Genomic DNA, 125,886 nt, shown 5'->3' with positions numbered 1-125,886 from the left:
ATGAGGGACTAAAATGCAATTTTAGCTGAGTTACAGAAACGTAAAGAATATTCTATTTCTTGCAGCTGTGGTTCTGGCCTGAGATCGGAATCATGTACAGCCTTGGTTCTCCAGGTGTGGTTTTTGGATTAGCAGCATCGATGTCACGTGATTCAAGTCACAGTTGAGAGCTGTGGCTGCCCCATCTCTCCCCAGGTGTAGGGCGTCAGAAGCTCAGGTGGGAATGGGGTGATCTGTGTGTTCTAATCACTCCAAGTGGCTCTGATGTTCCTAAGTTTGAGAATAACTGGTGTCCAGGATCGGTGCCTGGGTGAGAGATTGTGAGGAGGAGAACAGAACCCCTGAAAAGGCAGGAGTGAAGAAATATCCTCTGTTGGAGTTCTTACCTTTGGGTGCTTTTCCCATTGTCCATCGGTGATTCAATTCCGTTTTGCACCATTATACCATTAGTTTATTGGCTCCAGCGTTTTCAAAAACTTGCGCTAATACAGCCTGTCATTTCAGACTTGGAAATGTTCTTGACTTCAGTGTCAAGTCAGATCAGTTAAGTGTAGGAATAGTTAAAAGGGGGGCACCTGGGTGGCTCAGTGGTTGAGCGTCTGCCTTTGATTCAGATTGTGATCCCAGAGTCCTGGGATCGAGTCCCACATCAGGCTCACTGCAGGGAGCCTGCTTCTCCCTCTGCCTGGGTCTCTGCCTCTCATAAATAAATAAAATAAAAAGGAATAGTTAAAAGGAAGATAGGTTATCAAACTAAAGACTAGAGGCTTTAATACCTTTTTTAGGAGATCTAATATGTATTTCTGGATGTCTATAAATTACATAAATAACTTTAAATGGCCTTTATTCTGTCAATATTAAGAAGGGATATTAGCTCCAGATAGTTTCCTCCGATGTACTATAGGTGTACAGACTGCTGATTGACTTAATTTTTGAAGTAAGGAGAATAAGTGTAACAACCTTGTAAAAGAATCTGTTTCGTTGAGTCTGCTTATGGTAGGGATAGCCAGCTAACAGTTTAAGATTTAAAATCCAAAAAGTATTTCATGAATCCAGGCTTATCGAAGGTAAATACATGATAATATCTAAGGAAGTTCAATACAAGGGATAGGGCAGAGAAGTCCAGATGATGGGAAAAAAAAAAATTGGGGGATCTGGGGCAGAGGAGCTTAGGAATGGACAGAAGGGAGGATGTGGAGCCAATTTGATTAGTGTGGGCTCTGTGGTATCAGGACTGGTGAAGATAGGTTTTGTTACTCAAAGCTCTGGTTAACGAAAAATCCATAGAATGGGCAGAGCAGAGATTATAATGAAAATCCAAGAACGATAGAAATACCTGCAATTTGGGCAGCCCTGGTGGCTCAGCAGTTTAGTGCTGCCTTCAGCCTGGGGTGTGATCCTGGAGACCCAGGATCGAGTTCCACGTTGGGCTCCCTACATGGAGCCTGCTTCTCCCTTTGCCTGTGTCTCTGCCTCTCTCCCTCTCTCTCTCTCTCTCTCTCTGTAATAAATAAATAAAATATTTTTTTTTAAAAAGAAATACCTGCAATTTTAGGAGCCCCTGGGTGGATGCAGGTGGTTAAGCATCTGACTCTTGATTTTGGCTCAGCTAGTGATCTCAGAGTCGTGAGATCGAGCTCTGCATGGGGCTCCATGCTGAGCACAGAATCAGCTTAAGATTCTTTTTCCTTCTGCCCCTCCCAACCCCTGTGCGCTCTCTCTAAAATACATACAAAAATTTTTTTTTGAAAAAGAAAAACCTTCAATTTTACAGAAAATAATGTGAGAGTATTAACTCTTCCTGTCACCTTTTCAGAGGATGGTAAAATATCTTTGCGAATGTGCAGTCATTGAGCACATTTCTTATGGTGTTTCATAATACTTTACTGCAATATTTAATAGTGTATCATATGAGTAGTTTTCTGAAATGCATCATGAATATGTATAGTGATTTTAAAATATGTCCACACACTCTTCCTTTCAAGAGGTAAAGCCTAATTTTCCTCCCCTTTAGTGTGAGCTAGACATGGAAACTCATCCCTGGTGAATAGAATAAAGCAGAAGTGATGGTGTGCTATTTTGGAGACGAGGTCAGAAAGATCTCGTGACTTCCCCATCACTTTTTTTTCTTTGGTCTGAGGGAAGCCAGCTGTCATGCCACAAGAAAAAGTCCACATCATGAGCCTCCGAGTGTGCCATCTTGAAGGTGGATCTTTAAACTTCAGATAATTACATTTTCTTCTAACATCATTACTGTGACCCCATGACAAATCCTGAGTTAGAACCATCCAGCTAAGGTGCTCCTGAATTCCTGACACAGAAACTGAGAGACAAGAAATATTTGTTGTTTTAAGCTACTGATTTTCAGATAATCTATTACACAACAGCAGATAACTAATTCAGTGTATATATCGTTGAGTCCATCTGAATGTTGTAACACAGAGGATAGGTGCCAGTAGTCCGATGTAGGAGGAAATTATGAAATCAGGATTAATTCAGGCAAGTGTCAATATTTGAGAAATTTTCTCTTTTTATAACCTAAATACTTTGTTAACTCCCTGAGTTTATGGCATGTTTTAAATCATTTGAAACCAAAGTTTCTAATAATCATAATTACTGCTGATTAAAAAATATCATATGTTAAAAAAAGAAATTTCAATCCCATGGTTTGGACATGCAAGAAGTGTAGATGGGAGGTGTTTTAGTCGCACAGCTCAGGCTGCTGTGATGAAATACTGTAGACTAGGAGGCTTAAATGGATTTTCTCATAGTTCAGGAGGCTGAAGTTCAAGTGCTAGGTGTCTGCTACTCAGTTTCTGGTAGGGGCTCTTTTTCTCTCTTGTAGACAGCTGCCTTCTTGCTATGTCTTTACCTGATGTGGATGGGGAATAGAGAGGTGAGGAGAGAGATTTGTATCAAGACCCTACTCTTATGATCACACTTAACCTTAATTATCTCCTTGTAGGCCCTATCTCTAAATACAGTCACAATGGCGGAGAGGCTAGGGCTTCAACACATGAATTTTGGGGAAGACAATTCAGTCCATAGTATTAGGTGTTAAAGTCTGAGATGGGGATGGGAAAGCATATTGTTGTCCAAATTCTCCTTTCCTGATGTTGGGAAGTGGGGCAGTAAGTGGTAGAAGGAACCCAAATAGCATTTGAGGCTTTTATGGGGCTTCCATTATCCAAAACTGTTTGTGTCAAAGCAGTTAAACAAAATGGGGAGCCACGGCTGCTGAAGTAGCTGTAAGTTGAGGTGCAAGGCCAAAACCAATATTGACAGCAAGAGTATGGAGTCAGGGATCTAAAATCTAGGGAACAAGGTCAGAGGGCAGGAAGAGAGAATGAATGCTGCAGGCAGTTCTTGCAAATAGGCATAAGCATGAATAATGGGCTTATTTTTGCTGCAGGCTGGTGCCTGGGAGGACTGGCTACTCTGACGGTCTGTTTCTACTCACGCTGAACACTTCTGATGCCAAATATGTGGGATTTCCCCTTTCACTAATATTGGACACCAATTGCCCAACGTTCCAGACACCAGCCAGATGTCCTAAAACTTTGTTACTAATTACCTGGAGTTAGAATTAGATCCCACAGGTAAGGGCTCAGTCCCACAAGACTACCCCCATTTCAGATGCCAGTCAAGAGTCCTGGGCTACCACTACTTCTGACCAACCAACAATAAATAAGCATTCCTACAACTCCTTCCTCAGACTCAATAATTGGCTGGAATAGCTCCCAGGACCCGAGAAAGCATTCTACTCACAGTTATCAGTTTATTATGAGGGATATTTATATAAAAGATTATGTAAGGATATTTTCAATGGATATAGATGAATGGCCAGATGAAAAGGTACATAGGGAAAGTCTAGAAGCATCCTGAGCTCAAGAGCTTTTGTCCTGTGGAATTGGGGCACTCTACTTTCCCAGTACATGGTTGTATTTACTGGCTCAGAAACTCGCCAAACCCCAGAGTTTATGTTTTTTTTTTTTTTAAATGGGGACTTTATTACATACTTATGGTGATTTAATAGATCATTGGCCAATTAGTGATCAATTCAATTTCCATCCTTTCTCCCCTTCCTGACCAGGAGGTCAGGAAGTTGACATAAAAGTTCTAATCCTCTAGGCGTGCCTTGGTCTTTCTGGTGATCATCTCTCATCCTGAAGCTCTCCAGGGGCCATAAGCCACCAATCATCTCATTAGGATAAAAAGGGATACCCATCACTCTGAAGATGCCAAGGGTTCTGTAAGCTCTATCAGGAACCAGAGATTAAGGCCAAATATTATAACCAAAGATGCTTCTATCACCTCTATCACCCATGAAATGATGAGGGTTTTAGGAAGTCTGTGCCAGGAACTGGGGGCCAAATATATATTTTGTACTATATCACAATACCCCAACCACATTAAATGGGACAGATATGGAGTGGATAGTAATTCTAACGATGAGAGCAGGACTCAAGGTGGCAGGCAGAGAAAGAAGGATCTAGCCTGGCTCCTGAGTAGGCAACAGCTAGGGAACATGTCAGGCCTAGGTCAATGCCCTGTGGTTGGGCTAAACTCTAATTGCACCCCTGGCACCTAGAATTACAAATATAAAACAGACAGAAGCCAAGGCCCAGGCCAAGTCAGTAGGATTAGACAAGAGTCATTTTCAATAGTTCATTTTTTCATAGGGTCTTTGTTCTGACCAGGGTACACTCTCAGTATAGTGAAAAAAATTGGTTAAGCCTCTTAGTTCTATTGTTTTCCACTCCCTCCCTGCCTCTCTCAGATGTCCTGGACCTACTTGTTTTATTCCTTCCTCCTGCAACCCAAATATGATCTCCTGAAAGATTCTATGGCTAATGGATTCTAACAACATCTGAAACACAAGGGCTGAATCCCCCAGGGTGGAGTTTTGGCAGCAAGTTTAAGAGGTATTATTTTGAACCTTCAGAGTAAATATTCTCTCAGCAAATCTTTCCACAAATATTTATCAACACTTGTTAGGTATCTACGATGAACAGACACTGTCTGTGCCATAGCATAACACTGTGCTGCTGTAATAGAAATTATAATGAATTATAATTGGTACTTAACCTCTGTCCAACTGGAGAGTCTTATAAAGAAGACGCATGAGAGATTAGAGGAAGGGAAGGTTGCTTTAAACAGAGCAGTCAAGGAAAATGTAAGAAGCAGGTAGTGTTCAGCTGTAGCTTTAAAAATGAAAAGACTTGGGTGCCTGGGTGGCTCAGTTGGTTGGGCATCCGCCTTAAACTTGGGTCGTGATCCCGGGGTCCTGGGACTGAGCCCCACATTGAGCTCCTGCTCTGCAGGGAGCCTGCTTCCCTGCAGGCTTCTCCCTTTCCCTCTGCCTGGTGCTCCTCATGCTTGTGCTCTCTCTCTCTCTGTCAAATAAATAAAAAAATTAATGAGAAGACCTTAGATATTTAGATATGGAAAGAAAGATATTTCCAAATCACAACAGCACTAGGTAAGTCATACAAAAGAGCACCTGTCAGGTGTGCCTTGGGAAGAGCAGGATAGTCTATAAAAAGAAATGGGGAACTATTCTTTCCTACTTCCAGTCTTATGTGACTTATGTGTGCACAGTCGTGAATTCTCAAAATACACAGTGGTATGTTGTTTGTGCAACAGATTTTTCCCTTGGACACAAAATTATATATTTTTCTTTTTTTTAAGATTTTATTTGAGATAGAAAAAGAGAGAGAGGGAGTAGAAGTGGGGCGGGAGTAGATTTGGGATTAGGGTGGGGGAGGAGGAACAAAAGGAGAAGGAGAAGCAGACTCCCCGCAGAGCAGGAAGCCTGATGTGATGTGGGGCTCCATCCCAGGACCCTGAGACCATGACTGAGACTATGACTGGACCAGCTCCATGACTGGAGCTGAAGGCAGACGCTTAACCAACTGAGCCACCCAGCACCCCACATTTAAGTTTTCTAGGGAAAATTCTAAACTCTTTTGATGACTTTGATTGTAAGTTTATTGATCAGAGATCAGCCATATACTCAATGGTGCGTTATTGTTGGGCAATGGGGTGATACTTACCCAACCTTGCAGACTGTACAAGCTGAAACGTGTCCCCCTCAAATTTGTATATTTAAGCCCTAACACCCAGTGCCTTAGAATGTGACTGTATTTGGAAGTGATTATTTAAAGAGGGGGTTAAATTACAGTGAAACTGTTAGCATGGGCCCTCGTCCAATCTGACTGGTGTCCTTATAAGAAGAGATTTGGATGCACAAAGAGACACCATTGACTTGTAAGCACAGAGGAAAGATCACATGAGGACACAGAGAAATGTGACCACCTGCAACCCAAGGAGAGATGCCTCAGAAGAAACAAAATCTCCTGTCATCTTGATCTTGAACTTCAGAATCCTGAGAAAAGAAGTTTCTGTTGTTTAAGCCACCATTTGTTGTATTTTGTTATGGGGGCTCTAGCAAAGAGTAGATATACTTCAGCCTCATCTCTAGCCACAGAGGTAGACATTCACTGAGTGTAACTAGCCCAGGGCCCAGCATACACATCTGGTCTGTCCAATACAGGAGCTGCTGACCACATGTGCACTTAAAATGTAGCGAATACAGAGATGTGATGTACATGTAAAATACACAATGGGTAAACCCAAAAATGGGTTTTTGGAGACTTCATATGAAAAAAAGAACACAAAATGCTTTATTAATATATTTTATATTGATTACATATTTGATCATATGTGGGTATTTGGGATTAAACAAAAGATATTGTTAAAATTGATCTCATCTGCTTTTTAATTTTTATTTTTGTAAAGATTTCATTTATTTATTTGACACAGAGACAGCAAGAGAGACTGCAAGCAGGAGGAGCAGCAGGCAGAGGGAGAGGGAGAAGCCAACTCCCCACTGAGCAGAGAGCTAGATGTGGGGCTTCATCCCAGGATCCCGAGGTCACACTTGAGCCACCTAAACACCCCTCATCTGTTTTGTTTTTTTTTTTAATGTGCTACAGGAAATTTCAAATTACATATGTGCTTTGCCTTATATTTGTTGGAAAGTATTGCACTAGATGTTTGAAAAAAAAATATTTTGAGGGGTGGAAACTGTCATTTTCTTCATGCTTTGGATTTGGGATTAGGAGGATTCTAAAATTCTTCCCCTGGCAACAGTGCAAAAAAAGATCCAAAGACGAACAGCTGAATCAAGGTGTAACATAGAGGAGAGCCAAACTTTCTGGATTTCTCTGATTTGAGCAAATCCATGCAGCAACAATGACCAACGGAAGAAGGAGAGGTGGCAAAGACAGTGTTTTAAAGCCTAAGGCCGGAGGGGTGGGGAATGCAGACACAGGAGGCTGAGAATTCTTTTCCGTGATTGCCTCTGCTCCGGATGGCAGCCTGGTGTATTGCACAGGGTCTCTGCTGAGGACAACAGCACCACCTGTAGCTGATTTGAGCAGAAAGTGAATGACTTAGAAATCAGGATAGGGCACAGAACTGCTGCTGAAGTGCCCAACCAGGCTTGTTTGTGAAACAGGCCAGAGCCAGAGGACCAGAAAGGCAGCCCAGGTCACCGTGCCTGAGCCATAGGTTAGGATGGCACTTTGACCCTGCTGTTCCAGGCGCTCAGGGCTCCTCTGAGGGAGCCTTGGTGCTGGTACTTCTCTGGACTCTGACATGCATGGCTCCAGGGTGCTCTCTTTGCGGCCCATACATCCATCTAGTTACTTTACACGATCAAAGTCACAGGTTCAAGGAACTGGCTGGTGGGAGGCTGGTCACAGCCACACCCCCCCGCTGCTGGGAGCTGCAATTGGGATGATCTGGCTCCTTCACTCCTGAAACAGTGGCATCTGCCTCCCACCAAGACCTGCACCCTGGGGAATCAGCCACATGTGTCATGGGCTTGAATGACTGTAGATAACAAAATCGGAAAAAAAAAATTCAGATTAGGATGAAGACACGAATAATCTTTTCCGCCAGAATTGTCCTAATTTGTGGAGAGCAGTCAAGTAGTCTGGGACTCCAGGACTAATTCTTACTCTATACCACATTGCTCGTTGCTACAGCAGTTTTTATCTGAGTTCTACTTAAGATCATGTTTAGTAAGCAGTATGTAATTTATTCCATTACGTGGATCCTGCCCTCAGAACTATCGTCATTGTTTTTAGATAAGGTCTTGAATTAACAGAATCCCTACATGTATTTTATAAGTCACTGAACAGAGTGACATTATTAACAATTGCAGTGAAGCAACTATCTAAGTTGAAAAAAATGAGATAAACGGCAGATGTTACAGGATAGTTCATGAAGGTATATACTTTGTACTCTTTTATGCAGAGGAGCTTCTACTTTTTTTTTTTAAATTTTTATTTATTTATGATAGTCACAGAGAGAGAGAGAGAGGGGCAGAGACATAGGCAGAGGGAGAAGCAGGCTCCATGCACTGAGAGCCTGACGTGGGATTTGATCCTGGGTCTCCAGGATCGCGCCCTGGGCCGAAGGCAGGTGCTAAACTGCTGCGCCACCCAGGGATCCCAGGAGCTTCTACTTTTAAGAAGTGTTTCTACTTTCTCTTGTAAATAAATCCTTTTTCCTTATCCCCTCATAGGATATTCAGTGATTTTTAAAAATTAAACTTCTATTTTTCTGTATTGAGATATTAAGTCATTATTTAGACCTCCAAGTTATACAGGAATTTACCCATGTTTTGTATTAGAAATTGTCAGGTTTCATATTTTACATTTAGAGCTCTATCCATATGCAGTTTGTGTGGTGTGAAGCACAGATCCAAAATTTGATCTTTTTCCAAATAGTCATCCAGATGTTTCCATAGGTTTTCAAAGTTCCATCCTTACCCCAGTGATTTGAGGCATCATTTTTACAGCGATTTTGTTTTTTTTAAGTTCGGTTCAACTGATATGTATGGAGTACCTACTGCAGTTTGGACACTCCACTTGGGAAGTAAACAGAAGAAAAAGACATGGCCTCTGCCCTTGTGAGGGCTGAATTCAGATTTCTAAAAGTAGAGCCATTTTATCGAGATGACAGACTACAGTCAGACTGTATCAGTAACTTTTCATTAAAAGGCAAGATCTTTCCTCTTTCTCAGGAGACCATCCGATTTTTTAAAAAAGATTTTATTTATTTATGAGAGACACAGAGAGAGGCAGAGACACAGGCAGAGGGAGAAACAGGCTCCCTGCGGGGAACCTGATGTGGGACCCATTCCAGTCCTCAGGATCATGCCCTGGACCAAAGGCAGGCAGTAAACTGCTGAGCCACCCAGGCTGCCCAGACCATCCGATTTTAACCATATTTTTCACTTTGGGAAAATGAGAAATTTGCTGTGGCTCAAGTGCAGCTGTGATCCTCAGAAACACTGCTCCTTTAAGACAAAGACTTGTCTTTACTTTCAAAACTCATCTGAAATTTGAGAACTGAGAAGCACTCCTTTTCTTGTTTCTATCACACCCCAATCCACAGAAGCAAAGGAAGCTGAACGCATGATTGTCTGATAACTGCTATTTGCCTTTATCTCACCTCTTGAGCAAATCTGATTCCTGCGTTCAACAGTCCACAGATCTCTCTTCCTCCACTTATATTTAGTTCCCTTTCTCTTAGAAACTTTCTTTTCCAATGGTTTCCTGAACATAGATTGGAAATTTGAAACTAGGTGTTTTCTGTGTAAGGAATTAACTTTGATATATGAACTAATAGGAACTAGTAATATGTTCTAGGGATGAGAACATTTTTTTTCCGTTAAGTATTCTGTGTTTCCTCTTCTATAGAGATCACAAGGTATGCAAATATTTGTGGTGTGCCTTTCAAATACAGGTACAATGACGTGTTATAGGATGACGTATGCTGGGTACTGGTTTCAACTTCTCAGTTTCTTGCGTACGGTATTTTTTTTTTTTTTCTATTTCTACCCTGGTACTTCCCTTCTCGTTACCTTATTGTGCATGTTATATACATATCACAGATATAAAAATCTCAGAATTGGTAGGGGGTTTAGCATTCATTTACCATTTGTGGATTATACCCACTGGTTCTCAAATTCTGGCTTAAGTTAGTATTAGATCATTATTAGAAGGGATGGATCCGAGTGAGTTCTGGAAAGATAAATCTATCCAACCTGCATGGTTACTGACTTGTATCCTGGAATGGTGGTGGTAGAGAAGATAAGAGTTCAGACACGAGCTGTACTGGAAGAAGCAGCAATGGAAGAAAAAGTGGCCCATATACAGGGAACTACATAACTTACCATCCAAGCCAGAACACTTTTTGAGGGTGAAAGGGGCACTTTTTATAATTTATATTAGAACAATAGACATAATAAGCTGGGACTGTCTTTGGTCAACCAAAATAGATCTATAGTAATTTAAGAGGAGAAAAAGCAAGCATAGCTATTGTATATTAGGAACACAGGGATAACAGAAGGGCTCGAGAACCTCCTTTTTTTGGGACTGCACAGATGGGAGACTTTTCCTCCTAGGATTACTGTGATCCTGAAACTTATATTTAGGTTTGCAGTTTAAGGGACAAAACAATCTGATTCCAAATAGGGCTCTGAAGATGAAAACTCGTGTGTCCTATAGCCTTTGGGTCTTCTCTTTGCCATTTTGGGGTCTCCAAGCTTGCACAGGTAGACGCCAAAAACCAAATCCCACGGGCCTGCAAAGAAAGATTTTTGGGATCAGAAATGCCTTCTCAGCAGCCACTTCCTTCGCTCACGTGCTCCAGCACGTAGGCCTCAAAAGCAGCACAAAAGTGACTTCATTTGAAGACACCCCCCTCCCCACCCGCGCCACCCACGCCGAAGTCGCGACCGGAAAAACCTCCCTCGGCCACCCCCACCACACTACACCACTACTGCGGCTGCGCCGGCGACGTGTGGCCCGCAACCAAGATGGCGGCCCCGGCGTCAGCGCCCTCCTGCCCTTTCCCATCATGGCGGCAGCCGGACCCGCCTCCCTGGGCACCGGAGTCATGTGACCCACACAATGGCCGAGCGCCCACTGCAGGCTTCCCGGCAACGCCGAGGGAAAGCCATGACGGCCGCCGCGGGTTCGGCGGGCCACGCCGCGGTGCCCCTACTGCTGTGCGCGCTGCTGGTGCCCGGCGGCGCGTACGTGCTGGACGACTCCGACGGGCTGGGCCGGGAGTTCGACGGCGTCGGGGCAGTCAGCGGCGGCGGGGTGAGCGGCGGGCGGCGGGTCGCGCGGCGGGGGCCGTGGGGGGCGTCCCAGAAGCCCCCGCGGCGGTGGCCGGGGGGGGGGCGTCCCAGAAGCCCCCGCGGCGCTCTCCAGTCGCGGCCCCTCCGCGGGCGGGCGCCCCTCGGCCCAGGTCGGGCGCCCGCAGGGTCGGCAGAGGCGCGTGCCCGCTCTGGACCAGCGATGGACGCAGTTAGTTTTAATAGAGGATGCGGAGGCCCACGGAACAAGTGACAGGGGTAGCTCGTCCTTTCAGGGCGCCCCGCCTCCCTATGCCGCAGAGACGGCATTCCTCAGGGTCGCTCCAGGAATGGCCGGGGAGCCGGGGAGCATCACTCCTCCCGGGAGGACGCCCCTCCCCCCGCAGGGGTCGGGAGCCCCGGACCACTACTGCAGGGTGCGGTGGGCTGACTTCAGTGTTCTGGTTTGGGGGCGCGACAGGTGCCTCAGGGCATCTTTAGGAAGGTAATAGGCCACTTGGGACTCCCCCCCCCCCCCCCCGTTCCTTTGTTTCTATTGGCAGGCTACATTAGGATCAGCCGGTAGTCTAGGATGGTTCACTGTTTCTTGGGAGTCATTAAGGCCCGAGGTGGGGCGAGTTGCCCCCTCCCCCCCCCAAAGGTTGGTGCCTCTGTGTCAAATTGGTGGCAGTGTCTGTGTGCAGGGAGGGGGAGACACCTGGTCAGCAGCCCTGCACCCTTAGGGGGTAGGAGCATCACCTGTTGTGCTTGGTAAACTGCACGCCTTATTCAGACTGTAGGATCGGGGGCCTGAGAACTTGCATTTTGACAAGTGACACCAATTGATTCTCAGACTAAGTAGGGAGAGACCTTTTTCTAATACGTAAACTTAATTTTAGAATAGTTTTAGATTTACAGAAAAGTTTCCAAGATAATACAGAGTTCCCATTACACCCTGCGGCCCTTTTTCTGTTATCAGCATCCCCCATCCCATAGGTAAGGTACCGTATACCTTTGTCACAACCAGGATTATTAACATATGGAAATCCACACTTCGTATTTCCTTCGTAGTTACCTAATGCCCATTTTCTGTTCCAGGATGTCATCCAGAATACCAACTGCATTTAATTGGCACATCTTAGTTCTCTCTTCGCTGTGATAGTTGCGGGGCGGGGGTGGGGTGGGGATGAGTTCATGTTACCTGGGCATTCTGTAAGATTTAAGTGAAGGGAGACATGAGGACCATCTCCAGCTTTGTGTAAACTTGTGTGGGCACAGCTGGTAGTTGTCTAAGTTTCCTAGTCATGTTGACAGGTGGCCTCTAGGCCTGGGAGCTTGCTTTAGTAGTAGCATGATTCTTCTGGGCTCTAACAAAATTTATTTGCTTCTGTCACATGCCCACGGTGACCTTTTTCCTGTCTTTGTTTTCCCCCCTTCCTTTGTACCCCAAATCACAACCAGAGCTAATTTTCTATGATGTTAAGCCCTAACTCTTGAATGAGTTGTTTGTTAGGTTGAGTCAGATGGAGCTTGTATATTCAGATGCATTTCAGAACTAGCTTGACTGCTTGCTTGCTGAATGGATGTTTTGTGCTGATCTCAGCCTACCATAACCCGTGTTGTGGCTCGATTGGCCCTTATGGTTCTTAAATTATGGTCGTAAGATGTCCTCAGCAATAACCACCGGGAAACTTTGAAAAAAAAAAAAAGTTTTATTATTCACAGATCCTGACAAGCACATGGCACACCTTGGGTTACACAGCAAGGTTGTGGGGAAAGGAGGAAGAGAGCAGGAGCTCCAGTGTGCAAGCCCCTGAGGTCCTGTTTTTTAATGCATGCTCACTCACTGGTGACTTTAAAACTTAAAAAGGGGAATTTAAACTGCAGGAAGAGGAAAAACAAGCAACCTAAATGGTCAGTTACTGAAATCAACCAAGATCTTTTTTTTTTTTTAAAGATTTTATTTATTTATTCATGATAGTCACAGAGAGAGAGAGAGAGAGAGAGAGAGAGAGAGGCAGAGGGAGAAGCAGGCTCCATGCAGGGAGCCCGACGTGGGATTCGATCCCGGGTCTCCAGGATCGCGCCCTGGGCCAAAGGCAGACCGCTGCGCCACCCAGGGACCCCTCAACCAAGGTCTTTAAAATAAAGAAGGCTGAGTTTCCCCCTGTGGGCAGTCTTGTTCTTGGTCTAGGTGTGTGGCTGGCATTGTGTTTCTTTGATATAGCCATCTTTGAAGTGGATACCTTTTTTGAAGTCTGCCCTCAGGCACTTGCATTACAAAAAAGGAAAAAAACTGTCAGGGTTTCCACTACAATCCACCTCTGATGTTAGGCATCAGAGTCAGTGCTGACCCTGGATATCGGATAGGTTAAAAGCCAGGGGTAGGGCATATTGTAACACAGAAAATACACATCTAAGTAGGATTAGATAGCACTCCTATAATAATTATACAGACGATAGTCTGAAATCCAGTCTGTAGCCATTGTACCAAGCTTAAAGGGTCCTGCCATGAAACCAGGTCAGTGATCCTGGGGCTCAAGAATGGGTTCAAAGATTTGGGTAATATTGTGAAATATTTAAACATCTTTGGCCATCTCATTTAGACTGGTTTGATCAGATAGGCTTTTCTAAGTGCGCTTTGCTGGTTTTTTTTTTTTTTTTTTTTTTTTTTCACAAGGAATCTCAGATTGGACTCTCAAAGTCTCTCAGGGCTGGGCTGTCAGGCCAAGGACTTGCCTTCAGACTTCACTTACAATACCTGCAGATGTGAGTGAATTCCTTTCTTAAGGTCTCCCAAATATCCTGACATTTTTGGGCCTCCCAAAAAGTGGCCTTTCTTAACTCACCTGGTAAGGCTGCCAGGAAAACTTAAAGGCTTAGAAATAGCCACATTAAACACCTAATGGGAGTTCATTACAATGGAATTGGCGAGGATCTTTGGTTATTTCTGTGACATATAACATTCTAGATAATAGCTACAATTATAAGTGACAATATTATACCAGGGACATAGTAGGTACCTAGGAATTTCATATGATTTCTGGAACACTTACATCAATCACACGTATCCACACAAATTAACCTAAAAAAGATTTCTCATTACTTATTTGACAAGGCTTTCCATATAGTTTAACATATCAGATAAGCCTAATCAGTCTGTGATCTCTCTTTTTATAAGAAGGAGCAAATCATTTGAGATGGTCCAGGACCCTCTGAAAAATCCCAAAATTATTTCAAGTTTAAAAAGACTTCATTTAGAATTTGATTCTGGAAGTTTGTGAGAAATATCAAAAGGCTTTAAAATACTTGATTATGTAGAATCATAGATCACTGTGAAATATTAGTTATCTATTTAACTTTCACCAAAATTACAATTAAAGACTTCATAGGCAAATACAGAAAGTTATAAAATTTATTAAGAAAAGAATGAAACTTAGCTCTTTAAATAGAGAAGACTCGTTTTCTTAAGTAATCAAAGACATGATAGCTTGAAAAATAGGAAGTTATTTTGATGAAATACAGAATCTTATTTCCTAGGCAAATTACTTAAAAACCTTACAGTCTTATCAAGAACAGACCAATAGTCTAAGAAAACTGTCCTTTTAGCAGATGAAAGAAAACTAAGCTTTAGTTTTTAGAAGTACACTATTTATTAAAGCTTATTTTAAAAAGTTTATAATAAATTATTTTTAGCTAGCTTGCCTACACAAGATAAAATTCTCTCTCCCTCTCTTTTATTTTTTTTCCTTTTCCCTATTTTCTATATCCATTTAATTTGTCTATTTTAGGACAAAATTACTTTCATTTGCCTTAACAAAAATGCATCTCCATACCTCATACCTTAGCTGAAATGCATCCTATTTTCCTTGCCTAGAGTTGTTTCTCTTATTTCTTGTATGTTTAATTACATATATTGTTAGAATCCTTAAGTCTTAGAAACGTTAATTTCTAGTGAAAACTAGTGAGTAAGCAGTTGTAAACTATTTACTAGCACTTTGTATATTGGCAAATTTATGAATACATTTCATAATTTCTAGAGGGATATGTCTTTATTTAAAAAAATAGTAACAGTTTTTCAGTATAGCACAGGACGTGTTTACTAACAGATCCAGATATCTTTACCTTCTGTTACAAGAAACCAAAAGTAGATAAACTTGTGTTCAGTAATTAATGTTTCAACATTTTATATTTGGTAGAGATCTACATATTTAATGACTTTCTATCATTGAACTTAACTTGGCAAAACTCTAGGGTTTCAAGTTAGCAAAATGATTTGGGTAACTTTTTAAGTCTACATACCATAAAACATAATTACTGTTGAAAAGTGGATGCCTTGGCAATCAACGCTTAAGTCCTACATTTGCATTACAAAAAGAAAAAGGCAACCATTGTAGCTTAGGCTAGAATGGATGACCTGGTCTGTAGCTGCTCTGACCTGCTTTGTGGGGTGGAGGGCGTTTTAGAGCGGGGAGAGGCACAACTTTTCCTTAACCCAGCTTATTCTTATTGATATTTATGCTTTTATTTTCTGATGTTGCAACTTTACTCATAGGTGCTGGAGTATATTTCAGGGTAACGTGGACTAATTGGTCAATGTGTGTGTGTGTGTGTGTGTGTGTGTGTGTGTGTGTGTTTACTACAGTCATTCTTTTTATTATTGTGGTTTAAACCTAGACTAGCCAGTGTATCATTAAATGAGGACCCATCTGTCCTAGTATCTGTACTTGTGGCATTAAATCCAATATTTAAACTTGCTGAAAAATGGAGGTCTTCATTATTTTTTATTTATTTATTTTTTCCTTATTTTATATTTATTAACTCCATTTAAGATTATTTAAATGAGAAGAATGTTGCATGACTCAGTAGGATACTCATCCATTTGATAGTGTCCCTGTGCATAGTGCGTTCCTCATCTTAGAAGCTTCATAAATATTGATTGAATGAAAATGGTTGCAAAACTATATTTGCACGTCACTTTAGACTTATTTGTGGAGTCCTTGGTATGTTGTACAGTTTGTGGCAGTAGGTTTGGAATGTTCTTACTTTATCCTCCAATCTGATAGGGAAGGCAGTATGGGACAGTAGTTAAGAATGTGGGTTTAAGAGCAGATTGTCAGGGGTCCCATCTGGGCCCTGCCATTCACTGTACAGCCATGGGCAGGTTATTTAATCTCTCAGTGTCTCAGTTTCTTTTCTGAGGAGACCTTGAAACCTGGTGGGAGCATCAGGAGGATAGATGTAAAGTGCTTGGGATGGCATCTGGCACATGATTATTTTGGTTAATATCATCCTGTTTCATCAGAAGTAAGTTGCATGAAAAACATACTTGGGTATAAAATGTCTGCCATTTATTGAGAACTTACTGTGTGTCAGCCCTTGTGCTACAGCTTCTTCCTGGGCTGTTTGGAAATAGCTCCAGGCCTTTTTCAAGGAGGGGGACTGGTAATTTGTTATTCCTTGCTGGTGCATTTCAACATTTGGCTATACTACTCTGAACTATTGCTATTGACTAAGGCTTTTGCATTGAGAATGACATAGGCTTGCATAGGCTTGCAGTAGCACAATGATGTGGTGTGTTTGCTCAAAGTTTGCATGTTCTGTGTTAAGGATAGGAGTGCGCGGAGGCAAAATAACCCCCAAACAGCCAAACGTATTATTCTAATGACATACTTCAGGGTGGGAAGCATTGTTTCTCTTTGATCAAGGCTGGGTTATTGTGCATATACAGTGTTCACTCACAGAGTGTCTAATGTTTGAGCCTCCACCAGTCTGTAAGCTCTTTGAGAATGGTGACTGTATTTTTAAAGACAATTTGTACAGTGCTTGTCATTTAATGAGAGCTCACTGTGTGCCAGCTACTGTGCTATGTCCTTTACATACATCTTACCTTAGCCTTAGAACAGCTGAAGGAGTTCTAAGGAGTGGGAAAGCCTACTTTACAACAGATCACCTAGCTTGGTCACCTGGCTTGTAAATGATGCAATTGGGATGCAAGCTCCTTCTGACTCAAAGCCTCCTCTATTACTTTGTCTGTGTCTATTATTTTGTCTATGCAACAAACAATACCATAAAAGATATTTAATGTTGACTGAATAAGAGAAGAAATGGGGGTATGAACTTGAGTAAGACATAGTTCTTGTCCTCAAGGAACTCAGAGTTGAGACAGAGAAGTGGGGTGGTGAGTAGGGTGCAAGGTTAGAAGAGTTACAGTAGAGTTGTAGATTGGAAGCCAGGGGAGTGCACAGGAGAGCCACCTACAACAAATATAGGGGAGGAGCAGAAGGGGACCTTCCCTGAAGAGGATGCTTTGGAGTTGGCCACATAAGGGTGTAGAATGCACTCCAGACAGAAGAAAGAGAAAAAGTAGTTTGATATATCTAGATAGAAGGCATGAGAGTGGTACTGGGTAATGTGTAAGAGTTACTATCCAAATAGTTAAAGATTTGGGTATAAAAGGGAGCAATTTGAACTTTATCCTGAAAGCTCTTGGCAGAGGAGCAGTCTTGGCAGGTTTATACAGAGTGCCTTTGTGTTTAGATTTGTGTTTTTGGAAGATGAATCTGGCAAGGAGTGTGGAGGATAGATTACAGGGAGGCAGATGGGAGGCCCTGAGACCATTTAATGGTCTCAGACTAATGACTGAAGGGGGCCTGGTGAAGGAAGTAGGGTTGAAGTGAGGGGATGGATTTGAGAGATATTAAGGAGGTCTTGGTGACTGAAGATGAATGGGAATTGGATATCCTGGTTCTGTGGGCTCTGTGGCAATGAATTCTTCTGTGAAGTGGATGAAGACTACATCTAGGATAAATTCAATCTCCCTGGACTCAATGAACAGGTGCCTCACTATCGACAAGCTCTAGACATGATCTTTGACCTGGAGCTTGATGAAGAGCTGGAACAACCCCAACCAGAGTGACCTGATTGAGCAGGCAGCTGAGATGCTTTATGAATTGATCCACACCCACTATATCCTCACCAACTTAGCATCGCCCAGATGTTGGAAAAGTGCCAGCAGGGAGACTTTGGCTACTGTCCCTGTGTGTACTGTTAGAACCAGCCAATGCTTCTCATCGGCCTTTCGGACATCCCAGGTGAAGCCATGGTGAAGCTCTACTGCCCCAAGTGCATGGATGTGTATACGCTCGAGTCATCGAGGGACCATCATGTGGATGGCGCCTTCTTTGCCACCGGTTTCCCTCACATGCTCTTCATGGTGCACCCCGAGTACTGGCCAAAGCGGCCCGTGAACCAGTTTGTGTCCAGGCTCTACAGTTTTAAGATCCATCCAGTGGCCTACCAGCTGCTGCTCCAAGCCGCCAGCAACTTCAAGAGCCCCGTCAAGACAATTTGCTGATTCCCCACCCCACCTGTCCCTCAGTCTTTGAAATCTCCGATCCTTTGCTGCCACCCTTTCCGGAACCCTCTATGGTTTTTAGTTTAAATTAAAGGAATCATTATTGTGTTGGGAATATGAAATAAAGTGGAAGAAAAGGCCAAAAAAAAAAACCACCCCAAAAAACCCATAAACCTATGTTTATGGTTTAGGCAGATGCTGTTCTTTACTAAGATAACAAATGCAGGAGAAGGAACAGACTTAGGAAAAAGTGCCATGTTTGATTGGGGATTTGTTGAACTTGAAAGGAGGAGAGGGTAGCTCCATGGGTCTGTGTCTCAGTGGCAGGGGCTGCGAAGATTGTAGGTGTGAGGGAGATAGATAAGGTGCCACTAGAATTCAGTGGTAGCATATGTGAGAGTGGGAAACAGAACATCGAGCCCCATAAGAGTTGGGTGTCTTACCCTCAGTGTCAGTGCTTTGAACATAGGGCTGTCTGGCTTCTAAGCCAAGGGACATGCCGCTGATTCAGGTTAAAACCTATTTCCTTTTTATTTTTAAGAGATTTTATTGATTTATTCATGAAAGACACAAAGAGAGAAAGGCAGAGACACAGGCAGAGAGAGAAGCAGGCTCCATGCAAGGAGCCCGATTGGGACTCACCGGGAATCCAGGATCATGCCCTGAGCCAAAGGCAGATGCTCAACTACTAAGCCACCCAGGCATCCCAAAACCTATTTCTTTTATTCCTTTTGTGCATAGTGCTCCCCAGAAGATATATTATTGGTCCACTGTTGGTTTTGTGATTTCTTTGTTGAAGCAGTCGTCGGCCATGGGTTAGGTGTGATCACGTGTTGGTCTCTGCAACCTGCCGCTCTGTCTTTTCATGCATTCTGATGCCAATGTGAGGTTTCCTTAGAACAGCTTGGCCTGGGGATAATTGTGTACTCATGCTTAATAGTAATAGAACTTAGAAATCTCTAGTAAAGATGGGGAGAGTAGTGATTCCTTTTGGTATTGCTGCTTGTAATAATTTCTTGCAAGATAATGAGTGAAAAAAATTACCTGATATTAATCCTTTCCGTCCTGGCCCCCAGATATTGTAGTTATCAAATGGTCTTAAGATAGAGAACCTGAGTTTCATTTCTTCTAATAACCACTCTCTGAGTTCAGGTCCCCAGGACAAATCTGTGATCATGAGGTTCATTAATAGACTTGCTTGGCTTACTTACTGCCCAGTCAACCCTCATCTCAGTAGAAGAGAAAACTGCTGAGGCTTGGATCCTGTGTTTTAGCTTTTGGACAGACAGCAGCCCTATTTGCCCAATGATGGACAAAATAAAGGCCGGTAAAAAAATAACCTGGGAAACAACTTTTCACCACTCAACTTTGCCCAAGAGCTGGTTAAACATGGGCATGTTGTGTGGTGTGCATCAGCACTATGAAAACATGTTCATGATTGGATTTATTTGTACTTCTGAACTTTTTTTTTAGGCAACCTCCCGACTTCTAGTAAATTATCCAGAGCCCTATCGTTCTCAAATATTGGATTATCTCTTTAAGGTAATGAGAAAATAATTATTTAATGGCACCTGTGATATTTTTGATAAACTATGGTGAATTTCAGTGGTAGAATTGATCACCTTCCCAATTCTAGCATTAAAAAAAAAAAAACGGCAAATTACTTTTGAAAGAAGTTGCTATTTATTTGAAATTGGGTTTCTGATATTTAAAACCAAAGACAGTAATTAGTAATTGTCTTAATGTACTTTGTTGTTCATCTGGTGAATTACAGTATTAATACTCCTGCTTCTTTCCCCAGCCAAACTTTGGTGCCTCTTTGCATATTCTAAAAGTCGAAATAGGTGGTGATGGGCAGACAACAGGTAGGAGATTTGGGAAATGGGATTGTTTTCCTTCAGTGTTTTAATCTATACCTAAATTTAAGGACTATGAATCAGAATATAAGTGATACCAACATTTTTGATGTTGATTATTGCTTATGGATAGTTTCTTATTGTTCTTTTTTTACTCTATTAAAAATTTTATATCAAAATCCTCATTTTTCTTCTCATAAAATAGTATTTGGACTTTAGATTGCTTATTTAATGGATTAATCTGCAGCAAACCCACAGTTTTTAAAAAAAAAACTATATTCAGTAGGAAGCATAGAGACAGTTTGGAATTTTTATTGAGAAGTTCCAAAAAGAACTTTTAACGTAAAAAACATGTAAAATGTTATTATGTTACTAGTTTTAAATAAAATATGTGGCAAAAATATAAGTTGTCATCAGTATTTCAGATGTACAGCTTTTTTTCTTTTAAAAACAAAACTATTTTTAACCATTAAATTTTCAATCTTCACTTATCACCATTTTGATTGGCTTTGTGTCATCCATGTAGTCAGTTGATGCACAGGAAGAAAAAAATTCTCTCAGTGATAATACAGCTTATTATTTATAGGCCAGATTCCATTTTAGTGAACTTTACAGTATTGCCTGTATACAGCATGTTCTTGTTGGTGACTTGGGAATAATTTTGGTTAAAAAAATAACTCTGCATGGTGATGTTAGTGTTTAATTAGTAATGAAAGAATGAAATGAAATAGAATATTTCATGAAATGAAATAGAAATGAAAAGGGCAAGGCCCCGTCCTTGTGAGGCCCTTCCAAACAAGGGCAGATGTTTGTGAAGTGTGGTAACACGTGAGGACTGGTATCAGCTACCTTGACACACCTTGGAAGTTAGGATAGGATTTTTTATAGAGGGGATGTGCAGTTGTATACTCTTCCCTTTCTTCTCTCAAAGCTCTGTTTTGGTTTAACGAAGCATGTTAATAGGCTCAAGGCCGGGGGTATGAGAATGGGTCTTAGGGGCCCGGGGATTCACAACTAGGATTGAGAAGCTGGAAGTTGAGGTGATCTGAAGTCAGTGTTGGACATGGGGATTTGAAGACCCAGAGAGACCAGACCAAAGCCTGGGAGAATGTGGTTCTAGGACTTTTTAATTACATGAATTGATAACACTTCTCTCAATACTGCTTATAATAGAAAGTTGTGGTTTTGCTTTTCAAGACCTTTGTGATACTTCGAGTAATGAAAAACATGAAATAATATGCTTTGATCATCCATCATTCTTATTTGCTCCATGTCAGGATTGGAACTGGAATGCGTCTTCTTTGAAATGTGTATATGTATAGGGGAGAGCGGCCCTATGAAACACCATTAATGGATGGTTTCCTTTCTCTTTTGCTCTCTCCCATGCAGATGGTACTGAACCCTCCCACATGCACTATGCATTAGATGAGAATTATTTCCGAGGATATGAGTGGTGGTTAATGAAGGAAGCTAAGAAGCGGAACCCTAATATTATACTCATGGGTAAGGAGTGAAGTTTTCCATGCTTTTGCGTTCCATTTAACTTTTAAATTCTGAATTCTGTTTGTGGAGTCATTATTAATACTGAGGTACTAATAATGTTGTTAATACTACCATCATCCTAGCAGCAGCAAAGCATGTGCCAGGGTTGATCCTTTCTTTGCCCTTATATTATGTCTGCTCTTTATATATAATAACTTTGGAGTGAGGCATTACTCTTCCCATTTTATAGAAGCAGAAGAGGCTTAGGTTTTGCCACCTTGACTTAAGGTGAGATAATTAGTAAATGGCAAAATCAGATATAGAACCTAATTGCATTTTGGTTGTTTTCTTGATGTTAAATTATTACTCTCAACAAAATTTCTTATCAAAATTTGTAAAAGGGCAATACTATCTAGAAAATTGTGTATTAGGTGTAGTAGTGTATCCCAACTGTTTGTATAATTATGCATTACATGAAGTCATAGACCCCATTTCTAGAAGAGGTTCCCATGAAAGTGTTTGTTTGAACCTCAGCAATGTGTTGGTCATTGTTCTAGGCATTAGGGATACCAAACAATCCAGCCCCCAATTCCTGCTCTTGTGGAGTTTAAGCTCTAGTGGCAGGATCATTGGATTTCTCAAATAGGACTACTATGTTCATTTTATAGTTCTCATGTAGCAGTGTGCAGAACTATAAGATACTGCAAACATACACAGTGATGTCATACAGTTATCATTTGAAATGAATTTGATTTTTTGAAACAAGCTCACACATCTAGTCTGTATGAGATCAATGAGATCCATTTAATAGGCTTGATTTCAAGTTATTTTAAAAATCATTTTTAACAAAGGACAAACATAAGTTTTTCTAAATTAAAAAAATGAGGAGTTAGTGTGTTCTTTATAAATGGTCTTTTGTAAGAGATTCCAGGAAATATTTTAAGCAGTAAAAAAAAGAAGCATCATTGACTTCAGCACATACTCACCCATTGGGCTGTTTTCAAGGTCAGTTCTCATTTAAATGTAGAAAATCTGGCATGCTGAATCATGTTCTAACAAAGACTTACACATGGTGGTTCTGTAGAATGCATTTCATTGTTCTAAAATGTTCCAGTATTTTAATGTCACATTTCTTATGGGATATACACTTAGACATTCCTCCCAAGTTTAGAAAAATAAGCATTTTGTTCTTTTGTTCATTATGTTTTTATTCAGTGGTGAGTTAGATTGGTAATACATATTAACAGTTGAGGAGCTTAACTGTTGAGCTTATTTTAACATATTAGTAACAGAATCAGGATTTAGAATTGTAATTAGTGCTTCTCTACTATTCCATTTTCTTACTTAAAAATAATAATTAGAGTGTTGGAAGAATGTGGGTTATTTGATCTATATCATACTGCAAAGATGTATTTTCCTGTTGAGTCATTGGGATTTATATTGATATGATGACAAACTAGCTTTGCTGAATTTGATCTGAATAGTTTTTTAAGAAGCCTTAAGTTTTAAGAAGATGTACTAGTGAATGAGGAATTTGTATTATACTTAACCTGTAAGTTAGGCATAAGCTTTTCAGAACTCTTTGATTTGACTTCAGAGGAAAGAAATTGAATATCAAATATCCCTGTAGCAGGCGGTGGTCTTGTCAAGTTAAATTGTATGTTACATTTCTTTCTATTGGCAAGTATCTTTGAGAGAGCCTTTGTGTTTTTATTTCTTGAAAGAACATTTGGAATTATTGAGGCTGACTTTAGGGATGATTAAGGAGTTGCAGAGTTCATAAATGGGAAGAGATTTTGGAATTTGTGCATGGCATATAATCTTGAGTAAGATCTGTATTGGCTTTTTGCTTAGCGTGAGTTCTTTTGCCTTGTTTTCACTGCGCCAGCATTGTTACACTCACTCCACCTTTACCTTTTCCTTTCTGCAGGGTTGCCATGGTCATTTCCTGGATGGCTAGGAAAAGGTTTCAACTGGCCTTACGTGAATCTTCAGCTGACTGCCTACTATATCATGACCTGGATTGTGGGTGCCAAGCATTATCATGATTTGGACATTGATTATATCGGGGTTAGTAATATATGTAAAGCTGATTAACTTTTAGACATTTATTTGTAATTTCTTAAAGTAATTTAATTCTTTGGCATTTTGTTGACCAACCATTTTGTGTCACGAGACTAATTTATTCTATTGGCATCTGATAACAAAGTAACTACATGTGACCTTTTATTCCTCCTCTTTGCCCATCCAAATTCTAACCTCTTTTGAAAACTGTGCTAAATGTGTACCTTCTCTGAACTTTTTTTTTTTTTTTAATTTTGATTTTTGGTTGGGCAGCCCCAGTGGCTCAGTGGTTTAGTGCTGCCTTCTGCCCAGGGCATGATCCTGGAGACTCGGGATCGAGTCCCATGTCGGCTCCCTGCATGGAGCCTGCTTCTCCCTCTGCCTGTTTCTCTCTCTCTCTCTGTGTCTCTAATAAATAAATAAAACATCTTAAAATTTTTTTTTTGATTTTTGGTACCACCCTAGCTCATGTTCTCCTTAAAAGCTTTCCCTAGTTTCTCTGGTCATACAAGAATACTATATTTACCATACAGTTCGATGATTAATTTCATTTTGCTCTATGAATCTTCTGTTGTCCAAAATCAGAGGGTGGCACACTTTTTCTTAGTGGGTTAGAGTGTAAATACTTTGTGGGTCAAAAGGCAATATGAAGGATATTATGTAGGTAATTACATAGCCATTTAAAACATAACCATTTAAAATCGTAAAAACCAATTTCAGCTCTCAGGTTGTAAAAAATACAAATAGTGGGTAGGCTGGATTTGGCAGGATGGCTAAAATCTGCCTACCCTTGTCTTAAACTGTTATTTAACACCTTTTAATGATTGAAAAAATGTAAAATATGACGTCTTTCCAGCTGGTCTGTTGGCAGGCTGGAGGCACCATACCTTGCAGAACCTCACAACAAATACATGGTGGTCTCCACACATGTTTGCTTATTAATATGCCATCTGTCAAAACTGATTTAAAAAGTGTTCTTGCAGTTAGCCAACAATTATTGAGCTCCTCCTATGTTGCAGGCACCGGGACTGTTATATTCTAGGGATACCAAGATTAATAAGTCCTTAAGGAGTTTAGTGAGAGAGATAGGAACTGGGATAGATTAAACTGTAAAATCACAGGAGGATAGAGGACCTGAGGATGGGCCAAGGGCTGTAGGCAGCCAGGAGAAAGAATATACTTTTTTTAAAAATTTTTTTCTCCAAATTCTAATCGAAAATTAGTTTGTATTTGAGAACTTTCATATGTCAGGGTATTTTTAACCTATAGTGAAACTAAATGTAGGTTTCGATCTAAATAGCATTTTATTACAGTAAAGTCACACTCAGAAAATGTTTCTGGTAAAGAATGGGTAATTCACACTCTTTTAGACTCACATGCTGTGGTGAGGAGCTTCTTTGATAAGAAATACTTTCCTGTATCTCTAGAGTAAAGTGAGTGATAGTGCCTGGACTCTAGGCCATCTGTGTCATTAACAGTTTTCTCGGCGGCAAAACTAATGTCATGGAAATTCTCTTTCATTTCTAAAACCTCAGCCTTCATGATTCTAAACCATCGAGAGCTGTGCAATTTCCCTTTATCTGTCCTCATTAAGAATTTGCCTTTGTGATATAGCATATCGTGTGATCTTGTGTATGCTTAAAAAAAATTACTTCTACAGGATACTTTATTTTTTAAAAGATTTTATATATTTACTAGAGAGAGAGAGAGAGTGAGAGTATGAGTGGGGGAGGAGGAGGAGAGGGACAAGCAGATTCCCCACTGAGGGGCAGCCTAACATGGGGCTCGATCTCAGGACCTTCAGGTCATCTCCTGAGCTTAAGGCAGCCACTTAACTGAGTGAGCCACTCAGGTGCCCCTACAGTGTACTTATTTATATTGGCCTTAAATGTGATGGTAAGATCTTATAAAAATTATTATTATTATTTTTAAAGAATTTATTTATTTACTCATGAGATAGAGAGACAGAGACACAGGCAGAGGGAGAGGCAGGCTCCATGCAGAGAGCCTGATGTGGGACTCGATCCAGGGACTCCAGGATCATGCCCTGGGCTGAAGGCAGGCACTAAACTGCTGAGCCACCCAGGGATCCAGGTCTTATAAAAATTATTACAACACTCCTGTCTGCTGGGTCTGCAGTGCCTGACAGAGTCCCTGGCACACCTTACATTGTCAGTGTTTGTTGAATGATTGAATGGATATTCTAGTTTTAGAAATCACTGGAATAGGGTGCCTGGTGGGGGGGCTCAGTCATTTAAGTATCCAAATCTTGATTTTAGCTCAGGTTGTGATCTCTGGATCCTGGGATTGAGCCCCATGTCAGTCTACTTGCTCAATGTGGAGTCTGCTTGAGGGTTTCTCATCATGGAAATGAGTGACTATTTGAAAAATACCCACCAAACGTTCCAAATATATGTTTTAAAAATAATATTCTAATGTAAAAAATAATAATTTAAAAAAGTTATGTCTTCTAAATATCTGTAAATGCAAAAAGAGGATATTCCATAAAGTAAGGAACATTGCATTTTAGATGATATGAAAGATAATGAGAGCAGTGGCATCTTAACAGTAATGTCTACTTTCTGACTACTTTCAATTCAGGCTCTTTGACTTTCTGTTTTACAGATTTGGAATGAGAGGTCATTTGACATCAATTATATCAAGGTCTGTACAACTTTAAAATCTTTTTATCTTGAAGTTACTAGTAAATAATTCCCTTATGGTTCCATAGAAATTAGTATAGTAGGAACATTGGGTTTTTTTATAACACAGATATTTGTTTTGCTAGTTGTGACATAAAATTCAGGCAAAAGCTTAATCATATTTAAATTCCTGATTAAAGCATAGGTAATTCCTAATGAACCCCAGATTTCTTTTGTCTGAAGAGTTGTGTTGAATTTTCCTATCTTAAAATTAATTATTTATGGAATTATGATAATCATTATAAAAAAACTGCATCATGTTGGACTTTTAGGACTTAAAGAAACATAGCTTTTCTTTTTTTCATTGTCAACAGGAAAGGAGGCAAAACTGAAAAAGAACAAAGACCATTATTTGTGGTATCAGAATTGCAACTTAGGGAGCACAGATTCTGAAGTAACCAAAAAAAGTGTCCTGCTTCTGTGGGGAGGGCAAGGGATAATTACATGATGTAGATAAAGAAGAGAAAAGGAAGCACTGCTAATTTGGGGCTGACCATTTAAGCCATTTCTGATTACTATCTCATTGATTATTTTATTGTTCCTGGAACGTATTAACTTTAGGGTCCTCATATGACCTGAATGACAGTTGTTTTGCTGAAATATTAGGAGCAACTGCTTATAAAACTATTGCCACCTCTGGCCCAGGTCAGGAGTTCATCAGTTGCAAAGGAAAATGGAGCTTGGAAATGGAGTCTCTTTTGGCCAGAAATTTTGTACAGTTTTACATCTTATATCAGAATATCTAGTGTATAGCCTCACTGTTATTTTCTTTGGAATGCCTATTACATTGGAATGTTCTATATGTTTCTACCTGTTATTAGCAAATAGGTAGCAACTAACATTTGCCAAGTGTGTTTTTTCTTTAAAGATTTTTGATTTATTCATTTGAGAGAGAGAAAGGCAGAGAACATAAGCAGGGGGAGAGGGAGAGGGAGAGGGAGAGGGAGAAGCAGAAGCAGACTTCCCACAGAGCAGGGAGCCCCATGTGGGACTTGATCCCAGCACCTGGAGATCATGACCTGAGGTGAAGGCAGATGCTTAACGCCACCTAGACACTCCTGCTCCTATGTTTTATTGGGTTGCTTTTCCTAGTTATTTATCTCCCTTTCGTTCTTACTAGCCCCCTTATGAGGTAACTACTATTGTTGCTGTTTTTCAGGAAAGGAAAAAGTGAGACTAATAACCCTTCTGTCCCTGGGAAACTAGTGGCAGCTTTAACTTTTCAGGTGGAGGTATTCTCTGCTTTATTTTCAGTACCATTTGACTTGTGTTTCCTCTAAGAAACATAGTTTTGTGGTTATATTTTGTTTCAGTTCTTAAACGAATTTCTTTAAGGGTATTATGTTTTTATTGGGTAATATCCACTAAATTTCTTTCATTTATTTATTCATTAATTCTACCAACAAGTATTGACTCAACACCAGGTTTGTCAGGCATTCCATATATGCTTAGAAGACGATACAAAATACTGATGCTGCCCAAAGGAATTCCCATTTGAGGGCTATAGAGCTCTGTATGGACAACTAAAACAGCAGTCATCATTTCTCTAGCAGAATAATGACCATGCAGCATTGTTAGAAGGGGCAGAGAGGAGATGACCCTTCTGCCTGGGTGGATTAGGGAAGGTGACATGTGGTTGGAATCTTCAAGATGGGATGGTTAGGAACTCCCCTTGTTGCTAGGGCAGGGGCAGGACACCGCAAAGAAATGATGATTAAATGTAAAGGGATTGGGGGGAAGTGCAAGAGTGAAAGAGTAGACAAGGGGGGACTGAGCCTTGAGTAGGCTGATGTGTTCACTAGGGGAACAGAACACTTTCATGTATAGCTGTGGGACTTGATGGGGTGGCTTGCAGCCAGGGCTGGGTAAGTCAGAGTCACCTTACCTCCAGGCTGCATGCATTATCAGTGAAGTGGTGAGAGTGTGGTGGAGGGGGCATTGTGGGGCTGTGGGAAGTAGGGCAGCAGAGCTGTTATACGATGGAAGCACAGGGTTGGTGTGGAATGTTGTGGCTTCTTTGAGCACAAGGCTGATGAGAGCAGCAAGAGCCCAGAGTGGAAGCCAAGTTAATGCATGTGCTCTGTGTGACCCCAAGGCTGGGCACGGCCTCATGATAGGGTTTCAACAGTGAAGATGAGGAGCTTGTATCTACCCAGATGTGACATTTCACAGCTTATTTTTCCCCCTGTGATTACACATGTGCCTCTGTAGTTGTGTTCATTTGAAGGAACCATAGAATCTGGTTAGTCTGGTTTCCTTTTTCTTTTAAACTATGCAGCTGTGGTGGTGGTTTATTTATATTTTTACTATTATGAATCTGTTTTTGCTTCCATTAAAGTTAGAGGGAAAATCCCTTGAAAGGATTTTTACCTCTTTTTTTTTTTTTTTTTACATTCTCATGAAGTAGGTTATCTTCATAATAATGCCTTTTATTTTCCGTAGAAGGCATGTTTCTATTGAGGAAATAATATTGATAGTATTATCCAAGATGCTGATTTTCAAAGATACTTCAGCTATTGTGGTTGTAATTGAATAGCTAAAGTCTCGTTTGTAAACTTTCCTGCGTTCTGTTTATCTCTCCTAAAGGTGTTAAGAAGAATGCTGAACTATCAAGGTCTTGATCGAGTGAAAATCATAGCGAGTGACAATCTCTGGGAGCCCATTTCTGCTTCTATGTTGCTTGACTCTGAGCTTTTGAAAGTGATTGATGTTATAGGGTAAGAAAGATTTTGCTTTGAAAGATTAACAATTTCTGATTGCTGGCTTTCCATACTTGACTATACCTTTGTTTTTGCTTTACCTTCCCACTTGATTACATTTTCAGAAGGAGCTTTCTTGTATTTACCTAACTAAAGCATGTGTGACTGATGTTTCATTCCTTCCTCTTTGAAAAGTATGTACAGTTGACCCTTGAACAGCACAGGTATGAACTAAAAGCCAGTCCACTTATGTGTGGAATTTTTATGATACTGTATAAATGTATTTTTTCTTCCTTGTGATTTTCTTGATAATATTTTCTTTTCTCTAGCTTCCTTTATTTTTATTTTTTTTTTTCTAGCTTCCTTTATTGTAAGAATATAGTATATAATACATAGAACAGACAAAATATGTGTTAATCAATTGTTTATGTTGTCAATCTTTTCTGGTCAACAGGCTATTAGTAGTAAAGTTTTGGGGAGTCCAAGATTATATTCAGGTTGTTAAGTGCACGTGGCTGGGGGGTTGGCATATTGTTAAAGGGTCGCCTGTACTTTGGGATCTTTTATGCCAATGAAATGTATTGGTGCTTTTCAAAAATTATGTTAACCTTTGGAGTAATAAAACATGGCTTTGCTTAGATTAAGGGACAGAGTAGTTAAATTTTAGAAATTACAAAAGGCACACCTCCCAGGTTGGGAGTTATTCTGTAAATGAACACTTATGTAAGTGGTATGGCATGGTCACTGACCATGGCTTTTGTCATGTTTCCTTAGCAGCGTGGCTTTGACCCTGCTGTTTAGTCCAGCTCTGCCATTCAGCCTTCCTGAGTTCCAGTAAATTTTTTTTTGTCTGATTTATTTTTTCCAGTTTTAATTGATATAATTGTATATCAATTATTTGAGAAATCTGACTTTTCTCATCTAATTCTCAAATAATTGATATACATTACTCTGTAAGTTTAAGGTATATGCCATGATGACTTAATTTACATAAGAGATGATTACCATGAGATAATTACCGTGATAGGTTTAGTTAATGTTCATCCTCTCATATAGATACAGTCGAAAGAGAAGGAAAAATAATGTTTCCTTATGATGAGAGCTCTTAGGATCTACTTTCTTACAATTTTATTATATACCACACAGCAGTATTAATTATAGTCATCATGCTGTACATTATATCCTTAGTACTTATTTATCTTATAGCTGGAATTTTGTACCTTTTGACCACTTTCCTCCAGTTCCCCCTTCTTCTACTCCCCACCTAGCAGTATTTTTTAAGTCAATTTTTATTTTGTCTATTGTGATAACATATATAAATGTTTGAAAAATAGAATACACATACACGTGGAATGTGTTTTTTATTCAGTGAAGATTGCTTGGTCAACATGTGCCTTTTTTCAAATGAAGCATTTTGAATGTGCACAAAGGAGGCAGAATAATATAATGAATATCCATGTTCCCATCACTCAACCTCAACTATGACTCCCTGGTTAGTTCTCCATCTGCATACTTATCCATTCTGTCATCTGTTGCCTGAAACTAGGTTCGCCACTTGGTGCCTGTGGACCCAAAAGACACAACCAAGCCAAAGAAAAAGAAAAGGAAGGGTTTTACTTGCAACAAGTAAAGGAGAACCCTGGGAATGTTTCCCAAAGCAGTGTTTCCTCGAACAACCAAACTGGGGAAGCTTTAGGCTAAGGGTGCGTATATTCACAAAAGGGCTTTCACAGTGGGGCATTCAGCATAGAATTGGGGCAGAAGTTATCTTAAGGTGACAGAGTCCAGGTCACGAGGGTCAGCATCATCAATTTTGGTACCTGAGTGCTCAAAACATTTCAGATCCTGCAAAGATAGCTCGAGAGTGTGTGTCAGGTCAATCCTTAATTTTGAACCAGCGCTGCAAGATTTACAACTGATTTGTTGTTGATTAGGTTATCTCCTGGCCTGATAGTGGCAGTTTGTTCTTACATTTTTTTGTTCCCTTAAAATTGTTATCTGCTAAGATCTATTCTTCTGCAATTTCAACATATCTCAGGAAGTTCTGCAAGAAATGTGCTTTGGGCAAGTAGTGCCATTCACACATAGATCACAAGATGGCTGGGGGCCTAAGGTGACTTTTCTCATGTCAAGAAAGCTTGGCTTGTCTTTCTTTTTCCAGGGACCCCTAGCTCTATATGCTTACAGTTTCTCTTCTTCCTCCCACATTATTTTGAAGCAGATCCCACACATTATATTATTTCTTCCATAAACATTTTCCCATGTATCTTTTAAGATAAGGATTCTTTTTTTTTTTTTTTTTTTTACCATAAACAATACCATTATTACATCTAAAAATGTAACAGTTTTTTGATACTATCAAATATCTGTAACTGTCATTTTATAGTTTTATCTGAGTGAATCTAGATCCAGGTTAGATTCATACATTGTGATTGATGGATATTTAAGTCTCTTCTGATTTTTTGGTTCCTGCCCCATCTTTTTATTCCCTTTCATTTGTCAAAGAAACCGGATGGTTTGTCCTGTAAAGCATCTCATAGTCTGGGAGTTTATAGGTTTCATCCTTGCAGTTTGGTTTAACCTGCCCATCTGTCCTGTTTCATGTTGGAAATTGACAGAGGAATGATTAGTTTAGTTTTAGGCTTGCTCATTTATTTATTTTTGGCAAGGAAAGTAAGATGTACTTAAACATTTCGTATATTGAAATTAGAATATAATTTTTGCCTTTATTTGTTAAAACTTTCATAAATAGCTCAGGTCTTTGAGGCCTTACAAAGTTGTATTGATTTTGAATATATTTGACTAGGAAAAAATATTTAAATGAAGGTATGGGTTTTGCTGTGTCTTCATGAAAAAGTGTTGGATGTTTAATTCATTTTATCTTTACTGATGTGGGCATCTAATGCAGCCCACATTTTTTTTTTTCAGATAAAAATACTTCTATTATAATAGACACCATATTGCAAGTGCATTAGAAATTAGGAATGCTTAACATTTCCTTGACATATGTCTTCCAAAGAGTTCACAGGGCTTCAGGGTAAGTTGAAATAGGGGAAGAATCTCAGGGAAGAATCCTTCACATCATAATACGACCATTGTTGATAATGTCTCTCAGTTCTTTCCAAATCCATAAAGATGCATTTCCTGATGAGTGACTGAGCTTGGGGTCCAAGTCCCTGCTCTGCTGTGTCGGGTATACTTGGACACAAGTTCGAGCTTGTAAATAATCCCTCATGTGTTTGCATGCGTGTCGGCTTCTCGGTGGTTTCTCGGATTCGCAATCTTGGGTACAAAAGTCGTGTGTCCCTAGGAGACCGGAGCTCCTGTCAGCGTGAACGTAGGCCAAGGTCCCCCTGAAGCATTCTTTGAATGCTGCTTTAGCTCGGTTTTATTTTCTCATTTCATTGCGCTGTGATCATTTAATGCTGAATGTATTTAAAAAATTTTTTTTCAAAACCTTTCCCAGGAGCTTCTATCTGTCTTATTATATTACAATATATTTTCTTTTTTTTTTTTTTGCAGATGGCAAGATATTATTATTATTTTTTTTTTAAATTAATTTTTATTGGTGTTCAATTTACCAACATACAGAAAAACACCCAGTGCTCATCCCGTCAAGTGTCCACCTCAGTGCCCGTCACCCATTCCCCTCCAACACCCGCCCTCCTCCCCCTCCACCACCCCTAGTTCGTTTCCCCGAGTTAGGAGTCTTTATGTTCTGTCTCCCTTCCTGATATTTCCCAACATTTCTTCTCCCTTCCTTTATATTCCCTTTCACTATTATTCATTACAATATATTTTCTATCAGGATATAAGGGTTGAGTGTGTAGTATCTACCTTAGTGATTGCGTTGTTTAGGTATTCTGTATCCTAATTAGTTTGTTCACTGGAACTATCCAGGGTTACTGAGACCGTGAATTTCCTCTCACTAGTGGGTTTCAGTTTCACGCAGTTTGTGCTTTTGAAAGTTGCTCATAGATATTAATGTATTATCTTCATTGTTATTTTGTCACTGTTGACTTTAGAAAATGTCATTCTTTGCCTCATTATGCTTCTTGGTATGAATTCTGCTTTGCCTGTGACTGAGATAGAGACCTCTGTTTTCTTTTCATTTATATTTGCCTGATCTACCTTTGCCCACATTTTCATTCTTTACTTCTTGAGGTCATTTTGTTTTAGGTGTGTTGCTTGCATATAGCATAGATTTAGGTTTTGCTTTTTTCACTGCTCTAAAAATCTTCAGATTTCAATGATTGATTTAAACTCATTTATACTTAACAATATGACTGAAACCATATATACTTAATGATATAATGATAAACTCTATTCTGTATTTTCTTGTTATTTAATCATTTACACTATGTATATACTAATATACTAATATGTTGGTATATGATTTGTTTTCTTTGCTCTTTTTAAGGAGGTATCTTTTTTTGTTATTTGGCAAGGTTTGATTTTTGGTTCTGCTGATTGCATTTATATGATACTTCTATACCAGTCATTCTCAGCTGGGTATAATTTTGCCCTCCAGGGGACATTTGGTAATGCCTGGAAATATTTATGATTGATACTGGCATGGTGGGTGGAGGCCAGAGATGTTTCTAAATACCCTTCCCACAGGATAACTTCCCCACAATAAATGATTATTCAGCCAAGATGTCCACAGTGAAGTTGAGAAACTGTTTATACTAATACTCTTAGTTCTTTTTCTATTTAGTTTTTATGTATCATTTTACTATAAGCAATGTGAAACTTATTTCATAACTTCCTCTTTCTCCCTTTCTAGCTCCTACAATGGAATTTTAATTACCCGAATTTCTTAATCTTTGCATTCTTACACGACCTTAAGCTTCTACTATCTTGATTTGTCAGCTGCAAGCTGTAACCTTTAACTCCCAGCCAATTGGCAAACTTCATTTACATTTCATTTTCTTTCCTCCTCCTCCGATTTTGCATTTGCCGTATTAGTTACACATTATCAGAACACACAACATTTATGTACTAAATTACTCTGTTAGTCTAGTTCTACCATTAAGCATATGCGATGTTCACCTTCAAGTCTTTTGCTGGTTTCTTCTTTAGATTCTTGGGTGTCAGGGCTTAATATTTACCATATTTTTCAGGAAGTGCTAATGGGGGCGATATTTCTTGATCTCTTACATGTTTATTGACTCTTTATCTGTGGCCTTTATACTTGAAGGACAGTTTGGCTACATATAAACTCTCTGACACACATTTTCTTAATCCTTTAACATCATAAAATTTACTCCATTGGTTACTTAAAATGTTGCTGCTAGGAATTCTGATGCCAGACTTCCTTTCTTTCTTTTTTTGTTGTTTTCCCCTTCGTGGACCTCTCACTTAACCTCATGCAGAAGAAGCTGCTGGTGGTCTACCCAAATCTATCCTATTCTTTGTAGGCTCAAGGCAAGACTCTCTGCATTCTTTGGAGTTAAGATATATCAATACAGTTAAGTTCCTGGTGATGAAATGAGAGCACAACTGATAAGTAACACCTGAGAGTTTATACTCTAGGATCCTAGGTACATTATCTTCTACCCCTTTTCCTTCCTACTGGCTAGAATCGGAGGCCTCCATTTGACCAAAGAGCAGATTTAAGAGCTGCTTCCACCAACCTTAACTCTTAACTTGGGTAATTATATAGAAGTAAAATAAACTCTTTTTCTTTAAACCACTATGTTCTCTGTAGTCTGAGGCCTCTAAACAATATTTCTTATTTTTGTGTAGGCATTCTATTTTGTTCCTGGAATTCCATATCTTTGCAGAATGGAGATAATAAAAAAGCCTCATATTTGTCAGTGGAACTATCTATAAGAATAGCAAATATTCTTTTGTAGATGTGCTTATTTTATGTTCCAGTATAATGAATTAGTTCTATTTCCATGGTGGGATAATTGAAATTATAGCCTGGCCTCCTGGATCACTATGTCAGACATCTCCATCTCTAGCTTCCATGTGTTAGGATATCATTTAAATTATTCTAATTGTTTTCATGTGGTTTAAACAAGATAGATGCTTATTTCTTGAGAAAAGTGCAGAACAGTATATGGGAGGATAGAGCGACTCTGTTCTATAAGTGCTCTTCGGTCTTGTGGGTCTGCCATTCTAGAGTGTATTATCCTTGTTTAGACTTCTTTTTTCTTCGTTATAAATTCCTGTATATTCAAAGAATATTTTTCCTTAACTTTAAAGCTTAGTAGTTGTACACTATTTACCATTGCCAGGTATATAGCATATGCCTTTTCAATATCTGTATTTAAGTGTTTTCTAATTTCAATAAGATTTATTTAAATTTTAACTTAAATAATTATTCTACTCCATTACTTTGGTTTTCTTTTTAGGAGACCCAGTTATGCATTGGATCTTGTTTGAATATTGCCTTTATTCTGTATTTTTTCAAACCATCTTTATTTCTTTATTTCTGTTTGGTTCTCTAATTTTATCCTCTATTTTCCTCATTGTGTTTTCCATAGTATCTATCCTATCTTGTGTTTCTTTTTCTTGTCTTCATTTCTAAAATGTGTTTTTTTCTGATAATTCTATAATTCTCTCATTTTGGTTTCATATACCTCTGTTGTCTAAAAATTGTTAAAATTTTGTTAAAATTTAGCATACACACATATACTCATACATAAAAGTACACAAATCATAAGAATATGGCATAATGAATTGTCACAAAGTGAACATACCTACATAACCACCACTGAGGTCAAGAAATAAAAAATTATCAGTATCTAAGCAGCTCTTCCCTTGGAAATCTTTCTAATCATTAGCTTCTCCCCTGGTCCCAAAGGCAACTACTGATGTTAGCCCTAACACCATAAACTAATTATGCTTGTTTAAAAACTTTATTAAGAGGGCATGTGATGTGATGAACACTGGGTGTTATGTGCAGCTGAACTCTATCTGAAACTAGTGATGTACTATATGTTGGCTAATTGATTTTAAATTAAAAAAAAACCCTTTATTTTATTTCAGTGGTATCTTAGAGTATCTATTATTTTGGTCAACATTATAGTTTTAAGATTAACTCATATTGCCAGGTAGAGACTTGGTTCACTTTGATTGCTCTTTTGCATTCAGTTGTAGGAATATGGCATGATTTTTCTATCTGTTCTTTGTCAACGGTCATTTGAATTGTTTCCAAATTTAGGCTATTGTGGTATAATGAGATTTTGTTCAGGTATTATTTTTTGGCTGCCACCTCCATTGGAAGAGTGGATCTCTCTGCCCCATTAATGTTGTACTTGGCCTGCACCGTGTAAGTTCTTATTTTGCAGTCACAGGGCTTTCTGGGGTCTGCTCCTTCTGGGCCCTGTTCTCCCTACTGCCTGAATGTTGTCTTTCCCTCCCCCCGAGTGTTCCTGCCTTAATCAATTTGGATTCTCATCAAGCAGCTTATTCTCATAGGGAGGCTGTCCCATTCCAGACAGGATTGTTTGCTACCTATTACTGAAATTGCTAAGGGTTTAAACCTGTATTGTCCAGTCTGGTAGCCACTAGCCACGGTTAACTATGGGACATTGAAATGTGGCTCATTTGAATTTAGGTGTGTTGTATGTAAAATAAACCTTGGCTTTTAAAGATTTGATATTTTAAAAAATGTAAAATATTATTCATAATTTTTTAGGTTGATTGCATGTTGAATGACAATATTTGGTGAATATTGGGTTAAAGTATATCAGGAAAATTTCCCTTTTGCTTTTTTTTAAATGCAGCTGCTACAAAACTTCAAATTATACACATATTGCTCACCTCATATTTCTTTTGGTTTAAACTGTCAAACGTATTAGATCTCTTAATGAATTCACTGTTTTCCATTCACCCCCAACTTTATTCACCCCAACTGAATGACTTCAGCCTATGAAGATATTCCCAGTTTCACCCACTGTTCTCTTATGCTTTCACTCAGAGTAGGGCTCCTTTGAGAGTAACTGCCTGCTGGTCCCATCTCCCTTTCAGTTTCCATATCATATCTGGTGATCCTGGGCTAGTTCTGATGCTTCAAGAAGACTCCTGGGCATTCCATCACCTAGTCTTGATGAGGATATTGTCTGTAGGTTTTCCCTTTCCTGTATTTAGTAGATCTCTGTGGTTTTAGAAGGAATACTGGTGATTGTTAGAAACTGGGGTGCTACCATGATCCACTTTGTCCTTAAGTGCTAATTTTCTTTTATTATGAACATGTTCCTCTGTTAGGATAACTTTGGTTACTTTCAATAATCTTAATTTAATTTGTCATTTAAATTTGGAGAATCATGCTGTAAAATGATAGGTTTTGTCTAGTTATACATATATAAAAAATTGTATTCTTAAGGAGCCTTTGCATTTTTTGTTGAATTAGTGGTGGGACTGGATATTGAGAGAGACCCAGATTTTAGTGTCAGTTTTACCCTTCTTTGCTCAGATCATTTAATAATCACTCAGTTTTAACATAACAGTTAATGTTTTCTGAATGAGGGACATAATGCCTGTTTATGTAACTTTAAAAGGGATATTTTTTCAGATTATAAAAATAATCCATGATTATAGCAAATTTGGAAAATGTAGAAATCTATTAAGATAGAACTTACTCAGAATCCTAACATCTAGAGATCATTAGTTACACAATAGCATATTACTTTCCAGGCTTTTACTTGAAAAAAAAAACAGATTTATTTATTTATGTGAGAGAGAGAGAGAGATACACACACACACACACACACACACACACACAGGGGCAGGGAGGGGCAGAAGGAGAGGGGGAAAGAGTATCAAGCTGACTCTGGGCTGAGTGCAGAGCCTATATCATGGGCTTGATCCCACAATCCTGAGGTCACAACCTGAGCCAAAACCAAGAGTTGGACGCTTAACTATGCCACCCTGGTGTCCCCAGGCAAAGTTTACTTTTTTCTACAAGTATATTTTGAGCAGAGATAACACCAAGCATACATTTGTCTGAGTAACAGCTGGATGAGTCTTAATATTAGTATGTGGCTGAATATCATGATCATAGAATGAAGTTCTTGGATATAAGAATGAATCTAAAATGGAAAAAATTTAAAAATATTGTTACAAAGATTAGTAACAGACTTCACATGTTGGACACTGTAGTGCCAGAGTAATAATTTTTTAACCCTGTTAGGTGTTAGCTTGCTTTGAGGTCTCTGTAGTGTATGTTTACACTACTGAATTAGAGGCCTATTTTTAGCTGAGTTCAGTGACGCTACAACATCTTGATGGTGCTTCATTTTTCTCAAATACTTCTTTTTTATGTCCTCTGTTATGTGTTTCATACTTTTTCTTCCTCATGAAATCCTGAAATGCCAGATTGATGCTGTGCCCTAATTCATCTTCATGAAGTACAATGAATTCCCAAAGTAGGACTTTTTCTTGAAAGATTCATGACCTAAGTGGGATTAAATAACTAAAAACCAAAATAGGTCATCATAATCATTGTTTTAAAGATTTTATCTATTTATTTGAGAGAGAAAGAGAGAGCGAGCATGAACAGGGTGAGGGGCAGAGGGAGAAGCTGACTCCCCACTGAGCAGGGAGCCCAAAGTGGGGCTCCATCCCAGGAACCCAGGATCCTGACCTGAGCTGAAGGCAGACGCTTAACCTACTGAGTCACCCAGGCGCCCCATAATAATTTTTTTAATGTAATGAATATTATGACACCAAACTGCAAAGTTTAGAGTTACGATGTAATCCAGTCCCCATCGTTCTGCTTGTATTGTTATTAAAATTTTTGTAAATAATTGTGTCTTAGAAAGTATACACTCGTGTTCCTAAAGTTACTTAGCTAATGTACTCTCTTATTCCTGTGTTAACTGTCCATCTATTTTCTATTTCACATTAGAAATTTCTTAAAAACTGTCAGTAACTTCTAAAATCATAAAAAAAAAGACAAAAAATCATCACTGAGGTAGTATTTTACTATTAGAATAATAAATATACATTCATACTTTGACTTTTCTTAAATAATGCTATAATGTAGGAGTTCTCAACCTTTGTACTTTTGATATTTTCACTGGATAATTCTTTGGTGAGGACCTGCCTTTTGCATTGTAGGATGTTTGGAAGCCTCTCTGGCCTCTGCTCACTCACTGGATGCCAGTAGCAAATCCTGCCTTAACCCAGAGTTAACCACCACTGCTTTGGGATAGTGATTTGTAGTTAACCAAGGTAGTTTCTTCTTTTTACTCAAGGAAGAACTCTCTGGGTTTTTGGTTTTTTGACTTTTTGTTTTTGCCTGGGAATAAATACCAAGCTGTCTTTCTCTGTGTCTACTCAGGGGTAGGTAGGAGTGGGGGAGGAAATACTACTTTATATAATAGATTCATTAGTCTTATTTTTGGCTTCCTTCATACTCCTTTTCTACTGTCTGAGCTCTCTGCTTCCCCTGGAAAGTCTGAATTCTGTCTCCTAGGGTGTTCTAGGCTGTGGCCTTCTCTGCCATTTCCAACTGTCCTCTCCAACTGGTTCTAGAAACCATCCACTTTATGGTTTCTAGAAACAGAAATCTCATCCACTGATGATCTTCCTTCCTATTTTGTGTGTTGGTATATGTAGGCTTATTGCATCTTAACGGGCATCCTGAGACAAGAATGGGAAGCAGAAGCTTCTAGTTGGTGTGACATCTACCCACAAGCTGCCCATTGTTTCAAAATAGAAAACACTGGTGAAGATATACGTGTTTATTGACTCAACAAATAGACAAAAGTGGCACATCTGCCTTTTCCTATTTCCACCCTTTGTTTTCCTAGAGCTCATTATCCTGGGACCTATACAGTAAAGGATGCGAAGTTGACTAAGAAGAAACTTTGGTCTTCTGAAGATTTTAGCACTTTAAATAGTGATGTGGGCGCAGGCTGCTTGGGCCGCATATTGAACCAGAATTATGTCAATGGCTACATGACTGCGTAAGTTACTGAAAACTTTTGAAGGTTTTTATTTTTTTTCTTAAATGCTTTGAGAAGCTTTAATTGTAATTAGATTCAGATTTGCTTTCTAAAACAATAATAAATAGAACAAGAGTAAGCCAATGTGTATTTTTGTGATGTTAATGTGAGCTGATACATTCTTTTTTTTTATAGTCTTTGTTCTTTTTCTTCCCTTTTTAAAAGAAAAGGGAGTCAGGGAGAGTTTGGTTCTAATGACTTAATTTGGTATTAAAAGTAATGCATACTCATGACAGAGAATTTAGTAACTGCCTATACATACAAAGAAGGAAACAAAATCACCCATATTTTTGCCATCTAGGGGTAACAATCCCTAAAATATTGGTGTGTGTCCTCCCATTTATATTTATATGCATAAAATTTTAATATAGAATCAAGATCATACTATATAATGTTTAGTAAATAAGCTGCTTTTCACTTAACGAGATATTATGAACTTTTTTTCATATTTAAGTTACTTATTTTTCATCATTTTTAGTGCTTATGTATATTCTGTTACATAGAACTTGGTTTCCCAAACTTGCCTTGTCTCAAGAGAGCACCTGAGACACTTGTTGTATTGATTCCTTGGCAGCTGTCCAGATCTGCTGAATCTTCAGAAGGCTGTGGAGACTCAGGTGGTGTTATCAGTGCCCCAGCTGATTCTGATGCCACACAAGTTTGGGAAGCACTGATGTAGAAAATATGTTATATTTCCTTGAGTGTTCTTCTCTTCCAGAAATGGAGGTTGCTTCTATTTTAAGTTAACAGCTTTGTACACGTTGAAATGATCAGTTGTATACAGATATCTTTGTACACATCTAGAATTATTTCCTTAGGGTATATTCTTAAAGGGAATATGTATCTGAGTTTAAAGACCTCTGTGTATATAACAAAATGCCCATCAGGTAGTTTTGGTTTATTCTTCTATCCCTGGCCAGAGAAGATATTATGCATCTTATAATCCAGGGGTAAAATCATAGGAACTCTTAAAGTTTTCACTGGTAGAAAGGAGTTTTGAAAATTGGAGCTATTGGGCAGCCCTGGTGGCTCAGTGGTTTAGCGCCACCTTCAGCCCAGGGTGTGGTCCTGGAGATCCGGGATTGAGTCCCACGTGGGGTTCTCTGCATGGAGCCTGCTTCTCCCATCTGCCTGTGTCTCTGCTTTTCTCTCTCTCTCTCTCTCTCTCTCTCTCTGTGTTTCTCATGAATAAATGAATAAAATCTTTTTAAAAAGATTTTAAAGAATTTTTTATTTCTATGCTGTGTTGTCAGAATTGGATGGCTTTGATTTTTCCTAAGACAGTCATTTTATGTTGGGTGAAGACTTGTAAGAAAAAGTGAATTCTGTGGGTAAGCTCTGGGTTTTTGTTATTGTTTTGAGCTGTGAGAAACCAAGCAGTCCTAGGGTCCAGAGCTTTCCTTTTCGCCTTGGGTGTTCCTGTAAATCACAGAGTCAGTATTTCAGGGTTCAGTACCGCTATAGAATTCTGAAAGAATGGGCTAAAATGCAGACCAGCAAGTTGCCCCATTAGTAGATGAGACAGACCTTGTTCTATATACTTCATAGGCATTAATGCAGTGACTCCTGACAATAATCACATGAGCTAGATTCAGTTATTATCCTCGTTTTACAGATGAGGAAACTGGGATCCAGAGAGGTTAAGTGGTGGAACCATGATTTGAATGCAGGCAGTCTGACTCTAAGAGTTCTCAATTGTAAAACTTTGTAGCAGCTCAGAGTCCAGTTCATAAACTTATGTCATGAAACTGGGGCATTAAGAAGGCTGACTGTCAAAAGGAAAGCAGGTATGGATAAAGCCTTTATTTGTGTCTGACGCAAATCTGTGGCATGTCTGGTACTGGTAGGGCTACACCACTGTTCAGCAAAAATTATATACCCCATATACATTTGTGTTTTTTAATTACGCAATTCACCATTAGAAATACCTAGATGGATCTAGTGTTAGAGTTTTCAAAATGTGAATGAACTTGGGTGACTTACATTTTCTTGTTTTGGGTGGTCATCTTTTGGTCCTTTACATCTACTAATGTAAATTCTAATAAGATTTGTTTGTTTATTTATTTACTATAGTTTTCTAGACATTTACATTTTGATCACAAGCTGTTTGGTATTTCTTTTTTATCGTGCCAACCTTTTAGCACAATTGCTTGGAATTTGGTGGCTAGTTACTATGAACAGTTGCCTTATGGACGATGTGGATTGATGACTGCTCAGGAGCCATGGAGTGGGCACTATGAAGTAGAGTCTCCTATCTGGGTATCAGGTATGGTTCAGATTCCATCTCTCACTCTTCAAATTTCTCTCTAGGAGAAAAAAGCAGAAAACAAGAGGGGATTATACTATGTGTGTATGCGTGTCCAAGTGCATGTATATGTGTGTTGTATGTAAGTTCCAAGTTTGTGTCTCTGTTGTAAGCAAGATTTCCCATAGTGTTCCATAAGAGCCTTTTGGGTAAAGTAGATATTTTCTGAATGGAATGAATTCCATTCTTGGTTATTCTAAGAGCAGGCTTTTAGAAAAGAGAGGGAAAGAGGGAAGAGAGTAGGGAGAGGATTATTGTCTGGTGATGTTTGATAAATATATAATTTTAAATTATGATACTTGTTATTAAAATGATATATTTGTAAAGATTTATTACAATTCAAGAATATCTAAAAGTCTTAACATTAGTCTTGGAGACATTTTATTTTTTTTATATTAATATAGGTATGTTGAGAATAGTGTACTAACAAAATCAAATGAATTATTAAATGAATAAGGAAATGTAAAAGCTATGTGAAATGTTGTAGCTTTATAGTGATGTGTATTGTTACAGATAATTTAAAGAAAAATATAAAATCATGACTCCATACACATAAAAATGAACACATGTTGGAAGAGTTTATATTACTCATGATACGTAGGAATGAGGCAGGTGAATCAACCACCTCAAAGGAAAAATTAGAACAGTACAAATTTATTTAGAGTAAAGGGATGTGAGATAAATTGCAAATGGAGAGAGATTGGGTTTCCCATAGCAGGGAGGGAAGGAAATCAATTAAATCCTTACCAGATAGGAGATAATCTACTATCCATCAGTTACCTACAATTTACAGAGTTTCAAAATAGTTTAAAGACAATAAGTATCAGTCATTAGTCACAAGGGATGTTGAGATCATGCAGACAATGGATGATATTGTACTACTTTTTCATGAATGATGTAACTATACTAAAACTGAATATAATTTAAACAGAATAAAAGTCCTATTGTTGAATAATAATCAAGTTCTTTCTATAACTTCTTTGGTAAAAACATTAAAATTTATGATCATTTTGTTTTATTATCATAACTACAGTCTTTTAAAAAAATAATTTCTTCAAAGACAGTATGCTTTCATAGGAAAATTCTGAATTTGAAGTGAAGTTGTTTTCATTTTAAACCTTTATTTTGTGGATTTTTTTTGATGTGTTTTCCTCAGATTTGTAGTTATGACATTAGTCATGAAATCATGACATTATTCTAAACTCTGAATTATACTTCCATAAATATGTAATAGTGAAATTGCACTTGTATGTCCTCATTGGTTAAGACCTTAAATGTCGTAATCATTGGAACCATTGGTCCCACATTATCTAGGTGAGCTAACATACTCTTTTAATATTGTTGCTGTGTTTTGGGGATGGGATGGGGACATGGAATATATTGCCAACTTTGGAGGTACCCAATAAACAAATATTGTGTAAATAAAACTTGTTTGAAACCATAAAGCTTAGTTTTTGAAATGCAGTATTAATTTTTAGCCTTATTTTTTGTAGCTCTACTAGGATGGGTTAAATAGAGAGGGAGAAAAGTTCAGAAGAGATAACTTTATCTTACCCTTTGGGGATAAAAGAGTTAATACTCTTGAATTGATAGTGTGATTCATTTATTTTATGAGTAGTTCTAACTACAGTTATTCCTACTACGATCGTACCATTTAACTGGACTAATTGTTCAAAAATTGAAACATGAGGTTGGCAAATAACTTTCTTCTAAAATAGGAAGTAGCTTGTTAGACTCAATCAGACTCAAATCAGTAGACAGCTTTTTAAAAAATTTTTTTTAAAAGAAACCCTTTTATCACTGTTTTATTGGATCTTTCTCTGCCTTTCTATAGCTCATACCACTCAGTTTACTCAACCAGGCTGGTATTACCTGAAGACAGTTGGTCATTTAGAGAAAGGAGGAAGCTATGTGGCCCTGACAGATGGCTTAGGTAACCTCACCATCATCGTTGAAACTATGGTAATTCTTTGTTGTTTGTATAGAATCCACTCTTTGTATCAGAAAAACAGTAGAAAACACAACTAAACACTTTCTTTTAAAAAGACCACAGCTTTACCACAGTATAATCAACATATAAACATGTAGAGGAGGAAGAAACTTCTTCCTGTACCCTCTTAGGTTCAGAAGCTGAGGCCCCCCAAATTAAACTGGCAACACTCCAGATTAACAGGAGAAAAGAAAACAATTTATTTGTGCATGCAACATGCATACATGTGGGAGATGCTCAGTGATGAGCAACTCTGAGAGGTGGAGCACTTAATGGAAAATAAATGACTTTTGGGAAGATAAACGGGTTTTCAGGAGAACAAACAGGAATGATCATGACCCTGTTCGTCTATACTGGAGAGAGGTTTTTCCCTTTCCTTCATGGCTGTAAAAACCCTCTGCAGAAGGGATTTTGGGTAAGTTTTATTCCCATTTCTTCTTTCCGGGAGTAGATCCATCTTAAGGAGGAATTTTTGGCAGTTTTATTTCCCAGAAGTTGCTGCTCTTAGTAAGCTCAAGGAAGCTCAGAGAAGATTTTGTCTCCGTAACTTCTGAATCTCAAATACTTTCAACTTAAAATAATCTTTATACCAAAGTGGCTTATTTTTTGGTGGCATATTATGAACCCCTTCAAACACATACTTAAAATGTGCAACAAAATAAATGTTCATATGTAAATGCTTAATAAGCCATTGTCACAATCAAGATAGTGAATGTATCAAGAGCCCCCCAAAGAATACTTATTGTCCTTCCTTAAATATTTTGTCCTGCTCCTCCTCATATCCTAGGACTTCCCTGTTTATTGCTTTTAGTCACTGTAGATTAGTTTGCATTTTCTAGAGCTTTGTATCAGTGGAATCATACAGTATGTACTGCTTTTTGTCTTGCTTCTTTCACTCAGTGTAATTATTTTGAGATTCATGCATGTTGGGAGACACCTATTGATAAATAGTATTCCATTGTAAGGACATACCATAGTTTGTTTATCTATTAACTTGTTGTTGATGGATGTTTGGCTTATTTCTCCTTTCTGGCTATTATACTTGAAGCTATGAACATTTGTGCACAGGTTTTATATGGGCATATATTTCTTTTCTCTTGGATAAATACATAGGGATAGATTGGTTGCATAATATGATATGTTCATGTTTGGCTTTTTAGGAAGCTGCCAGACTATTCTCCAAAGATTTTGCTGTTTTAAATTTCCATCAGCAGCATAATTGAAGTTTCAGTTTTTCTTTAGCATTGTGAACACTTGTTATCAGTTAGAAAAATTTTATAATGTATAAATGATGTATGTATGATGTAGTACATTATTTTGGTTTTGCATTTCCCTACTGACTGATGTTGTTGAGCTTTTCATGTGTTTATGCTTCAGTTATCTTCTTTGGTGAAGTGTGTGTTCAAGTCTTTTGCCCATTTTTTGGTTGGCTTTTTCTTACTGTTGGATTTTGAGAGTTCTTTTTTTTTAAGATTATTTATTTATTTGACAGAGAGAGAGAAAGAGAGAGAGAGAGAGAGAGAGAAAGAGAGAGAGAGAGAGAGAACACCAGAGAGCACAAGCAGGGGGAGCAGCAGAGGGAAAGGGAGAAGCAGACTCCCAGCTGAGCAGGGAGCCCAGTGTGGGACTTGATTTCAGGACCCTGGGATCATGACCTGAGCCAAAGGCAGACATGTATTTTATTTTATTTATTTTAAGATTTTATTTATTTATTCATGAGAGACACAGAGACAGGCAGAGACATAGGGAGAGGGAGAAGCAGGCTCCCTGTGGGGAGTGTGATGTGGGACTCGATCCCTGGACCCTGGGATCACGACCTGAGCCAAAGGCAGATGCTCAACCATTGAGCCACCCAGGTGCCTGAAGGCAGACTTTTAACAGGACTGAGTCACCCATGTGCCTCGAGAGTTCTTTACATATTACATATTCTGGGTATAAGTCCTTTACAGATATGTGCTTTGTGAAGATAATTTCTCAGTCTGTAGCTTTTCTTTTCCTTTTATTAACAGTGTCTTTGGAGGAGCAGGAGTTTTTTTTATTTTTATGAAGATCATTTTATTCATCTATACTTTCATGGAACATGTGCTTGTTATGGTATCTATTTTGCATATGGGTATCCATCTGTTCTACTACTATTTGAAAGTCTTTTTTCCCATTGCTTTACCTTTTTACCTTTTATGAAAGTTGTGTCTGGTATCAACACATTCTCTCAGTTTTTATTTATGTGGAAATACATTTTGCTTTTATTTTTTTGAAAGATAATTTTGCTAGATATAGGATTCTTGATTGATAAGGAGGTCTTTTTTTGAGCATTTTGAATATGTTGCTTTTTGTTTTTTCTGATGATGAATCAATTTTTAATCTTACTGAAGCTCCCTTGTGAGTGGTAAGTTGTTTTGCTCTTGCCTTTTTCAGTATTTTCTTCTTTTGAAGAAAGCATTTTTACTGGTGTTTGTGTGTATCTCTTTGCTTTGATTCTTAGAGTTTGTTGAGCTCCATGAGTCTGTAGATTAATGTTTTTCATCAAGTTTGGAAAGTTTTCAGCTATTATATCTTCGAACATTTTTTTCTACTTTCTGTTTTCTACTGTCCCATTGTAATATGCTGGTGTATTTAATGCCCTAGAGTTCTATGTGGTCCTACTCATTTTTCTTTATTCTTGTTTTTTTCCCCTGTAGTTATTCAGGTTGTGCAATCTCTATCAGTATGTTTTCACATTCTCTAATTCTTCTGCCAGGTCAGATCTACCGTTGATCTCTCTAGTGAATTTTTTGTCAGTTGTTGAATTTTTCAACTTCAGAATTTCCATTTGGCTTTTTAAAGAATTTCTATCACTTTATTGATACTGTCCATTTAATGAGACATTATGATGATACTTCCCTTTATTTTTCTTATTTAAGCCTTGTTTCCATTAGTTTTTTAAACATATTTAAATTAGCCTGACTTTGAAGTCTTTGTTAAATCCAACAATTGATCTCACAGCCACTTTCTGTTGCCTTTTTTATGTATGGGTCACATTTTTGTTTTGTTTTGTTTTTTTTTTTTTGGTCACATTTTTGTTTGTTTCTTTGAATGTCTCATAATTTTATTTTGAAAGCCAGATGTTTTATATAATACAAAGTAGCAACTCTGGGTACTGATCTCCTCTTCCCCACAGGTTTGATGTTGTTTGTTTGCTTGTTGTGAAGCTTATCCCCCCACCCTCCTCACCTGCCCTGTGAAGCCCCAGATGTTGCTTCTTCGAGGGGGCAGCTCTGGGCATGTGCAAAATCACCCCGGGCCCTCTTTGTCTCTTTCCTTTTTCATACCTCTCTGTTAATTGCTGGCAGATTGCACTTTTGTTTTCAGTAGTGCCATGTGACTTAGATTGCTCCACAGACTGATCCAGTTAAATTCCAGCTTATTTGCAGAGGTGGTTTCTGAGGTTGGTGTTTAGATTTCATCTGATCTCAGGAGGGCTCTTCTGTTTTTGTGGCTTTTTATGGCAAACTAGCTGGACTGTGGTTTAGTTTATGTATCTAATGAAGCCACCAGTCTCTTCTTATTTGCTTTTCACCAGAACCCCATTATTTTTGAGAGCAACCTTACTCTTGAACTTCCTCCTGCCCTGTGTTAAATATGGTCAACTTGTTTGGGGCGAGTTGCTAAGTTCTTTGTTTTATAGCCTGTCTATCCTGGACAAAAATCTCTGAGTTGAAGCTGAGAGCTGGGACAAAGACAAAGAGTGTTTCTTTCTTAGTTACACCTTTGATTTAGGAGCGCAGGATGATGGGTGGAGCTTTGTGACCCCAGTATTCTCAGTATTCCAAGGTGAACCCATGGATAGGAGCTGGCAGAGGAGCCTCCTAGTCAGCTGCTTCTTAGCGTTGGCCTCAATTATCTGAGGGGGTAAAGGATGAGAAATCCTGAAATCCTGCTTCTCCCAGGAAGCTACTGCAGCCGTCAGCTGCAAGCTGGGAGGAGGGAGCCCTGTGTTCTTGGCTGCACCTACCTGGCATGCAGTTTCTGCCACTTGGGTAGGAGAGACAGGGATGGAGTAGATTGTGGTTTAAATGCCACTGGCTCTTGCTCTTTTTAATTGATTTTCTTGAATAAATGTTTATTTGTTGCATGCCCTTAGGTCATTTCCATTTTTTGAAAAAAGATGTTATTTATTTATTTAAGAGAGAGAGAATATGGGGGAAGAACAGAGGGGAAGGGAGAGGGAAAGAATTTCAAGCAGACTCTGCATCCAGCATGGAGCCCAGTGTGGGACTTGATCTCAGGACCTTGGGATCATGACCTGAACCAAAACCGAGAGTTGAATGCTCAACCAGCTGAGCCACCAAGGTACCCTGGATCATTTCCATTTCTAAAAAAATAATTTTCAACAGTTTTGAGAGGTGCAGCTTCATGGAGCTCCTCACATTGTCATTCTGGAAGTACAACTCTACTTTAGTTTTTTACGTGTGCTTTCCTTTGAACTTGATTTAATGTTTTTATCTCGTGAGCCTAATATATGGGAAGTAATGCCTGGCTTTGTCAGACATGGTTTCTGTTGACCGCTTTTATTCCTGTGTAGGGATGCCGCTCTCCTGTTTTGTTTTGCAAATCTTATAATTATTTGTTGAAAGCTATATCTATTACATAATGTATTGTGGCAGCTTTGGAGGTCAGATTTTCTCCCCTGTCTAGCATTTGTGTTGCTCTTTATTGGCTCACTGACCTTCCTGAACAGATTCTGTACTTTGTCAGCTTTATCATGTGTGGCCACTGAAGCCCCTGCTTAGTTACCTTAGTAGTAAGCTCATGATTGTTACAGAGGTTTCCTTATGTTTGGAACTGGCAGGTCTCCTGGCCTTGGCCCACAGACTGTGTTTCATGTTGGGGTGTATGTCAGTGCTCAGGAAATGTACAGCTAGCTCTGTGGGAGCTTTTACTTCATGTTCGAGCAAAGCTTCAAGGTTGACCTGAATTTCCCAATATAGCCATAAGGGGTATTCAGATTATCCACGTCTTCTTTAGTGACCTTTGGGGTTTTGTGTCTTTTTTTTTAAAGAGAGTGAAGGAGGGCAGAGGGTGAGATAGAATCCCAAGCAGGCTCTATACCCAGTATAGAGCCCAATGTGGGGTTCAGTCTCACGATCCTGAGATCATGACCTGAGCTGAAATCAAGAGTCAGATGCATAACTGACTAAACCACCCAGGTGCCCCTGGTTTTTGTGTCTTTCTAAAGGTTTTTCCATTTTATTCAAGTTGTTCAAATTTTGGACATACAGTTTTTGGTGTTATTCTCTATTATTCCTCTATATATAATATATATATAATATAATATATATATAATTTGTTCTGATGTCACCTTTCTTAGTGTTGATAATGACAAGTTGTGTTTCCTTTCTTTTGACCATGATTTCCTGATTAGTCTAGCTAGAAGTTGATCAATTTTATTGATGTTCTCAAAGAATCAGCTTGTGGTTTCTTGATTATTCTCATTTTTCTGGGTTTTGTTTAGTTGATTTTTCCTTTGATCTTTATTTTTTTTCCTTCTGCTTACTTTTGTTTTATTTTTTATTTTATTATTATTATTTTTAAGGTTTTATTTATTTATTCATGAGAGACACAGATAGAGAGGCAGACACAGGCAGAGGGAGAAGCAGACTCCATGCAGGGAGCCCGATGTGGGACTCGATCCCTGAACTCCAGGATCACTCCCTGGCCGAAGGCAGGCGCCAAACCACTAAGCCACCCGGGGATCCCCCTGCTTATTTCTGTTTTAAATTTGCTCTTCTTGTTCTAGTATCTCCAGGTAGAAGCTGAAGTCTCATATATTTCTTCTCTGATCAGTGTTCAGTGCTGTAAATTTGCTCCTAAGTACTGCTTTTATGGCATCCCACAAATCCTACATTGTATTTTTATTTTGATACAACTCAAAATTCTTTCTGATTTCCCTTTTTATTTTTTTTTGAGTCATAGATTATTTAGAAATTTGTTATTTAGTTTCTATATATTTTGGAATTTTTCTAGTGGTTTTTCTGTTATTTATCTCTGATTTAATTATCTTGGGTCAGAGGACATCCATTGTCTGACTTGGATCTTAAATGTTCTTTTATGGCTAAGAATAGTGTTCCTTGGAAAAATGTTGCTTGTGTACTTGAAAAGAATGTACATCTGCTGTTGCTGGGTGAGGTGATCTACAGATGTCAATCCTGGCAAGCTGTGTGCTAGCATTGTGCAAATCGCCTCTACCCTTGTCAATTTTCTGTCTAGTTGTACATCATTTACTGAGGATGAGGAATTGGAATCTCTAACTACAATTGTAGTTTTTTAATGTCCACAAAGCCTGATACAGAACTTTATGCTTAGGTGCTCTGGGATCATTGAATCCCCTGAAGTAGGGATTATGTCTCATAATTCCTTTGATCCCAGTCCATGGTAGTAACTATTTAGTAAAAAATTATGTTGTCAGTGTGAGAACTGTTATATGTACTTACTGACTTTAGTTGTATATGAAGGTCATATTTAGATGAGATGCCTTTTCAGTGAAAACATACAAGCATTTGCATCTTATTCGATGTATTTTACTTGGAAAAGAATTATTTAAAAATTTGTGTGCCATAAATGACTCTAGTTTAGCCATGAATTCAAAATTTAATTCAGTCAAAATGCTGGCGAGGTTTACTTTGACTAGGCATCCATGGTAGATTTTCAATACAGGTTATATTAGGAAAAAAGTCTATAAAAATTTGAAATAAACTCATATTTGTCATCTAAGATGCACCATTTCTGTTCATCTTGAGGCCTTAAATGTTTGATTTTCTTTTCCTCAGGTGGCTAGTATCATTTGGATAACTTCAGTGGTTATTATTTTTTTTTCTCTCCTAGAGCCATAAACAGTCTGCTTGTATAAGGCCGTTTCTGCCTTACTTCAACGTGTCACATCAGTTCGCTACCTTTGTTCTTAAGGGTTCTTTTGTAAGTAAATATGTGGGACTTTATTTTGGTTTTGATTCGAGGATTTGTATTTGATTTGAGAATTTATGTATTTTATCAGAGGCCAGCAGTTTATAAGTGAAGTCTTACATTAAGAGCTATTAAGTACTTGCACGTAAATGGATAGAAACCCTGGCGTCTTTGATTTGCTGATTGTTCTTAGGAGGCAAAACTCTCCTTGGCTAAAAACTCTCTTGGTGGCTTTGAAGAATACTTAACAAAAGTCACTTGCAACAAAGTTGTTCTTGTTGGTAGAATCATCAGGTATGTAGTCTAGGAAACTTTCAAGCATTGATCTTTTCAGTACTCTGTACAAAAAAACCAACAACATAAAAAGATGACCAGTTTTGCTATTTCTACCTATTGTTAGTTTGGAACACAGAAAATACAATGCCTTTTCTTACTACTAGTGGCATAAAAGTTGTTTGTTAATACCAGAAAATTCCTAAAGAGCATTTTACACAGGTATAGTAGTATTTTTTAAGCAAAGGCACTAAAATCTTTTTAAACATTTGTCAAGAGTATGTGGTATTTATAGGAAATAAAGTATTTGCTTGAACAATATCTTCCTACTCTCAGAATGTTGCTATTTAAGATTGGAAGTGGGTCTTTTGGCAAATAGAAATAGAGTGTACATTATCAACAGTTCATTCTTGCTGGTACTAATTTTGGAAATCCTCAGGGGATATGATGAATTACTCAACTATGCCTTTTTCTGTGTATTTTCTCCTCAGAGTGAAATACCAGAGCTACAGGTGTGGTATACGAAGCTTGGAAAACCATCTGAGAGATATCTTTTTAAACAACTGGATTCTCTATGGGTAGTTTTAAAATAAATCTATTGAGTATTGCAAGTAGTAAAAGAACAGACATTTGATTAATGAATTGAGAATTTTTAGTTTTATAATTGTTTTGTGGCAGAAGTATAATAGAGTTGTCCCCAGCTGTTTGTTTTTAAAATAGAAATCCTTCTCCAGGTGTAATAGACATGTGTATGTTTATAGGTATGTTTGCTCTTAGCATTTAGTTTGTAGGGTGAATGGTACCACCAGCCCTTGGCTGCCCAAGTCAGAAAATTGAGTCTCATCTGAGACCATCTTTCCCACCCACCCTATCTTTATACCATCATTGATTAAGTCCAGAGCATTCTATCACTGACGTGTTTTTCTTACACATTCCTTATTTTTGATTCCCACTACTACTGCTTATTTTGGTTCCTTATCATCTCTCTCCTGGATTTTGGAAACTACCTCCTGTTTTTCCATCCTCCAGTAGGACTCTCTCTGGCCACGCATCACACTGCTACCAGAATGATGTGTCTAAAATGCAGATCTGATTTTTATTGATCCACTGCTCAAAGATCTCTCAGTGATTTTTCCTGTGAGCTCACATGCCTTAGCATGGCACACAACCGTAGTGACCACCTCATAAAGTAAAAGACTGCTTCCATTTCTTGATGCGTGTTCTCCTAACATGGCCTGTAATCACAGACCAAACTACTTGCCTCTTTTAGAGCATAGCATGCTACTTCACTCACCTCTGTGACTTTGCACTTGCTTCTTCCTCCTAGAATGCCTTCTCCTCATGTCTTTGTTGTCTTTCAAGAATCTGCTCAAGTGATTCTTGCTGCTTCCACTGAGGTTTTCCTCACTGGTCTCAGCTCACAGCCACTTATGAACAGGTGCATACCACCTAGTTAAGCACTTTCCCCACTACATTTGGCACCTTGAAGATTGGGGCCCTGCCTGATTTAGGTTTTTATCCCTGGTCCCTGCTATCATGCTTATTAGCACATGGTAGTTCCTCAGGAAATGTTTCAAAGAATGAATTGATCCAAGTGAATACATTATTTCACCAAATTGACACAAATCTGCTTTTCCTGGGAGTTATTCATGTTCTGTGAATCAACTAGTCACTATCAGTGATTAAACATGATTTCTTTATTAAATTCTAAAAAAAGAGCAATTTGCTTTTTGCACAAATTGCTAGAAATAGCATATTAAAATAAATTTTCCCCATAAGAAAAATAATACCACATGGGGGTATTACCTGAGCCAGAACATGGTGTTATGTATTTCAGAGATCTGACAGTTTATTATTAAAGCAAAGATATGGTATAAGCCCCTTTAATTCAAAGTAGGAAAAAAACTCTTCAAATTTCATACAATGGGCATCACATCCATCTAATGCCTACACTAATTACGCAAAGGATTCTAGTGCTTTCAGAGGCCTACATGTAGCACAGAACAGCTGCGATATAGGGAGTGTTTCTTGAAGGTCATGCACTGAGTGAAGCACTTTATAAACAATACCTGTTTAATACTTGCAACGGCTTTGGGAGGTACATGTTTTTTCCCCTCACTTTATGGAGATGTGGCTTAAAAAGGTTAAGTTGTCAAAAGGATAAATGTGACATAAACCTAACTTGCTAATTGAAATATATATTGAACATGTAAAAAGTAGGACTTTTTTTCTTAAAAATAATGGGTTTTTAGTGATTAACAGCTGAGTCATCAGTGAGATTTTATGGATTTTTCTACCTTAGTAAAGTCCTAAAAAACGTAAATAAGCAGATCTCTCATTTATGTATATTGAATATACACAGGCTCTGAGCAGCTTACAGTGTCATGGAAATTGATTCAGTATCATCTTGTTCTCTGTCCCTCCATGGAGGGAAATTCTTTTAATATGCTGTGTACAAAGTATAATTTGATAAGGTCTTATAAATAAGAAAAGAGATCCCCGAGGCCTTGATGGGGGGGTGGCTTCCAGGAGTGCTTATGAAGTTTTAGCAGAAGTGAGTTTGGCTTTTCTTGAAGTTTGTTTTCCAAAAAGTTATTTTGCTCACAATGAGATGGGCCAGGGCACTTGGCCTTGACCTCTGCATTTTTTTTTCCAGCTCCTCGACAGCAGCAGCACTTTCACCCTAGAGCTTCAGGAGGATGAGATCTTCACACTCACCACTCTCACTGTGGGGAGAAAGGGCAGCTACCCGCTGCCTCCCAAGTCCGAGCCTTTCCCACAAATTTATGAAGATGATTTCGATGTTGGTAAGTGTGTGTGTGTGTGTGTGTGTGTGTGTGTCTGTGTATGTGTACAGTGTGTGTTTACTAAAACTTGGTTTCCCTTTTTAGCAGACCCGTCTGCTGGTAGAAGACCCGTCACACTGGTGTCTTAGAGTGGCTGTACAGTATAGCTGTGCATGTCCACGCACTGAGACCTCATTTCTAGGTTACCTCAGGGTGACTCTCAGCTGGAGGGCCTTGTATTTTTTAGTAGAGGTCACTGTCAGAATAGAAGCTATAATGCTAACTTGGTTTTGGTGAAGCTTAAGGTTTGGGCACTACCACTGCCCTTTTATCCATATCTCACGAAAGCCATTACTGGTGTTCTTGAGCATGGAGGTCAAGGTCCCTCATTTTCCACAGTGCTATCAGACTGAGTGCTGGGGGCAGTTACACTCCTCTTCAGTGCTTTCACCTCCTTATCTACCTAGGAATTTTATACTTTTATACTTCTTATACTAGTTTTATACAGATCTTCTAGGAAAATCTGTCCCAAAGCTGTCAGAAAAGTTTTTGATTTTAGGTAATTTAGGAAAACCACTTGAAAAATTGGAAGGCGGCACAGTCATTGTGGTTATAGCCCTAGATCACTTAGTAAGCGACAGAACTTGTTGACCAGGAGATGCACAGCTTCTAGAGCTCATAGACAGGGTCCCGTGGGTCTCTTTTTTGCTCCTAAAATCCATAGCTGTAGGAGAGAAGCAGGGAGGGGGACTGCCATTGAGAGAGCACGTTGAACCCCTTGTTTGCAAGGCTGCTCTTACCAGGACGATGGGTTGCGGACTCCTACTCCCTCCTTCTGGTCACAGTCACGGCTGCCGGGTCTCAGCTCCCTTTTCCCAGGAGGTGATATCTGGGTTCATGGCAGTGCAAGGCCCCTTGGACTGTGTACTGGAGTCCGCTCAGTTACTTGCATAACACAGATGACAGGGACCAGACAGGGACCCTCAGGGTTGCTTGGTGGCTTGTTTCCTTGCAATTCTTTGAAGTAGCCTCTTAGATGAATCCATGAATTACACCACCAGGAATGTCTTTGCAATCTTTTGCTCACTTCCCTCTGTTGCCAAAGGTAACTCTTCTTGTCTCTAATGGAGAAGTCTGTGTGGGACATGGCCTAGTTAACAAGGGGGAAGTTCCCCAAACACCATAATTATTTATTCTGTGACACAAAGACCGAAAGACAATTCTAAAGTTTCAAATCCAGAATGTAGTGCTTTACTGACTACAAAATAAACTAAAAACTATAAGTCAGGCTGTAGCAGTACTTTATGTGGTTCTTAATTTCTCAAATGATGAGTATGAAAACACTTAGAAAAGCATGAAGTGTGAAATTAGCTGTAAGATTATGACTAAAATTGCCCTTCATTAGCCTTTGCTGTTGTAAGACTGTAATTTAATTTAATAAACTTAAAAAAAGATTGATAGCTTAGGCCCAGCTGGTTTTGCTTCATTTTAGAAATAGAAGAAATTTGGAATTTGTAAATTCTGTAGTTGATATAGTGAGGCTTTTCTAATCTTCTATCAGCTGATGGCTGTATCTTTTGACAAATACTAGAAATAACAAAACTATCTCTTACTGAGCCCTTGCTAGGTGCTGGTTTATGTACACACTGAACATACTGTCATTTAATTCTCTTATCCTCATGCTCACTTAGAAAGGAGGATACTTGAGATGCAGGGCAGTTAAACAACTTGGCCATGGGGACGGACTGAGCTAGAACTTAAACCTTGGGTCTGCCTTTCTCTAAAACCCATGATCTTTCCTCTTGTGCAGTTGCCTGGATTAAATATGTAAAGTCTATTTATCAGACCGACCATATGGGTGTTGAATCATAATGGTGATATGAAAATTAATCTCTTCATTAACCTAAGCCCTAAACTTCCACTCATAAGTATCATTTACTTATTTAGGACTTTTCAAAAGTGTTTCAAAATGTGCCATAAAATACCAGAGAGGAGAGGTTCTGTCAGAATTTTATACTAACTAGAGAATTTATTGTGTTCCTAACAGATTACCCATTTTTTAGTGAAGCTCCGAATTTTGCTGATCAGACTGGCGTCTTTGAATACTTTATGAACATTGAAGACCCTGGAGAGCATCGTTTCACACTGCGCCAAGTTCTCAATCAGCGGCCCATTACTTGGGCTGCTGATGCATACAATACCATCAGTATTATAGGAGATTACAAATGGTATATAAAACTGGTGTCCTAACATAGATCTAGCCGAAGTAACTTTGTAATGTTGTCAGGTACATTCTGAGGCGGAGACTTTTCAGTGGTCTTCCTTGTGCAAGAGCCTAATAGGTGTGATCACTGGTGAATATCATGGCCATAAGCCAGCATGTAGTTATAGTGCCTCCGTGTCCTTCCCTCAGCGTTGCCCGATTTAATAGTGATGGTTGCAGGAGCCAATTGATTTTAATATAAAAGTTAAGGACTTGTGGATCTAGTTATAATTTAAGATTTACTTATAAACAGACTTTGTGATTTATGTGTTTTTGTTGTTTTGCTGGCCCGTTGATTTGTTGATCTGTTGTTGCCACCTGCTGGATCCATTCTAGACTTACACTGTTTAAGCTTTTGTAGAAAATCTATTCACCAGGTGACGGTAGATGGCAATAGTGAAAAGCAAATCAACTTTTACTTGGTGAATTTAACTCTCTTCTTTAGGCATTTGTTAAAGAGATAAGTTGTATTTTTTCTACACTTAAAACTTAATGGCCAAACCAAAACTTCGCCTCCCTTCTTAAGTCAGTTGTGGGATTCTAATGTACCGACTTATTCTACCTGTTTTAGTTGTTTCTTTTCTGGTTTTTTTTTTTTAAGCTATTATAATTCTGTGAAACAAAACTCAAGCATTCCAGGTTTAGTGTTAATAACTGCTAATACCAAGTCACCAAGCAGCCATATCTATTACTTGGAAATTGGACAGGACAAGAAAGATTAATCTGAAAAGAGCCTTGATTATCAGTGGAATGCTGAAAAAAATTTTTATCCCGTCTCTATTGCCTTACTCCCTGTTAGAAATCCCAATTTTGTTCTAAGCTCTGCAGTAGGTCTTGAGAAATTTTTAGCTACCCAGTTTCCAGAACCTGTACAGCACTATGGAGTTATTGGGGGGGTGGGGGCTCCAGTGAAGAATGCTTGCCTAATTTAGGCTAACTTTGGTGGCTTGTCTTTTTATATAACAAAAATGCCATTTGTCCCACATCTCTGTAGTAGACACTTTACCTGGATTTTCCGATTGTGCCAGTAGGGTGTTTGATTTTTTTTTCATTTGTTACGTGTGATCTTATTATAGGACGGGTGACTAGGTTCACTTGTCTAAGGGCTGGGCCCCATTATTTGATTACCAGTTTGGAAGCCAGCCACCGTAGAAAACTTTTAACTTTCTGCAACAACTGTTATTCTCCTTGCTCATGAGTACTACAGAAGAGTTGCTTTCCCTGAACCCAAACTCTTATTTCTGGCTGGGACTCTAGAAAACTGGAAAGACTCTCTAATTATAATAGAGAGATGGATAGAGTACCATCCATCCAAAGAGTTACCAAATGTCTTCATAACTTTGAAAATTTTGCAGTATTTAAATAGTGCACATCTTTACTGCTGCACTGGGTAAGGAGGTGAGGAGAGGAAGGAGGGGGAAGGCAGGGGGAGAGAGAAAGAGGGAGAGAGGGACAGAGTTTGAATGAGAAAAAATGAGGAAAGGGCAGTGATGCCTTTCGAGAAGGGACTGTTTTCATCCTTCTTAGCCTGCTTTCATTGTGCAAACCCCCTGGCTTGGGAATATGCAGTGACTCTCTCCAGCAACCCAATCAGACCTACACGTTTGTGCCTGACTTCCAAGACCCTTTCAAATTTGGGCTCATCCTATTTATTATGTGCCATTTCCCAATATTTCCTCCTGGATTCAAGGTAGTCAGATCTGTTCATGTGCCATGCTCATTTCTGTTTTCTGGCTGCAATGCCCTTACTGTAAGGAAAGGAGGGAGTGAAAACTCGGTCATAGTACATATGGATATGAGCCTTCCACAACTACTGATGGTAGAGGTGTCATCCTCCCCACCTTGTGGATTGGGAAGCCAAGGCTTCCGGGAAAGATTAACCCAAGATCCCATACTTTTCAGTTCTAGAACTAGGGTGAGACACCAGGACTGTTTGGTGCTGGAGCCTATGCTCTTTGGACCATACCGCACAGCTTTGTTTTAATCATTGTCTTCTTCCTAAGAGTAGGAGAGGGAGAATGAGTGTGGTTTACCTATAGTGCTATGTTAGTAAGTCTGCTCTGAATGTGTACACGCTGTCATTAGTTCTTAGGATGTGTTTGCAGGGGGACTTCCTCTGTCATCCTTAGATTTAGTTAAGTACCAGCACAGTAATTGGACTGTAGAGGGTAGACTTTCTCAAAACTGCTCAGGATGTCCTCCTTGTTAGTAAGCTTCGGTGGGGACCCGAGGACAACCACAAAATTACCGTCTACTGCACACGTCCAAAGTTTGTATCTCTTTGGCTAAATTTTCTTTATGTCCTGGCCAGTGTTTGTGCTCTTGGCGCAACCAAGAAATTATGGCTGTGGAAGACTAGACCTCACTTTTATTCTGTTTCACTCATTGTCTGAAAATTGCCTGCAAGTTCCCATGAGGAATCTTTATTCTGGAATGTGATGTAAAAAAAGGAAATTAGATCTTCTCCCACCCTTGACTGTAAATAAAGGAAGTTTATGGTGCTGACCCTTTCACACTTCTGATGAACCAGAACACAGGTAGGGGATGTATGGAGCAATGCTGATCCCTCGTGGTTTCCTGCTGGCAACAGTCTACAGAGAGAAAAGCTCCTGCCACTTGGGAGGATGTACAAGACAGCCTGGGCTTCAGTTAACTTTGCATTTGATTTTTCCTGTAAAGTGGCCCAGCTTTGATTAGATGATTTCAGCGTGGATTTTCCTGATTGTTGCGTGCCTGTTGTAGCTACTTCTTTTCTATATTTTCCTTTATAGAGCAAAATTTTATTGTGTGAAATTCACTGATAAGGAACTGAGAAATATAAAAGCCACATAATTCTAGATCTAATTTGCCCCCATTTCCAAAATATATTTCTTGGTATTCTTAGTTTTATTTTAGGTAAATTGCTTGCTTTATTACTTGGCTTTGTGAAGCCTTTGAGTAGGCGGTAGATTATTTTCAGAGATTGTGTTGGTTTGGGATGGTTGTATCACTGCAGAAGGCATCTAGTAGCATTTACAAAAGAAGCCTGGGGACAGAGCTCACTGGCAAAGCTCTAGTAGTTCCTGGTTGTCTGAAGGTTCCCCCTCCTTTGATACACCCCTGTCGATGAGTAATGGCAGGCAGGGTTTTACTGCCCCTATATAGACAGATATGGTCTGTAGGAGAAAATGGCTCTCAAAATAGGATTCCCAGACCGGTGGCACCAACATCACCTGGGAACTTGCTAGGTGATTCAAGAGCCCCATCCCAAACCTACTGAATCAGATACTGTGGGGCAGGGCTAACAGGCCGAATTTAATAAGCCCTCCAGGTAATGTCAGTGCTGTTCAAATTTTAAAATCCCTGCTGTAGAGTCAACATACAGCTGACTCTGTTTTCAGAGAACTAATTTGAGATCTTCTGGAGTTTTTAAGTCTTGGTACGGTTAAAGGTAAAAATTAGGCCCGAAGTAGCTTATGTTCTCTTAGGGACTCCTAGGTTTGCCTTCACTGCTTCTCTTAGCTGATGGAAATTTAATAAACCTTTTTTGTTTAGAACTGTCTGGGCCTTCTTTGTATTCCTAGGAAAAAAATCTTCTTTTAACGTAATATTCTTAGGATGAGAAATTTTATTATAGAAAGACAAGAAATGTGTTCTTAAGAGACTTAAAAACAATAAATATTATTTTCAAGTAACATTAAAAGAGGCAATTAAATGACTTTAGCGACATAAAACTATCAATGAAGATTTTTTTTTTCATCAATGAAGATTCTTGAAGCCCATCCCTGCTACAAGCACAGACTTAGCAAATCACTTACCTCAATTAGAAGTCTGGAAGCGTGTGACTGTGAAGTGACACGTTTATGCTGCATCCCGAGTGGCATAATTAAAAGCACTAACTAACAGTTTCATTCTGCAGGTCCAATCTGACTGTAAGGTGTGATGTTTACATAGAGACTCCTGAGAAGGGAGGCGTGTTCATTGCCGGAAGAGTAAATAAAGGTGGTATCTTGATTAGAAGTGCCAGAGGAGTTTTCTTCTGGATTTTTGCAAATGGAACCTACAGAGTTACAGGTGATCTAGGTAAGTGACTTCTTCTGGAGCACATGATTTACTAGGAAATAAGCTACAGTGAGCTTGTTACTCACTGAGTAATGAGAGAGCTTTTCCTCAAAGTGCTTGGACATCTAACTGAAGAGATACAACCATGTAAGCAAATACCAAATGATTCAAAATTAGAGTTAATTAGAAAGGCAGCTGTGTTACAGGAAATTGTGCAGAGCTTCTTCAGGCAGAGCTGAGTTAGGCTGTCAGGGTAGGATTTGCATAGACTAGGGTCAGGTAGACATGGTAGGGAGACCCTGTAAGTAAAAGCAAGATTCCAAGAAGGTGCCAGTGTGCTTATGGAAATACAAGGAGAGGGATTGGCCTGCTTAAAATGGAGAAATCGTATTTCCCACTTTATTTAATAATTTGAAAACAGCTTGACTTTTTAAATTCATCTTAAGCAACCCTTGTTTTATGCAGAATAGTATTTTTTCCAGGATCAGTGCTTAGAATATGTCTTTGTTGGATTCTGTCTCATTCCCTTTGGTATCAATACACCCCCCCCACCCCCCGCATTGAAACAGACCGTCTTGGTGCTGCGTCTTTCTGACTCCCTGTCTCTTGACTTCCCCTTACATTAGTAAAAAAATCTTCCCTCCTCTAGTTTGCTATTCTCTGCCTCTTCCTAAGGAGGAAAGGGCTTCACAAGTGAAAAAGAGTGGGTTGTATAGACACTAGAGTAGGACTGCAAAATCATAGCATGACCCATCTAGAACATTCCTCGCAGGTTGTCGAGTCCAAAGCAGAGAGATTAATTGATTTGCCCAAAGCCTAAAAATGAGTTAGTAGCAGAAATAGAACTAACAATTCACATCCAGCTTTTTAATCCCCACTGTTCTTGTGTTTTAAACTGCCCACAACATCCCATTCTGGTTTCTCCCAGGCATTCAAATATAATATAATCCCAAAATTAACTCATTATTTTCTCTAATTCTCAGTTCATGCTGTGCTGTTCCCATGAAACCAGTTATACCAGGTGGAAATCTTATGGTGACCTTTGACCACTACTCATTTTTTTTTTATAGCAAATCCAGTTGAGTATAAATCTGTACCTGAAGCTAATACATTATACTGTGTTTTTTTAAGTTTATTTCACTGGTTCTCCTGTGAGCTCACATATGACTCCGTAGGATCCCAGTACATTCTTCTGGAATGCATGCCTGAATGAAGGATGTTTTGTTTTAAATCATTGGTAGATCTGGAAATGTAGATTTTTATTAAGGCTCACTTTATATACAAATGCTGCCTGAGAACCCTAACTGAGCTATGTGATTCTGTGATTTAGATCTTAAAAATATATCATTTAATATAATCTTTTTGTGTTTCAGCTGGATGGGTCATATATGCGTTAGGACATGTTGACGTTACAGCAAAAAAATGGTATACGCTCACGTTAATTATTAAGGTAAGTACTGCTGATCAGAATGCCTGAGGTAAAATATTCTTTTTTTGTGTGTCTTTCTAGCATTTTTTGTTATCAAATGAGAGGAGAAAAGTGTGATAAATACAGTAATGGAAATAGGCAGAGAATCTGCTAGGACACCAACAAACCAGCAAACCCTAGGGTGGTAGTGTATGTCAGGATGAACCTGCATGAGAACCACCAGCTATTGAGTTTAATCACTCTGCAATTTTTTAAAGTTCTGGTTTTGTTTCTTAAACTCAGGAGCCCTTGGTAGATAGTCAATAACTGAATTATTTTTTCTAAGTTGGCTGAACCAAGATTATAAATTGGAGCCTATAAATTTATTTTTGGTGGTTGAGGATAATTTGGTTTTCAGTGATAAGTACAATTTTTTAAGAAGTTGGTTTCCATGAATACTTTTTTCAGAGAAGATACTAGATCAATCATAGGATTGTGGCTTCTAAAAATATTTGTCAAAATCACTGGGTGATCATGAGTTATGGGTGGACATGCATCCAAGGGGTACTGTGTAGAAACTTCTGTGTAATATACTGCCACTGCCCGGCAGTGTGGTTCTGCTGTAAGTTGGTGTCGGTTATGACAGCAGTTAAATATGGAATTCAGAGGACTTTTTCAAATTGTTCTCATTTCTTACCCAACCACCCAAAATGACAATACACATTTTTCAGGCACTAACAATACATTTTGAGCATCTGGTTTGGGTGTGGCATTGTTTATTTCATTCTGCTACACTCGATGGGCGCAGCTTTGTTCCCAGTTCTTCCCTTTCATGGTGAATGGGGACGATCTGGGCTGGCTTTACTTGCAGGTGGAGAAGAGAGTCTTACATGTGCCTCTCAGGGTGCACATGTGCTGGGATTTGATTAGGCTGGTATTTAGAAATGGAATTGCATTTTAAATTTTGACAGATACTGCCCTATTGCTAGCCAAGCTGTGTCCGTTTTTATAGCAGTTATAATTGTATTTGATATTACCTATTTGTAAGGTTTATTTTTCAAGCTAATTGGCATGATTTATATTTCCTTGATAATTAGGGAGCTTGCTAACCCCCTATTATGTTTATAGACTTTTTGTATTTTTCTCTCTTCTCTGAAGTTACCCATTCATATTCTTTCCTCATTTTCTGATTTTGTTTTCTTTTTCTGATGGCTTCATATGAATTTATTATATATTCTGAGTACTGTCAGGTATGTCACAAATATTTTCTTCTGTCTTGTGTATTTTAATTTTGCTTATGGTATGTTCCATGAAGAGAAGTTTTAAATTTTGGTTCTGTCAAACATTTCACTTTTTTTTTCATTGCTTTTATGTTTTATTTAGGAAGACCTTCACCTTTCTCAAGGGTAGGAACATTTTTTTCTCTAAACTAAAGTTTAGGATTTTTTTATGCTGAAGTCTTTTTTTTTTTTAAGATTTTATTTATTTTGGAGTGGGGGGAGAGGAGCAGAGGCAGAGAGAGAGAGAGAATCCCAAGCAGACGCCCTGCTGAGCATGGAGCCCCACGTGGGGCTCAATCCCAAGACCCTGAGATCATGACCTGAGCCAAAACCAAGAGTCAGATGCTTAACTGACTGAGCCACCCCGGCACCCTTATTTTGAAGTCTTTACTACATCTGGAATTTACTTGTGAATCATAAGAGGGAAAAGCCCAGTATAATTCTTTAAACAAATGAATAGCCATCATCACTTATCACACAGACTGTCCTTTTGCGAATGATTTAAAGCCCTCCTTTTTGAGGTAACAAATCATCACATGCACATAGGCTTATTTCTGAACTTTGTTCTTTATATTGCTTTTGTCTTTATTTTCTAGCATCACACTTTAAAGTGTGTTAACTTTCCAAAATATTTAATTACATAGTTTACCCTCTTCCTTCAGGTTCTTTCCTGACCACCTTGTATCAAACCATCTCCCTTAGTGTCCCTCCTCCCTCAGTGAATGAAGTGAGTGCTCTTAGCAGCAGCACGTTTGAACCAGACAGAGCTGCATGTGTATTGCCTTGATGGCACCTGCTGACTCCCTGCAAGTTATTCACCTCTTTGAGCTTCTGTTTCTTTGTCTGTAAAAGGGAGATACCTTCTAGAAGGTAGCTTTAGGGTTAAATGGTTTTTATTCTTTCATCCAATGCATTTCTATTAAGCACCTTTCATGTGTAGTTTCCTCGGTGCTGGGGATACGGCAGTGAACAAGACACATGAGCTTCCCACTCTCCTAGAGCCTGTATTCTTCTAGGACATGGGTTGGCAAAGTCTTCCTGTAAAGGGCCGGATAATAAATATTTTAGGCCTTGTGAGCCAGCTGGTCTGTGGCACTTTACTCACCTCTGCTTGCATAGTGAGAAAGCAGCCATGGTCAGTAGGTAAATGAATGCGTGGTGCTGTGATTCCAGTAACATTTTAGTTATAAAAATAGGTGGCTGGCCTGTGGGCCATGGTTGACTATTTTAAGACCATAAAAAAACTCCAAATCAATCAGTCAGTCAAATTGTGAAGAAAAAATGAGACAGTGAGATAAAGTAGCTCCCCTGTCTGGATTCTCTCAATAGAGAGACCCGACAAGAGCCTCGGACTTGGTGCTTTGTGAGCTGAGACCTGGCCGGTGGGAAGAGCACTGTGAGCCCTGGACGCTGCTGGTGGCTGGCCTTGTGTGAGGGGCAGCCCGGAGGACAGAGGGCCGGCGTGGGGAGGGGACAAGTTTAGACTGTGTGCCCAGGTGCTGGCTCCGTGTTCATATTCACTGTTGGTTCCACAGGGGGAGGTGAGCACTTGGGGTGCCGCAGAGAGCTGTGCACATTGGTGGCAGCAGGAATGTGGCTGGTCCTGGATATGGAGTTGGACAACTCAGAATCACACTCTAGCTCTGGCTGGTGAATCTGTGATTGTGACTTTTAGTGTCACGTCTCAGGGTCTCCCTTCTAGAAGCTGAAAGAATGAAGTTAAGGACCATAGCATTATAATTCTGTGACTTAAAAACAAATTTTATTTTGGTCCTTAGTCTAGTGCTTTGGATCTTTAGCCCTTCACCCCTTGATACTAGCTACTTTTAAATGTTTAGCTGCAGTTGATAGCTGTGAATATATGCTCATAAATGTGCTATAATAACGATAGCAAGAGCTAGTGTTCATTATCTGCTGTGTGCTGGGCACTTGGCTCTGTGGGAATGGCAGCTGTCTGAGGAAATTATTTTTATCTTTATCAGTGCCCAGTAAGTCATTTCTATGGATATTTCCCTTCTTACCCCCACCCCCCCAGCCTGCCCATTCCAATTACCAGTTTAGCTGATGGCCACTGTTTTTCTGAAGGGTGGGCTCTTCATATGACTTTGAAGTGATACTCTGTACACGGGAACAAAAAGGACTTAAATGGGTGCTTTGGCTCCAGTAGTCACGTCTGAAGAGCTGGTGGCTGTTAGCTACACTGCACGTGCACAAAAGTACTTGTAAATCACCAGTGTTTGTTTATTTTCGTGAGCTTTTGTCTAAAACCTTGTAATGTTAAGTAAGGAAAGCTTTATAGTGTTTTTTTGGGATCCAAGGAAATACTAAGGTATCCCTTGCATCTTGGAAACTATGTAGGATGAGTAGATAAGAATTTCCTCTGAGAGGATCTTTCCTATGTTTCAAACTTGCACTCAGGCTTGTGCAGTTGTGTTTGGTCGTGGCTTAAGTGAGAAGGACGTTTGCTCCCCTGAGTAGACTGGCCGCACGTATTAAGAAACAGGCCCCCGAGGACCATTTTCATACGTCTTCAAGGGGTGCGTTTGTCTTTCCTCCAGGGCCAGCTGTCCTCTGGCATGCTGAATGGCAAGACTGTCTGGAAGAACATCCCTGTGAGTTTCCCGAAGAACGGCTGGGCCGCCATTGGAACTCACTCCTTTGAATTTGCACAGTTTGACAACTTTCATGTGGAAGCCACGAGATAATATTCACAGAGTACCCTAGAACCACTCTTTGGATTTTCTTTCTTTCTTTTTGGTTTTGATTCAGAGCCAATTCTTTTGATGGATCAATGTGTGAGCCTCTTGGAGGCCAACAATAGTGAAGAGTAAATGGGGAGAGAACTATATCTTTGTTTGATCTTCTGGAAGATATTCTTAGAAGTAATGCCCAGGGGAACCAGATGGATCTTAAAGATTACCCGATATGTCCCCTAGAATTCAAGCTGTGCAGTGGTCCTATTGTTAGAGGAGTGGTTTGGGTGGTTCCCACCTCGAAGCCTTGGCATTCATGCTGAGATGGCTCTCTTCCTCGTACGTGCAAGGGATCGTGCTGATGGCAGGAACTTGATCATCACAGGAACGGACTGTGTCTGAGTGAGCAGATGGCCTCATCCCGAGGTAATGCCACACTATAGGGAGCTGAAGAACACTGGAAGTGCTGCTTTTTGAAAACCACTTAAACACAATAATCTTACACTCTAGAGAGTATTTTTTCTTTTTCTTATATTATGATGCTTTTAAATTATAAATATGATGAGTGGATGACTTAGAAAATGCCTCATTAATAAACTACCTCTCAAGCTATTTCTGCAATAATAAATATGAGCAGATTAATTTGGTTATCTGCAATTTTTAATTCTTTTAGATCCAACCTTTAGTCTTGTAACCCTTAAAACTCTGTGAACATTTTCCCAGGTGGCTGGAAGGAGGAAGAAAATCCCATGTAGCCAGTGCTGTACGTGGGTCTTAAAATGAAGCTATAAGCAGTTTTCTTGTCTCATTTTGTTGTGCCTTTTGCAGCCTGTCTTCTTGAATGCCACTGGACAGACTACAGCTAACAAATTCTTTAATCTTTGTGCTCAGAAAATGAGGAACAGTTAGGTTCTGCTAGCTCATAGAATTGGATCATTCTGTAATAATCTCTGATTAGATGCACTTATTTCATGAAAGTTTATACTTAAGTGTGGGGAGCATATATCTCACGCAGTATGATTTATATCTAAGCATTAGGTATATTAGACCTCCTAGAAACAGCTCAGTTGTTCATGTTGATACAGTAAATTCTGGAATTCTCTCTAAGGAAAGTTCAAAACTTCACTGGACTAATTCTATAATTTTGAAATTTGTAATTATTTAACATAGACTAAACTAACATGAAGTTTTGTATTTCTATTAAATTCAAGAAACTATTAGAATATATCAGACTATAGAAAAAATTTTTAAATTAAATCCAAGTCTAAGTGATTTCCACTTCAGGTCTCTACGGTTTTTTTTTAGTTAACTTTATTGTATAATTTACATACAATAAAACGTTCCCATTTAAAGTATACAATTCAGTGAGTCTTGATGAGTAGATATACCCACAAAACCAACACTCCAACCAAGATATGGAACATTTCCATATACTCTAGAAAGTTCTTATGTGTACCTGTGCAGTTACATCCTCTCCCCTGCCCCCATCTCAGGCAACCATCTATTGGATTTCTGTTGCTGCCGATAAGTTTTCTTTGTTCTAAAACATAAAAGTGGCATCCTATACTATCTACTCTTTTGTGAATGGTTTCTTTCATTCAGCATAATGCTTTTGAGATTTGTCTATGTTGCTATGTAACGTATATTAATGATTTACTCCTTATTTCAAAGAATATTCCATTGTATGGTTATACCACAATTTGTTGTCCTTCTCCCTAACTTTTTGGAATCACAAATAAACCTGTTATGAACATTTGTGTATAAGTCTTTGTGTGGCCATATGTTATCATTTCTTTTTTTTTTTTTTTAAGATTTATTTATTTTAGAGAGAGAGAAAGTCAGGAGAGCAGAGGGAAAGGGAGAGAGAGAGAGAATCTCTAATATTTTTTATTTTTTTTATTATTTATTTATGATAGTCACAGAGAGAGAGAGAGAGAGAGAGGCAGAGATACAGGCAGAGGGAGAAGCAGGCTCCATGCACCGGGAGCCCGACGTGGGATTCGATCCCGGGTCTCCAGGATCGCGCCCTGGGCCAAAGGCAGGCGCCAAACCGCTGCGCCACCCAGGGATCCCTGAGAATCTCAAGCAGATTCCCTGCTGAGCACAAAGCTTGACTTCGGGCTCGATCTCACAACTCCAAGGTCATGACCTGAACCAAAATCAAGAGTTATACACTTAACCAACTGCACCACCCAGGTGCCCCTGTTTTCATTTCTTAATGCCAAAATGTGAAACTGCTGGATCTTTAGGGAAGTGTATGAATAACTTTACAAGAAAGTGCCAAACTGGTTTCCAAATCAGTTGTATGATCTTGTACCCCCATCAGTGGTGTTTGAGAGTCCCAGTTGTTCTACATTCTCGTCAGTGCTTCATATTGTTATTCTTTCTGATTTTAAGTGTGTGGGTGTGTTAGTAGGTGCATGAGATGTTGAGAATCTTTTCACGGACCTAATCATTGCTCATATTTTCTCTTGTAAAATGTTCACATTCTTTGCTCACTTAAAAAATTGGGTTTTGTGTCTTACTACTGAGTTGTAAGGGCTCTGTATATATTTCAGATGCAATTTTTTAAAAAAATTATTTATTTGAAAGAGAGGGAACAGATGAATGAGGTGAGGAGGTGCTGAGGGGGAGGTGCTAAGGAGGAAAAGGCAGAGAATCCCAAGGATACTGAGCGTGGAGCCCCTCAAAAAGGGTGTGAACCATTTGGCATTACTTTTTGGATGTGCTGAGAGGTAAGGGTTGAGGTTCTTTTTTTCCCCTAAATACATAGGAAATAGAAATATATATATATATATATATTTGCATATATATGTGTGTATATATATATATACACACATTTTGAGTATCCTTTGTTGAAAAGACCATCCTTTGTCAAAAAATCAATTGACTATGTGTACATCCAGAAGTAAACACTGTATTCTGTTCTATGGATTTATATGTCTATCCTTAAGCTAATACCACACTGTCTTTATTTCCGTAGCTTTATAGTCAATGTCAAGCTCAGTTTAAATCCTCTCAACTTGTTCTTCAAAATTGTTTTGGCTAATAAAGGTAAACATAAAGTGTCCATATAAATTTTAGACTCACCTTATATATTTCTGCAAAGAGCTTCTAGAATTTTTATTTGGGATTACATTAAAATTACAGTTCAATATGGAGAGAATGGATATCTTACTGGTGTCAACCCTTCTTCAATCCATGAACATGTTCCACCTCCACAGTTTTAGGCATTCCATACTTTTAGCCATTTCTGTAGTTTTCTGTGGGGACCAGGTTTTGCATTTATTTAAAAAAAGTTTTTAAATTTATCATTAAATATTTTATGGTTTTTTGATGCTGTTGTAAATGATATTTAAAAAAAATTTCCCCTTTGAATGCATACATAGAAACAGTTGCTTTTCTTATGTTGACATGTAAATACCATTGCTCGTCCCAGCCTTCCTGGGAGGGGTGCACCACTGAGTGTACCAAATGCTTCTAGCGGCCACACACCACTAGAGCCAGGAGGAAAAGCCCCCTGGGACAAGGATGGCAAGCTCCCATCTCCTGCAGTGGCACCTCCAGTACCCCTGTGCTACCTGGCAAAAGAGAAACGTTCATAGATCCCACCCAGCTCCAGTATCACAGAGCAGGTCAAAACACGGTTGGGGGCTGGCAAACTGGAACAGAAATGGCGCCATTCCAATTTCTACATTTCTTGTGTTAGTTTTGGCCATTTGTGTCTTTTAAGAAATTTGTCCATTTCATATAAATTGTCTAATTTATTGGCATAAACTTGTTCATGATGTTTCCTTATTGTTTATAAGATGTTCCTCATATGGCCAATTTGTGCTTACTCTCTTTTTATCTTCATTAGTAAGACTCTTGTCAATTTTATTTATCTTTCAAAGAACCAGATTTTGGTTTCTTAAATTTTTTTCCCTATTGTTTCTTTGTTTCATTGATTGCTGCTTGTACCTCTATTTTCTTCTATTTACTTTGGGTTTAATTTGCTCATTTTCTAGCTTCTTAAGATGTAAGCTTAGATGTTTGGGTTGCAATATCTCTGTCTCTTTTTTCTTTTTAGATATAGACATTTAACACTATAAAATTTAACACTATAAAATTTTGCTCAGTAAAATACTGAGCAGCATCTCACATATTTTGATATGTCACGATGTCTCTTTTTTATTTGGTTGAAAATGTTTTCAATATCCTTTTTATTTTTAGTTTTGACATTTGTGCTAATTAGAAGTGCATAATTCCCAAATACTTGAGGATTTTCCAGATTTTTTTGTTATACTTAATTCTGTTGTGGTCAGAGAATATGCTCTGTTGGATTTCAATTATTTTAAATGTATCTAGACTTGTTTTATGACCCAATTTATCTTAGCCAATGTACCCTTGAAAAAGGTACACCTTTTGTCGTGATTGGCTGTAATGTTTTACAAATATTAATTAAGTCATATTGGTTGATTGTGTTGCTTAAGAATTCTGTGTGTTTACTGATTTTCTGTCTGCTTGTTATATCAATTACCAAGAGAAGAGCATTAAAGCCTCCAGATACAATTGCATGTTTTTTATTTCTCCTTCAGTTTGGACAGTTTGATTCTTCTGGAGCTTTTAGGGCTTTCCTAGGGCCGGGAGAGCAGCCTTTCCTCCAGGTGTAGAAAGGCCCTATTCCTAAGTCAGAGAATTCTCTTGGGGTGGAATGAGTTCTCTCCATGAGAGCTGTTCCCATTTTGACCATCCCCCAGCCCTGTGAGAATCCTGCTAGTTGTATAGCTAACAGGATTCCAGTAACTGTTCTTTCCCTATTTATTCTTTGCCTAGCTCATGGGGTTTCATGCTATGAATACATAGCTTAGTCTTGAGCCAAAGAAACACACATGGAGCCCTCTGAAGGTTTCTGGACCTCTTTTTCTGTAGAGCTCCTTTCTTTCAGGTGCTGCATTGCATATCTCAGCCTCCTTGAACTCATATTTTATCTTCACAGCTCTACAAGCTCATGCTCTATATTTACCCCTGTGCACTGGAATTTGGTAAATGCCTCTAGACAGAAATTGGGGGTCACAGTATTTACCTCTTTCATTTTCCTTCTTTCAAGGATCACAGTCCTGGGGTGCCTATTCTCTAACTCCCTGAAAGAGTTTCTCAGGAAGGGCCAGTCCTGTTCCAGTTGTTACTCTCTTGTGGCTGGAGATGGAACTCTGAACCCATTCAATTTAATATTTAGTCTTCATGGGCCTTTTCTGGAATCCTTTAACACTAGTAATTTGGGCCATATCTCATTATGACTTTGATGCTGTTTCAGGTGGTATCTTGCTCTTCTCAAGTAGCTTGTAGCTCTTTGGGTATAAAGAACGTGTCTCCTACTTCTACATTCCCTGTTTGGGTGCTCAGCGAGGACTTGACTTCTGACCAGGTTGACTTGAAACCCTAGATTTATGTGTGGTTACTTGTAGCCATGAGTTGTATTTATTGAAGCAGACCCAACGAAGCCTTTAGATTAGAGCGCTTGGTAAACTGCCAGACTTATTTCCCACATTGTCTTAGTCCTTTCAGGCTGCCCTAATAAAATAACGCAGCCTGGGTAGCTTATCAACAACAGGAACTTCTCACTGTGTCCTCACTGGAGGGGGCTAGGGACCTCTTTGAGTCCTCAAAGAGCACTCATCCTATTCATGAGAGCTCTACCCTCATGACCTAAGCACCCCCGAAGGCCCCACTAACCTCCCCATTCCATCCCAGCGAGCATCAGGATTTCAACGTGGAACTTGGACACCCATTCAGAGCACAGCACACACCTACCTGTCCTGCCTGGGGGAGCAGCCTATACTGAATTTGAGTCCTAAGGCTGGAGTTGCATGCCAGCTCTGCTACTAACTTAATTTTGGCTGAATCACTTAAGCCTTCTAGAAGGAAGCAAAGATCCTAGGCTGGCCCTAAGACACCTTCCAGCCCTTACTCTATACTTCTGTAACTTGCAAAGCTGCATTTCTTTGTTTAATTCAAATATTGCTTACTGAAGACGTAACTTTTTTTCCCCCAAATCGATAATGTTTGCCACTCATTGTTTCTCAGACTTGAAGATGATCATACAAGGCCCCGTATGTTTTCGCTCTGGCAAAATGGCTTCATCAAGTGAAATCATTGTGCGAATGGTATTTTACTTCATTTTAAAGTAATATGGATAAACCTTATTGCAGACTCCATTCTTAAAGGCATGTGACCTGCATAAGAAGGACTGTCTTTATCACTCTTGCAGAACTATTCTTAATATTCATAAGCTATCATGGTGTCCAAACAAGAGGTAATCAAGAGGCATAGTTTAGAAACCAACTAAACTATGCTTTTTTTTTTTTATAGTTTTTTGCTTATAGGTAGATTCTTCCTAACACTTGATTTTTTTCCTTTGTCTTGTTAATATTTTACTTTCACTTGGAAGAAAGCTTGCTTTTTTTGGTATGTCAGAAGTACTAGAACTTGATCATAATGTTCTAAAAATAGCCTTTTTTTTTCTTAATTCAAGCCCATGACTGATTTGAAACTGCTCTAAAATACATTTTCCTCCTCCCCTCCCTCTTTCTTTTCCTTGTCTTTCTTCCGTCCTCTCCTCCTCCTCCATCAACTTCTCTTCTCCACTAGCCCCCCCGCCCCCGCCCTTCACCAATAAAATAGAACTTGATGCTCCAGAGAATTGATAATTTTTACTTAACTGGGAAAAAAATGCAACCACTTTGAGGGATTGTAGGGGGCGGTTGGACAAGAAATTTGAAATGATTTTGTTCCAAGATATTTATAGTTTTCACATTCCTGGGGGTGGAAAACATTATAGAAGTGATTTGAAGATTATACTGAAAAGACAGTTTATTACTCTCTGCATCTGTTTAACAGATTGCACTGATTAATGTTTTTGAATTGTGTGGTATGTATTTAACACAATGTGGGAAGTGTTTTTAAGCCCATATTAAAGATTTTATATGCAAGGTGGTACCATGTGCTTTGGGAATCAGCATGGATTTTGGGAATCGTGATATCGCTGCAATGGATTTACTGCTCTGTTTGATAACAAACAGGTTGTCAGCCACTCAATTGGAAGACCCCACTAGACACAGCCAGAGGATACAAGTTCCTTTAATGTAGGTAAATGGTGCTAAATCTTAACCGTGTATGGGTGGCCCAGTGTGGGCACACAGGGGTGTCCTGCCAGGTAGGGTTGTTCGATTTCCACCCCTGAAGGCTCACAAGATTTCTCACCTACTTCTAATACTGTCTGATGGGGATGGGAATTGGTCAGGTTGTCTGCAAATGGGAAGATTCAGGATGTCTCTACCCACCCACCTCTTCCCAGTTGCTTTGCTAGCTATATGCATGGCCGCTCCCTAGGTGTTGCGGGTAACAATCTCAGAACAATTTGAGAATTCCCTGCAGGACTAGGTGAGTTAAAGGTCAACTCAAGGTCAAGCATAGACTCCTCTCTGGGTTGCAGAACCTTTAGAGATCTCTTTCCACACACCCACTGTGACAGATTTACATAAACTGTGATTATTTTTGCAAATACAACTACCTGAGATGCTGTGAAAATTAATTTTATGTGCCAACCCGGATGGGCCATGTACTCAGTTGGTCAAATATTATTCTAGATGTTTCTGTGAAAATATTTTTATAAGTGAGATTAACATTTAAGTCAGTAAACTAAATAAAGCAGATTACCCTCCATCATGATGTGGGTGGGCCTTATCTGATCAGTTGAAGGCCTCCATTTAAAAAATAAAAAGACTAGCCTTCCTGGAAGAAGAGGAAAAACTGCTAGCATACTACATTTGGGCTCAAACTGCAACTTTTCCCCGGTTCTCTAGCCTGCCAGCCCATTCTGCAGATTCTGGACTTGCCAAGCCTCTGTAACAGCGTGAGCCAATTCCTTAAAATAAATCTCTCTATTACATATAACCTACTGGTTCTATGTCTCTGGAGAGCCCTGACTAATATAGATGGTCTGATCCTGAAAGTGCACCTTGGTATTCTTAAATGAAAGTAGGTAAAAATTTCTATTTGGGGTACTTACTACATTACATTTTCTGATAAAATATCACTTAGAACATGAGGATTTTGGTCTGTTTTTCATTGGGTATTGAGGAGAACATTAGAAATTTTCAATAATTGCAAACATTTGTGAATGAATGTTGAACGGAAAGCTTCCAGTTAGTCTAACCGTGATGACATTTTTCCCTCTGGCAGGTATAAAGAGTGTAGGAGCCATTAACTTAATCCTCTAAAAAGAATGTATATGGCTTGCTCGCTGGGTTATGGTGATATTTAAGTCAAAAGTTTGTTAAAAAATTGACTTTTGAAAATTCCCCTTTTGCGTGTCTCGGTAGCATTTTACTCCCACACATTCCTTTTTGCTCATTGCTGTTCAGGAGAGGGAAAAAAGCACCCGACCCTTCCCTTTGCAGAAGATGTACTGGAAAGACCAAGTTACATGTCATTGAACAGAATTCGGTAAAATTCCAACTGGAGTCACAAGAGAGCCTGGGAAGCAGGGCTTTTCACTGGGCACCTTGAGCCTTCAAATGAAATTGGGGTTCAGTTACTAAGAATAAAAAGGGACAGCAATGTCGGGGCAGGTAATGAACAACCTTTGCCACAGGTGCCTATTTTTATTAATTTATTTTTATTTTATTAATTTATTTTATTAAAAGCTCAATCTGGGGGCTCTTGAGTAACTCAGTCATTTAATCGTCTGACTCTTGATTTCATCTCAGGTCATGATCTCAGGGTCCTGAGATTGAGCCCCACATGGGGCTTTACACTGAGCAGAGAATCTGCTTGGGATTCTCTCTCCCTCTCCATCTGCCCATTCTCTCTCTCCCTCTCTTAAAAAAAAATTAAAAAAAAATTCAAATCTTAAAAGCTCAGTCTGTGGAAGAACATTTTGCCTGGTTATTTTCAGTACTACTATCTTAAAGCCAGCAGACAGGAATCATCATTTTAGGGGGGAGCCCCCCCTCCCGCCCACACTTGTTCTTACTGGGAAATGTTAGAACTGTCAGGGGCCCGAGACATCACCTGGCACAGCTTCCTCATTTTGCAGTGCATCTTGGTATTCTTAAATGACAGTAGATAACATTTTCTATTTGGGGTACTTGCTGCATTTTGCAGCAAGAGACAGCAAAAGCCCAGCGTGACAGTGGCCTGGGAAGACTTCCTGGATGGGGCAGGGGGCCGTCTCAGGCTGTGTCTATGCAAACCCTAATCCCTGTCATTGAGAGTTTAATCCAAGTCAGAAAGTGGTCCGGCCCTTTGGTGCTGCATAGTTTTCTCCCCCAGGAAACCTAACTACAAATACCTGCCCTTTGGGAATCGCAAGCCCTGGTAAAAGGCTGTAGATTCACACTATTTATCTATCTATCTGTCTATCCATCCATCCATCCATCCATCCATCCATCCATCCATCATCTATCTATCTATCTATCTATCATCTATCTATCTATCTATCTATCATCTATCTATCTATCTATCTATCTATCTATCTATCTATCTATCATCTATCTATCTATCTAGCAGGGCAAGGATCGTTCGCATTCTCAAAAGGCTGCAGATTCACACTATTTGTTTATTTATTTAGCAGGGCAAGGATCGTTCCCATTCTCAGCATCGTGAAATAATAACAGCTGGTATCTATTGAGAATTAGTCTGTGAGCTCCACGGAAGCAGGGACCAGGTTTGATTGTACGCCTCACTGTGTCCGTGGTGCCTCCACAGTCCTCAATTCCGAATGTAGAATACAACAGATAGACACCTGCCGGGTGAGCGGAGGTCGTGCTTCCAGGGTGGCAGGCCCTGCCCTAAGTGCTTTGTGTGGAGCGTCTCATTGCATCCCCATCCCCATCCGCTGGGCTAGGCAATACTTGAAACTAAACTTTGCAAATGTGCCCGAGGACACAAACATAGTAAGTGCCAGTGCCCACACTAGTCAGCCTGACTCCAGCTGGAATTACGAGGGAAGTTGGAGGATTTGGGGTTGCCCTCGATCATCACGTGAAGTGTGTAAAACTGTTAGATTAAATGCGGGGGCCTTTAAAGGACTGATCTGTTAACCAGCACTAAAGATAAGTTACTTAACCTTATAAAAAATGGAAGAGTACAACAGGAAAAGGCCGACCAGTTGGATTAGCCAAAGATAATTTGGGTATATTTTGGAGGGTGGGGTGAGGTGGAGAATAGTTACTCAATAAGTGTCTACTCTATGTTGTTGGAAACGTCGAGAGACTTTCTTCTGAGCCATACGTTCAATTTGAAAATGCCACCCCATAGTGTCATCACATCTAGATCACAGATGAGAGGCACTGAGATCTTATTCCCAGGATCCATCTCCATGCTGCTGTTTTTCAAAGGGCTTGGGGAATTTGTGCAGGAGGAGGGCCAAGAGCTCCAGGAGCTGTCTCTCTGAGGTCTCCATGTCTCGGGTACTGCTTCTCCCTCTGAGGTCTCCATGTCTCGGGTACTGCTTCTCCCCCTCACTGAGAAGGGAGTTTCCATATTTTTGTGTATGAGGTTTTTTGTTTTCCTTTCTGTTTTGCTTGAGGTGTTTCTAGTGCCAGAAACCTGTGTTTGGTGAATATAGGATCCTGTTTCTCAGACCTGTACAGAGAGACTCGAGCCATTGTGTCTGGAGCAGAATCCCTCAAGCAGACCTGGGGGACTGACATGGTCTAGGGGTCAGGTCTTTGTCTGGTGGATTGTGGTGGATGTGGGTTGGTGGCCACATGGCTGCATGCCTTCCAAGGTTTTGTTTTTTTCTCTCCCTCTCTATTTCTAGAGCCTCATCGTGCTCAGCCGTGGGTGCACGGTGGAGTCATCAGAAGAGGCCTAAGCTACTGATGCCCAGATTCCCCCTCAAAAGATCGGATTTAGTTGGCTTAGGGAGGGGTCTGACATGGGTACTTTATTTTAGAAGCATCCAGGTGATTCTGAATGTGTGGCCAGAGCTGAGAGTCTGTGATTCTGAATGTGACAGTCAGAGCTGTGGTCACCCCTGCCCTGGCAGCCTCTTGTTTTTCTTTGCCTTTTCCCGCTTTCTGTGTTCTGACCCATCTAGCACAGGGGTGCTGATGATATTGGAGGCGTTTCCAAGGCTATCAAAGACTGCATTTGATTGGGGTTGGGAAGGGTTGGGGGAGAACGCTTTCTAGGAAAAGCCCAGAGTGAGGTGTAGGTAGCAAGGGACTATTTTTCTTCTTAATTAGAAATTAATGAATGAACCTAAGGAAAGAAAAAAATAAAAACCAAACAAGTGTGAACTAGAAGAATTTTATAGTTTTTCTGTAACCAGTAAATCTGAGTGCAGATTACCTCCTAACAAATGGAAAAATGAGGCCCAATGAATGCTTTCCTAACAAAAGACGTTCATAAAACTGACTCAAGAGGAACTGAAAACAAGAGAATGACCAATTATCACGAAGGAAATGGAACCATTTGCCACGAAACATCAGGTGCAAACCGTTTCCCGTTGGATAATTTTAAATTATTGAGGCTCTGATGGTTCTTAGGCTTGTTTAAAGTGTTCTAGAGCAGACAAAAATAAAGAAGTAAAGCTTCTGAATTATCTTTAGGAAACAAGCACAACTTTGGCATAAAATAAGGGGTGAAAGTAGCCCTTAAAAACAGCTATGAATCTAATCTTCCGTAAGAACATTGATAAGAAAATCCCATCTCAAGTGTAAGCAAATAGAATCCAGCAGACAGCACAGTGGCCAAGTGAGGCTCATTTTAACAAATCAAAGGTGGGTCAAGAGGGGAAATCTGCTAATGTAACTCTCTCTTTCAGTGGGCAAAGGAGGTGGGGGGGGAAGGATATTGATTCTAATAGAAATGGCCAGGGCACTTGACATGACTTCATGATGTTCGGGATACATAAAACAGTAAAATGGTAATAGATACTATTAGGGAAATTTCCACGAGTTACTTTCACTATGCTTGGTGCTAAAATGCTAGAACCAGCTTCTAAAGTTAGCAGTGGATGGGACGCCCACAGCAACAACCACTCTGATCTAGCAGATGTAACAAGAAGTTTAGAGCATTTACTGTGTTCCCTTGGCAGGTCATCACATCCTCCCAAAACCCTGCAGGGCAGATGCTATTATTCCCGTTTTCCTGATGAGACAAATAGACACACAGAGAAGTAACTTGCCCAAAGTCACCCCGTCGGGAAGTGACTGAGCTAGAAGTCACATCTATGCCCTTCCAGGAGGGAAGTCCTCCACAACAGGAGACTCTGTGCATACCTGGAGATTGGAAGATAATTTTGTAAAGACGGCATTCCCGTCAAGTATGTTTGTGAATTAAGCTACAGTCCAATGATAATTCCAATAAGGTTTCCTCAACTTGAGAGAAGGATTCTAAAGTTCCTCTGGAGGAATAGGCACTCAAGGATAGCAATAAAAAAAACAAAACAAAACAAAACCCCAATCCATAAAGAAGTAATAACGAGAAAGGAGTTAAAGTAATAATGCCTTGAGCATGGTAATGATGGCCCCAGATGCAAGTGAATGGAGGATGTGGAACAGGTGCCAGGAAACTGGGGCCAGCAGGCCAGATACGGCCATGCCCACCCCCGGCTCAGTGGCAGAGACCACTAGTTGCCACAGAGACCACAGGGCCAGGACAGCCAAAAGTATTTACAGTCTGTTCCTTTACAGAAAAGGTTTACCACCCCCCCCCCCGCCCCGCCTTGGTGCCGAATGAAGTCCACACCCCAGTGTCTGTGGAAGGCATTTAAAAATCAGTGGGACTAATTGATCATGGCAGTTGTCTTATTCTGGTGCAGCCCCCCTCCCCACTACACACATACGAAGTGTAAATAGTAATAATTGGTCTGAATGAAAGAAAAGTAACCTTTTTCTTGATGTGAGAAGAGATACTCTCCTGCGTCCAGAAATTCAGACAACCTCTCTAAAGGGCAGAGCCAACCCCTTGACTTAGCGATCTTACTTCGAGAGGCATCAGAGGCACCTGGGTGGCTCAGTGGGTGAGCGTCGGCCTTTGGCTCAGGGCGTGATCCCTGGTCCTGGGATCCAGTCCTGCATTGGGCTCGCTGCAGGGAGCCTGCTTCTTTCTCTGCCTGTGCCTCTGCCTCTCTCTGTGTGTCTCTCACGAATAAATAAATTTAAGAAATTTTTTTAAAAAGATTTTATTTATTTATTCGTGAGAGACACACAGAGAGAGGCAGAGACACAGGCAGAGGGAGAAGCAGACTCCCTGCAGGGAGCCCGACGTGGGACTCGATCCCGAGTCTCCAGGATCAGGCCTTGGGCTGAATGTGGCACTAAACCGCTGAGCCTGCGGGCTGCCCAATTTAAGAAAAATTTTAAAAAAGAAGTATCAGCCGAGGATGGAGATAATCTCACAAAGTTACCAGGAGGCATATTGAAGCCTCAAGGTATTGCTATCAAGGTATTGCTCTTAATTGTAAAATATTGCAAACAACCCAAATGCCCATCAGACTGGGACTGAGGAAACAGGCGGTGGTACGTTTAGACCATGAAATGCCATAGCGCCTTTCAAAAAGAGGGGTCTTGCTCAGGGACAGAGTCACGTGGAGATTAAGTCCACAGGCTTTGACACCAGAGTGCGGGGCTCCGAACCCCGACATTTAGCATTTTTACCAGCGGCGCGATCTTGGAGAATCGTCAGTTTGCCATTTGGGAAACAGCTAATAATGGCAAAGCAGGCGTGACACATAATAACCTTCGTGGCTGGGGTTTTATGAGAATTAAATGAGTTAATACGAGGCCTCCTTTTCCGCTCTCTGAATATTAGACGTTATGTTTGTTGCTCAAGATCAATGGCCATGACGTGACATTTTTAAGTGGTAAATTAAGGTTTTGAAAGATCAAGTACGTAACGATCTATTTTATATAGAAAGCAGCGTGAGTGTGAGCACGCACACATGTACAAGTTAGAAGCAACCATAGAATTTTCCATTGTGTTCAAGATATTAACAAAAGTCCCCTTTGAACGAGATTTCAGTGATTTTTGTGTTACTTGCTTGGTCTTATTGGTGTGTGCATATGCGTGTATGTTTACAATGTACCAATGTACCACATAGCTTTTTTTTTTTTTTAAGATTTTATTTATTTATTCATGAGAGACACAGAGCGAGAGAGGCAGAGACATAGGCAGAGAGAGAAGCAGGCTCCACGCAGGGAGCCCGATGTGGGACTCGATCCTAGGACCCCAGGATCAAGCCCTGGGCCAAAGGCAGGTGTTCAACTGCTGAGCCACCCAGGCAACCCCACATAGCGGTTTTAAAAGAGCTATTTAAAACACCCAAAGGGCTAGGGTTTAGACTCCCTCCTTTTATTATTTTGACTAAAATAAGACACAGCCCACTCCTGGCAGATGGGGCGCCAAGGTCCCTGAAGAGAAGCTGGGAGTGTCAGCCCCGCTTGGAGACACGCTGGACCGTGGCAGGGAGCTGGGGTCTCCTAGCAGGAGCCTGGCACCAGCTCACATCACCATGGCAACCACAATGGAAAGTTGGAAAAGTACTTTGGAGGGGACAAAGCACCTTTCTTTATCATTAGGGGCATAAAAATAAGAAGCTTATAATTTTTATATTTTTGACAGCAAACTTCCCTCCATCACCAAAGGCCCAGGGCAAGAATCCCTTGACACAGGCTCAGACGACTGGTGAATGATGCGGCAGGTGAGCTCCTTGGACAAACAGTCCTCTTTGGCAGGTTTTTCCTGTTCCTTTTTTTTAATACATAATTTTTTTAATTTTAAAAAAGGTTTTATTTATTCACGAGAGACACACAGAGAGAGGCTGAGACACAGGCAGAGGGAGAAGCAGGCTCCCTGCAAGAGCCCCAAGTGGGACTCGATCCTGGGACTCTGGGATCATGCCCTGACCAAAGGTGCTCAACCACCGAGCCACCGAGGTGTCTCAGGTTTTTCCTGTTCTGATGACCTGTGGACTCTGGAGATGATTGTTTAATAAGCATGTTGGAAACGAGGCTTCTAAATGAATGGTGCTCTCTTTGAGATAGAATTAGCAAATCTTTGAGCTACTTAGCAGGGGCTTTGGAGCATGGGTGGGAGGGGACCCCCCATTTCTGCAGCTCTGACCCCATGATGGTCTTGCTGCAGCTCGGCCCCTCCGCTGGCAGGTGTCCCTTCGTGTCTTTATTGTAGGGAAGTTATAATCACAGGAAATGAGTTTGAGTCTCAAAGCTGCCTTTCTTGAACTTCCATTAACTGATCTGAATTCTAGGTCAGCCTTAACTCCCCGGAAGTCTAATTCTTGTTCTGCTTCAAAGCTCCTCAAGGAGACGGAGGTCACTGTCACGGACTGCTTTGGAAGGGGCTATTTATTGTCTCTGGTTGGGTACTTGAGAAGCTTTTAGGTTCCAGGGATGTGAAGATAGAGCAACCGCACGTCTCTTTACCGTCTTGTTTGAGAAGCTGTTGAAGGCTCTCCACGTTGTCCCCAACACGTTCCTTTTGATGTAGTTTTGCTTCAAAAAATCAGGACAAATGTTATACCTTTGAGAAGGTTCTCCAGTTCTCTGGGGGAGTTGCCTGCCCCTGCCGAGGCTCCTTTCCCCAGGGGAGAGGTCTTGCTTTCAGATCTGTCTCCTCTGTTGGACAGACAGCCACTCGAGGCCACCTCTGGCTCCCAAGTGCTTATCCTACATCCTACTCTGGGATGAGCTTGCCATATGGTGGGTACTGAGGACAGGGAGACAAAGCCCCTACAGCAGGTGCCCTTCTAGAACAGCCCAAGGCTGCAGTTCCCTCTTGCTCTCTTAGTTGTCAGAGAGCATGTGGTTCAGCTGCTGGCAGATGAGTTTCCTCTTCCACCAACTGAGGTGCCCCGGAGTTTTGAGAGCTCCGGCCAGTGGACACGAGGGCCCTCCCTTGGGCTTCACTCCTCCTTCCAGTGAGACAGCTTTGTTGAATTTTCATGTTCTCACCCACTTTGGTCTTGACTGGCTCATGTGTCACAGGCTGGGATTGGGTGTGGAGTGGATCAGCTTTCCCTAGAGGTGCCAGCAGAGACCCAGAGATGCTAAAGCCCCATGTGCCGAAGTCAGAGAACTGCGAGCAGTTGGGACCCAGTCCCTCCCCACAGAGCTTCCTGAGAACTGGCTCCATCCTGATGGAGGAAGGCTGGGGCGAGGGACTCTTGGTGTGTGTGTGTGTGTGTGTGTGTGTGTGTATGTGTGTGTGTATGTGTGTGTGTGTGTGTGTGTGTGTGTGTGAAGAGAGACTATTCCTTTTCCTCTCTTCTTCACATTAAGGGATGGGAGGCTCCCACAGCTGCGGAGAGTGTGACCCATCCCTCTTCCCTGTAGCCTGGGAGCTGACGGGCACTGTGTTTGCTCTGCCCAAGTCCTGGTGCTGTTGGAGGGTGGAGACAAGGCTGAAGGAAGAAGATAGGGCCCAGATGCAGCCGGGGTAAAGCTGCCTGTACTTCTCCCACGGGGTGGGAAGGTCGTACACACATGCCATAGTTGTGAGCATGCCCCAGAAGGGGTGGCTGCTGCCTCATAGGTCTCCCTGCAAGAGGGTTGCCTCCTGGAAGGAAGCCCCTGCGGTCTCTGGGGTGCTAAGGGAGGTGAGTGCAGGATCCACCCAGCAAGACTTCCCATAAAAAGTGACCCTGAAGACTCCTCTCCCGCATGAGAATCCACAAATGCACTCCTGAGAGTCCATTCTGAAGCCTTCTCCCCCCATGAAGGAAACGGATAACTTACACAGGTATCAGTTACACAGAGAAAACAGAAGCAGCCAAGAGACAGGAGCTGGCCCTTGGTCATAGGCGGCTGGTGGACACCTGGGCCTCCTCGCCGTCTTCCTGCCCTGGCACCACAGCAGAAGGAGGTGGAGCAAGAGGCTAGAGGGAGTGTGTGCCAGCATCAGGGCCACAGGTCTGGCCTGGCCTGCAGGGAAGGCTTGGAATCAAGTCAGAGTTTGAAGAGTCAAAGTGAAGAGCATGTCTTCAAAAACAGGAATTACATTGTTCTAATAATCGCAAGTGATCACCAAGTGAGGGCACTGGGCTGCGATATTACGGAGATCCTCTCCTCCCCAGCAGGGAGGGTGCAGAGCAGATCCTCCGGGCAGGGCAGGTGCTGACCAGATCGAGTGTACCCCACGTTTATACCACCCATGAGTGAGACTGCTGGAGACTCCATCGGTTTCTCAGGGTATGCTGCTTGCAAACAGCCGGTGTTTACTGGACCACCATGAGGCTGCCGGGAGGCTGGGTCACCTTCCCGTTTTTAGCAAGTCACCAAGAAGTCACCTGGTCTGGTGAACGGGGTTGTGAAGAGACAGCTCTCTCCTTACGGTAGGTGTGTGGTGCAGCGATTGTGTGGAGCAGGCCTGAGGGGTTGCAACGAGGGGGGTCCATTTCCTGACCAAAGGAAGGATATTCTTAGGACTGCAAGATCGAGTTGCCCAGCCCGCCATCTGTGACTGAATGAGGCATGTCTCTTAGACCAGAAAATCATAGCCGATTGGATCAATTTAGGAGTGTGGGAAGTTGGAAAACCCATTCTTCCTTCCTTCCTTCCTTCCTTCCTCCCTTCCTTCCTTCCTTCCTTCCTTCCTTCCTTCCTTCCTTCCTCCCTTCCTTCCTTCCTTCCTTCCTTCCTCCCTTCCTTCCTTCCTTCCTTCCTTCCTTCCTTCCTTCCTTCTCTCTTTCTCACTCTGTCTCTCTCTCTCTTTCCCTCCCTTTCTATTTTCCTCCCTGTGTTTCTCCTTTGTAAAATTTATAGCAAATGCACAAATGTCCATTTAATTTCTGTTTATTGTTTGCCTTCCCACTAGTCCCTAGGATTCGGAGACCACAGCAGGTCTGTTATGCTCACCATTCTGTTTCCATTACCAGCCCAATGATGGGCACGTGGCAGGCACTCAATCAATATTTACTAAACGAATGAGTACATGAACATTCATCGGTGGTCATTAAAATAATGTTCTTTAAATGGATGGTTTTATTGTAAGCTAAATGTCCTGGTCTTCCTAGGCTGTGATCCAACCTAAGATCACGGTTCGCTTTTAAGTATCCGCATCGTCATGTTCTGCACTGTCTTGACCACGGGAGTCCCCTCCCCAGTGGGACTCTGGGAGTTGTCGGAGACGCTGCTACCTGTGCTCAGGACAACCGGGCCAGCATTCTCTGTTAATCCCCAGCCTCTGGGATGTGCTCATTCTCCTGCCCCAGCTTCTGGTGACCCTTCCCAGTGGGCATGGCTCCCTGTGTTGATGTCCCTCTCCAGCACCTCCATTCTGGCCTCAAGGGAGCATGGACTGCTCTCTCCTCTCTGCTTTTCCGTGTTTGCCTGGGCCTAGCTCTGCCTCTAATTCCCAGGAGCACATGAGAGACCCCCACCCCCAAACCACAGAGAATAGCTTAAAACCACCACTAGAGTCAGTATTCACAAACTGCCTAGCCCGGACCTGTCTTCAGATGGCTCCTCCCAGGGAGCCTTCCCCACCTTACCTCCTGGTGGCCAGTCTCCAGGCAGCAGGGGCAGCACTGGTCCGGCCCCAAGCATCCTCAGGGTCCAGGGCAAGCTTCCTTGGCATCTAAAGAGAAACGGAATCGTGTGGTTGTTTGCCTTCCATCTAACATCTAACATCTCCACTGAAAGACACACTCTGTTTGCCTTATTAAGCGCAGCAGTCTCGAACATCAACGTTTACTTTACTCCACTGTACACATGTTTTTCTCTGGGGCAACAGGTGGGAACCCGCTAATACATATTTCTCTAAACCAAGACGTAGTCTTTTTTTTTTTAAGATTTTATTTATTTATTCCTGAGAGAGGCAGAGACACAGGCAGAGGGAGAAGCAGGCTCCCTGAGGGAAGCGTGATGTAGGACTCAATCCCAGGACCCTGGAGTCACCACCTGAACTGAAGGCAGACGCTCAACCTCTGAGCCACCCGGGTGCCCCAACATATAGTCTTTCTTGAAAGTAAATTGAAGACTCCTCTCTTAGGAGGCAGATACATTTTGCAGCATCCAAACATTTTGGATCTCTTTGCAGTGAAGTCTACCCCGATTATCTTATTATTACAATTATTGTTTTTTGCAGGACCACACTCATTTGTCCCATTCTAATCCTTCTTTGGAACCCCAGGCACTACTTTGCACTTACATCTGTTTATTATTTATCCAAAAAAATTGATTGAACATTTACAAAATCCCTGTTTCCATGCTGTAGAGCAGGGATCAGCATATTTTTTCCTGTAAATGGTCAGATAATAAATATTTCGGGCTTTGTGGGCCAGTTTAGCACTAAAGCAGCCGTAGACAAGATAATAAATGAACAGATATGGCTCCCTCCGATAGAAGTTTATTTACAAAACAGGTGGCTGGTTTGGGTGCTTGTAGTTTGCCGACTCCTATTCTAAGCAATAAAACAGATATATAATATGGCAGGTATGACTAAGTGCTAAAAATAAAAACAAGACATGGTGAACAGCAGGGGACAGATCGTGCAGGAATTTATGCTGAGTGAGATTGGAAATCCTCAGAAGATTTGAACAGAGAAATGGTCAGATCTGACTCCTAGCTCCAGCAGAGCAAAGAGCAGAAAGAGTAGACATGTGGGGACCGGCTGGGTGGTATTGCAATGGTCCAGATGCAAAGGGATGGTGGATGGTACCAGGATAGGAGTGATGAGATGGTCAGAAGTGCTTGCATTCTGGATAGATGTAGAAGATCTGAGAAAAAGGAAGGTCAAGGGCGACACCAAGACTTTATTTAGTCTGAGTAGTTGGAAGAATGGCTTTTCCATCAGCTGAGCTGGGTAAGAGAAGGAGGGGCAGGTGTAGGGCAGAAGGTGGAGAGTCTCATCTGGGACCTGTTATATTTTAAGTGCCTGTCTGACATCCAAGTGAAGTTGTTGGGTAGGTGGTTGGATATATGTGTCTGGGATGGGGGTGGGGAGCTGGGGTCACAATTTTTTTTTTAAGATTTTATTTATTTATTCATGACAGAGAGAGAGAGAGAGAGAAAGAGAGAGAGAGAGAGGCAGAGACACAGGTAGAGGGAGAAGCAGGCTCCAAGCAAGGAGGCTGACGTGGGACTCGATCCTGGGTCTCCAGGATCACACCCCAGACTGAAGGCGGCACCAAACCGCTGGGCCATCAGGGCTGCCCTGGGGTCACAAATTTGAGAGTCACCAGCATGTGGGTGGTCCTTGTGGAATCAGCGAGAAAATGAGAATTGCTGTAGAAAGCAGGTCCCGGGATTGAGCCCTATAGTGTCCTGGTGCTTGGAGGTCGGGGAGAGGAGAGAGCAGCCCGGGAGAAAGTAGGAGTGCGCAGTGTGGCCGGAGAGAGGCAGGGAGAGTGGGTTCAGGCTGAGAGCACGATGGGTCAGGGAGATGCTACTGGTGGGGAGACAGGGGTGTGGGCTGAGAGCTGAGAGCCCGTGGTTAGATGCTGGGGCTCAGCAGGAGAGCCCTTCTCCGACCATGCCTTGCATCTCCCTTGGTGGATCCCTGCTGGGGGAGGACGGAGAACTCCATGGCAAACACCGTTTCTTGGTCCCTTTATTGCCAGACAAGTTGCATTTTCTTTGTGACTTGGCAACTTGGCAGGCAAATGGCACCTCCCAAATTGCCCATAATCCTTGGCTAAGCTGCTCTCATTGTACTGGAAAAAGAAGCCAGCCAAGTCAGAGAATGATTTCTGGAATGAAGAGGAAAAAATTTTGACCAAAGTACAGGACATCATATTAGCTCTCGCCCCCATCCTCGTGCCCCAGGGTGGGATGGAACCTCCTTGCCAAATTAGCGTTATCCTCTCAACAGGGTGAGAATGCAGCCACCCCGGAAGGGTGTGGGCAGCATTCTGCTTTTCCCGTGAAGGCAACAGCACCAGGAATGATCTTCCATGTGTGGGCCAGAGCGTGGGTTGAAGGGTAAATACAGGGTAGAAAGAGGATGGGCAGAGAGGTGAGAGAATGTTCTGGGAGTCTGAGGAGACTAGCAGAAGGAGAGAGACCAATGCAGAACTGGTGCATGGAGGAGGCGGGCTTTTTGTGATGCATCTAGAGTGTCTTTGACCCAGATCTGGCCCCATGTTTGAGGTCATGGATTCAGGAGACTGGTCCTTTCCTTCCTCTCTCCTTTTTTTGTCACAGCAAAGATGACACCTGGCACTCTAGGATCACATCTGCTCATGCCTTTGTTCTTTTTTTTCTTTTCTATTCTGTTCAATTTGGGTGTTTGGCACGATGGATGGAGGTCTGAAAGCCACACTCCAGCTGTCCTCTCCATGCCCACTCCTACTGAATTATCTTGAAATCCCTCCTGCTTGGCATGGCTTTCTTTGGTCCCTGCTAAGCAGAGTCTTGGGCAAAGCCTCTGTTTTGACATGGACTCATGCACTTGGCACCTCCCCCCAACAATCTTGTTGGATTATTGAACATCTGTCTTCTAGGCTTCTGATCTTGTGGTTGATGGATGACCAGCTGTCCCTGAATAGAGCTGAGAGCCATGGAACCAATGGGGCCTCTGCATGGTTTGGACCCCAAGCCAAGAGATATACAGCCCTCTGCCCTCTGTTTAACACGTCTCTGGCCAGGCCCGTCCTTTAGATTAGTGGGCTATCCATGAAAACGGGGCTATTTTGAAGTGACTTAATGTTTCTTTTTGTTACCAGGCTTTATCAAATCCAGAATGCAACCTTTGCTTATTGTCCTGGCTACCCAGGTAGCTAGTCATGAAAAACACAAGCAGAGGAGAAGGAAGTGAACAGGTAGGTGATAGAAGAATGCATTGTTTTGCCATCTGTTATCAGAAATATCCCCAAGAAGGGACTTATTGTATGAAAGTATCTTGACAAGGAGATAGAAGGGGAGCCCCGAGGGCCTTGAGGAGTTGAGACAACCAAAGGAAATTTGAAAGTGGTTTGCATGGGATATTAAGACTTGGGGAGAAAGAGATGAGGGGAAGCAGTGGGAGAGAGGGGAAGAGGCCTGTGGAGTGTGAATGCCTCCCTTGTATCAGTCAGGGTTCCCCTGGGATTCAGAACCAATAGGATATGGACATACACATAAATGCATGAGAATGTGTATATCTATATCTATCATCTATCTATCTATCATCTATCATCTATCATCTATCTATCTATTATCTATCTATCTATCTATCTATCTATCTATCTATCATCTATCATCTATCTATCATCTATCATCTATCTATCTATCTATCATCTATCATCTATCTATCATCTATCTATCATCTATCTATCTATCTATCTATCTATCTATCTATCTATCATCTATCTATCATCTATCCGTTTACCTAGCTTGCTACCTACCTACCTATCTGTGACGAGATTTAATCTAAGGAACTGGCTCATGCAATTGTGGAGGCTGAGCAGCCCCATGATCTGCTATTTGCAGGCTGGAGACCCAGGAGAGCAGGTGCTAGAGTTCAAAGGCCCAAGATCCAGAGAGCGAATGGTATAGATTCCAGATCAGAAAGTTAAAAACCAGGAGCATCAAACACAGGGGAAGATCAGTGTCTCAGCTCAAACAGTCCAGCTGAATTAATCCAACCTTCTTCCAGTTTTTATTGTATTCAGGCACTCACAATGAGCAGGTGTACCAGTCCATGGATTCAAAAACCCTCTCATAGACAGGGCCAAGAGTAATGTTTAACTAGAAATATGAACATCTCCTGGCCAATGAGGTTGCCATACAAGATTGAACATCCCAGTGCCCCTGTTGGTAAGGAACTCCAGGGATTTTCTGTATAGATTTACTTTGAAGGGGCTGCATTTTAGGAATGCCGGCCTCCCAGTGTGCTGAAATCCGTGGTCAAGTGGGTTGTGCACACAAGTGCATATTTTTTCTAAGTTGTGTGCCTGTGTGTGTTTGTATGTAAGCTTGTGTGTATATATGTGAGACGTAGAAAGACAGAGAGATAGAGACAGAGTCATGTGTGTAGATGGGAGGACCTGAGGCTCCAGTGATGGTTGCTGCCATTGCAGAACAGAGTTGGATGAGGTGATAATCCAGAGATTAGTGAATTTAGCAGAAGCAAAACTCTAAAGTACAGGTGGTAGAAAGATGTGAATAGCCAGGAAACTTTTGGATGGTTGAAGTGGAATGGGAGTTCGGGCCACCTTAGTCTACAGGGCATGGAGGCTCTGGCGATGAGCCTCAGATGTGTTCTGGAGGCTCCATTAACTCTTGCTAAAACAGCAAAGCCGGAGGCTAATAGATTTGAAATCCCACTATTGCTGCCCTCTACTCTCAACAAAGCAAAATATCTGGAGTGTGCCTCTACTTTATTCTTCCCTCTTCTTGTCATCCTGTAACCGAATCAATGTGAGCTTGCTCCTTGGTGAGTCACAAGTAGAAACTACACCAGGTGAGTTGTTGCACAAGAGAAACTTTATTTGCAGAGAAAAAAGAGAGAGATTATGGGAGTAACCTTCATCAGAGGGTTCCTTTTGTTTAGGGTTAGGATGAATTTTTAGATAGGGAAACCTTGTCACTGTATGTAGAGGCAGGTCTAGGATCACACATATGCCTTAAGGAAACATGCCTAGACGTACATTGTATGTTATGTAAATGTGGCTTGTGCTCCTCCTTGGGCAGAGATTTTGGTATTACAATGAGATAAAGGTCACTGTGGGTCACTCCATGGGTCACCCAGGGTCCATCTGCACAGGTGTGTATTGGGGGTTAAGTTCAAACTGGGCTGGGTGGTCTGGTCCAGAGGGAGCTCTTTATCTGGGCAGGGCAGTCATTATTGCCTGAAGGGTATTTCGAATTTCCAGGATGGGATGCTATTCCCCAGGGGTCTTCTGCCTGAGTTAAGAGATCAGTGGAAAAGAAGAGCTTAAAACTGTGGGACAAAGGTCAGTGGGTACAAGCAGGTGGGAGTAAAGATCAGGTCCTGGGGTCTAGCTGGTGACAATCTATTGATAGTTTTCTGTCTCCTTTATCAAAGGTACTTGGGCACGTTTTAGCAGACATAATTGCAAAGGGTGAGGGTGTAAGTCTTCTGCAGTGGCTTGGGCTAGAGGGTCCTTCCGATAGGATTTTTATTGAGGGGCTCAAGGGAATAATTCAGGAAAGGCCACTTGGTTTGCACAGAATTTCTAGGACGCTGGCTGCATAAGACGGATGATATTTTCATGCAAGTCTCTGAATGGCCAAGTGACAAAACACAACTGTTGTTTTCCTGAAGCCTTAAATGGCTTTGCAGACGTGAACTGATCTGCGATATCACAAAGTACTGTCTTTGGCGAGCATCGGCACTAAGCCCCTCCCTAGTCCTCCGGAGGGGACCGCATCATTACTCTGTGTCAGCTGCCGTGTTTGAGTCATCAAACTCTAATCAGATAAGAAATGTATTAGCGGGGGATCATAGAAATTGTATTTTCAGAGCAGGGGGTGGTGGTGGTGGGGAAGACAGTGCAAATGTTAAATTCACCGTGAAGCTGTCCCAGCTGTTTAGGATGCAGGAAAAGTCCATTTTAATAAGTATCACATAGTTTACCTGTACCTATTAAGTGTATTTCAGAGATAGGCAAAATGAAAAGCGTAATCTGCTTTTAAGCATTTTCCACTAATATAAATTCCCCGAATGAAGTGTCTGGGCATGCTTGCCCTGCTAAGTGAGGCAGAAGACTTTACCAAACTTAATGTTAGTAAGACCTCTTACGTGTTTGGCTCTGTTAGGAATGAATCACGCAATGTACGTGAAAATCCTTCCACAGGGTTTGGAAGCCAAAGGGACCACCCTCTCACCTCTGTCTCTTCGTAGTTCTCTGTCCCTGGGCAACCACTTCCCCTCTCTAGGCTGCAGGTTCCTTAGGTGTAAACAAAACAAAACAAAACAAAAACTAGGTTAATTAATCCTCTGAGTGTTGTTATTCAGTTAAATTAGATAACACATACATAGAATTTAGCTCAAGAATGCATACACTTAGTACTCCATAAATGATAGCTATTTTTATTATAAGCTTGTCGTATTTAACTCAAGGCTATTATTTTTGGAATCCAAAGCTCTATTTATTTAAGCCTTTAAGATGGAAATTTAAATTTTTTAAAAAAATTTGCTCTCCCTGCCTATTAGGCTGAATTTTATTGTTATAAGAACATATTATGACAATGGAAAACGGTACATTATAACAACAGAAATTTAGAAACTAAAAATAATTTACTCATTGTCCTCATAGCCTAACAAAACATTGCTTTTCCTATTTTTGGATTCCCTTGCCCGTTGTGTAGGCACATTTTGACGTGATGGTAATCAGTGTTCCTGGCACTCTTCTGCAGTCTACATTTTCACAAAATGTACTGTACTAATTTTTTGTATGGTCTCCATAATTGTAATTTTGGTAGCCATGTAACTAACATTCGGTTGAGTTTGTACACCCCCCCGCCCTTTTTTTTTAGTCATTTTGATAGGTGAGTAGCTTTTGTAAAAGGAGCAGAGAGATTCTAGATGTGGAGACTTGGAAGAAGTGAGTCCTTTTGCCTTGGGTGTGGGGAGGGATGAGTGGATGGTTGGGGTTCTGGCCTGCTTCTGGAGAACCAGCCCACTGGGTGTGAAGTGGGTGGGGTCCCCAGGAGAAAATGTTGCCTAGGTACAGGAGGCTTGCTCAGTCTGTATGGAGAGAGGCAGAGGGGACCCTGAGAGCACCCATCTGGGTTGGCAGGCTCAGTTCTGCAGCCTGGGGAACGACTAGGCAAGGTCCCAAGTTCCTTCTAGTGGGCAGTCCAGTGGGGAGTCATGTATGTTGCAGGCAATCTCTGTGTGAGACTATGATTTATGATGAGAAATACATATTGGTCTTTGTTTCTGTTTCTGGCATAGAGCTCCTAAAACCCTTGGAATTTCTGAAGGAATGGGAGTGATCAAGGTCTCTTAAACTATGCAAGTGAGGTGACTTTTGGAGAGCCCCTAGATCACCTAAGGAAGGGGGCTGGTTACCAGAAGAATCAAGGATTACGACTTTCAGTCCCACAACCCTGGCCTCCAGGAATGGGAGAGGGGCTGGAGGCTGAATAGTTTGCTGATGGCCCATGGTTTGATCAGTCCTGCCTGTGTAATAAAGCCTCCGTAGAATCCCAAAAGGACAGTGTTCTGAGAGCTTCAGGGTTGGTGGAACAGGGAAGTAGGAGAAGGATGTGTTCCGAGAAAGAGCATGGAAGTTGAGTGCTTTCACACCCTGCCTCGTGTATCTTTACATCTGGCTGCTGATTCACATCCTGCAACACCTTTTGTAATAAATTGATAATCTTGTGAGTGAACTGGTTTCCTGAGTTCTGTGAGCTGCTCTAGTAAGCTAAATGAACTCAAGGAAGGGGTCATGGGAACCTCTGATCTACAGCCAGTTGGTCAGAGGTACAGGTGACAACCCTGGATTTACAATTGGCATCTAAAGTGGGGAGAACAGTCTTGTGGGACCAATTGATCCCTTCACTGGTGGGATCTGATGCCATCTCTGGGTAGACAGCATCAGAATTGATTTGTAAGGACAGCCAGCCGGTGTTTGAGAATTGCCTGGGCATGGTGGGAACACCCCCACCTTCCCACCACACACACAAAGCAGTTGGTACCAGAATTATACCCTGCTTTGGCTACTTTTTATGAACTCATTGAATCTTATAAAGTACTGTTTACACCATAAACTCAGTTAATATCCCAGTGAATCAGATGGAGAAACTGAGGCATAGTGAGAGGGTGTTTACTGCCCAGGTCAACAGCTGGCATCTTGTTGGCATGACCAGCTTGGCAGGACTTCCTTGAGCTGAGAACGCCAGAACTCTGGGGGAGGGGGTCCAGCTGGGAGTCTTGTTAACAGCCTTACACCGGTGAAGGACCACTTGTGCCCTACAATTAAAACCAAAAGCTTACTTTCCTGGTGTACTGGGGCATTTGCAGAGCAAATAGAGAAATGGCTGTGGCTTAGCAGGAGGTTATCATATTCTCAGGAGTGTTTCCCTTAAGTGTGGCCCTTCCAAGAACATAGCAACCCCGTGTGTGTGCATGCAGAACACTTCTACCCTGGAGGATCCCAGACAGTAGACTTTGTAGCATTTCAAGGCAAGGAACGCTGTTTAGCTGCCATTCTCAACAACTGAGTCAAATTGTTTTGGTGATTACTCTTTGGGACTTGCATTGCTGTAGTTCATTTGAGATGCTAGGAAAATGGATAGCTCAATGAAATAAAAAGACTGCCTCTTTTCACCTATTGCATTAGCAAATATGTATAAATATTTATTATAAATGTTATCTTTTATATTATAGGTAATTTGTAAAACAACATATTGCATTTTTAGAAAATATTTTATTTATTTATTCATGAGAGACACAGAGAGAGAGGCAGAGACACAGACAGAAGGAGAAGCAGGCTCCCCATGGGGGAGCCTGATGTGGGACTTGATCCCAGGACCCCAGGATCACGACCTGAGTTGAAGGCAGACACTCAACCACTGAGACACCCAGGGATCCCATATTGTGTATTTTATGTATTTATAAATATTATGCATATTTTTATGGTTAAAATATAGTTTTAGGTACAAATATATGTGTGTAAGGATATTTATTACAGGGATCTTTATAATAGTGAAAAATGAGAAATTACCTAATTGTCCAATGATAGAAACATTGGTAAGGAAGTTACGTATACTGATACTATGGAATTGAAGACCTAAAAATATAGGCTTCAAAAAATGTTTAATGACAGGGGACACCGTTCATGATATAATATTGAGTTGTTATTATTTTATTTTTTTTAAATTTTATTTATTCATGAAAGACACAGAGAGAGAAAGGCAGAGACACAGGTAGAGGGAGAAGCAGGCTCCATGCTGGGAGCCTGATGTGGGACTCAATCCCAGGTCTCCAGGATCACGACCTGAGCCAGAGGCAGATACTTAACCACTGAGCCACCCAGGCTTCCCTAACATTGAGTTTTTAAAGATGGTATATAAAACAGAACTTATACATTATGTTTCCAGTTTTGCAAAGACAATAAAAAAGTATTTGTAAACAAGCACCTAGAAATAAATGCATAAAAATATCAAAGTGAAAATAGTGATTATTTCTGAGATGTCAAAACAGGGAGACACATGTTTTCTTTTTTATGCTTTAAAGTTTACAGTTTCTTCAATGATTGTGACAAACACTAACACAAAGCCTTTGTGTGTATGAAGCCACTAGAGAAAAAAGCACACCATGTAGATTTTCACAGTTTATCCCAATGGCCAAATTTCGCCCTGCTGTCAGATCATGAAATTTCGTGCTGGCTGGGAAATAAGATGCTGTAGAGATTTGGGGATGAGAAAATTCAAGGTTTTTCTGATATGGGTTTCTAATGAGACGTGGCTGATGAGCTACTGTATGAAGTAAGAGTTCAGGTCAGTCAAGGGGACAGTGGAGGGCAGGCAGGGTGTGGTGGAGGGAGGGCCCTGAGGCTTCAGGTCTGTCCTGGCCACAGTGATCTCAGACTTTGCCTGGTATAGGAGCTGGAGGGGCCTAGGGGCAAGTCCATGTCTGAAGTTACCTATGTGACTTAATCTCATGAAATCTCAACCTAATTGTAAAATGACCACCTTGTTGGTCTGTAGTGAGATGTTAATGATATAATGGACATAAATGTGGGAGCAAGGAGTCTGGCCTGTACCAAAGGTGTATAACCCATGCCCAGCTCATGATCTCCCCTGGTCTGTATGTTTACCTGTCAAATCAAGGAATTAGAATAGATCATCTCTAAATTGCCCTTTCTTTCTAGAACTTCTATGGTGTTTAAAAAGCCTTAGGCAAGGAGAATTTAATATTCCCTTAACTTTTATTTGTCCTCCTTTGCCAAAGAGAGAGTTATGGCAGTGCATGCCTATACATCTAGGAGCCAAGTAGCAGGGTGTGCAATTCAGCAGGGTGAGTAGAGGGGTTTAAAGGAAGCCAGAGTGGGCTGTAGTTCTTAAGGTGATCAATGACAAAGAACAGGGTGGCTGGGTACAGGTGCCTCAGTCTCCTGCCCTTTCTTGCAAAGATACCTATCCAAGGGCTCTGTGTTTTGTTTTCTCTGGAGTGGTGGTTCTCAAGCTTTATTGCAAGTGGCAATTGCCTGGAGAGCTTTCAGCCCTCCTATGGCCCCAGAAGCACCTCACACCAATTAAATCTGGGTAGAACCTAGGGGTCTGTATCGTTAAAGCTCCCAGATGGTTCCAATGTGCACCCCAAGTGAAGATCCATCTGCCTAGTGAATGAAGGGCCCAGAAACACGTATAAATCTCACATATCAATTCTATCCATTGAGAAGCAATTCTTCTCTCCAAGTCTTTCCAGATAACAGCAAGGGCCTGACAGCAACTCAGGAGGATGAATCCGGAGACATCATGTCATTGTCTTATATGTTTGCAGTCCAGGCAAAGTACTGGCCCTACTCTCAGGGGGCTTAAACTCACATATAGATCTGAATGAGCTTTTGAGGGAAGAGGAACTTTTATCATCCTCTAATGCCACTGCTCATTTGGCAGGGGGAGAAACTGAGGCTCGGGGATGTGAAATGACTCATTCAAGCCTGCAGCTGAGAAAGGAGCCCGGACTCTGCTTTCCCTTCAGTTTCCTCTGTCCTCCTTGGTGTGACCTCAGTAATGTAGCAATTCCTGTGAAGGGATGGGAAGTAATATGTCCTTCCAAATAGGAGCATGTTTGTCACACAACAGAATTCATAAATGTCTTGGGACAATAACAAAAAGCAAAAAAAGGGAAATTGTCACCAGTTTGTGGTCTAGTTCTCAAGGACACACCATGGAGCTGAACTAAAGGAAGGCTGTTGCCAGTCCGATGATGCTTCTTTCCAGGGGGACACATTTCCTCTCATGTGGGGGAGCTTCTCATTTTTAAAACCAAAGCTGATAACCAAGGTCTATTCCGGCCCACTGAACATGATTGACACATTTGAAAATATCTTTCTACTAAGGCTAGAGAAAGGGATAATGTAAAAATATACCGACAAATACACCGGGAAATCTATGGAGGAATTCCAAAAATTGGTCCCCTAAAGAAAACTGCAGGCCTGACATGAACCTCAGGACCTGGGTATCCTTTCCTGACATTTCCAGGCAACAGAAGAACCTTCCATTCTGAGGTCTGTCCACAAGATGGCAGCAAGATCTTGGTAAAGCGTCGTACTGGCTTGTTCTGGCATAAAAAAGGGGATCTTTTTATGCTACACAGAGGTTGGAACTCAGATGGTTTTATGGATATGAATATGCTGCTAAAATATTCTGAATTATAGTACATACATCTAATATAATTCTTACTATTATTGTGTAAAGTATATTGGCATTCGCGCTACACTTCTTAACCATCATTAATTATATCAGGTGGTTACATAAGCAGGTTTAACGTTATGGCTAAAAGTCCTTTGGCTACCCCCACCTTTGATTGGCCACAACTACATCCTTTAAAGGGCAACGAATGTTTATTTATCAAATGGCTTCGGTCTCTAGCAATAGCCACCCAGCTGTGATCCTGCTAATTATGCGTCTGTCCTGACTTTCACTCAGTTGTGTGATATAGTCAGTTTCTTCTTTTTCTCCCATAATTTCATATCAACAACAACTTGATTTCTGATATTTTGTGGATGCAATATGTTAAAGCATTATGCTTTTTACTGAGTGCCAGGCCACGTGTGAGCTGTTGGCCATGCACAACCAGACTTTCATGGAGGTTGCACACTAGTGGAATATACGTAAGGTACACACGTAAGGTACATACTTTACTTTTTAAAAATATTTTATTTATTTATTCATGAGAGACACAGAGAGAGAGGCAGAGACAGAGGCAGAGGGAGAAACAGGCTCCCTGTGGGGAGCCCGATGAGGGACTCAATCCCAGGACCCTGGGATCACACCCTGAGTCCAAGGCAGACACTCAACCGCTGAGCCACCCAGGTGCCCCAGGTACATAGTTTAGTACAAAATGAACTTTCTTTAGTACAAAATGAACTTTCTTTCTTTCTTTCTTTCTTTCTTTCTTTCTTTCTTTCTTTCTCTCTCTCTTTCTTTCTCTTTCCTTTCTTCTTTTTCTTTCTTTCTTTCTTTCTTTTTTCTTTCTTTCTTTCTCTTTCCTTTCTTTCTTTCTTTCTTTCTTTCTTTCTTTCTCTTTTCTTTCTTTCTTTTTCTTCTTTCTTTCTTTCTTTCTTTCTTTCTCTTTTCTTTCTTTCTTTCTTTCTTTCTTTCTTTCTTTCTCTTTTCTTTCTTTTTCTTTTTCTTTCTTTCTTTCTCTTTTCTTTCTTTTTCTTTTTCTTTCTTCTTTCTTTCTTCCTTTCTTTCTTTCTTTCTTTCTTTCTTTCTTTCTTTCTTTCTTTCTTTCTTTCTTTCTTTCTTTCTTTCTTTCTCTTTTTCTTTCATCCTTTTAAGATTGAGACCCTTATTCTGTTGATCATGGCAAGTTCTTTTGGAAATAGCTGGGTCGATCAGGAAAAGGATTTGGACCTGAGAATATCGAAGGCTGTTTTACCAATTTAAGGATTATCAGGAGATCGATGCCAGACATGTTCATTGGGGACCAGGGCCATGATGCAGCTGTTCCCTATTGTCACCATCTGTCATCTTTAGGACACATCCACATGTCCAAGACAAAGTAGGTTAGAAATATGTAGATGGTGTGATTAATTTAGTTAGCTAAGTAAGTGAATACAACACACAGACTGGTCCACAAATAGAATAAGTCATTGTGTGAGGCTTTTCAAAGCACTCGATGGTTGACAAGGCGTGTTCAAATATATTACAGGTGAGTTTAACAACCCTGTGGCTGGAAAATGCAGCCATCTGCCCCAGCAGCCATAGCTAGCCAGGGAAGAGAGAATTCAGAGGTGGAATGGTAAAACATGTCAGGTGCACGTCGGGGGTACCCGGGAAATTACTAATTTACTGTGGCTATTATTTACCGGAAGCCTGACCCTTGGTACCCAGGCACTGCAGTCTTAGATCTTGCTGTTTCCATTTCTGTAATTTATGAGTTGAGATCATCAGGTGATTTGAGAAGTTCCAGCTCTGACTGTGTGAGTGATCTTCAAATTCTGCTTCTGGGGTCTTTATGCATCTGCTCCACCTGTGTTTTAGTAAATGGTAGAAGAAGAGAGCGTGCCTTCTTGATATGTGGGCGGCAGGATCCTATACTGAACGAGCTTTGTTAACTGGGCACACTGGAAATGAAGCAACAGGCCCTTCCTAAGATACAATGTGAAAAGACTGTATACGTCCTCCGATTAGCCTGGAAAAGGGTTTGCAGTGAGCTGGGCCTGGGAGTGCCGCTCATTTATAACCCAGGCAACAGGAGGTCTCATGGTTCATGGCTGTTAAAGAACATTGAAATGTTAAAAGGAAAAGCTGTTGCCCATAACCTTATAAAATGGGCTTTCTGTTTCCAACAACAACAAAAACAAGCAGACAAACAGAAAAAGAAAACTGTGAGAAAGTCAGAATAGCAAAACGGTGGAAGAGTGTGGGTCGGTATGGGGCAAGGTGCCAGGGTTTCTCGGGCCTGCATTTCCCATAAAGGAACAAATATATTTAGAAAGTGGCAGCACCTTTTGACATTTGCTAAGTGATTTTGATGATTGACTTTTCAATTGGGTTTCTGTAAGTAAGCAGAGGGAGGGTACCAGGGAAAAGCAATTTTCCCAATGGGAGCATAAAATCCTTCTGCCTAATGAAATGTTTTCTCTGGTTTAGAGATAACAACCCACTTTTGGGTTTTATGCCTAATATCGATTCTTTGTGTATTTTTTATAGAAACCTTGATGAAATTCAGTTAATTGTATTTTATTAGACGGAGAGATTGTCCTTTTTAATATTGTCTAAACCTCCTCACTCATGACTCTTCATTCCTTCCCCCTGCTCCCTATCAATAGTTTAACTTTGATGGATGGGTTGTGACAGTAAAAAAAAAGAAAAATCAAACTCTCACTCTACCTTTCTGATCTGCTTCCAGTTTGCACAATTGCAAAAGCGCTGAAAAAGCCAAGTTCCTTTAAGCGGCGAGATGCTGAAATATGGTCATTAAATCTTGATGGGTTTTTCATTCTGCGTCCCATAATTTTAAGGAGAACCAGTTTCTGAAATGGTTGGATAAATGCAGAAAATACAACAAGGTGGACGGGAGGTCCCAAGGCAGCTTTTGAATCTGCGGGACAATGAGTTTATTTACAAACACTGGAAGAGCTTGTAAATTATCAGGGGCTGCTGCCTCACCAAGCAAAACTGCGGACCCAGGAGTAGAACACGGTGGGTTTGGAGGGGTCGAAAAGCTTGGTGGCTGGTGGTGGGGGCTGTGGTGACTTCCACCTTTTTATGTCTCTGGTGTTTTATCTAGTGAAAGCATTATCCTGAGAAAACAGTTTTGCTGTTGGGTAATAAGGTGACTTATTCCTTGGGATAAAGGGTCTCATAAAAGAATTTGGACCAGAAGAATTAGTGGTTGTGGAAACCGTAATCTTTATTGACTGACTGGGGTGGGCATGGAAAGCAGAATTAAAAGTAGAATTGCTTAAAGGACAAAAAAAGGTTCAGATGGATTTAAACCCAGAGAAGAATGAAGAACAAAAGAAAATAAGAAGCAGGATATTACAGGGCAAATAGTTCTGCCCTAGTATTTAGGAGACATGGATTTTAGTCCTGGTTTTGTGACTTAGAAGCCATATGTCCTCAGAGAGTAAATCACTTAAGTTCTCTGAGCTTTGGTTTTTCCTGGCTGTGAGGTGGGGTTTTCAGAGGGGCTTATTATGGGCTGGGCAAAGAGCAGCATCTGTGTTATCCCATTTAACTCTCTCAGGAACCTTAAGAGACAGGAACTATTATTATGCTAATATACAGATAAGGAAACGGAGGCACATGGATGGTTGGGAATTTTCTGAGTCTGTGACAGAGGCAGGTGCCTACTTTATAGGATAGTGGTGTGTTCAAGGAAGTTAGTACTGGTGCAAAGTGTTCTAGAAAATGAAAACTCACACTGGCGTAAGGTGGCATTGTTTTCAATTTATTAGCAATAAGGCTCCCTAGCGTTCCATGTGGTGAGCGTGTCTAAGACCAGACTCAAGTGCAATGAGGCTGCTTTGTGTCATGGGCCTACTAGTTTCCTTGGGCTTCCGAAACAAAGTACCAGAAACCAAGTGGCTTAGAACAATTCACTTTTATTGTCCCATAGTTCTGGAGACCAGAGTTTCAAAATCAAGGATTTGGCAGGGCCGTGCTCCCTCTCAAGGCCTTCTTGAAGAGAATGTTCTAGGTCGCTCTCCCTGCTTCTGGAAGTCTCAGACGTTCCTTGGCTTGTAGGTGACCATCTTCTCCCTGTGTCTTCACATTGCTGTCTTCTCTCTGCATGTCGGTGTCCAAATTTCACCCTTTGTAAGGACACCAGTCATATTGGATGAGAGCCCACCCTAATCTCATCTTAACTTGATCATCTGTAAAGACCTTATTTCCAATTAAGGTCACATTTATAGATACTGGGGATTACATTATTATTATTATTATTATTATTATTATTATTATTATTTCTCTGAGGATGGGGGCCAGGACATATTTTAACCCCATAACACTGAGAAAGCCCAGGGATGGAATTGGAGTCAGGCACACCCCAGTCCAAATCCAGCTTCCATGGTTGACCTATGCAGGTGACAGTTTTTATTAGTTTTCTATTGTTGCTACAACAAATCATACACATTTAATGGCTTAGAACAATACATATTTACTATCTTCGAGTTCTGGAGGTCAGAAGTCCCAATAAGTGTTCCTGAGCTAAAATCAAGGGATCAGTAGGACTGTGTGCCTAGTGGAGGTTCTAGAGGGAGAATCTGTTTTTTGTCTTCTTCAGCCTCCAGGAGCTGCTTGTACTCCTTAGCTCATGGCCCCTTCCTCCACCTTTGAGGACGGCAGCGTGCTATCCTCAGATCTCTCTTTGAATTTGACCTTGACCTCCTGCCTCTCTCTCTTCCATTTTCCAAGGATGCTTGTGATTCTAAACTGTGATTTTTAAGGAGCCTTGTGATTACCAGCCAGATAATCTAGTATCCTCTCCCCACGCCAAGAATTATTCTGCCTCCCACAGTGACTATCCTAAGCCCCCTCTGTAACTCCCCCGAGTCCTCATGGTTTTACATGTGCTGTTGAGAAGGTTGAAGGAAGCCATTGTCATGAAGAGCTCAGGCCACTGCCCCTCACAGAGCATCAGCTCATTACCGGTGAGCTGCCGCTACAACATGCATGTAGTGTTTTAATGGAAAGCTATCTTGTAAAATCCTTTCCAGGGGTTGGGGAAATGCATACAAATATTTCTGACATTTGTGTGAATCCAAAGCACAGGTGTTCTGTTTTCAGAATAATCAGTAAGGCCATGTGTACCAAACAGAGGGGGGTCTCAAACCTCATTTGTATTGTCCACATTCCATTCTGTTGGTTCACTTTTCAATCAAGTGGCAATTGCTACAGATCATGCTTGGGAAGACAGCCAATTTAATTTGGTGATCTTAATACAGTTAAATATTCCATTTTTAGGCACCTTAATGTCTAAGACATTTTAATGGCCATTGTAACACTTACACTATCACCTCCCAATCCCCAGCCCCTGTTTAAATCATTTTGGAGTGTTTAATGTATCTTACATAAGCAGCCCGAAGCCATACCAGTAGAATGGAATAATAAAAATTATTGTTTTTTTATAACTACAATAACAATATAAATAATTGAGGAATACTTTATGGTTTTACAAAAAGGCCTTCTCATAGACTATCAAATAAATGACTGATTTGATGGCTCTGCGGGCATTCCAGTGTGAGGACAGAGTTTGGAGCATGAGCCTCAGAATCAGGTCGAACTGCTTTTTTTTTTTTTTTAAGATTTTATTTATTTATTCATGAGAGACAGAGAGGCAGAGACACAGGCAGAGGGAGAAGCAGGCTCCACGCAGGGAGCCTGATGCGGGACTCGATCCCGGGTCTCCAGGATCACGCCCTGGGCTGAAGGTGGCGCTAAACCACTGAGCCACCCAGGGATCCCCTCCAGCTTCTTTTTATTCCCACCATCACCTCTTAGGAACTCAGTGGTCCCAGCCAAGTCACAGACCCTCTCTGGGTCTCAGCTTCATCATCTATCAGGTGAAACAAACATCGCAGTTCCCTCAGAGGGCTATAGTGAGGGGTCAATAAGAGAATACCCACAAAGTGCTTGGTACAGTTTCAGTAACGACCAGCATTGGCTGCCACTGTAACTATTATTGTAATAAGGTATAACACCAAGCTCTAATTGCAGTTGTGCATTCAAATTAATAGAGGCTACAGTCCAAAGTGAGATACAGAACCACAAGCAAGACTTACAAATGGAGGGGAATAAGACATGGGTTCTGACTCGCTTTTGACCACTAGCCTGGAGAAGGTTGGAAAGATGGACGTAAGGGTGGGGAGAGGAGAGGGGGGATTGTGCACAGAGTTGTTGGTGGGGTGAGTAGCTCCCATAGGGAGAAGGGTGGGGTGATGCTTCTTCAGGTCCAGAGAGAGGGGCTGCAAGGAATTCCCTCAGAGAACGTAATATGTGTCTTGGGCAGTTTGGTGGGCATCACGGACTGGCAGGTGACATATCTCTAGAACCTGGGAGATGAGAGATTGATTGGCTGGTTGCTAACAGAAAGGCGTGAAGGGGCAATTACTGCTGCCTTGGGGCCAGCCACACACCCTGGGTTTCTCTAGGCAGAGGAAGTGTGTGCTGTGGAGCAGATGGGGGTCTGTGCTTGTGAGCAGTGGGGCTGTCTTAGATCCTGACCCAGAGGGTCACCAGCAGGGGTGAGGCCCTTCCCACCTGGGAGGAAGCAAAGGTCTGAATATCTAAGTGTCGCTGAAGAGAAACATTTGCCCAAGTCAATAGAACTACAGGAGAGAAGTGTTCACCTATGGGGTGAGGCTCAGGGGAGAGCCCCTGGAGAGAAGCCGAGGGCCTCATGATAGGTCATCCCAAGATGAGACACCTTGTTCTTCTTTCCTTCCCTTATACTCTGATCCAGAAGGGTCAGAAACCAGGATTACCATGTTTGAGGAGAAGGGATGAATGTGCAAGGTGGGGAAGGAGAAGTCAAACATCATCTTTTTCCCAGGCAGCCAGCCAGCCTGCTCAGCCAGCTGTGAACACGGTGAGGTTGTGAGTGAGGACATAAAAGTGGAAAGTTTTATTTATTCCTTTGGACCCAAAGATGTGAATTACCCAACCAAGACGGCTTTGATTACAGTTGACCCTTCAGCAACGCGGGTTTGAACTGAGTGAGTCCACTTATACAGGGATTTTTTTTTATAGTACAGTAGGTATATTTTTCTTATGATTTTCTTAATCACATTTTCTTTTCTTTAGCTTTATCATAAAAATCCAGGATATCAAAATATATATGTAGCATACAAAATATCTGTTAATTGAGTGTTTATGTTATCAGCAAGGCTTCCAGCTGACGGTAGGCTATTAGGAGTTAAGTTGTTAAATTTTTGGGAGTCAAAAGTTATATGTGGTTTTTCAACCAGGTGGGGGTCAGCACCCCTAGCCCCTGCATTGTCTGAGGGCCAACTGTATTTTAAACTGTCTGAGGGATCCTGACACCCTAAATCTGATACAGGGGTCAGAGAAAGCCAGTCCCATGGAATGAACCAGAAGAGCCAGTGAGAGAAAGCATCAGAGCTCCTCCTGGATGTGTCCTACTAGTTACACCCGTGCAATGTAGGGCTTCTGTCATTAATTCTCACAATAACCTGGGGAGGGAAGGGGCTGCTAAGTATTAGTGTGAGAAAATATATTCTTTCCATAGATGAAGTGATCAAAGCTCAGAAGGGTAAGGGCTGGGTGCAAAATCCCAGATGGAAAGTAAGCAGAGGCAGGCCTTGAACTCCTGACTCAACTTGTCCCACTTCACTTCAGAGATCCCACATCCTGGTCAGAAATGGCAGTGGAACCAAAGTCCATGGGGACCTTGGAACCCAAAGCACACTGACCTAAAGTCAAGAGATTACTTGTCAGGAGCCTTGCATCTGGCTTGCAACGTGGCATCCTTCATCCTGGGCCAGTGTGTGTCTAAATAAAATCCAGAAAGTCTATGCTCTTTTCTTTTAGCACAATATCTTTTAGGGTATTTTGGTTGGCATTACTGGCAAAGTCTTACTGCTTTGCCTCCTTTCCTTAGAGAGGAATGTGCTGTCAGTCATTTATTTTCTGAAATACCTCTCTGTTTTACTGCAGTATGAATGAGGCCATCTTGAATGGAATTAAATAGAGGGGAACCAAAGAGTTACAAATGGAAACTGCTACAGGAGATCATGGGTCAAAGACCCCACCGAGACTCACCCTGAAAGGAATAACTTTTCCTTTTTTTCCTCAAGAACAAATTGGCTTAACTGAGTGTGGGCATTTCTCATGTGCTCAGGGCCCTTTCTGTTGTTCTGTGGGGTTCCACAAAGAACACAGTGACTTCTAGGTGTGAGGCACCCTAGGCTAGCACATTATTGACCTCAACCCCCTTCCCTGGGGGATATAGCAGTGTTGTGACAAGAAGCCCATAGATTATGCTTGCTCATTTCTCTGAAGTTGGGGAGGGACCACTCCTTAATGCTTTAGAGGAGGGTAGGAACATTCTTGCCCAGGGGAGGAAATATAGAGGACCCCCCCCCCCGCCCCCGCACTCCAGTGAGGCAGTTTCCTGATCATGCTTTCCAGGGTAGGATGTCAGGTACAGGCCACTGCTACATGCTGCCCACTGTGTGCAGATTAGCTGTGCCAGCTTGGAGGCCTTGGCCACCCTTCATTCAACTCACCACTCCCTTGGCCAGGAGCCAGAAGCAGTGACTGGAAGAGCTGAATATTAGATCACATCATCCTGAAGAGTACCTAAAAAGAAAACAAAAATGAATGAAAAAAATCTCTGACCAGTCTCTTCCTCCACGTCCTGTGGCATCCATCTTGCTGAGATGATATGAGTTGACATGACTGAAGTCTAGGAAGTAGCAGGTAGGGAGTCACCTATGATGGTGACAGATTCTGACACAAAAACCTTCTACTATCAAGCTTCTATAATTCCATCAAGGGCATCAGAAGAAGAGGAACTTGGTTAGCTCAGAAACAAAAACTTAGGGAGGCACGTCAGGTCCACTGATGGGAGAAATATGTTTGTTACAGCCTGTGACATTGGAGGTAAGATCCAGGGAAGGGGGTTGAGGTCAATAATGTGCTAGCCTAGGGTGCCTCATACCTAGAAGTCACTGTGTTCTTTGTGGAACCCCACAGAACAACAGACTAAGCTGTCTCTCTCACCTTTGGCTGCTTATCCACATCTCTCCTCGGAGCTAGCTGTTCTGCTGCCGATCCCTCTAAAGGACTGAAAGTGGGAATGTCCATCTGGATGGGATGACATCTTCTTGTTGGGGGGGGGGGCAAGTGGATAGAGTTTGCTAGTTTTCTCCCCTCCCAGGGGGCTTTACCAAAGAGAGCACGGATTTTGGAATCTGATGGGTCTTGTTGCCGCCTGTGGCTCTGCTGCTCATAATGTGGGTGACTCCAGGCAAATTACTTAACCTCCCCAGCTTTCATTTCCCTGTGTCTGTAAAATTGGAAGAATAAAAATCACTGGCATCATAGTGTATTTGTGAGAATTAAATACTTCTCATGGCCTGGCACCTGACAATAGTAGGCAGTTATAGACAAATGGCAGTCCCAAAGAGCGCTCAGTATTTGTTTCTGGGTTACAATGCTTAGAAATACTAAATATAACTAAATGGTACATTCTACTAAACAAAGTAACATTACAAGTCCAAGTACCTAGTGTTTTTAGAGCAGTTATTTGATCTTAGGCATTGACAATTCTGAGTTTTGCTCTTATTATTATTATTATTATTATTATTATTATTTCTAGTTCTTTTGTGTGGACCACTGAGCACATGCCGACAGATGAGTGATAGTAGAGCTCGTAAGTGTATGAGAAAAGTGAGAGAAAACGTCACCCTTATATAATTTTATTTGTTCAATTCAATATAATTAATTATGGACTCAAACTGGGTTTGCATTCCCATTTGGCTACTTCGTGAGCTTTATGACTTTGGACAAATGACTTAACGACTTTAAACTTGTTTGCACACCTGTAGAAAGGGGATTATGGTAAGGGCTAAATATAATGAAAATATACAGAGAAAAGCAATGCTTAATGGCTGCTATGGTCTGAATGTGTCCACTCAAAATCCACATGTTGAAATCCTCATCCCCAAAGGTGATGGTTATTTGTCAACAAGGTCTTTGAGAGATGCTTAAGTCATGAGGGTGGAGCCCTTATGAATGGGATTAGTGCCTTCTAGATGAGGCCTGTCCCTTTCTGCCCTGTGAGGACGCAGTGAGAAGGAGCCAGATATGAACCAGAAAGGCCATCAGCAGAAGGCTGCCATGTTGGCACCATGATCTTCGTGCCTCCAGATCTATGAGAAACTAATTTCTATTTTTTTTAAAGTGACCCAGTCTGTAGTATTTTGTTATAACTGCCCAAATGAACAAAGACAGTGAGATTATGTTTTTAAAAATTGGTAAGTAACTATTATTAGCATTTTTTCCATGATGGATTTATTCATTATTTATGTATAACCCAAGATAATCTCCCTGTCTCCAAATCCTTAACTTATTTACACCTGCAAAGTCCTTTTAGCCATTTGAAGTAATGCTCATAGGTTCTGGTGACCAGGATGTGGATACATTGAGGGACACGGCAGAGAGTGATTTTTGTAGTGGCTGGAAGCTTCTTTAGGAGGGACCTGTGGACTTGGAATCCATGATCGTAAATGGGAGACAGTATGGGAAACTGTGTTATGCTAAAATGAAAGGATTTCTCTTTTTCCTCTCTGCCCCATACTATGTTTCATCTCAACTCAGCAAAACTTTCATCCGTAAATGCATTGTCTGGGGTTATGTTTCATCAAATTTGTACTAATCCACAGGGTGGTTGAGCTCCTCTCCTACTTTTTTTTTTTTTTTTTAGGGGTTTCTCTCACTCTTCTGACACATCCCTTTCTTTCACTTTCTTGCTCCAAACTGACCGGTCCATCACGTTCACATAGCACTTTTATATCAGCACTGTTCTAGGCTCTTTATACATATTAGCTCATTTAATAGTCAGAATATTCTATGATAAATGTATCCCCATTTTTCAGATTATGGAATGGAGGCACTGAGAGATATAACCTGCTCGGAATCTCAAGTGAATGTTCAGAGCATGTGAAGCTACAGAGCCCACACTTTCTTTTTTCTTTTTCTCTTTTTTTAAGGTTTTATTTATTTATTTGACAGAGAGAGAGAGAGAGAGAGAGAGAGAGATAACGTACTAGCAGAGGGAGTGGCAGGAAGAGGGAGAGGGAGAAGCAGACTCCCTGTTGAGTAGGGAGCCTGATGTGGGGCTCGATCTCAGACCCCAGGATCATGACTTGAGCTGAAGGTATATGCTCAATTGAGCTACCCAGGCTCCCACAGAGCCCACCCTTTAAACCACCATATTCCACTGTCTGTAAGAGGTCCTCATCAAATAGTCACTATTACTATTTTCATCAAGCCCAGAAAATGCTCCTATAGTTCTGCTCTCCTATGTTTCAGAAAAAAAACCAAACCAAAACAAAACAAACAAAAAAACAGAGAGAGTGAGAGAAGTTCTCATTGACTTCATCTCGGAGTCACCCCATCCCGTGGGTGCACAACATGCCTATGGGTAACACCACACACAAGCAGTTAACATGTTTTGTCTAGCAGTTAAGCTAGTGCCAAGCAGATGTTGATAGAAAGATTTCAGGGAAACATCATAAAATGTTGGTTAAACCAAAAAGAATTTGAATGGTAAAAACTTTGAGTCTTAAATCTATAAATGTATGACTATGCTGTGCATCTGTGTAAAAATTCAGTCTTAAATCTGTATCCATGCTGAGGACTTGGAAAGACAGAGAGTGGGTGGAGTGGCGAGGGGAGACGGTGCCCATCCCTCGTTTGGCAGACCTCTACTCCATACTCAGAGGTGATTGAAGAACAAGATGGCAGACCACATGGTGGGAAACCATCCAGGTGCTGGGCTAGGCAGTCTGTTTTCAAATTCTGACTCCACCCCTTATTAGTTGTGTAACCCTGACAGTTTATTGAACTTTTCTGTACCTTCATTTATTCAGTAGAAAATGAGCACCATAAGTACTGACCTTATAGGGTTTGTTAAGTGGGCTAATACCCATAAGGCCATTTGCCTCCCATGTGAATGCTCTATACATGTTAATGGTTGTTATTGTTCCCTTATCATATGTAGTAGTCTTGGGAGAATACCACATGCCTTTGGGAAGAGGGAGATGTTTTTCTTTAGGTGGAAATCATAAGGGAGTCACTCATTATTTGAGGGAGGAAAGAGATAATCAACTGTCTTAGCTTGGGCTGCCATAATGAACTACCATAGTAGGTGGCTTAAGCAACAGACATTTATATCTTATGGTCTAGAGGCTGGAAGTATGGGAGCAGGTTACCAGCAGGGCTGGTTTCTGGTGAAGGCCTTCCTCCTGGCCTGCAGGTGACCATCTTCTCACTGTGTCCTCACATGGCAGAGAGCAAGGACTCTGGTCTCTCTTCTTCTGATTGTGGAAATTGCCATGAAGAACAGGAGGTTTCCTAAAAATGGGCTCATTTGTGCCTGGGATTAGGGTGGGACAGAGAAACCTACCCCAGTCAGGGAGTCATGTGGGCTTCTTTGGCTGGGATCTGAGAGCAGAGAGCCAGCAGGAGTATTCAGGCCATGGCAGCAGGAGGGCAAAGCCCCTGAGACAGGAAAAAGCTTGGGTGTTGGGGATTAGCAGCATATAAGGAGTCCAATGTGGCTGGAGGAAATGTCTAGAGAAGCATGTGGTTGGAGGTGATGTTTGGGAGATAGGCAGGGGCTGGTGGGTGAATGACGGCAAACGGGGTTTATTCTAAGTTCTGTGGGAAGCTGCTGGAGGATTTTAGCCAAGTGGAGACGTGCCCTGATCTGTGTTTCAAATTTGATGTTTTTGTGCTAAGTGTTGTAGTTTATGATTCACATTATTACTACAGGTAGACACATTTATTAAGTACTTACTGTATGCCAGGCATATGCTGACCACTCCCCACATGGTGATAGGAAGTAGACAGGAAATGTCAACAGAAGCACCAGGACACTATAGATACGAAATTCCAAAGTGAGATGCCAGACCATATGCAGATGTTCAAGGGGACAGGCATCAGATGGTGTGAAAATCTCCCTACAGGACATAAAAGGGTAGAGAGAGTGGGTTTGTGAGAAGGCTTTTCTTTCTTTCTTTCTTTCTTTCTTTCTTTCTTTCTTTCTTTCTTTCTTTCTTTCTTTTTAAAGATTTATTTACTTATTAATTAATTAATGAGAGAGAGAGAGAGAGAGAGGGAGAGAGAAAGAGAGAGAAACCAAGAGCAGGGAGAGGCAGAGGGAGAGGGAGAAAGAATCCTTGAGCAGACTCCCTGCTGAGTGCAGAGCCTGATAAGGGCCTCAATCCCAGGACCCTGAGATCATGACCTGAGCTGAAATCAAGAGTTGGCTGCTTAACTGACTGAGCCATCTGGGTGCCCTACGGGGGATTTCTTTGGAGGTAGGTGGTGCCACATATTTCCCTTCCCCATCCTCCACCATGAAGTGAAGCTACTAGGAGAGGGGGTTGACTAGTTGGCATTTGGGGGGCACAGTGAGACTGGGTGTGATATGGGAGAGTGGGTAATAGGATGGAGGTAAGGAGAGGTAAAGGAGAAGGAATTAGGGAAGTAGGTCAAAGGTATGTGAATGATGGGTCAGTGTTGCAGACTGATGGGGGTCTAGGTCATTTAAAATGTTGGGTCTAGGATCAGTTAAAAGGAGACTTCCCGAGGACCCTGTAGAGAGTCTGAGTTCTTCCTGGGGTGGACGCTGTCTTGGGGAGAGCAGAAGATTGGGAGACAAGTCAAATATGATGATCAACTAGAACTAGACCTTCCAATTTCTGAATTGAGACCATATATGAGACATGATTGGAGGACATCTTATGATCTAAGGTGCCTGTGCTGTGCAGATTTCCATCAAGTACAAAGTAACAGTATCTCCACTGAGGACATCATACAGGGAAGTGTTGAGTTTGAATCTTAACTCTGAGCCACTCTCGTTCCTTCATTACTGGTTATAGATGGTGTTTTATTGAACCTTCTCTAAGGTGAATAATCTTTGTATCCCCATTGGAAAGGTGAAGAAGTTAAGGCTTGGAGAGTTTCCAGTACTCACATGAGGGCACAGGACTAGTCGGGAGTCAAACGGGGTTTGAACCCAGAGCTTCTCTTAGCCACTGCACCATGCTGCTGGTGAAGCAGTAAAGGACCCCACCATGGGAGGTCTGACAATGAACTGTTGGAAATAGTTCACAGGTGGTGGGGTGGGGTTTGATTTTTTTTTTTTTTTAAAGAAAGAAGCATATTGGCCAATACATTAAGTTGAATTTTCCATCTCTCAATTGAGGACTTGAAAAGCCCCCCAGAATGAAGTGGGACTTTGGCTCCGCGGGCTCATGGTGTTTTCTCTGGCACATTCCAAGAGGGCAGAGCTGGGTCTTCAGGGCGACGAGGAACATGGGGGTACTCCTTTCTTCATGAAGGCCACCTCTTCACGGCCTTCTTCCCGTGCTGGTGTGTGCTCCCCCACTGCCAGGTTCAGAACTGCAAGTTCAGGGCTAGCCCCATGGGCTTTGTTCACCATGGTCTTCATCTTATGCCCAATTTATTGAGCTTTGCAGGACTGGGCAGAGCCATGCTGGAGAGGTGAGCAATTGTTTCTCAGAGGGGCTTCCAGGTGCCCCTGAAGCACAGCTTTCAACCTGTCCCCACTGTTCTGTTACCGTTCTTCGGGAGTGTCCTGAAACCAGCTTAATTTGTGTGTGCCACCAACCCCAGTGCAGCTGTTGTTAAACACCCGTCGTTAGGTTCCCAACTATCAGATAAATAAAATACTGCTGTATATTCAAGCATGGCCTTTACGGCATTATATTAAAACAATAAATCAAGTATCACAGACTCAGCATTTGAGCCAGCTTTTATTGCATTATTCCATTCTCTCCATTATCCAGTTTGAAAATCCCTCCCCCTGCATTTATGATTTTGAAACATTACATCAGTTAGGTCCCCATGGCACTTTAATCTGATCCAAAACTTTAAGGGGGTAGGTAAGCGTTTAGGACACTGGGCCAGGCTCTGATCATTTTATGAAACTGTTGTTTTATAGAAGAACATTACCTTTATTACCAAATCCTGTGGTGTGTTTGGGGGACAATCTGGTTACAATTACAAATAGCATTTTTTTAAGAGCTGCAGTAGAAAGCTCAGCCATTTGAAGATGAGATACGGCTTCCTCGATGGGTCGTAGCATATTGGTACAAGATGTCAAAAGGAAGCATGTCAATGCCTCGGCCCGGTGCTTCTCCTTGGGGATTTTATGTTCACTATGGGCGCAGGTGGTTTCAATGGAAACACTTGACTTGATGCTGAGCCCCGAAGTCATGTTAATCATTCATAGCACAATCGTCACCTGTATCAAAGGGGAGCCTTGATGCACTGGCTAATGTAGTCTGTTAAATTCACCCCAAACGAACTGGCTGCCATTAAACCTTTAGAGTAATGGGCTCCTTCTTACGAGATGGGAGGCCAGACTCCTGGTGGAGGAGCCTGTTCTGCAGCACCGCTCTCCACTTTTCTGGGAAGAGTCTGTCTCCACCGACCATTGAGCAGCTGCCAATATCCACCATTTGCAGCTCCTCGATCCCCATTTCTTTTATGTAACTTGGAGAGAGAGCACCTTGATGAAAGTGTGTTAAACAGTAACGCAGACCATGTCAGTGGGATCCTGCTTAACATTCAAGTGGCCTGTCTTTCGTATACCATGAACCTCTGGGAAGCCAATAAATGTCAAAGAAATGTCAAATTGTGTATGTATTTATTGGGCCCCCAGTGCATCTCTGAGGAAGCTTTGTGGCATTTGGTCATCACATTCTTTGAAGGCATCACACAGAGTAGGTGCCATAAATACATCAAACGGATTCAGCATCCCCCTCTCCGTGGCCGACGGCCCAGCACTGGAGTGTGCAAGGCACTTCCCTCTTGGGGGCTGGCTTTGCCAGATGATTCTTTTAGCTCTGAAATCAAAAGTAGGTGGGCCGTCATGTCCCCACATCAGTAAAGGCCCAAGTTTGGATGTCTTTGATGTAAAAGTAGAAACCTTTATATGTTGCATGGAAATAAGCTGCCAGGATTTTTAGCAGCTGCCTGGAGGGTGAAGGAAGGCGAGCAGGGAGGTGGGCGCTATGGAAGAAAAGTAGGGAGACCCTTAGTGTCTGCAGCTGGTATCAGCGGGGCTCTCTGAGACCCCTGTGGCCCTTACCCAGGAGGTCATGTGCATCCTTCTCTCTGCAACTTGTACAGAAAGACCCCCTGGGGGTCCAGTCTTTCTGAGACAGCCTGGCCTTCAAGGACTGAGCTGAATTCACAGGCAGCCAGTTTGGATATTTGTCATTCTTTTTACTAAAACTGGAAGCAATTGTGACAAACTTCTTATTAAAAAACCTCCATCGATATGAGAAATAAATTACTTGTTTTCTTTTTGCTGTCTCTTCCTGTGGCCATTCTCTCAAACTACCTGAATTCTATAGCCTCAATTTTTCTTTTTCTAATATTGGGAAGCCAACATTTCGAAAGGGCCCCCTGCATGACTGGCACCACGCTCAGCCACTCACGCTTAAGTGATCTGTAGATAGGCCTGCGAAGCTTGCGGAGTTATCCCCTTTTGACTAGTGATGGGACCAAGTAATCCAACCTGCTCAGTGCCAAAGCAAGAGTTGGAGCCCTGGCTTTCCTAGGCCTCTCCACTACCCCACTCTGTTTTGCACTCATCACCATGGGGTTATGCCCGGAAAATGCCTGCTCCTGCATTTTGGAGCCTTTTTATTTTTTTAAGATTTTATTTATTCATTCATGAGAGACACAAGAGAGAGGCAGAGACACAGGCAGAGGGAGAAGCAGGCTCCCTGTGGGGAGCCCAATGCAGGACTTGATCCCAGGACCCCGGGGTCATGCCCTGAGCCAAAGGCAGATGCTCAACCACTGAGCCACCCAGGTGCCTGTTCTTTCTTTCTTCTTTCTTTCTTTCTTTCTTTCTTTCTTTCTTTCTTTCTTTCTTTCTTTCTTTCTTCTTTTCTTTCTCTTTCCTTTCCTTTCCTTTCCTTTCCTTTCCTTTTCTTTTTTTCTTTTCTTCCTTCCTTTCTTCTTTTTTAAATAGGAAATGGAATCCCAGTCCCTTTGCCAACACGTTATGGAGAAGATGCTAGGTCAATCATCAATCAATGCAATTGAAGGCAAAAATGATGAAGAATGGGATACGCTGAAATTGAGGTGAGTGTTGCTAACTATAGTAATTCTGCTATATGTTACCTATATGAAGCCTTTTAAAAACACAGAGGCTTGAATGGAAAGCTGATTGGTCATCTAGGAAAAGCATTAAGCTGAGAAGTTAAGGCTGGGCGTGTCTGCGTGTAAAACACACTAAAAGATTTCAAAGAATCTGTCTCTCCAGCAATAAAAAGGAGGGACCTGAAACTACATATGGACAAAGTCGTGTTTGTAGAAGAACTTTGGAATTTTGGAAAGAAAACTTTTGAAAGGAGGCTCCATCAATTCATCAATTTAGTTTTTTTGTTAGAATCCCCCTTTCTTCCCCTTTGATAAACTGCCTTCATTTGTTCTGTCCCTCTCTTGTCTATTATGAAATAGTTTTGCACTTGAATCAACCTGCGGATTGCTCCTCAGTGTATCCTCCTAGTGGAGGACTCGGCCTCTTATCCAGCAGGGATTTATTCCTGCGCTAGACATTTGCTTATATGTCCTTCTGAAATATTCTTCCCCTCAAGAACTGTATTGACCACACTAAAAGGAGCATCCTTCACTGTGGAAGACAAGAGACATTTTCTGGCTTTTTCTCTGGAATTGCACTAGCGGTAAGTTTGGTGGCTTAGAAAAAGAAAGTCCAGATGCCTAGTGAAGTTGTTAGACTTAGAAGAATATTGATAATTTGGACCCCACCAGTGTAGGGTGTGCTCCAAGTCAGACATATGCTTGAAAGGTTACATTCATTAATATTGAAAGCCAGGCTATGTAGCACATGTTTGACTTCCCCCGAGAACATAGTTTTGAACGTCCATTTGACACCTATTTCTATGTCAATCATTGATGTGCTGTTTATTCATCATTTAAATCTGATCATTAAAACAAATCCAGAAGGAAATTGACTTGCTAATTTGCCCTGATCCCATTTTTGGCTACAATATATGGTTGTACTTAATAAGCTTGCATGTCTTTGAATATCCAGTAGCTCAGGACTTTTTCTCTGACTAATCTTAGGCAGAGTCAATCTAATTAATGAGGGTATTTTTTTTTTTTTTTGTATTTCAGTGTTGACAGCTTCCTTTTCATATATTTAAATTATAGTCCAGAATTCTTTTTTTATTCCTAGAAGTAAAAACAGATTACACAGGGGTTTTGAAAATATTAACAAATGGCAACTGTATAGTGTTCAGTAAGGAAAGTTGTAGATGCTTTGAAGCTCATTTCTTAATCTTGGTTAGTATCACAGGTTCATGGTGGTTGATTTTATGAGTCAACTTGGCTGGGCCATGGTGCCTAGATCGTTGGTCAAATATTCCAAACGCTTCTATGAAGGTATTTTTTGAATGAGATTAACATTTAAATTGGTAGGCTTTGAGTAAAGTGGATTATCCTTCATGATGTAGTGGATCTTATCCAATCAGTTGCAGACCTTAGTAGAGCAAAGCCTGGTCTCCCCAGGAGAGAAAGAATTCTTCCAGCAATTAGCTTTTGAGCTGAGCTGCAACTGGGTTTCTAGCCTGCCAGCCTACCCTGTAGATTTTGGACATGCACCTCCACAATTACATGGGCCAATACTTTAACACTGATATCAATCCTCCCCCAATATACATATGTCTATAGATTTTTATATAGATCTTGTTTGTTTTCTGGAGAACCCTGACTAACACAAGAGGCTTCTCAGAATATTAACTGTCTGAAAAAGTACCTAGCACTATCCTTGGCACATTTAAAAAAAAAAAAAGGAAAGATTATTTAAAGCTTTGTATGAGGGGCACCTGGGTGGCTCAGTTGGTTAAGCATCTGTCTTTGACTCAGGTCGTGATCCCGGGGTCCTGGGATTGAGTCCCACATTGGGCTCCCTGCTCAGCGTGAAGTCTACTTCTCTTTCTCCCTCTGCCCTTCCCATTGCTTGTGTGAGTGTGCTCCCTCTCTCAAATAAATAAAATCTTGGAAAAAAAATATAAAGCTTTGTGTGTGTGGTGAGTTGGCCAGCTTTTAGGTCTGATAAAGAACGATCTTTAATAAAGTTATTTGTCTCTACTTTCTGTCCTATGCTTGTATAGTATTTAGTACAATGGTAATGGTTAGTAAACATATGCAAGAATTTTGTAGAACACCTGGACGAGAGAGGGCAAAGCAATCTGATGGAACAAAACCAGAGAGAAAATAAACTTTAATTTTGTGGCAAGATTCTGTTCACAGAAATGGTTTTAGGCAGTTTCTAAATGCCAGGCGTAAACTAGCACATGTGAAAAGTGGAAGAGTAGAGGTTGTTGAATTTAAACAGAAGATGTTAATTTTTTAGGTGTTTAAGGGAACTTTGGAGTATTTATACAAGTGCAATGGGCCTCCAGTGGATAGTTCAGATAATAAGAGATATGCTGGTTTCCATGCAATCAAGTGATAAAATGTGTAATGTTCATTCCGTGAAATGGTATTTTTTCCTTCATAATAGTGATGCATTAGAAAATATAGACAATTTGGCAAATATAGAAAGATAGAAAGTAGGGTGGGGATCACTTTAAAAAGATGATTAGTATCAATATTTTGGGGTGTTTCTTTTTTCTAGGCTTTTTCTCAGTGTTTGGATTTTACATAGTTGTATTATGTTATAATATATAAAATAATTTGTATTACTCTTTTTTTTCTGTTTATGTAAAACAAGTATTTAATGAAAATTTATGGAAGTGTGGCCATATTATCCAAGGAAAACAGTTAACCTCCCTGGAAGTCAGAGCAAAACACTGTAAAAAATTAAAGAGAATCTGTTATTACTGTTAGAACATTCTTTCCCTTCCTGGTTGGTCGTTTGCATCTCTGCTTGTCTCTCTGGACTATAAAACCACAGTGGTATTTCAAAGGGGAGCTGTCCAGGCAGTGGTCAAGTGTCCCGGTTCCAAAGCCAGACAGCCTGGTTCAAATCCCAACTTGGCTGCACCCCTGCAAAGGAAGCTTGGGCAAGTTCCTTCATCCATATAGTGGACATTAGAAAAGGTCTTTCATAGTGGTTGCAAGGATAACATGAGAACATTGGGAAAACACCTCATATGGTGCTTAGAACATAGCAAAGCTCTCAATTGATCATCTATTATTAGATGATATGAGACTGCTTCTAATTATAGCATTAATATAATTTGCAAAGACCTAAGTCCCTAGTTAGCGACTGCAAGGTAACATGTGCATTACATACATACCTCATTAATACAGCCATTCATCACAGCGGTTCGCGGAATAGGTATGGCCAGGGCCATTTTGCAGATGAGGCATCTGAGGCTTAGGGAAGTTGCTTAGTTTTGCTGAAGTCTAACAGCTGGTTAGCAGGGAGGCATGCCACTAATTGTCTTGACCTCTCTGTGGCCTCTAAAACAAGGAAAGCCCAGGTACCTCCAGTCTCATCTGTGCAGTTGTGGGAGCAGCTGTAATTGGAGAAGGAAGTGGAAGGGCAAGGAAAGGGGAGATTTGAAGGAAGTTTTTCACGGTCTACAAATTCTGAGGATTCATGTAAAGAATGGGAGTGATTCCAGAATATTTCAGGGACTGGACTCACTCTTTCAGCCACATTGCTCAGATTAGGCCATGTGAGTTAACAGATTTTTGACCAATTGTGTTCAAGATCTTTTTCATTAAAAATAAGAAACAACAACCAAAATGGAGAATGTCTGTTTTCCAGGAGGAATTGTGGAAAAGGAAGACACATTTTCCTTCTTCAATGTTCTCCAGAAAATAAGTCATTGTATCTGAGAATGGCAGCAGAGAATTCGAGTCTGTTCCTATGCATGATTATGTGATGTGCCAACAGCTTGTGAAGGAAACACCCAGGGTAATTTATCAAGGAAACTGCTTTTGACTCTATTCTTTTCCCATGGCATTTTGGTGTTTAGCATGACAAGCTTGTGAAATTGCAACAGCTAGGCAAGGAGGGGGGCAATTTGATCCGGCTCCTTTTGCAGATGAAAGAGAAGGGCAAAACCAAACGAACAGGTATTGAGCCTTTTGGATGCACTGGGTCTGGGGCTAGGGGTTTTAACGTCCATCTAAACAGACATTGACTTTCACACATCCAACTGAATTGTCACAGTGTTCATTTATTAATTCTGCTAATATTTACCGAGTGCCTACCAGTGAGCAGATCCTAGGTCAGGTGCTGGGTTTACAAGGTGAGGAGGTGGAAACAGGGAGCAGCCTAGCCATTTGGGTCTCTGCTAGGCTGCTGGGTGGTGTGAGAAAAAAAAAATACCATGTGTCCCTCCCCTGATGGGGTTTGCAACTGGAGCTGAGGGTGTTTGGAATAGCTGTGCAGGCAGGCAAGTAATGAGGCTGCGGTTCCTCACACCCCTGTGATTCCTTCTGGGCTGCTCTCGCACCTCATCTCTAAGGGATCTTGGAGGACTGCATTTAAAAGGCTGCATTTCTTAACTCTTCCTCCAGCTCCTAAGTAGTTTGTCTCAACTGCCCCCCCCCCACCCCATGGCTGAAGTTTGAGCAAGTCTCTTCTTGTCCTGTGTGTTTTCGTCTCTAGTTCTCTGCTCCTCCTTCTCTCCCTTCTACCTCCACCCCCCCAGCAGGGCTGGAGATCGGGTAATGACAAGTGAAATAGCATAAATCGCCCCCCCAAAATAGAGCAAAAGCGTGCGTGACCATTGTTCACAGGTCTTCAGCTACTCTTGCCTTCCAGGAAGCTGTCTCAGTGGGAAATCCCGGCTCCTGGGCCTCCTTCCTGGACTTTAAGGTAAGAGCCACTTGCCACTGTGGCAAGTCTCTCCCGTCAATTAAGTGGTGCACACATGATGATAGGCCATAGAGAAAGGCTCTGCAAACTTTTCTGTAAAGGACCAGAGTGTAAATGTCTTAGGCTTCGTGGACCTTACCCTCTCTGTTCTGGGCTGCACTTTGCCAACACCTGCTGAAAAGCATTGTGGATAATATCCCAGACTCAGATGCTAGACCTGCATTCAAATCCCACTTCTATAAGTTACTAGCTGGCCTTCCTCAGCTCCTTTGACCCTCAGTTTCCAAATTGTCCTTTATTTTTGTGACTATGCCAAACTCTTTTCTACTTTAGGCCTCTGTGCTTTGCCCTGTGGTATCTTCAGCATAATGTGCTCTTCCTTCAGAACTTTGGGTTATGGGACCTCCTTTTGTTAGTCAGATCTCAGCCTGAAGTGGCTACCCTCTACCTCAGTCACCCCCTATCCTGCTTTAATGTCCCTCCTAGCAGTTATCAAATTTGAAACTATCATATATATTTACTTGCTTACTCATTTATGGTCTAGCTCTCCCTTTAGAAGTTTATGAAAGCAGCGAGATTTTTTTTTTAAACTTTATTTACCACTGTATCCTGAGGGCCTAGATTGGTGTTCAAAACCTAGTAGGTGCCCAATAAATACCGGGAACAAACAAATCTGTAAGATGATTTCTTCATTCTACATCATAGGATTTCTACTTTCTAGGATTTTGGTGAGCAGTAGATGTAATGATACATGCATTTGCTGCATGTACAGGCTTAAGAAAGGTTAGCTGTTTTAATTAAAATTGTTATGAGGAAACATTAGTAAACAGAGATTAGTAAATAATAAAATAGTAAAATGAGATCTGCCAAATTATGCAGGTTATTATGACAGTAGAGTTTTAGTAATCTTAAAATCAGAAAGGAACTTTGAGATTAATTAGCAAAATGAACCATCTTTTGTTTTTGTTCACCCTCACTTTTTGCACATAAGGAAACTGGGTTGTGGGCGAACTTAAGCAGCTTGTTTGAAGACACAAGCTTTTGAGAACATGTGATGAGTATTATGTATCTATGCATCCAACCATCTATCCATCCATCCAGCCATCCATCCAACCATCCATCCATTCATCCATTCATCCAGCCAGTCAGCCAGCCATCACCCATCCAACCATCCATCCAACCACCCAACATCCATCCAGCCAGCCAGCCAGCCAGCCAGCCATCCATTATTCACACATAACTAATTTGTATGTTTTAGGAAGGGGTATATTGGTTTTCTTTCACTATGGAACAATTCACCAAATGCATAGTGGCTTAAAACAATATCCATTTATTATCCCACAGTTTCAGAATCCCAGCGTGACTGTATTGGTTGTCTGCTCAGGGTCCCATTCTCAAGGTGTCCCGGGTGGCAGCAATCTCATCTGCGGCTCTGAGGAATAATAGACTTCCAAGCACACTGAGGTCACCGGTAGAATTCTGTTCCTTGTGATGCAGCCCCAAGGGCCGCTTTGCCTGGCTGCCAACAGGATTGCCTTGTCATAGGGCTGCTTGTAGTTCCTTGTTGGGGCCTTCTGACATACCCTCCCACCTCATCTCAGCTGGCGGCAAGACCCCTCAAGTTGAATCCCCTTCACTATGTGGATGACTCTTTCTACTACCAGCTGGAGAAAACTCTGGCCCACCAGTAAATGCTTAGGTTAGGCCTTCTCAGATGGTCTACTTTTTGATTAACCAAAAGGCAACTGATTGGCAACCTTAATTACATTTTCAGGAGTTCTTTTTGCCATTTAAGGTCACAGAGTCACAGGAGGGATCTCACCATGTCCATAGGACAGGGACCATGGGAGTCATAGAATTCTGTTTGCCACAGGGGATAGATATTTTCGGCAGCCCCTCTAACAGTGGGAAGTACAGTTTTGCTTGGTTTTCAGTTCTGGTTGTTCCTGGTTTCCTGCTAGATGCTGAATATGTTTTCTAATAAATCTCTGGAGTAGATAAGTTTGGTGACCATGCACAGATACTACTCAGAGTCCCTGCTGCAGAGAAGGTCACTGGCTCATTGCTTTGGCTCTGGATCCTTTCCTGGCCTCATACATAGCTTTGTTTTCCATGGGCTGCTCTAGCCAATGACGGCTCTGCAGAAAGCTATTTTGGCTCACCATTTGAGGACTCCTCTTCAGCCTGGTTGAAACTTTCTAGAACTGCATTGCAGTCTAAGATTTCCATTTGAAACCCCCTTCTTCCCTCCCTCCCTCACAGGGCCCAGACCCGCACCGTGGTCTGATGCTTTTCCCCACCTCCTCTGGGCCACCCCGTTTTCCTCACAGGCATTTTCCCCAATAAATCTCTTGTGTATCTAATCCTCTTTTGGCACCCACTTGTTGGAAAACCTGAACCAATGCAGGTGATGCCAGAAATGTCCCAGCAACCAGGTAGTTAGATGGGGTTCTAGGGCTGGCTCACTTACCACCTGGTAGCAAACAGGATATCATTCTGAGTGGGTTGTGGGGCACACACAGTCCCTAGCACAAGTTGGACTGCTATGATCTGAATTTTATTCTCTCCAATTCATCTATTGAAGCCCTAACCTAAGTAACATTGTGACTGTATTTGAAGATGTGGCTTCAGGAGGTAATCACAGTCAATGAGGATAGGGTAGGATCCTAATCAGAGAGGATTGGAGGCCTTATGAAAAGAAAATGAGAGACAGATTATTTTATTTATTTATTTTTCTTTTCCCCAGTAACTGACTGACATTCAGCCCAAGGTTCTCCAATGTTTCCTGTAAAAAGAGCTTTCTTTGCTGAGAACAGACGGTACACTGGGGAGAGGGCACATTTTGAGGACACTTAGACACAGAGTTTGAGTTGACATTGCTACCGAGAGACCAAAGGTCTCTGTTACACTGAAGACCTGAGGGGGCAGGGAGTAAATGATGTCCTGGAGAAAGTCTGGCTCACAGTGGCCCATGGGCTCCACAGGCTCCCTCCACAGTCATCTCCCTAGGCTTTCCCTGGGCTGTCCCAGCCTGTGGTAAAGCACAGCAACCACACAGGTGCAGTCCCATTTCTGCAAGATGGAAGACTCTTCTGATGATCAACTTTGGCTTAAAGACTCCCCCATAGCGTGTTGGAACTTCTGTCAGACGGTGTGATAGCTGAGGACAGTTCACTTACACCTGCCTCCTTCCCTGTGGTCCTCAGACATTGTGGTCTGGTGGTGCTTCCCGCTCTGCTTGCTCCCTCTCCATTTCCCCTCACTGGCCTTTATTTCCCCAGTAAACACCCTGCACGTCAAATCTCATTCTAGCATCTGCTTCTGGGAGAATCCCGACACAACAGGACCTGTAGGTAGGGCCTCGTTTCTGCACGTGGCTCACCCTGCCATTGGTTTGGAGTCTTGCTTTAGTAGCAGGTAGGTCCCATCACTTGCCATAGAGTGAGATGTAGTCACAACCCGGCCAGGAGGTGAGGAAAGGCCACATTCTCCTCTCCAAGTAAAGGAGATAGACGTTGCGGGAACAGTGGCTCAGGCACAATTATTACTTTCACCAACCAAATCTTAGATAAAGTGCTTGCTTTGTTTGGGGATGTGTCCTGTGGAGTACAAGTTGGCACACCCACATGTCCAAAGCAGTAAGCGCTTGGCAGAGTGCCGTCAGTGTCTCTGATTGACTTTTAGACACAGTCTGTCTCCAGAGAATTTCTTCTGGAACTGGAGAAGGGATGTATGAGGGTTGACCTAGGAAGCTACCACTTGGCTCTCACAGCCACGGATGGACAGATGGGCTCTATGGGGTTTATTTCTCCACCGGGATGTGGGTTACCTTCCCTGGTTCCCCAGCAGCTGCCATGTAAGAAATTGCTCCAAGAGGCTATTGGGTTTCTCTTTGCAGTCCGCTTCATGCTCTCTTCCAGCTGTCCAGTAGATTCTTCATAAAGGCATCCATCCCTTGGTGTTTCCCTTCTGGGCCACTCTGGGACTCTGATTTCTGCATTTTGGGACAACGTGTGCATGAGTGAACCCCATTTTATTTCCCATCTTGCCAGCTATTATGTTAAGAAAACCATGACTGAATTCTCACTTTGTGTTTCGAGCCGGCCTAGCCTCCCTGCTTCACTGTAGCGGCCTGCCCCTTCCCCACCTCATTCCATAGACCCTCTTCGGTGGAATATCTTTCTTTCTTCCTTAATACGTCCTCATCTCTGTTTCCTGGAGTCATTTTTATTTACCCTATAATCATTTTCTCTACCAGTTAATAAACTCTGCTTTATTTTTTCCCCCTAGTCAGTGGGTAATGTGGTTTCAATGAGCTTTCTGTCATTTGCCTAAAAACAGTTATTAAGTTGTGTGGCAACAGTGTCCCATGGTTCATCCCACTGAGAAGACTCCAGCTGGGTTCCAGGAGGCCTCCCTATTATCGTCTCCCGATTTGTTCACACAGAGACTGAGTGGTGTAGTTTGAGCTCTCAAAGGCCAGGGAACAGAAACTTCACCTTGCTGCCTTCATGCCTGACAGGAACCACTGCACACGCCCATTCTCATCTTTGAGTCACCAGGAATCACTTGAAGTATGTCCAGTCTGCTGGGCTAGAGTGGTTATGCACTATATTTTCCTGGCCACCTTAGGGGAGCCTTAGAGATGGCCAAGCTGACCGATGGAGAATCAGCATGCATTTCTTTTTCCTGCCATACTTTTGCATGGAGTTGAATTACGGTCGTACATCAACCTGTGGCCCCCATAGACCCTATGTTGGGTCCACCATTGTGGCTCTTTGTCTTGTTTCATGGTTTAACTTCCTCTGAGAGTTTGCTTTTTAACATTTTTTTTTAAGATAAAAAGGTAAACTTTTTTCCAATATCCAAAGCCATATGTATGTGTCATATAAAAACTATAAAATGGAGATAGTTAAAATAAGAATAAAATGCACCTCTGAATCCCACCATCCGGATAATCACCTTAGTATTTTATAATATCTGTAATTATAGACATACACACAAGGATGTATAATAGGTTGGTGTGTGTGTGTGTGTGTGTGATATTCTTTTTTTTTTTTTTTTTTTTTTTACAAAATTAGAATCATATCATACATAGAATTTATCTGGTTCAGTTTTTTTTTAAAAGATTTTATTTATTTACTCATGAGAGACACACAGAGAGAGAGAAGCAGAGACACAGGCAGAGGGAGAAGCAGGCTCTATGCAGGGAGCCCGATGTGGGACTTGATCCCAGGTCTCCAGGATCACGCCCCGGGCTGAAGGCGGCGCTAAACCGCTGAGCCACCCGGGCTGCCCTCTGGTTCAGTTTTAATAGCTGAACAGTATCTCATTGTACCAATGTAGCATAATTTCCTTAACTGATTTACTGATCTTGGTTGTTTAGGTCTCTTTAAACTTTTTGTGATGTGTATAAAAACGGACATAGCTAAAATCTTTATGCACAGCCTTATGTTTTCCTTAGCATAAATTATAAATTCTTCCAATTAGAATTATTGGAGCCAAAGAAGGCATATATGTGAGGCTTTGGAAACATCATGCCATATTATCCCCACCAATCCCTAGATTGCGCCAGTATACACATTCACCATTAGTCAGTCGCATGTGCCCATTTCTGCTCACCCTGAGATTTTTGAGTAGGTAGGAATTTTATTGTCTTGGACAGACATTTAGAAAGGCAGATAGCAGCTATCTGGAATCTGGACATCTGAATCTAGCACCACGTGATGGTGGGTAAGACACAACTCTACAGTGTGGAGTTTGGATGCCCCCAAATAGTGCCTAGAACCCCACCAGTAGAGCCATGCATCATTCTCCTCCTCCTCCTCCTCCTCCTCCTCCTCCTCCTCCTCCTCCTCCTCCTTCTTCTTCTTCTTCTTCTTCTTCTTTTTCTTCTTCTTCTTCTTCTTCTTCTTCTTCTTCTTCCTCTTCTTCTCTTTTTTAGAGATTTTATATATTTATCCATGAGAGACACATATAGAGAGGTAGAGACATAGGCAGAGGGAGAGGCAGGCTCCTTGCAGGGAGTCTGATGTGGGACTTGATCCCAGGATCCTGGGACCATGCCCTGAGCCAAAGGTAGACACTCAACTACTGAGACACCCAGGCGTCCCAACTATGCATTCTTCTGAACTTGTCCAGAATTTCCCATTTCATGTTGCCTTTCTTGCTGCCTTCCTTTTATCCTGACTACCTTTATTTCTACCACACATACACCTTGTACCGGATTCTGTGCTCATCTCTTTTGGTCTCTGATTTTGTGTACGGAGATGCTACTTCTCCACCCTGACTTAACTTCCTTGGAGAGAAGAATGTTTGAGTTTCTTCTGTAAATTCAACCTTGCAAGGCACCTGATGATATATACAGTCAGTGATAAATACCCTCTGACTCAGCCGGCCCTCAGGCCAGACCTGTAGCTATTGCCTAGTGGACATTTCTAGGGTGTTGCCTAAGTCAGAAAAATAGTGGTGTGGAGAGGAGGAGTGTTTTCTTCTGATTTCTAGAAAATAAAACCACATACAGTGCTGGGGGAGCCTCTTCCTAAGTCTTCAGAGAAATGTATCACGTTCTTTATTATCCCCTCAAGGGGTCATATAGCTTGTTATCTTCAAGCTGTGTTACATGGAAAATCGAAGCTTAAATCAAATTTGCCTCTTGTTGTTCCTCAGTTCCACTCTCTTGATTTTATTTCCTGAGCTGGAATTTGTAGGAGGAAGGACACATGCATTGGCTGAGTGGAGACGATGGGCTGTTTACCTCGGGGTTACTGATGCCCAAGGAGGGCTTGCCTTCCTCCCCACATTCTTTCTCACCCCAGTGTACTCTTCCACAGCCTTTGCGCAGGCTACAGCAGAGGCAACAGCCCTTAACTTTAATGCTAATACCCAGAGCACTTGGAATTCTGTTCAGATAACTTAGCAGACCATCTCTAACAGTGAATTACCTTTCCGTGTCTTTGAGCCTTGACATCACTGGTTTGGATTGAGAGGATGGTGTTGTGAGTGATGATAAAAGACAGTTAAATTGGGATAGTGGTTATAATTTGATAGTAATTTGATGTAGTAACAGCAGCATGAGTCACATACGGAGTGAGAGCAGAGAGCATGGGGCATGGAGGCCGCTCACATCCATACCTCCCCCACAGTGACAGTCACACGTTAGGTGTGGGACTCTGTGGAGAAGTGAGGACAGGGCAGAGAAAGGGAGGAGCATGGCAATCTCTCAGGTCAGGCCTTGGGATCAACAGTTTGACCAAGGTTTGTGATTTATTAGTTGGGAATAGCCACACTCAAGCGCTTAGCATTGATGGATATTTTTCTCATTACATTTCAAACATAGAAAATGGTCCTTTCTGAATGAGAAATCTGGGGCTATTTTAGTCATTAGTCATTTGAAACTTTCTCTCCTGGTGTTACAGAGAGAAAAAAATGACAAGAA

General features: G+C 41.2%; 1 protein-coding gene, 2 long non-coding RNA genes and 1 pseudogene across 9 annotated transcripts in view; all 4 read left to right on the top strand.

The window, feature by feature from the left end:
- The first annotated feature begins 10,862 nt into the window (after positions 1 to 10,862).
- On the top strand, positions 10,863 to 68,027 carry GALC (galactosylceramidase). Of its 7 annotated transcripts, none has more exons than XM_026012504.2 (17): positions 10,863 to 11,186; positions 19,992 to 20,060; positions 20,320 to 20,383; positions 21,764 to 21,877; positions 23,787 to 23,926; positions 26,546 to 26,584; positions 29,209 to 29,339; positions 40,091 to 40,246; positions 42,427 to 42,551; positions 44,425 to 44,552; positions 51,442 to 51,531; positions 52,284 to 52,370; positions 54,449 to 54,599; positions 56,626 to 56,806; positions 60,740 to 60,903; positions 62,256 to 62,332; positions 66,129 to 68,027. In XM_026012504.2, exons 1-17 carry the CDS (start codon positions 10,992 to 10,994, stop codon positions 66,273 to 66,275), a joined length of 2,058 nt encoding a protein of 685 aa, XP_025868289.1. In that variant the 5' UTR covers positions 10,863 to 10,991; the 3' UTR covers positions 66,276 to 68,027. The 7 variants fall into 7 exon arrangements, with proteins under 7 accessions (XP_025868289.1, XP_072618285.1, XP_072618283.1 ...); XM_026012506.2 differs by lacking the exon at positions 10,863 to 11,186 and adding an exon at positions 11,258 to 11,666; XM_026012505.2 differs by lacking the exon at positions 10,863 to 11,186 and adding an exon at positions 11,267 to 11,598.
- Positions 17,826 to 18,670, top strand: LOC112930187 (casein kinase II subunit beta pseudogene; annotated as a pseudogene).
- A 12,850-nt stretch (positions 68,028 to 80,877) lies between the features above and the next one.
- Positions 80,878 to 92,554, top strand: LOC140599412 (uncharacterized). The gene is made up of 3 exons (XR_012002293.1): positions 80,878 to 80,958; positions 87,940 to 88,035; positions 88,588 to 92,554. It is a non-coding gene; the product is annotated as an uncharacterized lncRNA (long non-coding RNA).
- Positions 92,555 to 107,281: 14,727 nt separating this feature from the next.
- Positions 107,282 to 125,886, top strand: part of LOC140599411 (uncharacterized) — an 18,797-nt gene continuing 192 nt past the window's right edge. Inside the window, exons 1-3 of the long non-coding RNA XR_012002292.1 lie at positions 107,282 to 113,728; positions 117,390 to 117,539; positions 118,395 to 118,448. This is a non-coding gene — a long non-coding RNA (uncharacterized lncRNA). The remainder of the gene's footprint in view (positions 113,729 to 117,389; positions 117,540 to 118,394; positions 118,449 to 125,886) is intronic.

This window comes from Vulpes vulpes, chromosome 6, assembly GCF_048418805.1.
Source record: "Vulpes vulpes isolate BD-2025 chromosome 6, VulVul3, whole genome shotgun sequence".
NCBI lineage: Eukaryota > Metazoa > Chordata > Mammalia > Carnivora > Canidae > Vulpes > Vulpes vulpes.
Note: the sequence above shows the minus strand (reverse complement) of the source record. Positions and strands in the feature narration are given on the sequence as shown.

What these genes read in the sequence shown, in the direction of transcription:
- GALC (XM_026012504.2), top strand. Translation starts at nt 10,992, where the DNA reads ATGGCCGAGCGCCCACTGCAGGCTTCCCGGCAACGCCGAGGGAAAGCC. An exon ending in AAAGTGATTGATGTTATAGG is followed by an intron (nt 29,340 to 40,090) that starts GTAAGAAAGATT and finishes TTGTTTTCCTAG; the next exon opens with AGCTCATTATCCTGGGACCT. An exon ending in ATTATAGGAGATTACAAATG is followed by an intron (nt 56,807 to 60,739) that starts GTATATAAAACT and finishes TTCATTCTGCAG; the next exon opens with GTCCAATCTGACTGTAAGGT.